The sequence below is a fragment of the Melanotaenia boesemani genome, chromosome 8, assembly GCF_017639745.1.
Source record: "Melanotaenia boesemani isolate fMelBoe1 chromosome 8, fMelBoe1.pri, whole genome shotgun sequence".
Lineage (NCBI taxonomy): Eukaryota > Metazoa > Chordata > Actinopteri > Atheriniformes > Melanotaeniidae > Melanotaenia > Melanotaenia boesemani.
This window is the reverse complement of record NC_055689.1, coordinates 10,189,616-10,327,124: the sequence shown is the minus strand read 5'-3', so window position 1 is coordinate 10,327,124 and position 137,509 is coordinate 10,189,616. Positions and strand designations below refer to the sequence as shown.

The window sequence follows — 137,509 nt, the reverse complement described above, 5'->3', positions numbered from 1 at the left end:
TGCATGCTTTTGATGAGGAAATAAAGCCTTGTCACTGACCACTTTGAAGTATGTTTTTATATTTGTTCTTGACTTGTTCCCAAAACAGTTAAGCTCCACTAGGGTTGCATCTGAAATAATGAAGTCAATGATAATGGTAGCCTATGGCAGAACTGCAGAACCAGGAATTTATGAAATGCACTCGTGCCATCATGAAAATAATATTCCAATACAAACACACTCACACGGGGTGCTGAAAACTCATTGGAAACTAGAAGCACTAAGAGAACAGACCTCCATCAAGCCATTTTATTTATTTTTGTTTTGTTTTTTTTATTTTTGTGTGTTTGTTTGTTTTGTTTTTGTTTTGTTTTGTTTTTTTGCCAATGATTGTGCCCATAATTTTCAAGTTAGAAGCTCTAATCTCCCCCTTATAGTAAAGAATCCTTTAAAAATTTATTGGATCTAGACGGTGATACAGATTGCTACTAAAATCTAATCACTCCTTCCTTATTCCATTTCTGATATTTACTGAAAATCTGATAAAAATCTGTCCATAACTTTTTGAGTTATGTTTCTAACAGACAGACAAAATATAAAGGAAAGTGAGGAAGCGCTCTGACCAAAATGTCTGGGCCATAATAAAGTGAAACTGAGTGATCAGAGTGTTTATATTGTGTGATGAATTAATTTAGCATAATCTGACGAATGTACGCAGAGTCAACAGTTTAATGTCAGCATTCCTTCCTGGATTTTGCTGCAGCAACAGTGTTTCTTTTTTCCTGGATGATGTGTTTAAATTCTTCATATTTTTGAAGAATAACTGTCTGCGATTGGTCAGACGCTGCAGACACCACCCCTTTTATCTGAGCGTGCACTGACCGAGATGGGAAAACCCTGCGTTTAATTACCGAGTTGATAACCAGCTTTATCGTACCACTTATCCAGATTGTGAATGTCTGGGTAAGCCAACCCAGGTAACACAGAGATATCCGGGGTATATTAATCCCCCTTCGTCGTACAGGCTTCTGTATTCACCCAGCACACTGTGGTCAAGCTAACGCTTTAGCCATATTAATTCTAGTTGCACACATGGACAAAATTGTTAACACCCTTCCTGATAATCTCCTTAAACCACTCTCTCCTTGGCTTTCTGTGGTTCATGTTCAGAGTGGTACACACCATGATACCAAACAGCACAGTAGTTTCACCTTTTTAAATATGCAGACTCATTGATTACAAGTTTGAAGATACTTGTGACGCCAATTAGAGGTCACAGCTTAGTTTAGCATATCCTTAAGGTTAAAATAATTAGTTTAAATCGTTTTTAAGAGTAGCATCATATTTGTCCAGGCCAAATTAATATTCACAGCAATGTCTAATTTTCATTAGTTATTTTTTAATCATTTTTCATGTATTATCACTTTTGTCAGAGTGGGAAGAGGCTTTAATGGAAAAAATATTTTTTCCATTTCCTTGTGTCTAACTGAAAATGAGTGTGGCCACACTACGAGCTACAATCCTTCAATATACAACCAAACTGTTTGCATAAATACAGTAAGAAGGCTGCCAACAAGCCTGTTTGTGACATGGTATAGATGTTTACAGCATGCACTGCAGGTAATACATGCAAGGGTTGGTTTTCTTTCTAAATTAGTTCAGCTAGCCTGGACATTTGTTTCAAACCAGAACCTCTTCATGCTTGTGTTGTTTGCCAATTAAGTCTTCTCCCTTCAGAATAAAGAACGAAGAGCAATGTACTGCAGCCTTGAGGGTTTAGTGATTGCTCTACCTGCTTCTGAATTTCTGAGTCACCGTGACCTTGCCTTTACAGATAGCTAATACCCTGCTGACAGACATTTGACTGACAAGTGAGTACGTGGAAGCTTTACACAAATACAGAGACTGACGTGTAAACACAGACACACAAATTCCTGTCCCACATGTAAACGGACAGGCGAAAACACATGTAAGCACACACACTGGAGGATGAATTCAGGCACAAACTGACGGCAAAAGCCTGAGGAGAGGAATCATTACTTCAGACACATGTAACAGTCAACTATAACAACAACAGAGAGGGAAAAGAAATGGCAAAATGGACATTTTCAGGCCAACTGGACAGTCACACAGATGCAGCACAGACAAGCAGACCATGCGATTTGCGATGCATGCTGCTGCTGCTGCTTTAGCCTGATATAAATACCTAAACACAAGCAAAGAAACAGCATGGAAATAGAAAATAAAACCAGAGGTTTGACAATTGGGAGGGGGGGATAAAACTCACATACACCCACATAACCTTCACCAGCACAAAGTTTGTGTTCTTGAAGTGTGACAACAGTGATATCTGGTTTGAAGATGGAAGAATTATGTCACAAACGTGATCACAGTCTTTTGATGGAGAGCAGAGGGAACAGAAAGTGCAGCGACGGTACACTCTCTCAGATGTTCTGTTTGTTAAAATATTCAATAAAGGATGAAAAACAACGTGAAGCACAAGCACAGACAACACATTTCGTATTGTGTGTATTTGTGTGGAGGGTGTACACGCTTATGCCTCATATTTGTGTGTGTCTCAGTATTAGGGACACACCTGGCAGAAGCAGCCAGTGCCTCAGGTGAGGCGAGGGAATGCAGAGGATAAAGTCATAGAGGCCGAAAGGGAGAAGGAGGATACAACAGTTACCACAAGTACCAGGCCATTTCTTTTCAGGTGGAAGAACACCAGAGTCTGTGTCCTATCTCCCGATATACAAGGTGAAACAAAATAAGAAAAAAGCAATGGCCGTGATGCTGCCCACTTATGTGCTTGCAGTGTGCACAGATGCTGCCCTGCACGGGCAGGCATTCAAACAACATTAACCAGATATAAACAAATTAAACTGCAGGTGGAAAGAAGTAAGCAAAATGCATCCTGCATGTTAACATGAACTGTAGTGATTTAACAGTATTCCCCACAATTACCACCAGCTCCTTTCAGGTAGGGACCGCGGTCTTGGGATCAGATGAGATAGGAAAGAGAGGAGAAAAGGAGCACTTTCGTGACAGTCATGTAAAAATAGTCAGGAAGGACGACATCAATAATAATCTTTGATAAGCAATTGTTTCTATCAGTCTGTTATGAGGCCATTTTCAAACTATTTGGAGTTCATCATTCTACAGTGAGAAAGATTATTCACAAGTGCAAAATATTCAAGATAGATGTTAATCTTCGCAGGAGTGGACATCCCAGCAAATTCAACACAAGGTCAAACTGCAAACCGTAGAAAAACCTGAAAGCTACTTCTCAGACTCTACAGGCTTCCATTAGCCTGTTAGATGTTCAATTTAATGACATAATGGGAATAATAGGACTAAAGAAACAATCTCTGCAGCATGAAGTATATTTGTAGGCACTTTCTTAATTTTCTTGTTGGCTTCCTGCAGACTTTCACTTGTTTCTTGATGTGCATGTAATCATTTCCCCCTTTTATCCACAAGCATTGCCAGAAGAAAGCCTCTTGTCTCAAAAAAGAAAATAGTAGTAAAGTTAAGGCTTAAAAACTGATTGTGAACAAATGACAACACATCTTTAGTAGTGTTTTTGGACAGAAGAGACCATGGCCATAATGCACACAAAAATGGCAACACATCAATCTGCTAGAGCCCATACCAGGGGCCATAAGGTAAGAGGTGGGGTTCAGCCCGGACAGCTTGACAGTCTACCACATAACCAATGCTGAGAAAAAAAAAGAATCTCACTCCTAGCGTCAATTTCAAAATGACCAAGATAGCTAACTATCCATGTTTTTGGAGTTTGGGAGAAAGATGGAATATCCGATGAGAACCAACACTCGAAAAGGTCAAAGATGCAAATACCTTAAAGAAAAGTACGAGCTGAGCTCCAAACCTGGAAACTTTCTGTGAGAAAACCATAACAACCAGCACACAGCTGTGTAGCACCATAAAGCACACCAACACAAACACCTCATACCAACTGTCAAGGATAGTGATGGAGGGGTGACAGTTTGGGCTTGTTTTGCTGCGACAGGACCTGGGGTCTTATTTATAAAATATTGAGTAGGATCTATACTAATAGTGTACATATGCCCAAAAGCATTAAAAATGGCGTACCCCCCAAAAATACAGACTTATCAAACCATGCGCACGTATTCCCCAAGCAATTTCCCCTTTTTATATCACAGAAATACTTGGAAATGTGCGCACCTGAATCAGCCCTAATATCCCGCCGTGAACATGCCCAAACCATCAGGACAAAGCAGGACATGAGCATTGTTGCATATTAAGAAGCTGCTGATCAAAGAGAAAATCATGGCAACAAACAAAAAAAAAAAAAGAAAAGAAAAGAAACTTTTCAGAAATTGAAGTGAATTGGCAAAATGATGGTGTCAGGTTTGAGATTTGAGTTGTTTTATATTTTTTTTTTATCTTGAAAGATGTTTATGGAATAGTTATGGCTCACTAGACGCAGTACAGATTGCTGGTTTAATGTTTATGATAACGTGGATCTATAATCAATGTTTGGTGTGAAATGAAATTAAATGTGTGAGAGGAGTATGATGCAGTCTGACTGCAGTTCACCACCTCTCCTCCTGCATCCTTGATTTTCCCTGCCTCCAAAATGTCCTTGCGCATGGGTCAGAGTTCACATACAGGTTCCCGTCACGTTTCTTTTCATAGATCACAACTTTTGCATGGGGAATGGCTTACGCCACTTTCAGGTCCCGTTTTGTGCGTATCCCACATTTATCAATGAGACCTGTGGACCGAGGGGCCCTTCGCTTGGGCTGCCCTGGGTGGCCAGTTCCTGGCGGGGCCGGAGGCTGCCGATCTTGGCCCACTGGGACCTGTGCCCCAAGACCGCAAGGGGGCTCTTGCTGGGGCTCTCCTCTGATGCCCTTCAAGAGGGGCTGCAGTCGTCTTCGTGGTGGGGTAGCTTGGGTTAGTCCTCCGGGGCTGCTGCTGAGGGCCCGGGTCTCTGGGCTGCCCTGGTCTGCCTCTGACCTCCGTAGAGGCATTTGCATGATCTCACTCACCACTCTTCATCACTGATCACTCCTTATTCCTCATGCTCTGCATGCTGACACAGTCACTGAGTTGTCCAGTGGGTTTATATACTAAGAGATAATTCTTTTTTTTTTTCCTGTGAGTTAGTATCTGGTCGCTGTTGTGCTACTTTCATGATATATCTTTTTGATTTGGTTATTATTTAAAAACTCTTAATGACTAGCAGCTCTGTTTTTTTGTAAAAGTTGTAGGAAATTTTCTGGTGTGTTCATGTACAGGACAACAGTTTGTTGTCTGGTGATGGTGTGGTTTGAAGGGTCGTTGCCTTCTGTCTGTGATGTTTTTGTCTCCTTTCTTCTTTCTTTTTTGCTTCTTTTTACTATTTTCCATCTTTTTCTGCCCCCTCCGGTCAGGTCCAGCAAGATTACATAGATTCTGTGATTCAAAGTAAATAAATAAATAAATGAATCAGATAATCAAGAGGAGCCTTACCCATAGGCCTCCCCTTGGCAGAGCAAATTTGTTCAGCACGATACAGCAACCAGATTATCATTTTGCTGCTATGATGCTGGACAGGACAGGACAGGTCAAAAAAGAAAAGAAAAGGGAAAAAATGAGACCCCTGGACATCTTGCAGTCATTGAGTCAACCATGAACTCCTCTGTATACCAAGGTTAATAGAGTAAAATGTGAGGACATTTAACAGATCCTAACCACACCTGTAATAAAAAACCTAATCTGTAATAAAAGAGTTGAAAGAAATAAATAAGGTGTTGCAATGCTCCAAAGACCAGACCTCAACTAGATTAATTTGACTTGGAAGCACCTTAAGAAACATGCATATATATAAACCTCAGTGAGATGAAGAGTTGGACAAGATTCCTCAACATTATTGTTCCTAAATATGATTCTACAAGCCACTGAATTGTGTAATTATTTTCTCACACACTGCTTCTGCATTTTTGCTTAATTTGTGTTAAATAAATAATGACATGATGTAATATGTCATCTGATCTTGTTCATCTGATGTTGTGTTTACCCCATTTAAGCCTCTGGTAAGGTCAAGTTACTTTTTTTTTATTATTACATCCCAACATGTAAAACCTTACAATTGAAAAAAGGTGCATTTTCTTTCTCACCTTCCTGTAGCTCCAAAAGCCAACCAGATCTCCTGCCCTCTCCTCTCATACACTGCTTTAACCCTTCATTAATTCCTAGCAGGGTGTTTTAACCCCTCACCGATTGCGCCTGGCGAGCACTACAGCACCTCGCTCCTGAAATTCCCTGCAGAGGCTATCAAAACCAATTAGACAAGATGAAAGTGAAATTATCAAGACTCAGGTAAGAATTGAAACTAGAAAACAAACTAATTTAATTTAAGGACACAAGTCACTGTGATAGTATTTTTTTACATTGAGACAACAGTGAGCTCTTTTAACCACCTTTTGTTTTTTACTCTTGGCTCAACAGAGAGCTCGGATATATTTACAGGAAATACAGCATAAGCTTTAGAAAAATGAAGAGATTATAAAAAGAAATGGCAATGAATAATGGCTCAGTCTAGGAAGTTATGAAATTCTGAAAAGAAAACAACATGCTCCAAAAAAAAACTATAGCCATTCTCAGAGGTAAAAGGAGAAAAAACAAAACAAAGAAAAAAAAGCTTTGTTTTATGGTCTGGGACAGCAGTAACTCATCTCACTGTAAAGAAAACCTTGTATAAATATATCTGAACAGTTTTACAAGGTATGGCAGAAACATAAACAAGATACAGTAGTTAATATCTACAACAAGCATCAGCACTGGAGGACCTTCCCAGAACAAAACGAAGCCCCAGAACAGAATGATAAGATGAAGGGTATTGTGAGTAGAAGCACTGAAAGGATTATAGGCAAAGGCAAAGCAAAGACTCGGCTTACTGTGATATAGTTTAACATGAGAAAAAAAAGGGAGGGAGCAGAGCAGTAAAACATAAGACAGGAGGGTGTGGAAACATTGCATGCACTCAGTGGGAATTTAAAAATCAGGTAAAGACTACACTACTCTCTGAGGGAGTGTTGCATGATTAGACAAGTCAGAATATAGTTGAATGGAAGTGTTGCCAGGGTGAGAGGATCTGGTGTCAAGAAAAAAACAGACAAATGCTCAAAAAAAACATACTTTGTTTCTGCATGGAAGTTTAGTCTTTTGTGACCACTGTTGGTGGAGTAATTGGTATCTCTGGGTCTCCTCTGGTGTTTGTTTCTACCCGTGTAACAGCTGCATGTGTGCCTAAAATGAAGACAAAAACCTTAAAGATTTATTTTGTAGCTTTGTTATTTGATAATTATCACCACTAGGGTGCAGAGTTTTGCTAGTTTGAAACAGAACTGCTGCACCAAGTCGTATCGACGTGCATTTTGATGCTCTCTGCATAGTCTCTGGGGTGAAACTTTTTCAGGTGATTAGTGGTTTTTTCTCTTTTAAAATTCACCAACCAAAGGTAAAGTTTGCATGTTGCATGTATCTGTGACAAACATGTGACTGGCACTCCCTCCTCTGGGAATATCAAGTATTATTTCCATAGCATCATTGTATCCATGCACAGCTGGCTCTGTAGATGGATAGACTGAAAAGTGTCATGTTTATCACCAAGGTCAACTTGAATTTAGTTGTGATCCAATTTTTGGATAATTTTATCTGTTTCTTTACACTAAGTTATAAAAAATTGGTGCATCCTTGGAGTGCTGAGACATAGTCATTAACCAGGACAGCCTTTCAGAGCACCACTAATGCAAAAATATTTTTGCACAATACATTTACAATTGATACTGATTTGTGGGAACAGATCAAATTTCCTATTTAATGATTATATGCAAGTATAGCATGGACATTAGAAAGAAGTCAAGGTATATTAACTGCGTATCTTAGCTGCATAGTACATAAATGTTTTAAGTCAGGTTAATTTTTCCATTTTTGTTGCTGTGACGTTTTATATTTTTTTACACAGATTACTTTTGCTATAATTATTATGAATTACACTAAAATCCAATTTTACATCCATTGTAGATCAGTATTGTTGTCTAGATTTTGTCACTTTTAACAGGAAGCATAAACAGAAGGACATTTGTAAACAGGACCTTTTTTTTCCACAGCAGACTTTCTAACTTGTCACAGCAGGCGAAACACAGGTGGAACTAATCACCCTAATGATGCCTCTGTTCCAGTGAGGTGTCCCACTAAGCCTCTGGCAGCAAGTCAAAATGCACACTATCAGGACCTTGGAACCGCTGCGCCTCAATGGTTATTAATGATATTAGTTACACCTGTGCTTTTCTCTGACATGTCAGATTATTGGCCTGCAGACCCTTCTCCCAGTTGGTATTTTGAGTTGTCACACAGGCATGCTGCTGTGGGGTGTTAGAGTGCTTTGCTTTTGTTCATGTTGGGTTTCTACTACTATACTGGTATACCTCAATGGACTGAGCTATCAGTTATGTTTCAGTTGCATCTGTGCTATCTCTCTAGTGCAGTGTTTCTCAATCCTGGTCCTCGGGGACCACTGCACTGCATGTTTTAGTTCTGTCCAACTCCAACTGCTTGTCAAGTTCTTTGAAAGCCTGCTAACGAGCCATTCATTTGAGTCAGGTGTGTTAAAGATGGACACCTCTAAAAGATGCAGGGCAGTGGTCCAGGACCAGGATTGGGAAACACTGCTCCAGTGTCTAGTCAAACCATCTACTTTAGGAATACAAGAACAAAGGTATTTTAAAAGAAAAAAAAAGTTTATTTTTATTTGTTGCTGCACCCAAAAAAAAAAAAAAATAGGGGGGACAACCCAAACAGCAAAGCATGATAAGCTACAAGCACTTAAGAGAGACAGATCTTCACCAAGCCATTGTCATTTTTTTTTTTTTTTTTTTTTTTTGCCTATGATTGAGGACATTAGTTTTTAGTTTAAAGCTCTAATGGCAAAATGACCTCATAGTCCCCATAGTAAAGAATCCTTTCAGAAAATTCTTGGATCTGTGATTATGCACTGACTGATTGTTTTACTGTTTGCTGTACAACAAATTACCCTCAGGGGATACTAAAGATTCCTTCTTTCCTTCCTTCCTTCCTTCCTTCCTAAGCTGTGATCCAGATCACCCCCAAAATGTAATCATTTGTTCCTTATTCCATTTCTGAGATTTCCTGAAAATTTCATCAAAATATGGCTATAATTGTTGAGTTATGTTGCTAACAAATAGACAGAAATACATGACCACCACCTCGGTAGAGGTAAAGTCTCTTATTGGAAAAAGCACATAGACACAATTTAAACTTAATTTTTTGACAGGATGCACAAGTATTCCTAAAACAGTTGTATGCCCTTCAATAAAATAGTGAGCAGCTCAGTCAAACACAAGAGCAATGTGTAAATATCTTTTTTTATATTTTATAGCTTTATTTTTTACTTATTTATGTGTGCCTATTATATTTCTATTTTCTTATATTCCCATGTTTGCTTAAACTGAGAGACTCCTCAAAATCTTTCTGTGCTTGCATAATGACAATAAAGAGCTTAAATTTTGAATGTCCTAGACATGTAAATTTTCACTTCATTCTACAGTAAAAACCACATTTTTGGCTAAGTTGTCCAACTAAAGGCTCATTTATGCCCTACACTAAATATGCATACACATAAGCATTCAAATGGAGCCTTTTATCCGTCTTCTGTGTCCTTTACATGCATATTTGGTTCATTTTCAGAACTTGCAAATGTGTAGCCCAGGGGTGTCTAGCTCCGCAGATTTTCAATGTTTCCCTGCTCCAGCACAGTCAAATCAATGAGGTATTGTGCAGAACTTCATAGGGTGTTGGATTCTTTTAATTTGAGTCAGGTGTGTTGAAGGGAGGAAACCTTTTAAAAACCTGCAGGACAGCAGCCCTCAAGGATCAACTTTGGACACCCCGGCTTTAAGATCACAGTGTAGCATCTTCTGATGGCTACTTCCAGCAGGATAATGCACCATGTCACAAAGCTCAGATCATCTCCATCTGCCTTCTGCAAAATGATAATGAGTTCACTGGACTCCAATGGCCTCCACAGTCACCAGATGTCACACCTTGTTCAATCTATGCTCTGAAGAGCTTGCCACAAGGTTTTGGAGTGTGTTTATAGGGATTTGTGACCATTCCTCCAGAAGAGCTTTTGTGGGGTCAGACACTGATGTTGGACAAGAAAGCCTAGCTCTCAGCCTCCGCTCTAATTCATCCCAAAGATGGTCTGTCAGGTTGAGCTCAGAACTCTGTACAGACCAATCAAGTTTATCTACACCAAACTCACTCATTCATTTATTTATGGACCTTGCTTTGTGCACTGGTAAACAGTCATGTTGGAACAGGAAAGGGACATTCCCAAACTGTTCCCACAATGTTGGGAGCATGGAATTGTCCAAATTCTCTTAGTATGCTGAAGCATTCAGAGTTCCTTTCACTGGATCCAAGGGGCAAAGGCCAGCTCCTAAAAAACAACCCCAAACCATAATCCTCCCTCACCAAACTTTAAAGTTGGCACAATGCATTCAGACATGTACCGTTCTCCTGGCAACCACCATACCCAGACTCTTCCATCAGATTGCCAGATGGCAAAGTGCAGTTCATCACTCCAGAAAACATGTCTCCTCTGATCCAGAGTCCAGTGGCGGCTTTCTCTACACCACTGTATCTGTCACCTTGCATTGCTTTTGGAGATGTATGGCTTGGATGCCGCTGCTCGGCCATGGAAACCCAATCCATGAAGCTCTTTTTGCATTGTTCTTGAGCTGATCTGAAGGCCATATGAAGTTTGGAAGTCTGTAGCAATTGACTCTGCAGAAAGTTGCCGACCTTTGCACACTATGTGCTTCAGCACTGGCCGGTCATTTTTAAGGAGGCTACTACTTCATGGCTGTGTTGCCATCCTTCCCAATCACTTCCACTTGGTTATAATACCACTGACAGTTGACTGTGGTTTAGTGGCTTAGATTTAGGGAATGAGGAAATTTCACGACTGGACTTGTAACACAGTCTGCATGCCTCGGTGCTTAATTTTTATACACCTGTGGCCATAGAAGTGATTGGAACACCTGATTTTAATTATTTGGATAGGCGAGTTAATACTTTTGGCAATAAAGTGTATATACAAAAATGAGCTATGAGAGTCTCTGCCACATAATCCAAAGCAAACAACTGCAAATGTTTAGTCATTTAACTGAACTTTCCTCAACAAATATCCCCTATTTGGAAAACTGCTAAACCAACAATGCAGACAGCTCTCTTATCGTGTGTTGCAGAATAACAGATATCTGTTACTAGCACAGTAGTCATTTTAGTTCTGGTACGTAAAATTACTATTTGCTGTAATTTATACAGATATGCTAGCTAACAAAAATTAACTTAGTTTGCTAGCAGATTCTTTTAGACACCTGAGAAATAATCTAAGCTTTGAAATCAAATAAGAATCTTTATGTTCATGTGAATAAGGACTTCACCTCTGTTTAGGCGAAACATGGACATTTTGTCAACCATGGATTTTTCTATGTATCTGTATCAGATGCATAGAAAACCAAATATTAAATATTTGTTAACCAAATATTTCCCGACATTGACCGGATTTTTAAAGCAGTGACGGAAAAATCTGAAGGCCATCTGTCATTTTGACAGACTGCAGTTCACACCCCCGAAAACTCTGTAGTGAGTGAGCATATTAATTAGCTATTGTCCCTCTTGATACATGACTTCGTTGGCTTCACTCAGAAAAATGACCACTACAGGTCACAAACCAGTGCAGCTGAACCACTGGCGTAGAAGGAGCGCATGCTGCGGGATTTCTTCCTGCTAAAGTGAGCACTTACGGGATCAGGAAACCCTTCATTCTGATCACTTCACTTGGAGAAAATTTTACTGATTTCAAAACTCTGCTTGAAGTGGAGTTTGTAATTCCAGACTCCAGTGTGGCAGCACAGCACAGATTCAGCCTTCAGAGCAACTTGAAAACAGCCATGAGAAGTCGTAAGTCCAAAACCTCATGACAAAAACCTCTGCAGCAATCCCACTTGAGACATTTGATCACGCACATGCCTGCAATTCAAGTCCTTGCAGATGAGGAGGAAGGTGTGAGACTGTGCATTCAGGCCACAGCAAGCAAACTATTCCTATTTTATGTGCAAAGAGGGTTTAATTTCATTGTTTTTAGCAACTGTGGCCACGGTCAGTGGTTTTTGTCACTGCAGAAAAAAGGTATTCATCTGCTTGATGTGTGATGGCACGGTGTGGATTTTCTGCTCAGCTTGTTGAATATTAATTAAAAATTAATGAAAATTACATGCTATTGAATATGACATTATTATCATATAAAAAATAAAGTGACGGGTAAAAATAGACTGTGACGGGATTTTTATGACCCTGTCAGTCAAAATGACAGACAACAAAAAAGTCTAGCACAACCTCTGATCTGCACCTATTGCCCTCATGCAAATGCAGTTTTTTGGCACTGAAACAAAACATTTTGAAAAAAATAAATAATCACTGGGATGAAGATTTTTTACTGACTCCAGCACCCCTGCACTTTAGGCTCCCCTTATAACAGATGTAGTAGTCCTGCTCAGGGCTGGACACATTTTCTCAGAAGTGAAGGAGCCACTTTGTGTATGATTTTACGTACTAGTTATATGGTGGAGTGGAAGCCTAGTGGTTACAGAGGTGGGCTTGGGTCTGGAGAACCCAGGCTTGAGTCCCTGGAGTGCAACATTTTCCTCTGACATCTACAAGGTGTTTTGGTCCACACAACTGCTGCTCACTGGATATTTTCCTATTTTCATGCCATTTTCTGTAAAACTAGAGATGGCTGAAAATACCAACAGATCAACAGTTTCTGAATTACTCAGACCAGCATGTCTGGCACCAACAACCATGTCACATTCAACTTAATTTCAATCCCCTTTTTCCTCATTCTGATGATCAGTTTAAACTTCAGCTATTGTATCGATCATATCAACATACCTAAATGCATTAAGCTGATTAGCTATTTGTGTTTAAATCTTTACTTTGGTCGGAGTTTTCCAATAATATTCGTGCAAATACAATAGCTGACAAAACAGCTGTGCATACGCGTATTTTGGCTTACCCTTGGGGTTGGATTTTTTTATTATTATTATTTCTGAAATGAGCTTTAATACTAAACCAAGTTTTCATGTTTTGAAAACATTTTACAAACACCAGCAACCACAATCTTTCTGAACTGTAACTTGACGTGTTTTTGTGGACTTGAGAAGATGCAGGTCGTGGTGACAGTTTTATCACCTCCTCTTAGAAAGTTTCCACACAAAACTTTATCACTGCTCTTGAAAAAAGTTCTGTTAATCAGTGGAATCCTTGAAGCAGTTTGGTGTCGTCTAAAGAATATTTAGCAAAACCAGTGATTCAGATCTATTCCAACTTCTTTCTGTGCCTAGTCATTTTCTTGTAGTCGCTGTTCTTTTTTCCAGTAATCACTGGCCAGTGAAGCATCACGTTGACTGTTTTCTGCTGGGTTTCCCATTTAACCTCAAAAGCAGTATACTGTAGTTAAAAGAAAAGCAACAGCATGCAATGAGTTTTTATTCCATTAAATTATGGCTGGCCACATATGCACATATCTACATGGTTCCCTGCATTATGAGCTTTGTCCCAATATTTGTCTCCTCATCTCAGACGCACTTCAGTTTGGAGTGGGCCCCATAAAAAGGGGTAAGTTTGCATTACTTGCCCACCTGCACAAACAGTTTATCCTCACAGTACAAACAAAATCTGTAGTGGACTAAGCAGAGTTTGCATATATTTATCAAATTTTCATTTTCAAAGAGCTGCTATACTGAGGGAAACCACAACAAACACGGCAGATAAATTAATTATTTGTTGCACCGTTTCTATTAGTGCAGCTTCAGTGTTTCCTTTCTGCCTCCTATTCAGCTTATTTTTTGTTATTGCTACATCATTAAGAGTTGTATCTTCTATAAAATCAGTAGGAATGTTGTCATTAAGAATCACATTTTCCAAACATAATTAGAAAAAAAAAAAGTTCTAAGCAAATACTGCAGGAACAAGAAGCTTTTTTAAGAGAGATTTATTATTTTATGACTCAAAACACGACACGAAATGGTACTCTTCTTAAGTTGTGTGCACCAGCATTGGTTAGACGATTGTAGATCAGATTCTGTCTTATCTGCAGCTTTCCTGCTGGGAAATTTTGTGATCCAGTGCGACGACTGAATATGCTACAATTATTTCTTATGGGACAGCCGGCTCACTCATCTTTTGTTCATCTGCTTAACTTTTCAAGCGGTGTATAATAGATGTGGAGAGTCCCTGTTCTCTTCAAGTTCCAGTCTCAAAATACAAATCTGGTTTTAATGAAAAAACTGAATTTTGATTTACCAAGACAAGGTGTTTTTGCACCAGGTCTGGAGAAGAAGAAATGTCGTCACATATGTTATACCCAAACAGACGAGCATGACAGTTCAGCTAATATAATATAAATAGTGATGCACCTAATATTACACATCTATCTTTACAAAATCTAGCCAAATGAGACAGAAAAAAAATGCTAAATAAGTAACTTATCATTCAGCTGTTTAGGAACCCAAGCTGAACCCACAGAGCTTGTTATCATATTATGGTCATTCATTACTTGGTGGTAAATCTATAAAAAAAAGTCTGATGAGCATCATTAAGATGCACCGCTCGCTACAGTAAAGTCTTGATTGTTTCTGGATATTGTGCTTTTATGCCCACTGATCCTGCCCACAGGGACAGTGTATCGTATAGCTCACGTGCTTAAATGCTGACGCTGTTGATGGTAAATCTTTTACCTTTATGAGGGTGAGAAAAAATAATTTGTTTTTTATGGTTTAATTGCGTTGTGCCATTAATATCTAGGAGGAAGCAGATGTGTTTGTATTTTTTCACTGGCCCTCTCCTTGTGTTCATTTCTATTTCTCTTAGTTTATTCATGATTTTTAAATTTAAGGATCAGGATTTAAAATTTGCCATTGTTCTTTTAAAAATGCACCTTATGGCAGCAGGGTTGACTGAGTACTAAGTAATACATGCGACAGAGAAATTCTGCTTTTCTCCTATGCTTTATTAATCCAAGTGGATGCATGACCCCACTTCCTAAATCTATCTTTCATATCCTCAGTGTTTTCCATAAAGTCCTCTATGGAATGACAACTCCTTTTCTGTTGTAGAAGTTGATGGATGTAGAGACCCTTTTTAAAGGGTGTAGGATGGAAACTCGCAGCCAAGACGAAGAAGTTTGCACTAGTTTAATTCCAGTAAATAGTTATGATGGATTATTTGTCTTTTATAACCCACATATAAAAAAAACACATTTTCATTACTAGAATTTGATGTAGGTTGTATGTTACTGTCAAAGCTGTTTAACAGTGACATTTACTGGTTCGTTGAAGCCTAAATTAAAATATATATAATTTAGACCTGAAATTTTATTAGTAAAATCAACATCACTGATTAAAATTTAAAGAGATTAATAAATCCACAAATTTAAACAATGGAGACCACACAGAATCTGTTTGCTGAATGGGAGGATCCAGAGGGTTGATGATAAAGTATTAAGAAAATGGGTCAGAAAAGATTTAAGTGTGTGCCAGAATATTCAATCAAATGAAGATAAAACCAAAGTCATGTATTTGGAATCAAAGATGGGCATCCAAAGATTAGTCAATACGATTTAATTTGATCAGCAATGTTAAAATATTAGATCGAGCCAGAAATCTTGGTGTCATTTTGGACTGTAAGCTAAATTTGAATAGACATACTAAAACAGTAACTAAATCAGCCTAACTAAATCAAGAATATTTCTAGAATAAGGGGACTGATGGCTTGTTTTCAGTAGGTTTGACGACTGTAATGGAGTTTTAACAGGTCTCTCTCTGAAAAACCACTAAGATAACTGCAACTAATGCTGTTGCTCATGTCCTCACAAAGAACAAAGAAAAGTAAACATATCAGTCTTGCTCTAAGATCTTTACACTGGCTTCCTGGGTCCCAAAGAATTTATTTAAAAATGTTCCTGCTGTTGTACCAGTCACTGAGACATCTGAGCCAGATACACACACACACACACATATATATATATATATATATATATATATATGTCTGTGTGTGTGTATGATCTGCTGATGTCATGTGACTCACGTGAATGCGTTAGATCATTCAATTCTGTTTTATGTGCCACTGCTTTTAATTAAAAGAGACTTTTTTGATGGATGATGGTGGTTATGGTAGTGGTGGTGATGATGATGTTGATGATGGTGATAGTGATGGTGATTATGATACTGATCAAGATAGTGATAATGACAGGGACAATGATGGTGATGATGGTGATGAAGGCAATGGTGATGGTGATGATGACGATTATTTATTCCATTGACAGCTGTTTGTATTATATGTAACTTACTGTATCATCATTACTGATTATGTACCGCATATTGGCTTGCCTTATATATTAAATGCGTTATTTAAATACAGTAAATCTGCCTTGCCATTCATAGAAATGTACAGCTGGGGAAGAATATATAGGCAGAGGAAGTAATGGGAAAAAATGAAACATAGCCTTAGTTTAAGCCTGGCCTCATTTGCATTTTAGCAAAATGGAGTGGAAGTAGTGGGTTGGAGGCAAAACAGAGTGAGCTGCTCTGCAGGTAATTCTCAAAGTGTGAAATATGCACCATCAGGGATGGATAACAGAGAGTGGCTGCAGTTCAGACAGCGTGCAGCACCTGCACTCTTTGGCCACTTTTAAGATCAGAGAGAAGAAAATACCTGAGTAGGCTAAACAAAAAATCAAACTCACATTAAATACTTCCATTAAGTCATTCACAAGTCTATTTAATGTGCTGACATCTCGCTTCATTTTATTACAGCATTTATACCTCAAGAGTTCAAGTTAAATAAAGAGCAAGTCAGCTAGCTAATCTATCTTTGACCTATATGATAATACCAAGAGGTCACGCAGCATAGTAGCAGGTGCCATGCTGCCATTATCCCCAGAGAGAAAGCACTTCTGTGTGAGAAGGCTGCGAAGAAAGGCCTTGGAGTGGTACTGGAGAGAGAGCACCATTCAAGTGAATCATCAGGGCTATCATTGTAATGATAGCAGATCAGTCCGCAGCAAAAGAAAAACGAAGGCAAGGAGGAGGAAATGAGAAAGTGAGAGAGAAGGGCAATGGGAAAAGTAACAGAGAAAGAAGGAGGGTGGATGGTGAAAAGCTGTGGGACAGAGAAAAAAAAAGAAGATGGAAGAGAGGCGGGATCCAGAGTATAGCAAGGGAGGAAGAGGGAAAGTTGCTGATTGAGGAATACAGTCAACTGCAACGGACTCAGCTATGGCAAAGAATAGAGATGCATGAGGAGAGGCGGTGGCTGAGCAAATAAACATTTTCTTTTTTTTTTTTTTTTTTCTTTGTTTTTCATTCGCAGTGCTTAGAAAAACATCACAGGCTGAATAACATACAAAAGGAGGACAACTGCTGGGCACTCAACACTTAAGCTCAGAGTAAAAACTACAGCACAAAAGAGCAGGGAGAAGAAAGGATTACAAGATAGTGGGAGAATATGAAGTGAGAGGCAGCTGGCAAAAGAAAAAACATTTGCTTTCATTTTTCATTCAACCATGTGGGAATAATATTGATCAGTGGGGACGTCTAAAGCTAAGATGTTGTTATTCGTCGGGTCCTGATATTTAATTAAACTGCCATTTCCCCGTTTTAGTCCATTAGCTTCTCATTCTCATTACGCTATCAGTTCTGTCATATCCACAGCAGTGACAACCTGGGCTATTGTTTGCAATCAGAAAAGCTGAACTTTCAAGAGGTCATTACTCATTTCTGGCATTCGTCTCAGCCCCGGAAGAGAAAGTCATAAATTATTTCTCTCACACATAATCCCTGTGCCAAAGCTGTGTGTCAATCACAGCCGAGTCATTTCTGGCCCCTTCGCGTCAGTTCCGTCACGTCCGGCCCTTCAAATCATTTATCAGTGGGCACTCGTCCGTTTGGACGGCTACCCTCTGTTATTACCCTCACGTCCAAGGCCCCAGGCTGAATTACAATTGCACTCAGTGAAGAGCCAAGAAGCTGAAAGGGTTGAGCCTGTGTAACGAGCTCTGAGGTACGTAATTAATTCCTCCATTTCCCTCGTTGGTTCTGCTGGAGGGAGGGAAGTGGCACTGATCAGAGTGGGGATCAGGCCGAAGGGAAGCAGGCAACCGGACGAGGGCACCGCAGGTGGGATTAAGTCAAAATGTAAAAGAGAAAAAAAGGAATGGACAGATGGAGAGGTGAAAGAGAATAGGAGACAAGAGAAGGGGCGATGAATGCGTCCCATCCAGCCTGACAGTGGCTCCTCTTGAGATGGGTCTTCCGCTGGGGCTGGCTATTCTGTCAGAGAGCTTGTAGCTCTGAGTGACACTTCAAACCAAAAAAAGAGACACACTGTAGTGCTCTGCTCTTCTGTGAGAATTGTAAAGCAGACATCCAAAGGGAGGACGTACATGTCGGTAATTTATGTCATTATTAAGCCCCCCAACAGGTGTATAAAAGCAATGTGAGCTAGCATGGCAGCAACTTTACAAGGTCAGTCAATAGAAAAGCACAATAACCCTTTAATGGCATGTCACCAAAACAAATGGAGGTGCTCACATTACCAGAATTGAATTGCAAGGGGAAAAAAGCCTAGTGATAGCTATTGTGAAACAACACAATCCGCAATTCACTTTTCACTGCCCTCAGGGCTTTAGTACTCACGCTTTAAAAGAACAAACTACAATCCGGAAAAAAAAGCCAGGATCACATGGGAGAAAGCAGAGTGACCGCGGCAGCCACCATCGCTCTTACTGCCATGTCTTCAGCTGTAGTCTCCCTGACCCTGTCTGTGTTTGCCTGGGAGGCAAGGCCTGGTGCTGTTGACGATAAAACAAGCAGACAGGACCCATTTATACAGTCAGGTGTCATGACAAGGGATAAACAGCCTCGCTGCTTCGGGCCTCTTGAGGGAAAGTCTGCATCAGTAATAGGAGCTATAATCCTCATCCTCACCATCACCTTCATGATGATGATCATTATCAAGAGTAGCAACAGAGGTGTTGGCAGAAGCTCTTAAGTGTCTGCTGGGAAACAGACAAGCATTGACTCAGATTGGACAAAACTCAAGGGCTAGATTGTTTACTTTGTTTACTTAAATTGCGTAAAAAAAGAAAAAGGAGAAGCAATTGCTAAAACAGTAGTGGAGAAGGAGGAAATAAATAAAGGCCAAAAAAAAAAAAAATTCTAGAGTTGAGCGAGACGGCTGTGGCATGCACGCGGCGGGAATGACAAGAGCGTGGCTGTCATCAGGAGGGATGAAAAACAGCACCTCTAAAACGAGGCGAGGCGGCGGCTGCCTCTTGCACCAGCGAGGAAGGGGATGCTCAGAGTCCGCAAACACAATTATCTTCATGCCAGCTTTGTTGTTTGTTAGAATTGGCACGCGTTTAAGGACTTGGTGGGGGAGGGGGGGGAGATTATGGAGGGGCACTGATTATATGACACCCAGAGAGCTTTCGGGGTGGACAAGAGGCAGCCAGCCGGGAGTCATTACCCAAGCCAAATAGACTTCTCATTTGTTTTGCCGTCAGGATAAAACATCAACAGGAATAAACAATGGCTGCAAGATACTCAATCTCCAGACTTGTGCAATGTTTTTTTTTTTGTTTTTTTTTTGTTTTTTTTGCATTTTGAAGATCCAATTACTTAGTCCTAGCATCAAATCATGCCAAATAACAAGTCATATAAGGTGGCTGAATTCAAAGATTGTCAGAGCTCGTTATGACTGTGTTCAAATATGATCTGGTGTCTGGGGACTGAAATCATATATGACCGCCTGACAGATGGTATAATGTGGGTATTCGGGTTATTTTCTGACTGTGTGAAAATCATTGTCTTGGCAACTTTCAATACCACCAGCTGGTCTTTTTCATCACATTTAGTCAAATTTAGGCTACAAAGAAAAATGGATGCTTTTTTTGTTCATTTTGTCATGCCTCCCCAGCATGTAGCCATCTTGTCTTGAAGAGCTTTGTGGGGTTATTCTGAAAGCTGATAGAGATAACAGCAACCAACCCGAAAATACCTGTCGACAACCTATAATCTACAAGATGCATACATGGACCATCACCTACTAAGGAACCACATATTTGTCTGCTGGTTGAATACCAAGGTCACACACACAAACACAGAAAGTTGGGTGAGTCCAAACAGAGAAAAATAGAAGAAGGATAAAAGGGTGAATGGTGTTTCCTTGATACATGCCTAAACAGGCCAAAAGGGCAGACAGGAACATGCACACCAGTACTAAGAGATCTATGAAACCAAAGCTGTGAATAAAATCAGTCACCTACAAAGAAAGATGCTCAAAAATTTAGCTGCTTTAAGTGGCTTGGGTCATAAGTCGTGGCTCTATATGACCGGTCTAAGAAACAAAGTCTTTAAATATGTTCCATGAAAACAAGCTAAACAGGAACATGAAAAGCTACTGATATTAAGAAGATGAGATTCAGGGAACCAGGAATGGGGCAAATATGACTGTTTATGACAGGTTGTTGTCATAAAGTTGTACCACCCTGTACAAAAAAAGCTCAACTAGCTAGCAGGCTAGCTAGTTTTTCATAAATGACAAAAAATAAAACTATTTCTATTCTATGACAAAAAATTCGGCATACTTGAGGGGTTTTTGCCTGTTTTGAATAGAACTGGATAGTTATTGGGGTGAAAAGGAAAAACTTTCACTGCCCTTGTGAGCTCATCTGACTGATCAGCATCTTCCCAGATATGATTTCTTGGATTCTCCCAGAGACTGAAACAATTCCTTAAGAGGAGCTCTTTCCATTTTCCTCTTGTGGATGTACACTTCAGTTGTTTACTCTGTCATCTTAGTATGTGTCTAGTTAGGCTGCTACACACATAATTATCGGGCTGTTTTTGTCACGATTTTGCCCCTTCCCGACCAAGGACGATAACACCCGATTATCTTAAGTCTTATTAGATTTTCCAAGAAAATTATCACTTGGTCTGAGGAGTGTTAAGAGCAAATTCGTCCCAACAATCATCTCCAAAACGGGTCGTTGCTGACAGTCGGAAGTATTAAACTTGTTCAATTTTTACAACCAAATATCTTCTTGTGTGTGTGGAAAGGCGACGACTCCCAAGTTGTGACTGTGTGGATTGTGACGTGGATCGGAATGTAGCCAATCAGAGAGCGAGCTGACTGGAGAACTATGAAGGATATAAAGTCCGTGTTCATGCTGTCTCTAGTCTGTTATTTTTTTCAGTTCTGGATTTTTCTGTTAATAATAGTCGCAAGACCACCATTGTTACCAGGGCTTGAATTACACTGGGGCTTTCAAGGGAGCCTTATTTTCGCACATGCACCGTGACTTCATATGTCACGTGCACGCACATTTATATTAGCACGGTCAAAAATATGGTTACTATTAAAATAAAATACTGAATGCAGCTTGTTTAATCAGAAACGACGGAGAGTTCTTTAACCACAAAAAGAAGCACATCAGGTGGTTGTGTGGACGCTCACAGCACACAACAGACAAACAATGCTGCTGTGCGCATGCTGAAGGAAACATAACGGATCATCTGCGTTGTTTAAAAGACTTTTAGGGCTCCCCTAAAGTATCAGCTGAATTGCTTTAGGGGAGCTCCTCTGCCTTTCAGGGGAGCCAAGCTCCCCTTAGCTCCCTTGTAATTTGAACCCTGATTGTTCCACCGTCTTGTATATCCTCTTCCATGCTGGGTGTTGTGTTTTCCGGTTGTTGCCATGGTTCTTCTTCTCGTTTTTCTGGTTGTTGCTATGTTCCTTCTTCTTGTTTCAAGTTTGATCACGCGAGATCTCCGGCTTGGAGAACTAGATTCTAGATCGGTTGCGGGACAGCATCGTTATGTGTGTGTTGTTCTGTGATGAGATAATCAAAAAACTGTTAAATGCCTGATTTTTTTATCTTCACATGTGAGGTCTCAATCAGATAAAAAAATCTTTATGCAGGTTCCAGTCTTTAAGTCGTTCTCAAACAAACCGACTCTAAGAGCCGATTTGTTGAAGTGGAAAAAAAGAGCTGAATCTTCAGAAGGGGCAGGACTTCAGTTTGATACGCACATAATCACATTCGAAGAAAGACTGGGGTTGTTATGTGTAAGGGGGCACACCTATAAGACCAGCAGTGTAGTAGTACAGGACAGGGACTTATTTATATATTTATTTGATTTGTTTGTTGTGGTTCTGTGGTTTCTGCATAAAATTTTGATGACATTAAGTAAAGAACATGTTTTTCAAGCTACAAATTATTCATAATTGCTTAATTAGGCTAAAAAAGAAGATAGAGTTATACTAAACAAGGAGTCATTTGAGAGAGAGCTGGCTCTTCTAATAGAGTCAAGCCAAAAGAACTAAAACTAGGTCTGACTTCCCATCACTATGGCTGCTTCTTCTTCTTTGGGTTAAACAGCTAAACAGAGCAATAGCATATTGCTGTCATACACAGGTTCAATATTATCCAAGTCTGTTTACTTTTATTTAAACAGCCTAGATATAAGTCATTTTCAGATCCCTATATTTTGTTATATAGATGAACACTTTATTAATATTGCATTAGTTTCTTTGTTGTAGTGCAAAAATCCAATTTCCAAAGTGTATGCACAAATTCGTTGCTCAAGCTGATCCAAGCTTTCTGAATAACTTTTGCCTGTCGTGTGTACTTTATATACTCAAAAAAGGATGTGTCCAATTGTTTCAATGCTCCCACAATCACATTTGCCATCTGGATGCTTCACTTGACGCTGTCAATGGAAAATCTATCTATTGTAATTCCTTTTTAACAGCTTTTCATTGACTCATTTTAGATTTGCTTTAGTAGTGATGAATGGAAAGCCTACCTGTCATGTTTAATATGCTGAAGTATGCTGTTCACTGAGCTCACTATATCAGTGAAAACTGTTAATGAAAATTATATTTCCCAATTAGAAAATGGGCTGCTTATTAACGTCCTCCAGAAGTTTAAAAAAAAAAAAAAAAGCTGTGATAGTTGCTGGGTTATGGTCCAGACCCCTGCAGCCATGAACAGAATGCAGTAGGCATGAAAAATTAATGGGTAAATTAACTAGAAGACAACAAAGTAAAGATAGTCGATCCTGACATCAATCTTTGGCCATTATTTCACTCTATACTGAACTACATGAAGATTCAGGGGATCAGTCTGGAGGTTTGGTCCTCTGGGAAACATAAATGTTGAAACATTTCAATTTGGACCAAAGTGGTACATTGACAAACACTCCTTTACAGACACAAGCCTTTACAGTTACAAACAGCTCGCTTTTCTATTCTGAGGCTTCCCAGCTTTATTTGAAGCAACTCCTGCATTCACAAAGCTTTAACTACAAAGAACACAAATACATTAGTGGTTCTTTCTAACGCCATCGATGTCTTGTGATTTCTCCAACTAAAAAAATTCATACCAGAGATAGGAATCACTGAAACGAGTAAAGCTATTGGTCTGTTCAAACTCATATGCTGCCATTTTTTAATTACACCCTTTAGTTATATTAAATTTGTGGTCTTTTAAAACTCAGAACCTTTTCTAATCATGCACCAAATTGCTTTGATAAGCTCTCACCAAGAGCAATATTGCAACTTGGTATGGTCTGAAAAAAATGCTTTTATACATATTCAGCCAGTGCTTTATCTAAAAGCAGCAAGGATAGGCTTTAGCCTCCCACGACCCTGAACAGGAAAAAAAACTTAAGAAACTGGATGAATGGCTTTATCTTAAAGTGTACTCTTAGTGTGAATGTATAATTTAAAAATAAAGTGAAGTTGCAAACTGAGAAAAAGTGATCTTTAAAATACATAATTTCCTAACTTTTTTTTTTAATTCAGGGTACTGATCAGTGAGTCAGTCCTGAGTATTTAATATGTTGAATAACTAGTGCATTAATTTCACAGGTTAAATCTCCACAATGTTCTCTTGCACTTTTGCCTGAACAGCCCCTCATCAAGCAGTTATGAGAAAATATTGCTGCCTCTAAAAGCTCACTTTTGCTTTTATAAAACAAGGAAAGCCTACTTGTACGAATGTAACAATGCTGCTTGTTAGATATTTAATGGCACTGGCAAACCTACTTATCCACCCTTTTTGGGAAGATGTAAAATCATATTTATTCCATCTCTTAACTCTTTAAGCCAGCTATAGAGGACATTTAAGGGACTATTTCACTGGAGAGCTTTAATACTTTTTATATACAACTGCATTAGTTTAGCCTATCTCCGTGGGCTCAGTCACTCTGTCAGCATCCGCTTCTATTGATGTTGCAGTTCCAATCACTTCATTTACCAAGAGCAGCATCCAAGACGAGACCAGCTCATTTCCATTTATCGAAATCCCATTTCTATTCCATCTGCCAACTAGTCACCTGTGAAACTAGTTTTTAACCATGGTTTGAAAGTGCACTGGCCTCAGCTGTCCCCTTTATTAGTGTTTATACCACACCATAAAAACTACTGGAGGGGCACACAATGCCAGCGCAGGTCGTTATGTTGTAAAACACCATGGCAGGGTGGCACACAACCGCTGCACATCGAGAAGCTAAGTGTGTCAGGGAGGAATTAAAGAATAAATTTCCCCTTCCAATTAAATGACGCATTTGTGCAACGTGAGCGGAGGAGGGAAACATTACCAGTGAGGGGAAGAAAAACACACTGTTACAACTCAGGAGGCACAATTACTGAAGCTGGTGGTATGCAATTAAATAGTGCTATTTAGACTCCGCTACTCCCTGCTAATACATGCAGAACATATAGAGGAGACAAAACAGGCTTCGGATGTACCTCCAGATCTTAACAGCTGGGGAAACAGATGAGGGAAATGTAAACACCAACAGCGGTTAAAAACTACAACAATAAAAAGATGATGAGGCGATGACACTATACATTAATGTAAAGAGCAGTTTCAAAGAGCTTGCATCTTGTGAGCAAAAACTAGAAGAGGCACTTATGTGAAATAAAAAAAAAACAACACTTGAAAAAAGATCACAGGTTTTATTAAGGAAGAGGATGTAGTTTCCAAGGTTATGATCCAAGTGAAATGTATGTAGAGCAAGCACCACACTACTCCCACACTGAATTAAAGCATGTTTGAGTCATCAACCCCATTTCTGCAGCCCCTCAGATCATACTCTGTGCAAGGTGAATGGTGCTCACTGACATTGTTAAAAATGTATAATATAAAGCTTCAAGCTGGCAACGAGTGACAAGTGATGCAACTGTAAGTTGATCAGAAGATGAGTCCTTTTCTTTTTTCTTTTTTTATTATGTGTCAACCTGAAAGACATCTGAACATCTTAAACATTGAATATTAGAAAAAGAAATACTCCTTCCCCTTTCCACATCAACTATGCCTGATCTCTGTACTGCTGGTGTAGCATGAGCACATCATCCTGGGAGATCCTGGTCCAGCCTTTGCTGTGAACGTGGTATAGGTTAACCTGCCCTCCACTGTAGGCGTCACGAAACGTGGCCTGATAGATGGCACGACGGCCCAGCTCACACGCTTCCTCCACGGACAGATCGTGTCGCAGACCGCTGTCCATCACACCGTAGGCGTACATGGAGCCAGAGCCTACCGCAAACAGGTCCCCGCACACCCGGTTCCCCTCTGAGTCAACATAGTACAGACCTGAAGACACAAAGAACAAAAGACAGGTCAAAAAGGGTTGTGAGGCAGGAGAAAACAGGGTAAAGGGAGTTGTTTTCCTCCTGATTCAGGTGTCAAGCTTTGGCAGGAAAACTAAGATGGTATACCACTTTCCCAGCAAACAACACACACACACAATTCTGTAAACGTGCACACACAAAGAGCAAGACCTCCAGAGAAAGAATAAGAGCAGCTGCAGCCTCTCCAAGTGAAGTAAGGCTGGCAGATATGAACAGCTGCATCCTCTTCAAGTAAAATGAAGCTGGCCGCGGAACTTGCTGACGAGGATCGGCCCACAACACTGTCTGCCCAGGAGCCCCTTTCTGGATCTTATTGATCCCTGCAAACAGGCCAAAAATTAACTATCGACCCACAACCCGAGCTGTCCAGGTAACTGCATCTTGCACCTCACCAGGGAGGATGAGGGGAAAATAAATAAATAAATACAAAAAAAATACACCACATACTCACATCCTGTGGATATTAGACAAGTACAGCACATTTATAGCCATCTACACACACACACAGCTTTCATTTCAACACATTTGCACACTTGAACATCACATGGAGCATCACTCCGTGTCACACCGATCTAACATGAAATCCCATGAGCAATGCCGACCCCTACAATACTCGACTGGACATGTGAGGGCCAGTTTGCTCCACATACACAAACACGACTCTTCATGGACAGCATTTTGTTCTGCACTGTGACATGCTCGTCAGGCCTGACTCCGGAGTGACGTGGAAGGGGGTGACTAGCACCAGCCTGCGCGCTCGCCCACAGCCAGCCTGCAGACGCTAAAAAGACAGCCTGTGAAAAGGCATGTTTTTCAGACCGCTTTCACAAAGCAAAACCTGTGAAAATGATTCTCGCACAGAAAAGCAGGAACACGTGCGTAGAGAAACTGCCAGATACCACCAGATCCACCGCTATCGCTATGTTCCCTTATTAAAAAACACTTTAAAATGCCCACAGATTGCACATCCTTGCTTGCAGATTGTCAGCTTAACTAGTGACAGTATTAGGAACAGAGAGCCACTTCTTCTTCCCACTTTGCTTGGGGGAAAAAAAAAAAGCAGCTTACCATTGGTTTCAGCTGGCAAATTGCAGCTTCCTAAACCTATCGTTGGCTTGCCATTATAATCATGCAGCGCCTGCCTATGTACAGGGGTAATTTGCCATTCCAAGACCTGCCTGTTCCTCTTGAAAACTGCGAGGAACTCGTTAAGAACATAATGGGCAAGGAGAGAGAGTTGTAAAGGCAGCCTCTTGTGTCGAGTAGCAGATTTGCAGATTTGAGGTCGTTGAGGACTCTTGAAAAGGTCCAACTTTAGAAGCAGAAGAAAATCTAACACCCCACATCCACTCTCTTACAAACACACCTGGGGCCTTTGTAGAGCTAAATCCGATATCACTGAATGCTCTCTGCCCCGTAAACAGTGACGCAGCAGTGATGTGTGATCAGGAAGCAAACAGAAAAGGGGTGAAAGTCATGAACCTCAGACTAGCATGGAAAAAAGGTGCATGTTTGGATGGTGGAGTACTGCAATGGTGCAGGCCAGCAAGGCCCCTTCCACTTCATCAATCAACTGACAGGTGCTTAAGGAGCCTTTTTTAAAACAGCAGCCTGTGCAGCTGGCTGGAATAACAGCGTTGAGATGTTAGGTAAGCACGGAGCAGTACATGGGTGGCTGGCACCAGATGGGTCAGTGTCTGTCATCTGTCTTTCCCACTTGAATTTTCAACTGGCTTAAGAGTAAAAAAAGAGAGCCGCAGTTGTACAAAGGGGGAAGGAGTTATTACATCATCCTCTCGGGAAGAGGCTGCCACATGGGTCTGTGACAAGGCTTCACATCGTACACTACTCTCCTTTTTGTAATGAGGCTGCATCCCGTTTAATCACAGACAACCCCATTACAACCCCCTCTTGTCTTTGTAAGGCGAACCAGTCTGTGCCACACATGGCATAGTGACTTCTCCCTGTCGAAATCAAAGCTGCTCCCCAGCTATCAAGCATCGACTATACTATACAGATTACAAGAGTCCTAACATGTAATGTTATTACACACAGCCACATTTTTCAAGCTCCTGTACATCACGTTTATTCTATTTATTCTACATACAGCTTAAGCCACTTCATCTAGGGAATAAGTGCTCTTGACGTGGTTGTAGCTAGCTAATGAGCTTTCTGCCTAATCGTGATTGATTTAAATTACATGACATTTATCTCTCTATTCAATCATCAGCACAGTGAGAGCTATGACAGAGCTCACACACCTATTGAACCTATATAGAGATCATTATTTCCCCATTGATTGCCTGGGATTTAACATGTGTCATGTGCGCGTGCTGGCCCACCGGCAAGCCCATCATTGTTCAAACAGACCTTTCTGCTTCCTAGACAAAGCTGGCATCGATCTCAGCGGACGTAAGGGCATTATGCATGCGACCCAATTGTCCACGGCTGAAACCCAGCGTCTATCATTTAGTCGCACTCTCACTGGCCCACAGTCCCAGCCCCATCGATTTCCCATTACTGTGTCACTGTGGCGGCCTCTTTAAGCACACCTTCCATGATGTACGGCCTCACACAGTGACATCCAAAAAGCAGCTGCTTTAACAGGAGCAAAGCAAAAGACAAGCTGTAGTACCACCTAGTGGTCAACTTAGTGAATTACTCCTTTTTCCTCATTCAATTCCTGTATGCACAAAGACATAGTAATTGGTGACAGAAAAAACTGAACATAATCACGACACAGGCTCAGTCCATTTGAACTTTAAACAGTTACCACTCCTGTTCAACCCAAGTGTGTTAAATAAACATTTCAAACATTTGATTAAAACTTTCAGATGTGTCAAGACTAAAACTCTGACAAACAAAGCAGATTCATTACAGAGGAATTAACATACCAGCATGATACTCTTCACATCTGACAGAATGAATAGCACAAGACAGCCAAGAGTGGGACGTTAATGCATGCTGGGTGCATAAAAAATAGTGAAACAATCTTGGAAACAAAATAGCCATAAAAAAAAAAAAAAAAGGATTGTAGACTGAAACCCTAAATAGTTAAAAGTTTGTGTCCCGATAAATTCTTGAAGCACCTACATTTGCAAATATTTTACATCAAAATTAACCTGCAGCTAAAATCTTTGGTCAAACAATTCATATTTGTCATCTGTCACCAACATCAGGACTGATAAGACGGAAAGCTCTCACGTAGTCTGTCCCGGTCACCTGGAACAGGCACCAAAATAATCTGAACTTACTATTATTGGTAAAGCTATCTGCATTTAAGTCTGTGAAAACTGGGGTTGCAACGATTAGTCAACGTTGTTGATAATAGTCAGCAATAAAAATAGTCAACAACGAATTTAATTGTCAACTATTGTCAGCAAAAAAAAAAAAAAAAAAAAAAAAAAATACAGAGTAAGACATCATCTTCTTTCCTATCTCTGCTGAGAGTTGCACATGAGCAATAAAGTCCACCAGGGGAAAAATATTGCGGCAGCCCAGGAAACAAAACGGTGGCAGAGGCAGTAAAAAGTCTGGGACTACTTCAAATTAAACTTACAAAATAAATTAAATACTTGTGAGATTTGTAAAGCGGACCTTGCGTACCACGGAAGTACGTCTGCGATGCTCGAACATTTAAAGAGGAGACACGTCGGACTCACCTAACCTCATGCAAGATTTCAAAGCTGAAAGGAAAATAAGTTTCCATTTAATAATTATTAGACACATAAGATTAGTCAACTAGTCGTTTTAATAGTCGATGACTTATTGACTACCAGAATAGTCATTAGTTGCAGCCCTAGTGACAACTGCTTCGTTAAATGAGCCCATTACTGTTTTTTCATGTTATCATGTATGTATGTATGTATGTGTGTGTGTGTGTGTGTGTGTGTGTGTGTGTGTGTGTGTGTGTGTGTGTGTGTGTGTATATATATATATATATATATATATATATAAAGAGAGAGAGAGAGAGTTTTATTGTTCAAAGTTCTTATCTGTTTTATAGTAATTTCTACGTTGTTTTGTAATTACTTGTGTTGCCATCTTGGCCAGCGCACCACTGTAAAAGAGGTTCTTACCTCAACTGGGTTGTATCCTTGGTAAAATACAGTTTAAATAAAATAAATAAATAAAATTTGGGAGTAATGCAGTTTACACAGACAAAAAGAATAAACAAAAGGCCCTGCAACAGCCATGTTCCAGCTTCAAGTTTGGCTTTAAGTTAATACCAAACCAAAATATCCAGATTCTAAAAAATGCTCCACAATTAAGTCACAGGTTGCTCTAGTGATGAACTGATCTCTAGGTCTTAAAAACAGCTGTTTAAATGTTATTCAATTCAAAAGCTTAAGATGATGCTGTTGATGTTACCCAATTAAAAAAAAAAAAAAAAAAAAAAAAAAAGATGTTACCTAATTACTTACATACATTTATGTATTTTTATGGCTCTTAACTGGCAAGACAAAAGGAAAACTAACAAAGAATCACAAATGTGGCAGTTTTATTTGAAATTGTACCTATAATTAAAATAGTTCAGTTTTTTTCTGTCATTTTGTCTTTTTTTACTGCTCTACTGTCTCATATTGTAAATTTAGGTAAGGTTCCCTATCTAAACAACTTCTATGATGAAGTAAAAATTCAAGAATCTGTCATTGAGATGGTTTCTCATGACTACTTTTAAACCTTTAAATCCAACCATGTTGCCAGTGACAGAAAGTACTGCTCACTTCCTGTCGATACAGGTGAACTATGCATGTCACGTTCTTTCACCAGCAATATAGTCAGATTTAAATGGTTAGATAAAGGAAATGTTCTTGAATCAGTGTTTAAACAAAAAAGCCAGATGTGAGATTCAGCTGTAGCATTTACCTGGACCTCTCTTGTCCCAGCCACACACCATGGTTCCCATGCTAAGTCCCATGCCCTTGTACTGGTACACCATGTTAGCAAGCAGCTTGGAGGCTGCTGCCACCGAGATTCGCTCTTTGTTGCGAAGCTCATAGATGCGACACTGACGGGCCAACAGTCGCTCCCAGAAGCTGCAGTCAGCAGCTCCCCCAGCCATGGTACCCAGTAGGTAGGGGTTGATCTCAATCACCTTCTTCACCGTCTGTGAGGCGATGTAGGAGCCCGCCGTGGCCCGTGAGTCCACAGCAACAATAACTCCATGTTGGAACTGAGAAAGGCAAATAGTTGGGAGATGAGGGCATTAGAAAAGCAAATAAAGTAAGAAGGGGAGCACAGTGGAACACAGCAGTCACTTTCCCAAAATCCAGTGCAAACATAACCAACCTGTACAAAATACGGTTTTATACTGCAACTAAAAGATTTCAGCTATGTTTAAGCATGTTCTCCACATAACCCTGTACTACAAGTCCAGGTCATCATTAATCAAAATGCAAAATGAAGCTAACTAGACATGCTTGAGCTGGTGTATAGCTCACATTAATTTATTTTAGGCTCAGTTAATAAACTATTTTTTTGTTATTTTTCACGTATGCTCATTAATGTGCATTAATTAGTATAAAAAGTATGTAGCCTGTTTGAGAAGTAATTGTATGAGGAGAGTGTTGTACATAAACACTTAATCATTATACAAAGTGGACATGCCGTTTGCTTTTTTTATACGTTTGTTTTTCTTCTCACTCTGAAGTTCATTTTCTTCGTTGTGGTTAAGTCTCCATTTTCATTAAGGGTGTTCCATATGTTTGCCCTAAACTCCAAATCTGGGGAGCAAAATTCAGCGTGCAACTATGTAAGCATGTAATGTTTGATATCAGTAAAGGAGACCATAGCTAGGTGTGTATGGCGTCTGGCACATATGATGCCTCCAAGGCAGAATATACATCTGTGCTTCCTGTTAAATCTATGATATATAATGACTTGCTAATATTTTTGAGTAAAAAAAAAAGTCAAATACAAAGAAATACAAACGTCTGAGCTAATATCTGCCATGAGATAGCAGTTTGTAGCCGCGCTAGCATGCTAACATTTGAGACCAGACGTTTTGTAAACTATGGAGCATTAACGAGAAAGAGTAACTGTCTTTTTATCTGTTTTAACAGCTAAACACCGAGGGACTGAGAGACTACGTAAGAATGCTACGAGAAGTGAAACGTTAACTTACTTTAAACGCTAAGGTAGTTGTTCCATGCAGAAACTCTATTTTCCTCTCAACGCCATCGTCGTCACCCTCCAGCAGGGGGTTTTTGACGGAAAAACTAAGATCTTCACGCGGCGTAGCCTCGAATTCCAACCCATTCTGACCGGGTCCACAATCAAAAGCCAGAGGCTGACGAAAATCAAATGAAAAATCCGCACAATCACTGCTCAATACACTAGCAAGAGCCATCTTTGAATGTGTCCGATGACCAAGCAGCTTCCGCTGTAAGAACAGGAATACTTATGCGTCATCGACGCACAATCAGACAGCGCCCCCTGTAATTTCGGAGGACTATTGTGTTTGTAAGAAAAAGCAAGAAAAAAATATAAATATTGACAAATGGTCATTTCAAGTAATAAAAGAGAGAGTTCAAGACTGAAAAATAATTGTATGCCCTATAACCTGATTATATAGATTAATTACAAATAGTAAAAACTTGATTAACTCAAAACATATGGTAATTGTGTGGTAGGACTTTACACTTTTTCTCTATTAAACCTAAACACTAACCCTGGTAGACACACACTAATACTGGTACCCTATTTAGAAGCTTTCTATTTTATCACTCTCTCCTCTTGTATCCAAGCCTTTCCTCTCTGTGTCTCTGTAATATTCCTCTTTCAGGTCCTCCCTCGGTCTTTGGCTCCATCCTTGAGCTGTGATGTGGAAAATGTCCACGTTGTTTCCTGAGTAGGCGTCTCTGTGAGTGGCCCTGAAAACAGCTTCTCTTGCCAAGGAGACAGCTTCTTCTTTACTCAAACTCCACCTCAGACCCCCATCCAAGACTCCGTAGGCATAAGGAGAACCTGAGCCCACAGAGAAGACATCTCCCTGCAGTTTGGCTCCATCACTGCACACATAAATAAGCTTTGGGCCGGTGTTAGAGGATGGTAAATATGTTGTTGAAGTGACATTTTGATTACTGAAAACACATGAAGAACTACCATCAGTCAAACCAGAAGTGTTGTCCAAATTCTTGACCCCATCGTCCTCATCCCAGCCACACAGAGTTAGAGCCACACACACATTAGTGCCTTTAAAGGGATGCAGCATGAAGGAAAGAAGCTTAGCAGTGCCCCGTATTGAGAGACGGCGCTTGTGCCGCAGTTGGTAGAGTCTGATCTCTCTAATCAGAATACGCTCCCACAGCACACAGTCTGCACCACTACCTGAGGAGGTGACCACTAAATGGGAGTGAATAGGGGTAATTTTATGAACTTCAGGACATGCAACAAGCCCCCCAGCACTGGCACGTGTGTCTGCTGCTGCAATTACCCCACCTTCGAAGATGAAACCCAGGGTTGTTGTTCCATGAGCCAGAGGGAAAGGCCTTTGCACTGTTTTTGATTTGTTTGGTCTGGGTCGGTTGATGAAAGAGGGGGCCTGAGGCAAAGGTGGTATGAGAAAGTGAAGTGGAACTCCATTCTTTTCAGATGTTTTAAGCTTTCTCCATTTAAAGTTGTCAGTCATATGAACAGATGCTGTTGTATCCTCCAAACCTGACAAAGGGAACCAATGATGTTTAGGCTTGTCCTTGAAACTACAAACATCTTCCAATGCCATAATGAGGTTGATGAAGATGCAGAGATTTCCCGATCTCAAAATCAGTGCACGTTTTCTGATAAAAGCCAGGTAAAGATTAATCCTCAAACACACGTCAAACAGGATCCATCCATTTTAAAAGTATTCAAACACAGTCAATAAAACATCATAGCTACTGATTAGTATGTTATGGAGAAAACTGCTTCTATATAATGCTTTGTACACTGAGCTTTCACTCTTATATAGCTCCTGCAAATATGACAGCTTGCATAAATATGCACATGTAGAAACAAATCCAAAAGCATTTAGGTTTGTGTAAGGGATATTGTAGCCTAAAAGCTGTGAATCTGATATGCAGTGAAGCCACTTTCTGCAAACCTTACATTCTCTGAATGATAAGTGTCATCTTTCTGGATGTGAAAACCGGCCGGTGCATTCAGATTGAAAAAAGTTGGCTTGGAACGAGAAAAGTCAGTTCTCAACAAGTACTGAAAAAATAGTGGAGCATCCTCATGAACTGTGATGCCAAAAGTGGGTAAAGGCTATTTAATATTTTTCACATAATTTACTTTTTTATTTTTAGTCTAAACGTGTTTTTATCTTGCTATAGATGTTTTAATGGAAAGTCCAAAAATGACAATGCAACCTAACAAACTCTTTAAACCCTTCATGCATACTTATTCTTATTATTGAGGATTTTTGGGCCATAGTGATGTTTATTCAACAGCAGGGAAAGAGAACAGAGATGGCGGAGAATGACATGCGGCAAAGGGTCTCTGGGCAGAGCTCGAACCTGGACCGGTTGCTCCGAGGAGCTGGTCTCTATATGTAGGACAGCTGCTCCACCAGTTGAGCTAAAAGCCGCTCCTCATCGCGATAATTCACGAGAAATGCTGCACAGGAATTGATTAATCCATTTTGGCTCTACGTACTTAGCTACGCAATCTGCGTACACATACATAAGGATCCAAGATGGCGTCAGTTGCATCGGCAGCTCGGCAAAGCATCGGCAGTCCAGCCACTCTGTTCAGTTGGCTGAAGTCATGGCGTCCGCCAGTACGGGGAGCAAGGTGTCCTGCGGGAGAGATTTGAATTGTGTACCGGAGATAACTGACACGTTAGCTGCGGTCGCCAAACTTGGGTGAGGATAGGGCTTTACCCCGCATGTGTTTTGTCTTTACGTTTAAATAAAGTAATACAGTAAGTGGCGCTTGTTAGCATGTGTGTGATGCTTGCTAAGCTAGCCGGCGAGTTATCAGCACGTGCCCCATCACTGTGATGCTGTTTTAGTGTTAGTTCGTTAGTTAGAATCGTTCAGCCTCATTTTTAAAATGAAGTCACATGTATTTTCTAAGACACTTTAGAAAATGTATTTGTGTATCCCTTCGTGTTAATATGATAAACAATGAAATGTTTTTGTGTTTTTCCTCCTGTGGTATGCAGGTTTGACTTCCTGTGCATGCCCTTGTTCCACCCGAGATTCAGGAGAGAATTTGAGTTGGAGCCCGCTAAATCTCGGCCAGGTGCCCATACCCGGTCAGACCTGTTGCTATGTGGGAGAGGTTAGTGTTTCTACTTGCTTACCTTCCAACATATCTGGAGTCACTAGTCCTTAATTAGATGTAATTTGCTCAATTAAGATTAAAAAAGAAAAGAACTCATGGAAACGGGACTTTTCAGAGTCAAATGAGTTGTCCAAACGCATGTTTAGTGTTTGATATAAGGAATTTTAGAGAATCTAAAGATTAGCTTCCTCAAAAATACCCGTCTATTGTAACAGTCCTTAAAATCTCACATTAGTTGACCAGTTACATACACTGTGTGTGTGCTTCTTGATGTAAGTGTGAAACAGCTTCAATTAAGAAAAAACATTCAAAGTAAGATCAGTTCTGGTGACACCACGCGTCACTGACAGGACTGACAACAAAGCAGATTTGTTAATGGTATTAAAATTTGATTATATATGAGAATGACACTGGAAAATGTAGTGAGTAATAGTGAAATAATTACTGCAACACACAGTAGTTATTCGCCATCAGAACGGCTGTGGCAACAAAGGAGTGCAAATATAAGAGGTGTAGATATCCAAGTGTGATGTTTTATCTTAATATCTTAAAAAAACGAGAGAACATATAATTACAGCCAACAAAAGGCTGGGAAGATTGAGAATTTTACAACATATTTGTGTGGATGAAATCTTAGTTCGAGCAAACTATAGGATATATATATATATTAAAAGAAAATGAGTTTACAGATGTAATTTAAAATGCTCATTAATGTTCCCCCTAGATTGGAATACTCTAATCGTTGGGAAGCTCTCTCCATGGATTGATGCAGATTCTGAAATCGAGACAGAACGCAGAAACTCAGAGGCTGTAAGTTCTTTCCTCTTGTCAGTTTGATTAACATACACTTTGTTTGATGAGATTTTTTTTATGTTTTGGGATTAATTAAATCATCTTGTCCAAGTTTAATGTGCTTATTCTTCTTAATCTGTATTTGTTCCTTTGTTCCCTTGGCATTTTTTCCGCTTGTGTTTCATTCTAGGCTCTAGCACAGGAGTTAGACTTTTCGGCCTACCTGGGTCTGCCTGTCTTCATGGTCCCTCTGAAGGGCCCCCATAATGCTAATCTAGCCCGACTGTTGCTGAACCACATCCACACTGGGCATCACACCTCAAATGTAAGATTCACAACACCAGTAGAAACAGCATGTTCTCGTACATTGTTGTTGCATGGCACAGGTAGCAGACGTCTCTAAGTGCTGTTCTGTGTTCATTAGTTCTGGGTACGCGTCCCGCTGATGGCGTCAGACGACATGCGGGAAGATCTGATTGAGAACGAACCAACCATCTGCATTGATGAAACGAGCCTAGACGAGAAGACCTGGAATTGGTTAGTTTTCTGCAAGTTAACTTCCTGAGCAACCAGGTTCTGTCTGTATGCATTAAACTCTTGTTAAACATTTACTTTGTTCACTACCTCTTTTTCTTTTTTTCTTTTTTTAGGTGGCACTCATTTCGAACCCTTTGTGACTACAACAAGAGGATCTGTCTTGGTGAGTAAACACTCTGTGAAGTCACAGCCAGAAGTAAAAATTATTGCACTGGTCCAATTTTCTAATGGAAATGTGTTCTTATGTCCCTGAAGCTATTGAGGTTGGGGCAGACATGCCATCAGATGCTGTGATTGATAAATGGCTCGGGGAACCAATTAAAGCAGCAATTCTTCCCACAAACATCTTCCTAACTAATAAGAAGGGCTTCCCTGTTTTGTCAAAAGCCCATCAGAGACTAATCCTGCGTCTCTTTAAGGTATGACATGACAGTTGACAATTTGATTCAACAAATTCAAACAGTTTTAACACAATTTATGTCTCTTTTCAGTTGGAGGCCCAGTTCATCTTCACAGGCACCAGCCGGCACACTGAGAAGGACTTTAGGTCCTACCTGCAGTACCTGGAATACCTCAACCAGAGCAGGTCTGCACCCAATTCCTACGAGCTCTTTGCCAAAGGTTATGAAGACTACCTACAGTCACCGCTACAGGTAAAAGAAAAGCATTTGTACCCCTGTTTTCTCTTTTCTTCAGATGATAAATAGCTAACAGATTTGTTTTTTTCTCTCACCATTCAGCCCCTCATGGATAATTTGGAGTCTCAGACATATGAAGTATTTGAGAAGGATCCTATTAAATATTCTCAGTACCAACAGGTAAGGCCACACTAGTGGCACTGCGCCCAGTGAATTATTTGTAGAGTTGGTGCACATTCAGTCACAGAAAGGACATTGCTGGACTTAAAATTATGCAATCAACATAGCATTGCAGCAGCATTCAGGTTTTACACCAAATGAATGATTCCAATGTTGGATCGACATAAGTTAGCCGATTTGAGCTTTATTTTCAACGTGTGGTCTGTAGTCAACTTACCGTCTTCATCTGTGGAAGACTTCGGCAGGGGAAGCGATACTCTGTCGGCTTCTTCGTTGGCGGCTGCTACGGTGGATTAAAATGTAACGCTACATCCAGCTCCGCTTTTACCCAAGTCTGTTGTCCTTCACATTCTTCAGCTTATGGATTATTTGGTCTGGCGTTTGTTTGTTTTTTTTTCTTTAATACTACAGCACTTGTGTGAAACACTAACACCCAGCATTGGTCTGGCATTCAACTAGTTTTCTTTTGTTTTTTTGTTTTATTGTTTTTACTTTATTTAAATAAATATACACAGGCTGACCCAGTGGTCTGGCGCTCGGGTGAATCAGTCTTTGCCCACTGATGACGGTTCATGAGGAAGAGCCACTGCTTTGTGGTGCTTTTTAGGATTGGACTGTTCTCTTTCCAAACCAACTTTTTTCAGTAGGAATGCACCGGCCGGTTCAAAATTATGTTCAACAACCCACCCCGTGCTGGTGCAAGGCCAGTGTCAAAGAGCTAACTGTGTCCTTTAGTGAGAGAGGAATTTCAGGATTGTTTGATCAGTTTGTTCCTATTTAGTTTTTTTTTTTTTTTTTTTACCTTTTGTGTGGAGTTGAGACAGGACTGAGACCAAACTGATGAGACTCAGGAAGCATTTGTATGATTTTCCAAATGATCTCTAATAATTTGGTGTGTTTGATCTTTGTGTACAGGCTGTATATAAATGTCTACTAGACAGAGTACCAGAGGAGCAGAAAGACACAAATGTTCAGTAAGTACCTGCATCTAAGTCTGTATATGAAGAATCACATTAAATGGTTTGACTTGGATCCGAGAAAATCACACAGGGCGAACCAGCACTTTCTTCCTTTTATCATCTCCATCACTATCACATTTCTGATAACAAAACAGGTTAATTTCAGGATGACACAAAGGATGAAGTAGCAGCTGATGTTATCTCTTCTGTTACAGGGTGTTGATGGTTTTAGGAGCAGGTAGGGGTCCTCTGGTCAATGCATCCCTGAATGCTGCCAGGAAGGCAGACCGGAAGCTGAAGGTGTACGCTGTCGAAAAAAATCCCAATGCTGTAGTAACGTGAGTAGTTTCCATTAATGTGTCTAAATGGGAAGACTTTATTCTTAATTTCAAACCTCGTGTTAAAGTGAAATGAAGTGAAGCATGATGTGTGCGATGGGTCGTCTGTGCTGTTCAGACTAGAAAACTGGCGCTTTGAGGAGTGGGGTGACCAGGTGACGGTGGTGTCATGTGACATGCGCGACTGGGCAGCACCAGAGAAAGCTGATATCATCGTTAGCGAGCTGCTCGGATCATTCGGTGACAATGAGCTCTCACCAGAGTGCTTAGACGGAGCGCAGCACTTGCTCAAAGGTACATAAAGCTTTTAAAAACTGATTCAACATATTGACACTTTAGCTGCAGATGCTTTGATGAAAAGCATCTGCAGCTGTTTTTAGCTACACCAAGCAATAACAATGTTATCCTTCATCACCTTCCATGCTTCCTTCCCCCTCTATCACTTTCCTTCTTCAGAGGATGGAGTCAGCATCCCATGTTCATACACATCTTTCCTGGCTCCTCTGTCCTCCTCCAAGCTGTACAACGAAGTACGAGGGTGCCGGGAACGTGACAAGGACCCCGAGTGCCATTTTGAGACCCCATACGTTGTGCGACTCCATAACTTCCACCAGCTGGCTGAACCCAAACCATGCTTCACCTTCACACACCCCACAACTGGTGAAGAAAAGCACTCGGACTTCACACTGTACGCCAGTGAACCCTGTGTGCTTTTCATGTATTAACGATATTTCTCTCTCTCTCTCTCTCTCTCTCTCTCTCTCTCTCTCTCTCTCTCTCTCTCTCTCTCTCTCAGACATGAATAATAACCGGTATCAGTGTCTCAGGTTCTCCGTGGGCTGTAACTCTGTTCTTCATGGCTTTGCTGGCTACTTTGAGACAACGTTGTACAAAGATGTGACGCTCAGTACGTGAACTAAAACAAGAGAAAGTAACTTTCAAATATTTAAACAGAGATATCTGTTTAATGCACTGTGTTTATCTCAGGTATAAAACCAGATACACACTCCCCTGGAATGTTCTCCTGGTTTCCCATTCTCTTCCCGCTTAAAGTAAGTGGCCATACAGTAAATGTCAAGGTTTCAAAAACATTTTCGCAGGTTAATTGTCATATTCTGTATTTAACAGCAACCCATCTCCATATCACGGGACGATGACATTGCAGTGCGATTCTGGCGCTGCAACAATGGGAAGAAGGTTTGGTATGAATGGGCTGTGACCGAACCGGCCTGCTCTGCCATCCACAACCCCGCAGGCCGCTCCTACACCATCGGCCTGTAAAGCTCAGGCATCTGCGCACACGTCAACATAGTTTCCCTCACATCTTTCTGTAAGACTCCGTGTTGGTTGGAATGAAGCTGATCGAGTTTTCTATATGCGGTTACAACTTGATGTGGGCCTTTTCAGTCTGCAGTAAAAGAATCTATTAAAAAAACAAATGATCTCATGTTTTTTCTAAGTCAGCTGGAGCAGACGTAGACTCCAGTACTCACAGTGAGATTGGCTCATTCTGACCACATCCAAGACCTAACCCACTGGTTCCTTGTCTTGGACTTTATCAAATGCACATTCCACATGATAAATACTTAAATGATATCAATACACTCAACACAAAAGGGTCAGATGACCATCGCCCTTTTAAGGTCACATGTTTGATTACTGTATTTTTACCATGTTTTCTGTATGTTTGAACCATTTCAATAAAACACTGTCATGCTGAACTATTAGATCATCTGTCTTGTGTAGTAATTACTACAATTAGTTTTAAAACTGGAATGAGTATACAGTAGTATGTGATACCCTTGTTATAGAATCCCACAGTCGTGAGGAGAAACAATTACGGCTCCACACAGTTGTGGAAATTCGCTTGTTTTCTATGTGCAGTCATCTTTATTAATAAATGGACTTAGTAATTAGAAATGAAAAACCAAGTCATTTGCAAACATTTAAAATAAACTCATCAGTCATATTTATGCAAATGTCTGGTTTAAACAAGCCATGCACATTTTATAACATTTTTTCAGGGTTATTATACCAAGGGGCTGGTCAGTTCCAGTTGACAGTAAGCAGCTTAAATTTGAAGGTTTGCCTCAGGCCTTGCACATAAATGTTCTTTTATGATTGAAGTATTAATTTTAAGATACTTAGATCCTGAAGGTCTCTCTGCCTCAAGGCACAAATGCTTAAAATTACATGACTTAAAAGAGAATTGATTTCCAGGGGTGATAGCTTGTCAAGGAAAGATCACAATGAGTTAAATGAATCGGGTTCTGTCAATGTCTGATTAAATATCCCAAAAATGTAAGTATAAAGAGTAGAACAGCTGGAAAGATATTGTCTGATTAAGTTCAGGTACATGGGGAATAATGAAACTCTCAGATCAACCTGAAACTTCATCTGTGCTGAAGCCATTTCAGCCGTTTGCTGGGGTTGGTGTCATCACGTTGATACCAAAGCAGCCCAGTCTCAAAATGTAGAAGATCTGAGTTTACATGTCTACATTATAATCGCATCATTATAAAGCCCCTGAAGCTGTTAGATTGGTCATTGTGTTTTACTGACTGTGGCCTGTAAGTGTATCTTTAGACTTTGAAAGGCAGGAATCGATATTTAAGGATTACGGAGCTTAAAATTGTAATATTTTTACTACAGTATTTATTATAAAACTGCTACCTCTGCCTTTGTGGAATAATGTAGTTATTTCACATTCTGGACTGAGACTGTGCTGGCCATGCTGCTTCATTTAAAGGATAAATTAAGATCTCTTTTGTTTGTGACCATTAGCCAAAGAATTGAAATTCTTTTTTCTTTTACCTGAATAAACGTTCATTTTGGACTCAAGCAGCTGCTTTTGTGACACCAGAAAAATGAAGAGATTTGAGCGTTTGCTATCAACACCAAGCCACAAATCGTCTTATTTTCTTTCTGAGCACCTTCAGCTTCCAACAAAATCAAGTTTTGCTCACAGCTCCCATATTTATGGACACCCTTCTTCATAACGCCTCACCTACAAGCAGCTGATTGGGTTGGAAGAATGTGATTGGCTTAGCCCGCCCTTTGTGAAACCACACAGCAGTCATCAGTCAGACCCACCGTCACTGCTAACCACAGCTGCACTGATATGTCCTTCACCTCACGAATAAAATAGTTGTCAACACTATCTCATTGAGTCTCTATCCTCATCCAGTGAGGTTGTTTGTGCAGGCTGAAAGAAGAAAAATAACTCTTTAAGTAAAAATGAATTCCACCAAAACCTGAAGATGTTGTGGTCTTTGGTTGTAGACTATCAAGGGCACTGTTTCTCACATAGAGGTGCTCGTACCTCATGGGACTTTCCGGGACGGCATGAGAAAATTAAAAAAAAAAAAAAAATGTACATTGCTAATATAAAATTTTCTAATAATCTTGTAATATCAATAAAATATTTACAAGTTTAAGCTAAAATGTATTTTTAGGATTCAGTCTAATTTTGCATTTCCATTAAGTATTTTAATTCTGATCAGGTTTTTAATCTGAATATTTGTCCATGTAAATATGGCTTGTGTTGAACAAGTTGGGGGAAAACTTGAAGAATTATTTTTATTTCAGCTGGATGAATGCACAGATGTGAGTAAAAACCCACAACTTCTTGATGGTAACGATATTCAGGAACATGTCCTGTTCTGGAAAAGTTTGGAGGGAAAAAAGAGAAAGGACATCTTTAATGTTGCTTGCACATTTTTCCAATATTTTATATTTCAAAGTATATATTAAGTTCAAATTTTTACTTTGTTATTTGGGTTTAATTGATGCTTCAGGTAACACTGACATTTCTGCTATGCATAAAAACACTGTCAGCACCCAGTCAGCATTTGTCCTCCTATTGTTGAAGGGAGATGAACCCTCGGACGTAAACAATTACAGACCAATTTTGAAAATCTGTATATTTGCAAATGTGTTTGATAAAAAATAATGAGCGACAATTTTTTAGACATAAATCACATGTTGTCTACATATCGGTCTGGTTTTAGGAAGCAACATAGCACTGTCACTGCTGCACTGAAAATTTTAAATGATTTAATTGAATCGCTGATTTAAAAATAGTGTTGCTGTTTTTATTGATTTATCAAATACATTTGATACCGTCAATCAAAAACTTTTAATAAACTTATTGCACAAAATTGGCATTTCAAATTAGGCTACTTCCTGGTTTGCCAATAATTTGTCCAACAGAACACGTTGTGTTCAGATGGGTGGATTTAGCTCGTTTTTGAGGTTGCTAATATGTGTGCCCCAGGGTTCAGTCTTAGGACCCATCATTTTTATGCAGATGACACTGTTTTTCATTATTGTTCACATTCACCTCCTTAAAGCCTTTGAATTCTTACGGTCTGCTTGTGATCTTGTAAAATCTCATCTAAAGAAACTTAAACAGGTTTTTAATCCAGAGAAGACCAAAGTGATGGTTGTCTATGGTGCTTGTGTGTTACCGGAGAATATCCCATCAATTGCAACAGCTTAGGGCAATTGAGCTGGTCCACAGTTATAAATATCTTGGCTTTTTGATTGACCATGATCTTTCCTTTAAAGTTCACATTGCGAATTTAGTCCACAAACATAGGGTAAAAGTTGGCATCTATTATAGAAATAAATCTTATTTTTAAAAGGGTCAGTGAGCCATATGCTCTACTCTTTAAACACAAAGGAACTCAAGCTTTTACAGTCACTGCCATGAATAAGTGAAGCATGATATTCTCCATATCTACGCTGTTTGGACACATGTTTAAGTCAAGAAAAAGAGATGCTTAAATCTCCCCTCTTTTCCATGACTTCTGATAAAACCCATGTAGATTATTTGCATTGTATTGCACATTTGTACTATTTTATTACCCATTTCTTCCTATGTATATGTTTTAATATTCTATTATTTTGTATTATATTATTTATACTTTAATCTATTGTTGTCTTGTTTCAGCTGTAAATTGTATTTGACCACACAGCACTTTTGTCAACTTCTTTGTTTTTAAATTGAATCTATAAATAAATTTGACCTTGGTCTTTCCAATTAAATTAGCTAAATATCCATATCCCACTTTGTCTGCAGTTGCCTGACTTCAATGCTAATTGTTCATCATCTCTCATACCTAAAACTTACCACCCCATCTACTGGTGGCAACAAATATTTGTCAGTCAGAGGCAGAAAGGGGAGTGTCTGACCTTTACCATTCTTGGAATAAATTGAACGTGCTGCTATGCCATGCACATGAAATAAGAACAACAGCAGAGATACAGTATAATTAGTAAGCGTTCACTGTATTTTAGTATTTGTCAAAATTCAACATGTTATGTTTATACTGAGATTATCTTTTCAGAAACCAGCTGAAGTTTAGTTATGAATTCATTGTAGTGGTCTGCAGCAATCCTTGTATTAAAACTGTTTCGGCTCTCTTTAAATCTACAAATATAAAGTAGGAAGTCACTGCTAAAACAGACTTCAAATGCTACGTTAATTTTTTTCTATATGTCATTTTCTGACTTCCATCATATAGAGAGTGCAAGCATAGCTACATAAGCACACCCTGTCTGGCCTTATCATTCAACATGCACTTGTCTGCACATACTGCAGAGTACAAGCAGCTTGTGATATATGAAACGTCAGAGGCCAAAAGATGTTATGTTACTAACATAAAAAAAAGTATATTAAACAGCTAATTGGGGACTTTCGTGTTAATTTTAATTTTATATTTATCATATTTTCAAACGAACAAAAGTGTGGCATCAATCCACTCAGAAAACAAAACAAACCCCACTGTTGCATTGAATCGGGGCGTAAGGGGCGTGGCCTCGCGCAAATTGTCTCCACTGATTGGTTGATAACATCAAACCCTTCCACCTATCTAACCTATCAGCTGAAAGACGCAAATATCTTATCAATGCCAGCCGGGAGTGGTTGAATCTAACATGAAGTTTTTCACATAACACGGAGCTTTTAAGTTACCACGGCGACTGAGAAGGGTAGGCCTGCGCTTCATTTTTTTTATATAAAGAGAAATTTATTTCTCAAGTAGTTTTGTTGGTAATTAGATGAAAGAGAGAGTAAGAGGAAAGACAAACAGACACGACAAACTGGTGAATTGTAACATATATTTCAGTTAATAATGGTATTGACCTGGACATTTATGGGGCATTACTTAATGTAAAGATGTAAAATTTTATAGTCTATAAAACAATGTAATTTTGCTTCGGTAGGGCTTAACAGAGAACCGCTGCCCTCGTCACCCGAACCACAAAAAAGATGGGGGAACACCTTGGCCAGGAGTTCATGATGACAGTGGGTTCAGGGAGGCGGAGCAGCTGTTCGTCTGAGCCCGAAGAATGCTCACCTGGAGCGGGGAGAAATGCACCAGGAAGCTCGGGGGTGACTCTGAAAAAACAGATCGGTCTTGTCAGCGCCTGTGGCATTATTGTGGGTACGTCTATTCAACTAGTGTGTTTTCTATAATGTGTTTCGTATAGAAAAGCACCTCGTTGTTTTCTGACTGCAGTCTCCATAACCATCAAAAGTGTGGTTGGAGTGATGTCATAGTTTGTAGGTTTCAGTATCATGTCAACCCAAAGTGGTTTTGAGCAATAGTGGTCTAGGCCCTCTAAAGATCTTTCAAAGTTTTTGTGGATTTTGGCTGCTTTTCCACTCATTTTTGATCCAATCCCAACCTGACCATTTTCAGAGGAATGTGTGTTTTTTGGTTTGTTTTGTTCATGCCTAAATCAATTCAAAGATACCTTAGCAAAAGACCAATTTTAAATTTACCCCTGATTCACTTTACTAGCAGCCAGTTGCAACGATAAATAATTAGTTTGCATTTCTTTTATTCCATCTATGAAAAATGCAGAAGATAACAGTTCATAAGTTAATTGTCATGCATGTCAAACGTTTAACTGGAGTAAAACAGCTCTACAGGAAACTGTTTTTGTGTGTATCCGTGATGTTTTGCTTCAACTATTGTCTGCAAAACATCAATCCTTCAATATCCCTTCTTTTCTTTGTTCCTTCATTAGGAAACATCATCGGATCTGGGATTTTTGTGAGTCCCAAGGGCGTCCTGGAGAATGCCAGTTCAGTAGGGGTAGCCATCATTGTGTGGGTTATTACTGGACTCATCACAGCCATCGGTGCTCTCTGCTATGCAGAGTTGGGAGTGACCATCCCCAAGTCAGGGGGAGACTACACATATGTCAAGGACATCTTTGGAGGACTGGCTGGGTGAGATTGTTGTTTGTCTTAATATTGCAGCAGGTTTAATGTTGCATGACAAATAAGTCTTTTTTTTTTTTTAATAAGACAAAGTTGTAGCATACAGTAACGTGAAATTGTAGAAATCTGCTTCCTGTCTTCTTTGTTGAAGTAATTGTCATTAGATAATTAAAATCTTTCTAATGTAGTTTTGTTTTCCTGGCATCCCAGAGTGTTGTTCCACTTCCCTTCTTTCCTCTTTTCTCCAACAATCCTTCACCGAATTATTACAATACTCTGCTAATTACTGCCTCATTTGCACTGTTGTCCAATACATTTTACCAGGTGAGGACTTGTACTCTGTCATACTGTATGTCTGCAGCTGTGTGCCTCATTAACCACAGACTGTTACTCCTCCCAGGTTCCTGCGTTTATGGATTGCAGTGTTGGTTATTTGCCCCACTAACCAGGCTGTGCTCGCTCTCACCTTCTCCACCTACGTCCTGCAACCCCTCTTTCCCTCCTGCCTGCCCTCAGACACCGGCCTCCGCCTACTGGCTGCCATCTGCCTGCGTAAGTTGTAAAATAAAGTTTAAGATTAAATAACTGCTGAGTGAGGTTAGTACATTGGTACACATGTGTAGAAGCATCTGTTTAAGAAACTCAACAGCCAATGTAGCGTCCATAAGCAAGTGACTGAATCTGTTTAGTAAAACTGTTTGCTAACATCTTCTGTGTTCATGGAGGAGCCTTGTCAGATCTGGAAGAAACTCAGCTTAATTTTCATGATGGGTTTAAGGATAAGTTTATGCAGAAATATTTACTCATAAATAGTTGGAAATATTTGATTTGCTGATTTGCTTTGAGGTTGTCGGTGTAGAAGGTTGACCCTGAAAAGTCAGGAAGCCATGAACTATGCAAAAACTAAAGCACCAATTACAGCAAATGCAATGTTCCAGTTTTAAAGGGAACCAAATGCAGATATCTTTTGTTTTCATTCATTCACTATCTGTACCGCTTTGTCCATTACGAGACACGTGTAAGCTGGAGCCTATCCCAGCATTTTAGCAGGTGAGAGGCAGGGTGTAAGGTGAGAGGCAGGGTACACCCTGGACAGGTCACCAGTCCATCGCAGGGCCAACACAGATAGAGACAAACAACCATTCTCACACACACACACACTCCTAGGGAGAATTTAGAGTGACCTCTCACCGTCCAGGTCTTTGCCAAGCCAAAGAAGCCAGGGTACCCATAGAGAACCCACACATACACGGGGAGAACATGCCAACTCCATACAGAAAGGCCATCAGCCACAGGCTCAGTTGTACCCACCATCTTATGCTTTGGGTCTCCGTCAAAATATTGGGGCTATAGGTGAGGACTGGAACCAGGATGGATTTGCTTTAGTCTCTCGGTTTGGCTTCCTTCTTCACAACAATGGAACAGTGTAATATCCTCATTACTGATAATACACTCATTACATTCTGGCTCTGTCCCACCATCAAGATCCCAGTATTCTTTGTGCACCAGGGTTGTTTCTGTTTTTGATTTTTGTTTTTCTTCTATTTATTAATTACTTTATTTGTTAGGGCAAGCAAATGCTTGATTCTCTGTGAAGCCTACAGATAAGTTTATCAAGAAAAATTATAACCCCAATGATTTGTAATTCTCATAAACTCATATTTTATTCTAAATAGATCATAAACAACATATCAGATTTTGAAACTTAGACATTTTGCCATTTAAAGGAAAATGTTAAATTGTTTTGAATTTGATGGCATGTTTAATTTGCTGGTGACTAGCATTGGAGCTCCTACATACTTTGTTAACAAAGGCAGTACTGAATGCTAGCTGTACCCTTTTTCAGATGTTTGTGGATGTTGGTGGGTGTTTTCAAGTGTTACGGGGAGCTTAAGACAGGTTCAGCAAGTTGGTTTATTGAAGTTCACAGTAAAGCTCTAATCTTTTGCTAATGCTGAATAAGAGTCAGGCTTGAAAGTGCTGTGACACGACACATTTCTTCAATATGCACAAAACCAATAAGGACAGCAAATTAACATTTAAGGAAAAACCAATTACTACACGGTGGATGTGATTTACATCATGTTTTTGCATTTAGTTGCAGAAGATTAAGTGAAAAAGAGATTTTATTTTTTAATTGTGATTTGTCTATTGCTTGAACATGACACTGATAAAGCTTTTCTGGTGTTTTCCCTTGTTGTCCTCAGTGTTTCTGACGTGGGTGAACTGCCACAGTGTGCGATGGGCCATGTATGTCCAAGATGTCTTCACAGCTGGCAAGCTTTTGGCCTTGGGCCTCATCATAATCATGGGTTTTGTCCAAATATTTAAAGGTAGTATTTACTCCATTGTGTCCCATTGCATCATCTGTTTTTCTTTTATAATCAAGGCAAGGCAAGTTTATTTGTATAGCACATTTCATGTATAAGACAACTTGATACATAAAACTTTAACAGCATTAAAATATGGTGTGAAAGACATATTTAAAAATAGGAGCGTTACAAAGAGAGAATTTAAATAAAAACAAACGATGATCTGTCCATTTCACCTAGTCTGGTCTTCCAGTTTTAACTACAAATCTCCCCAACTGGGCCTTCTATAGTTTTATCATCACATTTTATTTTATTTTCTCTATTTGAATAATCTGGACAGAAACCTGGAATTCCTTATCCAAACCTATTTAACCTTATGCATTAAAAAAATTAATCTATAAAAATTATGCTAAAATATATAAATAAATGAATAATTCAGCTATAAGCTGATGATAAAAAAATTTGAAGTTGAAAAATTTCACTTACCATCATAAAATCGTCACATCCTCTGACTCTCACAGGATTTGGGATCCTTCTGTGAAAAAGATTAGTCACATAAAATAGCTCTTCATCATGCTCATAATCCACATACAAACTCATTTATGTTCATGATCCTGAATATCCCACTTAGCGTTGGATGAAAATTTAAAATTGCCTTTTTGTTTCCACCCTTTTTGATTTTTATTTGTTTATTTTTTTTAATCAGTAATACATAAGGCTAAGCTAATGTATATTTCAAAGTATCATGTGTATATATATATATATATATATATATATATATATATATATATGTATGTATGTGTGTATATATGTATGTATGTATGAATACATAAATAAATAGTCTCCTCTGGTTTTAGGTCACTATTACTGGTTGGAGCCAGTACATGCCTTTGAGACCCTCCGTGACTTTGACGTCGGTCTGTTGGGTCTCTCATTCCTGCAAGGATCTTTTGCATACGGTGGCTGGAACTTCCTCAACTATGTCACAGAGGAGTTGGTTGACCCACACAGGCATGTGTAATCCTCAAATCCTACTCTGCTTCCTTTGCTTGTTGGTCACATTTAGCAAAGTTTAGATTAATTTATTTTGGATTAACAGGATTCAGCATTATTGTGCTGGTGAGATTTAAAAGAACACAAATGTGTGCACAATAACAACTAAAACTCAAGTTTTCCATTGACCTCTTTTGACTGTAAACATTATTAATGTAAACCAACTGATATTGATATGATACCGCTCATGTTTTTTTTATCCTGCAGGAATCTACCCCGGGCAATCTTCATCTCTATCCCCGTGGTTACCTTTGTTTATGTGTTTGCCAATGTGGCCTATGTCACAGCCATGAGCCCCCAGGAGCTGATGGCCTCCAACGCTGTGGCAGTGGTGAGGAAGCAAACCCATTATCTCTCTAATCTGAACAAGCTTACTGCTTACTTATTTGCATGTTGAAAACACAACTGGGGATCACCTCTAAATCTGGAGTGATTGATCTGACAGATGCTGGCAGCTGTAGCTTGAGGTCTGTAGGGCTTACCCTGTTTGCAATGTGCTTGGAGATGTCTTGATCAACTTCTAATTTTAAGTGTTTGAACAATAAATTCACTATCTTCTTCCAGACATTTGGAGAAAAATTGCTTGGAGTAATGTCGTGGATCATGCCCGTGTCTGTGATGCTCTCGACCTTTGGGGGGGTCAATGGCTCTCTCTTTACATCATCGCGGTCAGTTTGTCCTCCTGTTCACAATCTCTTTTTCTTTAATAGTGCCTCTAAGATTGTGATGCTTTAAAGTTTCCTCCATGCTTATATTTTAGCTCTTCCTTCCACATAGACAGCAGGAGGAAAATGGACAGGCTTGCAGGAAATAAACCCCTATTTTTTTAGGGCAACATCTAGATTTTATATAAAAGAAAAGAGGCCTAAATGTTGAAAACTGCTTTTCACCCTGCAGTTTTCCACTCTTTATCCCTGAATTTCTGCCTATCTATTCAAACTGTGTGTTGTTGTTTTTTATTCAGAGCTTTTCGCTCAGCTGGCAAGTGCACATGATAAGTAAGCACCATCTGGCTGTGCTCTCAGGACTAAACCATCTTTGGTTCTGCCTCTCAGGCTGTTTTTCGCTGGTGCCAGAGAAGGCCATCTACCACGTCTGCTGGCCATGATTCATGTCACACGCTGCACTCCCATCCCAGCTCTAGTGTTTACTGTGAGTCATGACAAAAATCGCAATATCTACTTTTTCATTTGTGCCCTCACCCCAACCCCCCCAGTGCAAAGAAATAACATATCTCTACTCTTGACACATTTAGCTGATTTCCACTTTGCTGATGTTGTGCTGTGACATTAACACCCTCATAAATTATGGGGGCTTTATCAACTCCCTCTTCTACTGCGTCACTGTCGCCGGGCAGATTGTGCTGCGGATAAAGGAGCCTGAAATATACCGACCCATCAAGGTAGAAGTATTGATTAATCAACTTTTTTCTGCTTTAGAAAACCATCATCTGCATTTTTAGCAGTTTTATTAATGTTCTGATGGTATCTTTCCTTTTTTTTTTTTTTTTTAATGAAAACCATAAAGCAAATACACAGAAAACTTTTTCTTTTTAATCCTAATAAAACTGATGTTGATGCATTAGTTGTTTTTAGAGCTTATTGTTTTGGCAGAACTTTGGGATGTTGGTGTGTCCCATCATATTCCAGGTGAGCCTGGCGTGGCCAGTGATCTTCCTGCTGTTCTGGGCCTTTATGCTGGTCTGCTGCCTCTGCTCTGAGCCTCTAGTCTGTGGTTGTGGCCTGGCCATCATGGTGATTGGGGTGCCTGTATATTTTCTGGGAGTCTATTGGGAAAACAAGCCACGGTATTTTCACATCACCATAGGTAAGGCAACATTGTGATAGTGGTCTTATTTTATAGCTTGGATTCAGATAAAGGAAGCATTCACACAGTATTTTATCTTAGAATTGTAAATCCAGGTTTTAAAGGGTTAAATCAGCTTTAATGTGTCTATGGTATTTTTTTTCTTTCCCAATGACACCCAGGTAAAATGACTCATCTGTGCCAAAAGCTATGTTTGGTGGTCTACCCTATGATGGATGAGAACCTGGAGACAGGAGGGCATTGAAAGAAAGATGAAAATGGAATAAGCCCTGAAATGCTTGACGCATTATGAACAATACCTCACATTTTAGACGCCCATTTTAGAGGACTATGGATGCCTGGGAAATAACTTCCAGAAAGATGAGCTTCACATAATGTAAACACTCTAGTTAAATTTAGCTAAATATATTAATTTGTTTTTGTTAATCTGTCACTCTCAGCACGATTGTTTCATTGTTTGAATTGTTTTGAGATATAATAGCACTGACACAAATGTGAGCTGTTTACACTGTTCTTTGTTTTCATTGTATTTTAAAAAGTTCCACCTTTGCCTTTCAATTTATGAATCAGAGATGATGGAAAATGATGTGCAATGTTTAGTTTTTTATTCATAATGTACATTGTTGATGTAATCATCGAACTGTAGTTACACCAAAATGGACTTTTCAGATAATTCAGCAGATTTTATGCTTTTTTGACTCATTTGTTTGTTTATTTTTGGTTGAATTACAGTTTTAAATTAACACATGAATGCCCCATACACACACAGAAAAGCCTGTTATTCTTTTTAAATAAACAAGAAAATAGTATTTAAATTATGATGCAAATAAATGTGCTTGATGAACTGATTATCATCAGTGTGAATATCTCTTTGATAGAAGATGTTGTGGCAGTTTGCTCATTTGGAGCATTCAGCTGTGTGTCAAGACAATGCCAAGGAGGAAAGACATCAGCAATGATGAGCTGTCCACCAGTCTGGGAAATGATAAAGATCATTTTCAAACCATTTTGAGTCCGTCATTCTACCGTAAGAAGAGTTATTTAAAAGTGCAAAACATTAAAAACGGTTGCTAAAATTTCCAGGAGTGGACGTCCCAGCGAGTTCATCTGTATGTCAGAACAAGTAATGCTCACAGATGGCACAAAAAAAAAAAAAAACTAAACTAAAAGTTACATCTCAAACTTTACAGGCCTTAGCATGTTAAATGTTAAAGTTTGTGACAGTATAATTAGAAAAAGGCTGAGGAAATATGGTTTGTTTGGAGGAGATACTCTCCTTTCTCTAAAAAGAACATGGAAGTTTGTCTTAGATTTGCAAAGTTATATCCGGACAAAGGATTTCTGGAACAATGTCTTTTGGACACAAGAGACCAAAGTGGAAATGTTTAGCCACAATGCACAACAACATGTTTGGTGAAAAGCAAACACAGCATGTCAGCACAAACCCCTCATACCAGCTGTCAAAGCATGATGGTGGAGGGGTGATATTATCAGCTTGTTTTGCAGCCATAAGACTCGGACACCTGCAGCCACTAAGTGGACCATGAACCCCTCTGTATGCATTCTTGGGTCAAATGAAAGGGCCATCTGTCTTAAAGTTAAAGCTTGGCCAATACTGAGCCATGCAACAGGACAGGGATTCCAAAACCACCTGTATCTGACTGAATGGATGAAAAAGTAAAGAATCAAGGTGGCCCATTCAAAGTCCAGACTTCATGTGGTGAGACTCAAAGGGGCATGTCTGTGCATAAGTGAATAACTGCAAACCAAAATGCCTTCATTTATAAAGGGCAAATTTTGTTGTTAAAGGTGATTCACTGAACATTTCATCATAAGATGTTTAGTTCCAGTCTTTCTTTTCTTTTTTAACCCACAGCTTCTGCATTTTTAGTTAGATTTTGTTATTCATTATAGTACAATCAAATACCATTGTGCTATAATGTTTCCTACTTGAGGATGTCTTTATCTCATTTTTACACCTGGTAATGACATTTTTATGTCCTGATACACAAATATTTATAGAAGCAGTCATTTGTTTTTCATGACGCTTACTTTTGATATCGAGAATTTTTAATTGCTACAAATAAACTTTGAATGAAAAAAAGGACAGAAAAAAGTGGGATGCCCTCTTGTGTTGATTATTTTTACAGTATTGTACTTCCCTTGAGTCAGGAAGCTTGTATTAGGACTCATCATCAATGTTTCAGGGTGGAGCTCGCCCACAATGAGCGATCAAATTGCGGAAGTCATGCAGGTATGAAAAAACAGGTGAGTCAAGACAGATTATTCCCAAGACAGGAAGTCTGGACATGAGATCTTCAGAGTAAATTTTGCATGGGGGCATCCAAATAACGGCAGATTATTTTACACCCTTACTGCAGAACAATCATATTTGAAAGTAATATGTAAGCGGATTGCATTTGCACACAAAAATAGAGACAAGAAGAAAACGCTCAGTCAAAAAGTGGAGCTGCATCTCCCTCACTGAACAATTGTCATCACTGGAGGCACTAATGCAGCAAGATATCAAGATGAGATTCTGTAGTCAGTGCCAATCCCATATCAGGAGAAAGTTTCAGTCTGGGACTGAACACTATCCTGCAATATGGCAGTGTTTGCCCACAAAAACAGGGTTTATCAGAGTTTATCTCCAGAATTTGAGAGTGGAGAGGATTCATTTGCCCACCATCAGTGAACTCAACCTTATTGAACACTTGTGGGGTCAACTTGGATGTGTTGTTTGTGTTAGCGTGACTGACACAACCAAATTGGCTGACTTGCAACAAATGCTAGTTGAAGATTGGGATACCATCCAACAGCAGTGTCTGACCACACTGATGATTAGTGTGTAGAGGAGGAACTGGCTTGTTGTGGCTGTGTAATTCTTCCACATACTGAGGCCCGTGTTTGTAAAATCATTAAATCGACAGTATCTCTAGTTTCTTCAGACTTCAACCATCCAGTCTAATAAAAAACACCAAACACGAGTCTAATCTGATATTGGAAAAGAAGATTAGGCAAGTTTTTTATGGGTACAATGCATATTCTCAGCTATGTTGCTAATGGGACTTCAATGTGGCACCATTTAAAAGTTAATAAACAAGCTTTCCTAGAAACATTGTTATAATAGTTAAATTATTCACCAAACACAAATTTCCTCGCCATTTGCACCAATAATGCCTTAGATGAACTGTCTGAATTCAGTTTTACCGAGTACATTTTTTTCAGAGCGTATTGTATTTTGAATGATCCGAACCGGAAGTTGCGTCGTTAGCTTTGCTGCATTGACAGCAGCTTCATGGATATACAGTATTTGGGTTTCCAGCCAACTGCCTACTGCCGTGTGTTGGAGGGGATCGGTTGAACGGGTTTATTTTTTTTTTTAAATAAGCGGCTACACAGTCGAGGTACGTATCAATTTGTAGCATAAACAACCCACCGAAACAGAAAGTCATCGTTAGCTAGCTCTTTAGCCCCGCAGTCTCATACAGGGCTTCACAGCATCCACAAGGTCAGCTCGGTTCTGTCAGCTTGCTAGCCTCTGGCTCCTTTCACTGACCTGCATCACCGGTGACAGGGGCTGTCACGATAACTTCCTAGTTAAATCGTTCATTTACTACTATTTATCGCGTCAACGGCACAAGAAATGTAGATAAACAACAGCAATTTCCTCAAAAAACAAAGCAACCCAGTCTGTCACCAGGCAAAATAGTCTGTTTATTGAAACAGAAACCGTGAAGTTATAAATGGTTTAAAGTGGGCCTCCCTGTATTTACTGTTTTTAGTTAAAGTATTTTTAATATGTGTTGTAGTCAAGTAGAAGCTATTATTAGCACATACGCACCTGTACAGGAAGTGAAACACTAATATGTTCAATAGTAGGGTGTTCTGTTCAATATTTATCTGTCAAACACCCCATAAAACCCCTCTGCCCTATCTCTCTCTCTCTCTCTCTCTCTCTCTCTCTCTCTCTCTCTCTCTCTCTCTCTCTCTTTCTTTCATTCTCTCACACACAGAGCCATGTCTCCATCAGTTCCCTTGCAGGAGATGATTCGGGCCATCAGGTCCGCCAGGACTCAGTGTGAGGAGCGGGGTGTCATTCAGAGGGAGTGTGCGGCCATCCGGGCACAGTTCAGACAAACCGACAACAACGGGGGGAGATCACACAACCTGGCCAAGCTGCTCTATGTGCACATGTTGGGCTATCCAGCTCACTTTGGTCAGGTGAGGGGATTTGGCTAATTCCTGTCATGAGTTTGCTCGGGTTTATTGGAGAATGTGAGTGGGTTTGTATAGTCCTCTGGTATCTGAAGAGAGTGGACTGTGTTTAACACCCTAAAGCAAACTCTATCAATTGTCAGCTGTAAGTAGGCCACTGAATCCCTCTCAGCTCAAAGACCGCTGCTCTGGAGCTGACTAACCTGTAGTTGAGGCAGTTAAAGCAGATAGACTTTTCCCCTTGGGCAAATGTCAGCATTCCCAGTAACAACACATTTTAACAGAGTTGCTCTTCTTGCTAGATGGAGTGTGTCCGTATGATAGCCAGCCCTCGATACAGCGAGAAGCGCGTGGGATACCTGGGAGCCATGATGCTCCTGGACGAGAAACAGGATGCCAGCCTGCTCATTACTAACTCCATCAAAAAGTAGGGACAACTTTCAGCAAACAACTTAATGGAACATATTCATTCACAAATAATGTATATAATTGTTCATGTACAGTTTATGTTTAAGTATGGAGAAAAAGTCTTATTCTCATAACTCAAAAAATATCAGTATATAGCAACAACGGTGCAGAACATCACCATTTAATATAATTATTAAACTGTCTGAAATGACAACAGGATTTGATGGTATTTTCATACCCTAACACACTTTACCTACTCTCAATGTGTGTGTTGTTTAGTGACCTCTCTCACAGTAACCAGTACGTTCAGTCTCTGGCTCTGTGCACGTTGGCCTGTATGGGTTCGGCTGAGATGTGCAGGGATCTGGCACCAGAGATTGACAGGCTGCTGCGAGCCTCCAACTCCTACATTAAGAAAAAGGTGAGAGCCTCCACAGGAATACATATAAATGTATATTTAATTATTCAGTAGCACCTTATAATATTCATCTTACTACAGGTGAAATTGGAATTTCTATGTACTTTATTTGACAGGGTGAGATTCTCATGTTCCTGTAGATAAGAAAACATTTAAAGGTGTCATTTTAAATGCTGTGAAAATATCAAAATTTGTCAATTCAGAAAGACATGAACGCATGTAGCCAAAGCACAGACAGGGAGGGCATGACCTCGGTCCTTAAGGGCCTGCAGGTTTTAGCCGTTTCCCTGCTTCAACACACTCGATTCAAATAAAGCGGATCTCCTGAACTTGTTATCGGGTTCTGGACCAGCCTGTTTATGAGCCATTCATTTGGACCCTGTGAGTGACGGCAGGGTAACAGCTAAAACCTGCAGAGTTGGAAAAGCCTGCTGTACAGGAAGTACTTTTTTCTAATTTCAGTGATGTAGGAACAGTACTTAGATCCAGGGTTTATCAGTTATGATTGAATGTGTGTGTTTGTATTTTGAGATACAATTTGAAAGGCACTTTCTGGGGCCATGTGAGACTTGCAAAACTAATAAATTCTCTCACGCTTTCGAACCTTTAGGCTGCTTTATGTGCTGTTCACATTGTAAGAAAAGTCCAGGATTTAGGAGAGCTCTTTGCTCCCGCTGCTCGTTCCCTCCTCAGTGAGAAGAATCACGGTTGGTAGATCTTATCACGTCTAAAAATCACATCTCACCGATATTGTTTCCAGTATATCCTCATCTTTGTTTGTTTTTTTATTTGACTACAGGTGTGTTACATGGTGCCGTGGTGCTGATCACTGAGCTGTGTGAGAGGAACCCAGAAACACTGGAGCGGTTCAGAAAGGTATGGCGGCTGCACGCGTTCCTTGTATTTATTATTGTGCAGGTACATATGTGTTGTAAGCTGCTTGTGTTGCGTTTTTTTCAGACGGTGCCGGATCTAGTTCAGATCATGAAAGGCCTCGTCATTTCTGGTTATTCACCTGATCACGACGTAGCTGGAGTCAGCGATCCCTTCCTGCAGGTCAGCTTTGATTTCACTCACTTCTGATTGGTTACAGGTACTCACTCCTCCTGGTTTGATTCACTCCATATTAAATTAGCAAAACAATGGAGTTTTGCTCATGTAGTCGGCCTGGTTTGTTCTACATATTTCCAAATGTTTGACAAACAGCATTTGTTTCTTTTCAATCAGAAATTTTTAAGTCTACATTTCTGACTTGAAATTTTTAAACCAAACCCACTGTATGTTGCTTATTTTTTCTTTTTAATTACCCGTTTATTCAGTTGGGTTTCAATTTTAAATAAGAGAAGATCTCATTCTGACTTTATTTCATGAGCTATTAATTATTAAGATTTTGGATTGTTTGGCTTCCACAACATATCTTCTTTCAAACAAGTGGATGGAAAAATGTGAAGTGCGACTTTTAGAGTTGATTTTCCTACAATTTGTCACTTTATGGAAGGTTTTTGTAACATTTTCTCAAAGGAAATTAATTTCCTTGTATCATTGTTAAATTGTACACTGATCAGCCATAACTTTATGACCACCCACTTAATGATCAGAAGGTTCCACTCGTGCAACTAAAACATCCCTGAGCAGCCAGAGTGTGGACAAACAACATTTGAGTGTGTCCTGGAGTGTGTGGGGGTCCACATGGATTGGGCTTGTTTCCCTTAAATGCCATTAGATCCCATCAGATTAGTGTCTGGGTAGTTTGGAGGCCGGGTGAACACCTCAAACTCTTGTGTTTCTTGGACCCTTACAAAGCAGTTTTTGTATAGTTGACTCTTATTTTACCAAAGGAGCCTGTTATTGTAGGAGAGTGCTGCGTTGTACTGGTTGGCAAAAATGTTTAAGTGGTGGAAAATTTTCAAAGTATCCTCCATGTGCATGTCAGGATGCAGGTTTTCAAAGCAAAACACTGTCAGTGTTTTTAATGATGTAGTTGATTAGTGGAGGATTCAAGGTGATGCATCTTTTTTAAAAAAATGAGGCCTCATTTACTTGCAGAGACTTCTTTCACTTAAAAGGGTCTCTTACGAAGAAGGAGAACAGATACTAGAAGGGAATATTTGACACCTGTTGAGCAGGGGACCTTTAAAGTTCATATTCATTTATTTGGTGTCTGCATCTGACAAAATCCCTGATGTAATTTCCCTCACTGACCAAAGTCTTGAACCCAAGCAAATGAAGTCTTTAAGCCTTTTCAATCCCTAAATTTGCTCATTTCTTAAGTAGAGAATTTAAAATTTGATCCACTCTCTGTAAAAGTGGCTGTAACTTGATTAATAATCCCCCCGTGGCTTTCGTATTTGGGACTTCTGAAGTGAGGGGAAGCCCTTTGTGTTCTTTTACGGCTCTGAGTAGTCTGGTTTCTATGTTTCCTCTCTCTATTTCTTTTGTACTGACAGACTCAGGTTTATCATCTCATGCTTCCTTCTGTTACTGCTGGTTCAGTGTACCAAAATAACCCATCCATCTGTTCCCTCCATCCTCAGGTGCGCATTTTGAGGTTGCTGAGGATCCTAGGTCACAACAACGAAGTGGCGAGTGACGCCATGAACGACTTGCTAGCTCAGGTGACAGATGCTCTTAAAAATGGTTGTTCATTGGAAAAAGAAATCCCAGGTCTTTTCTTGTCTGTTGCTGTGTGATTGATATACTGTACTAATGTGTTATTTGCTTTGCAGGTGGCGACCAATACAGATAGCACCAAGACTGTGGGCAACGCCGTGCTATATGAGACTGTTCTTACTGTACTAGACATCAAGTCAGAGAGCGGCCTCAGAGTGAGACAGTGATGCTTCTTACCACATTCATACTTTAGGAATAATGTAGATTAGTTTATTAACAAATGAACATATGTTTCATTTAACTTGTTCTGCAGGTTCTGGCTGTAAACATCCTGGGAAGATTTCTCCTGAATAATGACAGGAACATTCGGTCAGTGTTGCTTTTTTTCCCCTAATTCCATACCTCCTCAGTTTGTTTCTCTTTCCTTTTATCTTTCCTTCCCTGCTATCTCAAGGACAATGGCAAACCCACTGCTGCCAGACAGAGAAACCTCCTCCCAACGGGTTGTTATCATCTCAGTCCACTAATTACTTTCCCCTAAAGCATTTCCTGTAGAGCCACCAGAAGGTCACTGTCTGATCTCTTAATTTTAGGTCATGGTTTATTTCGGCAGTGAGTGTGGAGGCCTGTTACAGCTTCCTAGAGGTTTTGGTTGTTAGTTTTTAATGTTGTGTCTGCATAGGGGCTTTGTGTGCAAACAAGTCTGTCTGGTTTCCTTCTGCAAAGTCCCTGAATCTCACTGTGACTGGCTGACAGTAGCAGGTCAGGTTTAGTCCTGTCAGACCTCCATGAATAGATAAAATCTATCCTGTCCCCACATTAATACTTGATCAGTTATTTTAAGTAAAGAGATCAATTATTTATCTAAGCCAGTTGAGACAGTGAAGTTTTTATAGAAACATTAATGATCTTAGTTGTTGTTTGTACAGTTTTACAATTGATTAATTTTATGTGTTCAGATATATAGCCATGACTTCTCTTCAGAAGATTGTCGGGACAGACCATAATGCAGTGCAGCGCCACAGAGGAACTATAGTAGACTGCCTGAAGGACCAGGATGCATCTGTGAAACGGTAACTTTTTACCTGCACTCTTTTTCTCCAGCATGGCTCTGAAGCATCTTTTCCATTTTTTGCTACACATCTCAACTCTACTCGGTTGTTTTCTGCTACATTTGAGTATCACCCTAGTGTGGGTGGGGTCGTCATAGCAAACATAGCAAACAATGGAGGACATCAAGGCGAGGGCTTACTTGCTGCTCAGTCTATGGCTTTTTTTTCAGACTCAAGTGTAAAGAAGAGAGCCAGTGAAACTTGCTTGAAGACTCAAATAACTGGCTGAATGCACGGAGGGGTGATCTGAGCACATATTTATCACCAGAGGAGAGCTGATCCACTCTAGCTCAGCTAACACCCGACTCAGATTGTTCCCGTATAAATGCTCGATGTAAACATGTGTTACTCTGGTAAAACTATTAATTTAGTGATATGGTAGATCTACTGTATGTATGAAGTGTAATGTAGAGAAGGGGACATTTTATCATTGTATTGAAAAGTGCAGTAAAATGAAAACTTACTGGGAGGAGTGATGGAAAAGGTGATCTCTAAGAAAATCCCAATGAACCCAAAGCTTTTTATTTAGGAGCTTTATCATAAAGGGTGATGATGGATATTTGTCTTGCACACTAAAAACAAGTGATTGCTTGGATTACTTTACTTTGGAAAACAAAGTGTAAGACAATGGATCAGGAAAATGCTCAACTTATTTACTGAAAGGGAAGAAGAATGAGTTTGAAAAGGCTTGGGGACCATTTACAGCTGTTGTAAAATGTATGGACCTGTCAGAGGATGAAGAGCCCTGTTCTGTAAATCCTGACCTGTGTGAAATAAGAACTCAACTTTGTCAAATTCATTTGTCAAACCATAAACTTACTGAATGTGAAATGTGGGAGATAGTTTATGTCCGAGATGATGTTCTGTAATTTGTTATCTATGTTTAATAAGTTTAAGGAAAATGCAATTAGTGCATCGTATTACGAGAAAAAAAGAGTCAGGCTGTGAGATGAAACACTAGATGAGTACAGGAGAGTTTGTTGGGGCTCTTATGAAGGAGTTGCTCTCATGACTCATCTGGTGATGTAACTCTCTGGCCAATAAGTGGTCTGTAGACGTCAAATTTTAAATTCGGTTCAGATCACTTGGAACCACAACCAATGAAGCCTCATCTCCACCAACGGGTGCAGGTCGGGACAGGACTGTTAGGGTGTGGATATGGTTTGTAAACTGCCATCTCGCTGCATTCCCACAGACAACTGTAACCTTACCTGATAGGTGGAGTGTCAGCTGGATAGCGATAGATGCCTCAGCTATGTAATAGCACGACGCCATCGCAGCCCTTCCTTAAAGTAGAACCAAAACACAGCTCAGAAACAAAGGAGGAGAATGGCGGTCATCCATCAGTGTGTTCTTTCTTCTTAACGATGCTTGGTAACGCCATTTTAAACAGCGATTTAATCAACAAAAAGAAAATCTGTTGCTCTAAACAAGGAGCCGTTCCTGCTTAGTTTTTATACCAGGTTGCATAGAAGGTGACATATTTCTTTTAAGCTCCACCCTTTTGGGTCAGATCGGTTAGATTGGAACCCCAACAGAAGGTTCCCAAAAAAGTAGGACGGGTCGAGTCCGTTATTAGGGCACTCTTCCCAGTTTTCACGTGTGGAAACACAAAAAAATGCACCCCAACCTGCACCTGTTGGTGGAAACAAGGCTTAATGTCCTACCTAGTAGCAAAATACCTAGGACCAAGTTCTGCTACCTAATGGAAAATCCAAAATGTTGAGTCGCGCTGAGCCGGTTAGGTGCTAGTGAGAAAAGGCAATTAATGCAAAGATGGTATGGGCTCATGATTTTACAGTGCATTACGTTTAGATCACTTTGAATACTCCAACAAAGTTGTACTTTCCTGTACTTTCCCAAATTTCTTAGACCAACTTCTGAAAGTTGATTCATGCAGAGGAATCAAACATGTGAACACCTACAATATGAGAGCTCTGCAATATCAGCTCAGCAGCAACTGTCTGGGAAGCATTAACACCTTTATTCTTTTTTCATCCATCCAGGCGTGCCTTGGAGCTTTCCTTGGCTCTAGTGTCAGCCTCCAACATCCGCTCTATGATGAAAGAGCTGCTCATCTTCCTCTCCTCCTGCCCTCCTGAGCTCAGGGCTCATGCTGCTAGCGGCATATTCAACGCTGCCGAAAGGTACGTGGAAAGTTGACATATAACTGAATCCCAAAGTGTTTGCTTGAAGGAAATTTGTTGGCTTTCAGTCAACATAAAGTGCCCAAAGATTACTTCAAAATGTAAATTAGCATAATCTAAATAAGATTAAATTATATTTAAACAATGCACAAACCTGTGTTTTGCATATACATAGTGTATGCATGCCAGTACACATTCAGCACTGTCATGCATGTAAATTGACTGAAAGTGTTGTTTTCTAATGTGCTGTCTTGGTTAAAAAAAAAATTTAAAAAAGAAAGAAATCCATGCAGCTGCTGTGTGGAGGCTGTAACAATAAAACTTCTGTACACACACTATACTGTAGACTGTCTCCACTCACTGATAGTTTCTATCCAGCTGACACTGACACTGAATAGCCTTCTGTGTTTCTAATTCACATTATTCAGTGACTTGATGCACTTCTGTGTGTGTGTGTGTGTGTGTGTGCGTGTGTGTGTGTGCGTGCGGGCGTGTGTGTTATTTACCCGGCTGTGTGTGTCTCTGTCCCTGTCAGGTATGCACCCTCCCAGCGCTGGCACATTGACACCATCCTGCATGTCCTCACCACGGTAAATACAGATTGAGCCACTCATCCTGCTGCTTTTTAGATGAGTTTTCTCACACAGACTTATATAAGGAAGGATGTTGCCTTCAGGTCTGAAAAGTGAAGTGAAAAAGCCTTTAACCTGTGTTTGTTTTCATAACCACCTTTCAGGTTTCTAAAAGACAAGAGTAATTCACCTACAATGCCAAAAGACATCAAAGCCCTGGGTGGCATCACAATATCTGTTTTTCATGCAGTCAGTGGTCCTCCCTCACACGTCTCAGCTGTTTTCACACATGCACAGTTGAGAATTTCTGGAGATCGTTTAAGTCCACATTTTTCCTGCAGTTACAGTTTACGGATGTTCACAGCAGGAGATTGTTTGATGGAAAAGCTTTCTCACAGCAGGAAATACTGTGTAGACTTAACAGGAGTCGGGACATGAAGCAAAAAGTATGCAATAGAAATCACTGTTGTCTTAACAGCAGGCGTAGAATTAAGATGAGGCCCCCTCCCTATCCATATAAACCACTCATATCTGTACTACATGTATTTATATGTATTTGCAATGGCATCTCTGGAAGCAACATTGGCAGGAAAGGTCAAAGTGCGAATAAGCACTTTTAGAGTTGATTTTAAGTTGGAGAAATGTTTTCAGAGCTGAAAATGGGAGGAAGAAGGATGGAGGCAAAATGTGATGCAAGAATCTTGCTGTGGAAATCTGCATTTTCTATACAGCACATTAAAAACAGCAAGCATGGCTGCATGATGGCTGTGTGTCTGAGTGTACATACAGTAGTGGGTAGTGAGTGAAAGGCAGTATGCTGGTCAGTAGGAAGGAAAGCGAGGCAGCGCCTCTGACCAGTGTGCACGCTGGCTCAACTCACTCAGCAGGAGTAAATGCTCTGAAAATTTGATGCTGTGTTCACACATCTCTGATGTTCTGGAGATTTTAGAAAGTGGGCTGGCTGGAAAATCTCCACAAGAAGTTGACAGTGAATAAAGATTTTGAACATTGCAGGGCTCTGTTGCACGTGTGCAAACAGCCTCTGTAAATGCTCTGGAAGATAGATCCTTATTCACATGATCCCATTGAGTTATTTTTCCAGACTTTCTGCTACGATAGCTGGCTGAGTAATGCTTGGACCAAAAATCTTGGAGATTTTATATTTGCAGATGTAATCCCTCTAGAACTTATCTGTGTCGAAAGCTCGTCACCATGAATTTGTATAAATATCAGCAATGTTCATGCATTAAGATGTTATTCACCTGAATATATCTGCCAGTGAAATGTTTTTGGCTACCAAAACATTTGCATGATGCTCCTCACCAAGTTAACCTTGCTCAAAACTCTATCATGCTGTATATGAACAACCAGGACTTATAACACAGCCTAAAAGAGGTTTTTTTTTTTATCTCCCAGCAATAAGATTTTGCTGAAAGTGGTTTCTTATTTTGATTTAGTTATTTTTAAAAATAAGATAATATGGAATGGAGATGTAAGACTTGGTGGGTATTTAAACTTGAAGTAATGATTTCATGTTGCACCCTGTTACATCCTTCTATAGGCTGTCATGATTGTTATTAATCGCAACTGATATATCAGCAAGATGAAGGCTAAAACAGATGTATGGAGGTATCTTTGCCGTTATGATCTGTATGAATTATGGAAACAATGGCAAGGTGTACAGCTAATGGAGATGGTTTATGTCTGTGTGATTCCCACTCTGACAGGCAGGGGGCGATGTTAGAGATGAAACTGTCCCCAACCTGATTCAGCTCATCACCAACACCTCAGAGCTGCACTGTTACACCGTCCACAAGCTGTACCGAGCTCTCACCACTGACATCTCTCAGGTCTGTGTGTCTGAGGAGTTTCTCCATCAAGGAGCACATCAGAGTTGTTTTTGTTTTGTTTTTATGTGTTTGAAAAGTGTCCACATTGAGGCATAAGCTATCAAATCTGTACTCAGATAATAAGGTATTATTATATTAATGTTATGGTACACATGAAGGGAAAAAATTAATGACTCCAGTTCATCTTTAATCTTGATTTAGAGTAAATTATAGATGCAAAATTGAAAGCATTTGTTATATTTGTTGCCCTAAAAAATGCATCTGATATCATTTTCTCTTTTGATAAATGGTCTGCAACAGTCCTGAACCAGACAGAGCTTGTTTTACAGCTGTGGGAATAGCTGGGCTTTCAGTTTGAAATTGGCTGATGTGACCAGATTTATTTTTGGATCCATGTCAGAGGAGCAGCCATGTATTCATCTACAGAGTGGTGCACTTTCCCATCTTCCACCACATTAACTTTCTGTGAATTCTTGGAAAAATCTGTGCCTCAAACTGCTTTGCAAGGCAGTGTGACAAAACATTAGCATGTTACTCTTTGTCTGTATTTCACTGAGTGAGATACAGTACTGAAAGTAGTCTTTTTTTTTATGTGCAGCAACCTCTGGTCCAGGTGGCGTGCTGGTGTATAGGAGAATACGGAGACCTGCTGCTGAGAGGAGAGTGTCAGGAGACTGAACCTGTGCAGGTAAAAGGAGCAAAATGAATACCATTGCTTTTAATTAGCAGATTATGCAGCAGTTGTTCTTTTTTTAAAATATTGCACTGTCTGAGTAAAACAAATCCATCTTCTTTGTCTTACACTAAAGTGCCATAATTGTAATTTTAGTCTTATTTTAAAAATGCTCTACCAGCTTTCTGAACCTGTGTTAAAATGTCTCTTGATCAGGTCACAGAGGACGATGTCCTGGACGTCTTAGAAACCGTTTTACAGTCACACATGTCGTCCCCGGCAACAAGAGGCTTTGCTCTCACCGCCACCATGAAACTGAGCACACGCATCACTGACAACGTGGAGTAAGAAAAACCTTTTTGTAATTTTTCTTTGTTGTAGTTTAGTCTTCAATACATGTTTGTATGTTTGGGGGTTTCTTTGGGTTCAGGGCTGCAACATCCAGTCTAAGTAAGACAATTCCTAAACTTTACTGCTGTTTTGTTTTTGTTTGTTTTTTTGTCATCGCTTTACCCCTGGCAGTCGGATCAGAAGCATCGTCAGCATCTACGGCAGCTGCATCGATGTGGAGCTCCAGCAGAGGGCAGTTGAATACAATGCTCTTTTCAAAAAATACGATCACATGAGGTAAGCAAGAGGGAGCTGACCTATTTTCTCCTCCTTTTTATGTAGAAAATGTTCCCACTTTACATATTGTGATTTTCAGAGACAGAGTAAGAGGCTCCTTGTTTCCACAGGGCAGCGGTTCTGGAGAGGATGCCTGTGATTGAGAAGAACTCACCAGGTCATACCAACGGGGAAGCAACAGGGGAAAACATCAAGGAAGTCCAACCAGCCAAAATCATCCAGGGAGAGGTGATGCTGCCACAGCAGCCTGCTAACCAGGTCAGGGTGACACTTATTACTTTCTGATTAGATTGTCCAATCTAATGTTCTTTATAGCCTGCTTTTGATTGTGAACATTTTAAGCATTGTCACATCAGTTTAAAGCATTAAACCCTTCAAATGTAAAGGTGAGGTCTTCATGTGTCTTCATCTTGCCAGCTTTGTTTTTATTCCTTTGTTTGAAGCTTCCTCCTCTTCTCTATGCTTTTCTTCAGGTGTGTGATCTTTTGGACTTGCTGAGTGGCTCTCAGGAGCCTCTGCAGCCCAGCCCAGCAGAAGGTAGCAAAGCCTTGCCTGTCAATACAACCACGACTGCCGGAGACCTCCTGGATCTGTTGGGTGGGTTGGAGCTCACTCCTCCAACACCAGGTCTGCCGCTCATACATCCTCTGATTAAATGCTAAACCTAACAGAGACAGAGTAACACAAAACATGATTTTGGACTTGAAAACCAAGAAAGTTAAATTCAAGGTGCTGAAATTTGTGTAGTAAGATTTATCTGGTGTAGTGAATCTATGCAACTTTTTCTAATAAATGTCTGTTTTCCATAGCTCCCACACTCACGGTGTATGAGAAAGATGGCGTGGCTTTGGCACTAAATTGCGAACGACAATCGGACTCAGCCTTGACAGTCACACTCACAGCCTCCAACTCCACTGACTCAGACATCAGCAGCTTCACCCTGCAGGCTGCGGTGCCCAAGGTTCGTATCGTCACCACTAACAAAATGCTTAAAAGAGGCTCTAAGAAAGATTTTTCCATCATCTACCCGCATTTGTTTTCCTAACTCACTCACTAACCTGTTTTATCTCGAATTTTAGCGTTATATTCTATACAGCCAGATAATGGGATGAAATTCAACTGAAAGGAGCAGATTTTGGGTTATAGCATGCCTTGTTGCAATATACACTGGTTAGTTTAAGCCTCTTTCAGATGTGAGATGCATAACAATGCAGGTTTCATCAGAGTATTGAAGTGACCGTAACTGTAAGTGGACACAAGAGCATTATTTTGGACGCCACTTTCCTAAATGTTAGAGGTTATTAAACAGTAGGTGTGAGAAAGGAGTCTTACAGGATTTTAACTCATGAGGTGTTGACCCACTCAGACCAAAAAAAACCATAGTAATCAGCTTTAGACCTGTCTTTGGAGCCCACTTTGTGTGTGTGGGGAGAGTCTAAAGCTCTATCCAAACTATTATCATTAGCATAAAAGCTGGGATACTAGCTTTTATGCTAATGAGTTTTTAAAATCCTGGCTACACCCGTGTGGGCAGATCTTGTGAAATTTAGGCCCATTATGCTCTTAATGGTTAACAACAACACACCAGATGAAACTGAACATGTTTTTGTAGTTGCTTCTAACTTCAAAGCTTCATTTGATCCCCTCCAGAGTGTGCAGTTACACATGAAGGCTCCCAGCGGCGACTCTCTTCCTGCACGAGGCGCGGCTAAAGTGACCCAGATGGTGGTCCTCAACAACCCAAACAAGGTGGGTCTGCAGAGTGCAAACACACACAAAAAAACTGGTCTTTCTTTTGTATCACAACGGCTCTCTAGATTGTCTGGAAATAAAAGTAGAATTAATCTTCTTGCATCTCCGGAAGACTTTTTTTTTTTTTTATAAAATATGACATGTCTGGCTGTGTTTTACTGTAATCTCAGTTAAAGTCTAACATTTATCTAAATCCTGCCGTGCCTTTCAGGTTAATCTGAAAATGAGGATCCGCATCTCTTATACCAGCCAAGGATCAGCTGTTCAGGATACCGTCCAGATCGACTCCTTTCCTGGAATTAACGCACCTGGACACTGATGACAGCCTAGAGTCAGTCCTACAGGACTATGTGGATGAATTGGCAGACGTCTCTCTAATGGAGTCTTTATGCCGTTTCTTATAGATGGCTGGTTTTGTTCTTTATATCTGAGGAGCAGATCACAGGAAATCACAGCCTCTTTTAAGGAGTCACATTTTTTCTACTCATCTGGAAAACAAGCATTACTATGATAACACACACCTAGGAATCTGCAGGTATTATATGGAAGAAGTTTGTAGTTTTTGGTACAGGATTGTAATGACCACTGAAAACACTAACTTTATTTACTAAGTACTCTGTTTTTTATTTGTATCTGAACTAAAATTCTCCACAAATGACAGAATATAATCCGATCTTCATGCTTTCACTTTAACAATGCAGGTATGACAGACCTGTTAAAAAAGCTGGGCGTATATAGTAGCTATTTAATGACTGAGCTTATTTAAAGACTAACAAATCATCAGTACCTACAGCATGCTATCATAGTTTGGGCCTGTTTTGCAGCCTCTGGACTGGACGTCTTACCATCAGCAATCAAACAATGAATTAAAAAATAAACAAGGATTTTTTTCCACCTGGATAATTTCTTTTAGGTAGCAATGATCTTTGATGTCATATTTATGGAGAAATGTTGAATTGTTTTAAGTGTTCAGTCTTTAAAGCATCTTTGTACTGTTCAGGATTTTAATTTACAAGGTACTACTGAATATTTCAAGTTTTTGACACAAGTAATTAGTTTTTCTGGCTTTTTTCTAGTTCATGTAAGCCACTAAAACACATCACACCACTCCAGTGATGCCCCTTCAACAGAAGATACTTATGCTGTTAAACATAGGTACATATGAATTAGTCACTACTGCTGCTTTGTTTTATTGTATTGCGTACTCTCAATTTTTATCAAAAACAGAGACATCAATTTTAGATTTAAGGGTGGAGATTTTAAATACAACCGTGTGGGTTGCCTTTACTTATCTGTGTGAGAGCTTACAATAACCAGGTGTTTAACTCCTGATTCATTCCCCTGTGCCTTTTATCACTTTTTAAATATATTTTCTTTGAAGGCCAAGAATATTTAAATGTAAATTAAGACTTCTGGTTATATTTCCACACAAGCAACACTTTTCCAGACAAAAACTCCTATCCTGTGTTTACAGATGTTTAAAATTGATTTATTTATGAGTACAGTATGTACAGTGATGCAAGAATAATAGGCTTGTTATTGCCTATAAGGTTTATTTTTGAGATATTAAATGTTTAAGCACAACTAAGAATTCTAAGTTTGTTTGGGTTGTTGTTAGAAGTGCTACAAACAAATCTTAAGGTAAACCAGCATGTTATTATGCATTCAATAAGCCATTCATTACATGCTCACTGGTTGTTTTTAGAAACTGTCAAGATACAAGACATCAGCAATGGTGAAGTAACCAGATTTCAGTAGAATCTACTTGACTTCATATCATTACCACGGCTAATATGTGAAGACCAGAGAGGATATTACATAATCTGTTTGAATTTTCACTGAATATTCAGTCTTATGTCATTTTTCTAATAAAACAAATTCTCAGGAGTGACTTGATTTGGTGTCTGATCTACCTGGGTGTTTTTTTTTATTTGTTTGTTTTTTTGTTTTACAAGAGGACAGGACTTGGAGTAATTCAACTTCGGCATTTATTCACAAACAAAAAGACCACAGTGTTCTTAAACTGTCTCTAACAAAGCATGGGTGCCTGTATCAACTGCTTGAAACTTAAAAAGCCAATTTGGGTTTACAAAAAACATCTACAAAGGAAGTAGAACGTCCTTTTTGGGATGGTTGATTCTTATTTTCTTACTGCCTATTGCATTGGCCGGATGAGTAGAATTTTAAATTTCTCTGCTGCAATGTGGTTATGAACACCTATGTGTTGGCACTCTGCTAGTCTCATGACAACAGCAATTCATGACGAGGACAGATGTATGCTGCAACTGTGGGACATTGAGCCTCCTCTTAGCGCCAACACAAGATGGAGCACCGAGCCTCCCTGGATCTTGTAGTCTGCAGCTGTTTTCTCATCATTCCTGAAGGCAAAAGTACAAAAGGCTTTAGAGGAGAACATTTAAAAGACTATCTTCATACTGCTAACAGCGTGAGATGAAATACAATGGAGGCGCTCACATCTGCTTTCCACTGTAGATGAGCCTCTGTTGCTGTGGAGGGATCCCTTCCTTTTCTTCTACTCTTTCTTTGATTCGCTCCACCTTGAGTCACAAATACAGGGCAGTAAAAAGCAGGGAAAATAATCAACTGTTCTTAGGTATGCATTTATTGCATTGTTCTTTACACAAGGACTTATTTCAAGCTGTTACCTTGTCTGTGGGCTCAATATCAATCTCGATTTCCTTTCCAGTGAGAGTCTGAAAAGAACATAACAGACCTGTTAAACTGCTACTATCTGCACTTTACAAGCATCTTATGAATATGTACATGTATGTAGGGGTGTATGGGTATGTATTTATGTATATATGGACATATGCATGATTCCTCCTTCTAAAAACATAAGTAGCGAAGTAGGATCATTGTTTAAGGTAACCATTCATTCTTTGGGTGAGGGGTAGGAGTAAATAAGTTTTACTTCTTCCTACCCCTTTTTGGACATGTTGATTGGTATAAATATACTGCTATATGGCTATGTATGTTGTTGGTAAAGAAGTGACCGGTCTAAAATAAAATGACAAACTAAACTGAAATTTTTAAGCAGTGGATTATCATTAAAAAAGGTGACAATATAACTAACAGGCAGTGTGTATGCTATGTCAGTAGGTAGACGATCCAAAGCACCAGTAAATATTAAAATAATAACAGATTATAACGTATTGCGGATTTCTGTGACCTTCAAATGTGTTTTTCCAGCTGCTTTAGTGATTAATTAATTTAACTTACACAAATCAAAAAGTTAGCAAGCTGTCCAACACTACAGCTACAGGGGGGAAAGCGATAACTGCATCCAAAAGTATAAATCAGCGGGGTCAATAGATAGCTGCCGGGTTTCTTTGGAACGATGCTTGAAATATTTAAGGATTTAATTTGTACATTTCGGGTTTTTACAGTGACTCAGTTCCAGAAACAAACCGGCGGACCTGTCAGTATATTAGCGGTCTACCGAGCAGAACCAACGAGATCTAACACCTGCGGCAAACTTCAAACTCTAATAAAACATTTTCTTACCTTTACTTTGATCAACATATTGAATAAACAATATACTAGTATTACAAAAAGTAGTACGTATTAACTGAAGAAAACAATTAGCAAATTAGCGTGTAACAACCAGCTTGACAGCGAAACTGCCTTGACTTCCGGCGTAGCAGACTAACACTCCGATGGGACCGACTCATACCACACCAGCAGAATGGTTCCGGTTAGCAAAAATAGAGATAAAATAAAAATAAAATAAAATAAAATAAATAAAAAATGAATTAATGAATTAAAGAAACTGCAACAAATAGCGCCATGCCTTTAGTGTTATATTGACATACAGTAGTCATTTTCAATTATTAATTACTCAAATAAGTAAAAGCATAATGTCTATTTCGTTGTTCTTTATTTGATTAGCTGTTTTGTTACATTTTTTAGAAAATTACATGTGTTTTACCAAGCATTCATTGTTGAAAGAAATAAAGCAATAAAACATAAACAGCTAAAAGAAGTCTTGTTGCAGTAATGCTACCCTTTAGTGAAAAATTCGTGCATCAAATGTTCTGGATCCATAATCATTTAAATTAAAATTTTAACCTCAAAATTCCGAGGGATATTGAATACAGCATAGCTCCTTCGCTTCACACAGATGTGAATCATTCAGCTGATTAGGCATGACCTGTATAAAGTGCATCATTTTCAAACTACTTCGTATCATTTAGTCATGGTGTCTCATCTTTATTTAGGTGTGGTATTCTTGGCTGCTTGTGCAACAGCTGTTGCTGATCCAGGTATTCTTCACACGTGTGTAAAAAGAATGGCTGAAGTAAATTTTTTTTATTTTTATTTTACTGAGCAGTTATTTTACTAATTTGTCTGCAGATCTTAAATTAATCTGTGGGAAAGACTCTGTGACAATCACGTGGAGGGTTGGTTCCCAATTCACACCATATGCAGCTCGACTTCTTCTTGGAACCTGTATGCCTTCTAAGTGGAAAATTCTACCTACAGGAGAGGGGGAAGCATTGTTCAACTACAAGTTTTCTGAGTGCAAGTTTAAAAAAATGGTAATGTCTTCAGTGTATTATCTTTTCAACCAGTTTGTGTACTTAATCTCCTGTATTTTCCAGATAAAAGGGAAACGTGTAGTGTATCAAAATGAGCTGCGCTTCCAGCCACATGAAAAGTCAAAACCTGCCCTCTTCAGATATCCCATTGAATGTGTATATGAAAGGTATGTGGGTGTTTTTTTTTTTTTTTTTTTTTTTTTTTTTTGTTTTTTTGTTTTTTTTGGGCTCACTTATGAAATTTTTAATGCAAAGGATTTTTCTTTCAGACCTGAAGGGTGGGTTCCCCCATTCCTGAACCCTGGAATGGGTGTTTCTCAGGGTCAAAGTAAGCTGGTCTTCCATATGGCGCTCCTTAATGGTAAGTTGTCATTCTGATCAACTTCAACCAGATGTGAAGAGATACTAACATGCATTTTTCTGGTAGACCAATTAACAGGTGTGGCAAAAACTAATGTGATCCCACTGGGGTCATTCATGCCAATATGGGCAGCAGTGGAACAGAAGTCCCACCAGCCGCTACTCCTGCTCATGGAGGAATGTGTTGCAGCCACCACACCAGAGCTGCACCCTGGCAGCCAGATTTACCCCATCATTGGCAATAAAGGGTAGGTCTTGTATCTAACCTAATTCCATTATGCTGGATGGAGCTATTGCTAACTTGAGGCTGTAATTTCTTCAGGTGTCTTTTGGAAAGCAAAAGGGGAACGTCTTTTTTCCTTCCTCGGTACCACTCGTCGGCCCTCATCCTCTACCTCCAGTCCTTCAAGTTTGGTCTTGGAGGCGAGGTTAGTGGAAAAGGGTAAATGGTACCTGCCTACAGTGAATTTTATGAATCTATAACTAAAATTTGTGCTTAGGTTTACATCCACTGTAATCTGGTTGTATGGGATCATGGTTCCCTTGATGAAAGCAAGAAAGCCTGCCATGTCAGGGAACACGGGAGGTAATTATGCTTTAATAGATGCGTTTATTTTCTTGAGCTGGATTACCATCTTGGTCATAAGATGGGAAGTACTGTTACCTTGTAGACCCTCAATTTCAATTAAGGGGCCAAAAACAGAAGTACCCTTTTTATATTTAAAAAAAAAAAAAAAAAAAAAAAAATGAACTTGTAGTGTTTTCTGTCCATGAAACTTAGGTTTTAAATTGATTAAGCTAATGGTTGGAAAAACTCATGTCAGTTGCACTCATACTTGACGGTGTAATAAGGGGCGCAATTGTGTAGTGTCATGCAGTTTTGCACTTAATTTACATTGTGCGGTCCCTGTTCTCAGATGGGAGCTATTGGATGACCACTCTCAGAGCTTCCTTTGTCAATGCTGTGACTCAAGCTGTGGGTCTCGGTCTAAAAGATCAGTTGAACTAGGTAGGTTTTTCTTTTACTCTGAAACAGGGGTGCCCGAGCCCGGTCCTCCATCTACCATACTGCAACTTTTAGATGCAACCCTTCTCAAACACACCTGAATCAGATGTCGTCTGCATGTCATTCTGCTCTGCAGAGGCCTGGTAACGAACCAGTCATTTGATTCGGGTGTGTTGAAGGGTTGCATCTGCAAGTTGCAGGATGGTAGATCTCGGGACTGGACTTGGGCAGCCCTGCTCTAAAATGTGTTTGTAAATAAACGGATGCTCCTTTTCTGCAGAATCCAATGGCCCAAAGTACAATTCTGTATTGGGTCCCATTATAATCCAAGACCAACTGGACTCTGGCAACAACACATTTTCGTGGCCTTACTCCAGCTGATCCGGTATGGTCTATACAATTTGTCTCAAATTTGCAGCTTCTGAAATACACATGGTTAATTTATTCCTTTTTCATCTTGACAGGAAAGGATTACTGTGGAAGAATCATGGATGGCAACAGGACACTGCTAAATTCCATGACTTAAAGACATTGACTGTAAAAGACTGCGTTTGTTCAATGGAACTTGCAGCATCCTCGCATTCAGGAGGACATTGTGTAAACTATTGGAAGTGATCAAGGAGTTCTGATTGGAAGCAAAAATGTGGTATGCTTCCCCACATACAAAGTAATAAAATGCCGCTCGGATACCTACAGCTTAATGTTTAGTGTGGTGTCTGTGTGGGTGTGGTGTGGGTTTTTTTTTTTTTTTTTTTTTTTTTTTTTTTCTCTCTCCTCCCCCCCTCTCTGCCCCCATTTGATGCTCTTCAATCTAGAAGGACCTGGTGAACAATATAAATGGTTAACGCAAACTATTTAGCATTGCTGGATGCTGATCTGCAGGTTTTGATTTGACTCACAATTTAAATTTACACATTGGGACAATCTTGGTTCTATAATTGGGTTTATTTTGTAATAACTTGACCCAAAGAGCATGTTGGTGTGATACTACCTCACACATCATCTGGGCTGTTTACTTTCCTCTAGAATAAAGATGTGTCCTCCATAAATTCAGCCCTTAAGTGACCTTGGTGGCAAAGTAGATGCACACAAAAACCTCTAAAATACATCAATGTTTTTATTTTTTTTTTTTTTCATAAATCAAACCTCAGACCTGTTTAAAACTTTGGATAATTTTTTGGGATTTAACCATTTAAATGCTTCAATATTAAATCTAATTTTCCATGTAATAAAATTGCAGGTAGGTAGGATGGGGCTTAGGTGGTGGTTGCATTAGTGTTATGTAGTGTGAAAGAAATTTTGCTGCATATGGTAATCACTCATATATATATATATATATATATACTCATAACATGTATTTTCAGTTTTCTTTAATTTAATATTGTCCAGTCACTTTTACATTTTCATATTGTGTTCTCATTCTACAGAATTCTGAAGTTACAGTTTTCATTGTGTATGCGTGTGTGTGAGGTCAGACTGACCACTTTCTTCCCAGAGCTCTGATATGGCAGAGTTGAGACTGGTTTTCGCACCTGTTAGATAGTAATAGTTGTTTGGGATATCAGCTTGTTGTGGTATGCGGGTTTTGTCTGAAAACTGGAAGAAATTGGCACCACTCAGTCTTCTATTCCTCATATTATTTCGCTGTTTGACCTTCAGCTGGAGACCAGCTGAATAAAACTGTTTCTCTCTGAATCAGTCTCTCCCGACTCCATGAGAGTCGGGACGACCATTCTCTTTACTTGCAAGTAATTCTTTATTCAATACTTCTCCTGTAAATAAACCTTATATACTTTTACTCATTCCAGACTCTTGGTAATTTTTCTACAACAGTAGACTCAAACTTCCTCTGGATGTCTTTGTGGCCAAAAATGCCTCTTAAAACCACTTTTTAATGCCACTGTCATTAGTTTAAAAACATCTTTTCTGTAATATCGACATTTTATTTGGAAGAAAAGTAGTGATAGTTGACTTTTTTACTGTATTCCACCAGATTTAACCCTTTCCCATTTGATTAGGAGGCCCCAAAAGTTCTTTGTGTCTGTGGAATCCTGACTAAGATGTTGATTAAATGTTCATTTAGAAATGTCTATGTCCCTCACACACACCTACACATACAAAAGGAAATGTGAAGATTTTGTGAATGTTAGGTAGTATTTTTTTAGCAGGGCTGAGGTCATTTAAGTAATTTATTAAAAAATGTTAAAATATGATGCTTTTTCTGCAGAGTGCAAATTGCAGAAGAGAGAAAAATATAAATTTATCAGACTTATCAGATTGACTACAAAGAGTTCTTGCAAAAATTCATACCACTAGTAGTCAAAAAGAAAAAGTTATCAACAAAAACAATAAAAGTGAGAAAGATCTACAAAAATGCCTGAGGAGGGGATGAAGGTTGAAGGTTTTCTGGTGACCTTGATTTTCTGTTGTGATTGTGTAATGCCTCACGGACTGTAAACATACTTTCATTTCTCATTTCTTGGCTGTAATGGAAAACTGTTTATGATATTATGTTGGCATATTTGCATTACTTTAACTGGGAATGTCAATGTCAAACAACAACAAAACTTTGTTTAATTAACTAACTGGAAATACGACTAAGTTATTATGTTAATTGATAATTATCTTCTGGTGCTTTTTTTTCTTCTTCTTTGGTGGTTTGCAAACAATGCATTAATAATCTTATGTATGGCAGTGAATTACAACCCTGTTTCATTTACATTGATTGGGGCCAGACCTGTGATCGTTGCTGATACACACCAGGTGAAAACAGTTTTCTTGATAGTGTCAGTCAGACAGAATAAAACCACTGACAGCAGCACTGAGGTATATTCAGTCATGATGGCTCTTTTCTGGTGTTGTGTGCTGCTTTCTTTCCTGGTGGCTGCCAGTTTAGCAAATGCAGGCAAGGTTTCAGTTTAATACATTCTGTAATCTATTTCCCTAGTTATTTAAATTTCTGTTCATTTTGAGTGGAACTGTAACTTCCTTACAGAATTAAAACTGGATTGTAAACCTGGTCACGTGACCCTGGTTTGGATGGACAGCAGATCTCAGGCTGATACTTCACTGTTTCGTCTTGGTAGCTGCTTTCCCACCAGCTTCACATCAAGGGATGTGTTCTTCAGTGTGGAATTCAATAACTGTGACTTCAGGAGACTTGTAAGTATAGGACCCAGTTTTGTATGTGATTCCACTTTACAGGGTTGCAACTTATTTATTTATTCCCAACCCATAGGTTACTGGGAATGAGCTTAATTACACCAATGAGTTGATCTACCCTTCCTACCCTGGTTCTCATGTCCTTCCCTTCACTCTCCCAGTAGTTTGTTCATATGAAAGGTGAGTACTTGGTATGCAATTTAACTGGGTTATATTGATTTGCTGTAAATTCTGAACTTTCTCTTCAGGCCCAAAGACTGGTACCCCTTGCTTTATGAGCCAGTTTTTTCTACATTTGGTGTTGAACAACTGGTGTTCCATATTGGAATTATGAATGGTGAGTGAGCATGACCTCACTGCAGTGCTCCCAGCTACTCCATGATTGTAAAACAGACTTGTTTCTGTGCACTAGATGACTTTTCAGGTCCTGCTGAATCTACAAGTTTCCATTTGGGTTCCTTGATCCCCATCATGGCCAGTGTGGAGCAGCAGACTCATCAGCCCTTGCTGGTGCTGCTTGACGAATGCGTTGCTGCCACCACACCAGATCTGCAGTCTGGAAGTGATTTGTATCCAATTATCACCAATAAGGGGTATTTCAGCTATAAAACTGTAATTTGCCTTTTCTACCAGACAGGAGACTAACTAGTTTCCTTCATCCCATACAGATGTCTTGTGGATAGTAAGACTTCACGATCAAAATTTGAACCAAGACAGAAGTCTTCAGAGATTCGGCTATCCCTTCAAGCCTTTAGGTTTGCTCTGGAGCAGGAGGTAAAGTTTCAGTATTGAGGATGAAGGCTTAATTGGAGAAATGTAAAGGCAAAGGTCAAATGCCAAAATGCTACTTCTCCAATTAGGTATATATCCACTGCAGCATTGTGGCTTGGGACCCCCATGGACTTGACAACACCAAGAAGGCCTGCCACTATGTGAAAGATCATGGGTAATTTCCTCTATTGCACTAATCTGTGCTGCCTTCTGTTAGAACTTTGCTAATATTGCTGTTTTCAGGTGGGAGTTGCTGGATGACCATGTATCTAGTGGCATCTGCGCATGCTGTGACTCCACCTGCAAGACAAGAAAGACAAGAAGTCTCTCAGGTATGAATGTGCACAGTGGTTATGGCAAGTGGGTGTTCAAATAATACAAATTTATCTTTGCCCTACAGGGAATGCTGGCTTGGTACAACAGGCAGTCATTGGACCACTCACCATCACTGACCTGATGTCCTGAGATGGGGCAAAACTGGATAATGGACTGGCACTTGATCTGACTTATTTTAAAATCTTGATTCTGCAAGCTCTTGCATTTAAGATCTGGTATTAAAGATGTCTCAAACCACTCTACTCATTTCTATTTACCCAGTGTGACTGAGAGATGGGTCTTTAGCATAAGGTCAATGAGGAAGCCCTGTAGAACCCGGGAAGCCACACCTTGTGGTAGAACTTAATGTCACGCTGACTAAAGATGTGTGAACTGCCTTCAAGGCAAGGAGGTTGGCTTGCTGTCAAACTGCTAAAATTTAAATTTTTTTATCGGGGGGGTGCTGTGAACGAGTGCTCAAGCAACTTATAGCTTGAACTAGCAGACGTGTAATGTTAAATGCCACTAATGCGTTTCAATAGGGGTTCGAGTTAAAGTGCGACGGCCTCCGCCAATCGGAGCAGAGAATTGTATCCGTGAGGTGGAACGTAAAGGACAAGCGTTGCCTCGGAAACGGTCCGGAAAAGCTGTTCCCTCTCAGATTTTAAACTAGCGCTTTACTTCTGGCCGACTCGGCAGGTAATGTGAAGGGTTTAATTTTTCTCAGCCAAATTTATTTTTTTTTTTTTTTTTTAAGGCTAAACACATTTGGCGACAAGTCGATGCTTTGCGGCGCTAAAAGATTCTAAATGACTTTCAAACACAAATGGACCATTTGCTACCGTGGTCGGTGTGGCTTTTTGCCTTTTATATAATGGCATCACAACTTGAAATTGGCCTTATAACGCGCTTTGGAGAGTCGGGTACAAATCGGCAAAAAGCACAAGATGCAACTGGAAAATTCTCTTGCCTTTGGGGGTGCATTGACTGGCACAAACAAAAGGCAGAAAGTGTTAACTCAGCTGTATTATAAAGCAGGGTTAGTTTAAGTATGGTTACTCTGGGTTTTCAGGGTCACGAGGCTGAAGGAAGGTGTAACATACTGGAAAACTGAACTGAGTAGATCTTGAAGAAATGAAAACTTGTAAAAACACCGAACTAGTCAGTTCTCATGGAGAAATATAAAAAGACAGTGGTACATACAGTGAGAAAATCGGCTCTAAATACTTGTCCAACCCAGCTCCACCGTCAGAAAACATGGGTTCACTTACCAAATTCATAACCAACATTACACTGCTTAGTGCAGACTAAATTGTAAGGGTTAGTTAAACCAAATAAGATACCCAGAATATATTGAATGTATTTCTATTACAGGACTCAGGTGCCCTAAGTAGGGTTATACAGCTTGTCATGTTTTGCTGCACCTGTTCCAGCTTTTTGATCATATTGTACTTAGACTAAATTTAAATTGGCATAGATAAAAAAAATAAAAGAAACCTGACTTTCATAATTTGATGTCTTTTATTTGGTTTTATTTTTCTAAAATAGTTGCATTCATTCAGCATTGCAACGTCTTAGTATACATGGTTGTATATTCTTAGCAGTTGATAGGGCCATCAGGAGCCGTGTGAAAGCAAACATCTGTTAGATTGTGCAGTGAACAAGCATGACGAAGCCCCCTGCATAATGTATGAATCCCTCCTAGATTTGTACAACTAATAAGTGAAGATGGCGTAGAAGTCCATGTTATACATTAAATCTGCTCCAGTGAGGCCTATTAGGTCAGTTTTTTTTCCCCAAAAGGGAGGAAATGATTTTTCAGGTTTCCTTACTTTGTGCACAAGGACAAAGAAAGGACCAAACTGTTGCCACAAAACTGTACACACATAGTTGTGAGAGGAGTTGTCCCCATCTACTGATGCGTATCTATTTATTGTCTGTCCGGTACAGCATTTCAGTGGAGTAATTATTTGGTATTTTCATTTGCAGACAAGGAAACTGAAAAGGTAAAAAATGGACTGGTTCCATTGTAACCAGTGCTTCACAAAAAGAGGGTCCAAGTTTGCTGTTTCCAGCTGTGGCCACATCTGCTGTGAAGCATGCATTAAATCAAGTGAGAGGGTTATTTTTCATCCATTCAGCTTGGTGAATTATTTGCCAGAATTTTTAAGCAGCACATGTTATTCTTTTCCCTCAGAGCTGTGCAGCATATGCGGGGCCACCTGCAGTTACCTGGCCATCACTGATGAGGTTGGTGAGTTTGAGAAATTCCCTGCAGTGGTAATGTTTTCTTCAGCGAGGACTTTTATCTGGACATGTTTCTATTTCAGATGAAGCCACAGGAAAAGGTGTTTTTCAAGGACCCTGTTAAACTCATTCAGTCCAGGCTGGCACACATATCCCAGGTCTGCCCCCCTTCTGCAGTGTGCATCTAGAGCTTCCTTTCCTCTGTGTTTTATAATTGTTAAAAGAGAATATTAATGTCAGAAAAGTGGGTCTCAATATGTAATTTTACAGGAAACTGACAGATAAAATACATCATTTTAGTGCTGTGCTGTTGGGATCTTTTAAACATATCATCCATTTATTAAAGTTCTTTTAGGTAGTAATAATATCAAAGGTAATAATATCTAATTGTGCTTTCTATGTGTTGACGATTTCACGCTGCCCAGATTGCAAAATTTCAGCATACGCAGATGGAGAGAGTCACTGCGCACTTCAAGAACAAGTCTTCAGAGCTTGAGAGACGGCTGAAGGAAGTCACTGAGCAGAGTTACAGGTAACTTTAACATTTGTAATCCTTCCTGTATAAACACAACTACCAAGTGCAATGCTTTTCCTACCACGTCTGTTATCACAAGGCAACTCTCTGAGCTGAAAAGAGAGAACACAGACTTAAAAAAGCAGCTTCTGGAACTGAAAAGAGAAACCACAGAACTGAAAAAGCCACTCTCTCAGAGGAGGGTAAGTGTTAGATAAATCCAGTCTTATAAGTAAATCTGGTTATTTTTAATACCAAATTCTACCATAACTCTTTCTGTACCACAGGTTTCTCCAGGGCAGTTTCAAACTAATGGGTAAAAAAACCATTTCCAAGTTTGATCACAAACTTTCAGGCAATTCTAACGAAACAGTTCAGTAATAGTTTGCTGACTTACAGGGCTCAGAGGGTTTCACTTCCTGTGGCTGTTACCTCCCCAGGTAATCTCACTGAATTAAGAGTTATAAAATTCGAGTGCTGCTGCTCACTTTATTAAGTGAAGGTGGATTATGAGTGGATAATACTTTCTTTTACCAGTTACCCCTCATTCAAGAGCTGTGAGGTATGCATTTAAATGTCATATTCTAGACTATTTTTATTCATAACTTTACATTTATATTTAAAAATGCTGTTTGGGCCTCAGTCTTGTAGGCTCAGCTGAATCCCAGAGGTGGAGCAGAGACAGAGGTCCTAGTCTCGCCTTTGCCGTAAGTGTCCTACACTGATTATTTGTGTTATTTTGTCAGGTAAAATGAAATATTTTTTGTTTCCATTTTGTCAGACTCCTGGATCAGCCGCCTCCATGTCCAGCTTTAGCTCTATTCATGAACGTGGTAAGAGAGTGAGATATTCACTTTTCATCAGGTTAGAAACCAAATTTCTATGAAAACCTTTTTTTTTTTTTTTTCCTTTTTTAAAGCAACACCCATATCCTTCAGCACTCCTACGAGGTGAGGAACTTTCTTAGGAACTTCTTGAGAATGAAGTCACATTTTGTTGATGAGTACATGGTTTTCCCCATATAACTGAGTCAGTTCATCTCCATCCTCCTCAGAGCTCAGACTCCCGTTTTCCAGTTCCCATTAATGAATAGACTGTTGGTCCCATCACCCAGACATTAAGTGGCCATTTACGCCAGGGACATGTTGGTTCAGTATGCCATTACTTTCAGATTTGTTCATCAGCTCCACGGCTTTGTTGCTGGAGAAACCTTTTTTCTAAACAATGACAAAAAGGTATTTTGTTCATGGTTAAAGTCCCATGCTTAATATTTTTCCTGTTGATCTGCTGTGTAATTAAACTGCCATGATCTTAATTTTATTTGTGGTAATCTCATTTTTTGGAAAAAACATATTAGCATAAATTTATCTTAATTTCATAGCCACTAACATTTTCTTTTAAAGGAAGAACTTAAATGGCTCAAAATTAAATTATTTATCACAACCATTTGTGTTCACTGCAAAGACAAAAAAAAAAAAACACATTACACACCGTTATTAATGCAAATCTTTTACTGGTTTCCAGTGACATGGTTGTGCAAATGAGATTTGTTTTTTCAAAACACATGCCAGACGCTACATGTATGGACTTGTCCCCACATGATAGTTTATTTATTTTTGAATGACTTAACGGGAAAAACCAAGAGTTTGTTGAGTTTGATTAACATTTGTGTGGACAGTTTTAAGGAACTAAACTCTGACATCATTTACAGCCCATGACATCCTAGATAAATAAAGTAGGAAGAAAAAGGTGAGGGTGTGCAGTTTCACATGAATTGATAACTTCACGGTTTGTGCCATCATCATTCACAATGAAATATTTGAACTATTCTTTGAATCCATTTCTACTTATATAACATGTGGACCCCCAGCTTCTGCCCATCTATGTTACAAACCAGGAAATCACACCCTATGCCTATTAAGACAAAAGAGACAAATACTGAATCAGTAACTAAGCTGGCAATTCTGACATCTGTAGGATAACATGGTTGCTCCATCTACGTTAAACCTTTACTTCTGAAAAGATGCAGTTTTATGGAAATGATATGCAGAGTATTCAAACAAGAGTGACTTAAAAGGAATCAGGGAATGTCTTTCAGAAACACACTGTGGACAATAAAAGTAACTTCCTGTATCCTGCTATTTATTTAAGCATGATAATAGCTTCCAGGGAAATGTCTTAAACATGACACTGTGTGGTTTTAAATGCAAATACGTTGAAATAATTGGCTATTTAGTAAAAATAACTGGATTTAATACACATAACGGCAGCAGGCTTTAAAACCAAAGTGCAACATGTCGATTTTAAAGTACGTGTCCAGTGTGCTTTTCATGAGAACTGAATTAAAAAGGAATGATTACACATACCAATCAGTCAAATTCATCAATGTTGACATTTTTCTGAAGCAGGAAATCATCTGTACCAAAAGACCAAACAATTTAAATTATACTGCTACAAATAGAAAACTAAAAATATTTTTGTAGTGATATCTAACAAACATAAGCTCACAAAATATAGCAAACCAGTGTACAGGTTACTGTCCTATTTTAAGCAGCATAGGCAGCAGAAATATAATTCAAGTCTAAATATATTAGGATAAGCAGGGAATGCAGCATATATGAAGAAAACAATAATCACAAACCTCACTTTGGGGTTGCTCTGGGAAGACTGGATTTTACAAACCTGTCTTTATTAAAGCAATACAAACCACAGGAAAAAATTATGCCTGCTGGGTGAAAGATGTGTGGAGGTCTCCAACATTTTTCAAAGTGTTCTCAATCCACCACAGGTTCTTGGTCAGGCTCTCCAACATCCTGAGATGCAAACCAGTCTCGCACCTGCTGGTAGCTCATTCTTGATTTCTTGCATAGTGAGTCAAGGTCTTTTTCCTGTAGTGCGCCTGTTGAAAGGTAATATGTTACCAACGGCTGGATATCTGGGGTGTCTGTATTTGTTCCATTTGTTTGAGATTTCCGTTTGCGGCCACCCCGAGTAGACGTCCCACTTCCATTAGTGAAACCACTGCTACTTTGCTGGATAGCGAGTTCTGCCAAGAACTGATCACGGACACCCTTCACCCAACGCAGCTGGCCATTTTTGACCGCATACCGCGTGTCACCAAACCACTGAATAACATCCGCACGAGGTAAACCTGTAAGCTTAACAAGTTCAGTGTATTCTTCACTCTTGGGCCACTGGCACCGCAGGAAGTGCTGCTTTAACACATCCAACTGCTCCTTGGTCTTTCTCGGTCGCCCTGCTGGAGTAAGGGCTGGAGACGTTGATGTGGAAGCCCCTGAGAAGCTCATAGGTGTCTGTGAAGGGCTGGTTCTGGTTGAATGCACAGACTTCTTTGATGTGCGGAATCTGTGTGAAAGAGGTTTATTAGGGGAGGCAGTCGGTGGTGGGCTGCCAGAGGGGGAGGAATATGGAGAAGATTTTAATTCTTGGGAAACATCTGGCTCAGTCCTGCAGGTCTTGGTCAACTGTAAAGGTTGCTCTTCACTTTGTTCCTCATCTTGAAAACTGCCCTCATCTCCAGAAAGCTCTTCTATAACATCTTGCCCTTGTGTCTCAAGGACTCTTTCCCCAAATGCTTCAAGGCTGTTTGACAAAAAAGTCTGAAAGAAATGTGAATTTCTAATACCATTATTTCGTGTTCCCTCATGACCTTTCGTTCCGTTGATCTGGCGTGATTTTTGATTAACAAGTGGAAGTGGTTGAGACTGTGGATCTTGTTTACCTTCGACAGCAGTTTGCGGGGAGCTGTTCTGGGCTGCTGCCAGGCTTCCCCGGCCGACTCTCAGCTGGTAACGACTGTCACTGAACCATTTCCGAATATCGTTACGGCTCAGCCCAGTTTCTTCCTGCAAACGTCTAAGCTCTGCCTCGGCGGGCCAGTTCTCTCTCAGAAAGCTTTTGCGCAGAGCAGCAAGCTGGGCTTTGGATTTTTTGTAGCGTCCATGGCGGTGATGTCCTGAAGAGGAGTCTGAAAGATCAAGGGAGACATCAGCTGTGGCATTTGCTGTTGTGTCTGCTGGTGGGTGGTAGAAGTATGAATCCTGAGGAGGTGGGAGGGTGGAACTGAAACAGGGAACAGTGGATTTGGTTGCTTTATATGAATCTGGTGACTCACACTTTGACTTCTTAATCTGAGGGGTGAAGCTACTGAAAGCACACTCCTCTTCATCACTGTCTTTGTCCTCAATGACTAATTCCTCCAAATGTTTGCTTTTGCTCTTTGATTTGACTTCTTCATTTGTTTCCATGGAGCCATCATAAAGCTCTGGAACTGCCAGCTTCCGCCGCGTCTCCTCAATCTCCTCAGAGGACCAGCTAATACCATATTTAATTCTCTGCACCATAAACCATACTTTAACTTTGTCCAGTGGCAAGGCACACATCCGAGCCAGAGTGTTCACCTCTCGGGATGATGGGTATGGAAATAAGTTAAAGGCGTGGACCAGTTCTGGGATTGTGTCAAGTTCTCGGGTCTGATCAGACTGTGTCCACACCAGTTTCAGTCCCTCTGAGACCAAAGGCAGGCACACAACAGAATTATGATTAGTGGTGAAACTAGCAACACTACTTGCGTTGCTTTCGGCTGAGCTGGCAGAATGGTGCAATCCCTTGGGAGATTGTGTTGATTCATCCCGTTCTTCACAGTCTTTCTTTGTTGCTTTGCCTTCATAGAGCTCATTTTCATCCACAATCAGTCCATTTCTGTCATCGTGTTCGGTATGCGATGCCATCTGGGCTATCAAAACAGATTCTGCCACCTATAAAAGAAACAAAAACCAGGATATAGTTGTGTTTTGTGCTTGTCTTTACTGCCAAACTGTTATAACTTTAGAGATAACATCACTGTGCAGAGAGGGATGATACGTTCAGGAGTACAGACTGATGTTTTAAGAACTTTCTGTTCTCATTCATTCTTAAAGTCGGTTATCTGAAAATTGTCTTCCCTCCCCCTACTTTTCTCTAGTTATTCTGAACTCTCAATAAAACTAGTCGTATACTCTGTCCCGACTTAGTCTCCCCTCCCCCAAAGTGTGGTGGCTGACTTTTGTTTTGCATGAGTGGTGGGATTGGTTGCAAAGGGGTGGGGGCACAGGGAATGAAATTCTACAAGGAATCCATCACTGTCTACTTTCTCACCCATACCCAGTCAGGCTTTGTTCCACTTCCAAGTTCTCAGTCCTGAAAGATGAGTGCAGCCTCTTCACAAAGGCGGATACCACAACAGAGAACTGCAGAAAGAGAAGATAAGAAGCATAAATCAAACTCAAACTTACCTCTACGCACATTTAACTTTTTAAAAACATTTAACATCTCACACTTCAAACGAAAAGCCGTTTTCCCACCCTTAATCAACAGGTGCTAATCCAGCACGTACTCATCTCCCAATACTTGTTAAAAGGGTCAAACTCGAGGAACTGTGAACAATATGAACTTCTGGATTAAAATTTCAACTAGTTGTAGTGGACACAAGTACACAAATCAGGTTTGGTTTGACAGATATGTGGAGTTAATTTTAGATGGTCCGGCATTTATTCGGAACAAAGGAAGTGTTGCGCGTTTAGGTGGGAGGTCGCGCCATATCCCCGGCTGACCATTTAGTAAGCAGCTGGAACCACTGTAGAAATTAGTGAAACAAAAACATGAGCTACTAAATCATTGCAGGATGTTAGTCACTGGTGACACACAAACTCCCCGGGATGAGATCATCTGCCACCCTCTGGTTTCCCCGCCTTTCTGTGACACGCTCAAAGAGTTTATCTACAGTTTATTGAATTTCGTCAAATAAAAACTCTAAAACTTGCTCTCTGTGGCAGTAACAATAGCAGTCTAGTGTCTCCCTCCTTTATGGCGTACCAACTAAAAGGCTTCACACTGCACAGGCGCACTTCGCCGTTAGACACGCTTCGGTGAAACATAAAAATAAACTTACCGAAAATGCCAAAATAACCCTTTATCCCCAGTGTAGCTTTGAGCGAGCCAAAACACTAGAAAACTAAAAGAGTTGCCCCTATTCCCGCTCGGCTAGATATGCCCAAGTTTTAATAGCAGTCCGAGGAAACAATGCCGTCCGCCTGTTTGTTTGACCCTTGTCTTATTTATCAAGTACCTCGACGGATTACGGTCAGGATTCAAAGATGCGACGCGACCAAGTTTGTAGCGGGAGTTCGGTCGTCGGCTAATTCCTACCGAGGACACGAAGGTGCAGTCCTGGGGAAAACAGGCTGAATCTGAGTCGCCGTTTATTCCTTCCCCCCCTCTCTCGGTCCGTCCGTTGTTGCTTTTGTTCTTAACTGAGAAGTGTTTCCCCCTGTCCGGCCAGATCGACGCGAGGCGGAGCTGAGAACCAGGAAGCTCAGAAGGCCCACATGACTCTCCCACTGTGACGGAGGGGTGGGTGTGCCAGAGTGGGTGTGGAGGCCGTGGATTGGAGGGAGGGAGGGTCTGTTTTGTAAATCCGTTACATTAGGCCAATGTCAACCATCCATGTATCAGGACATGATTCAGAAAACTTCCACCGACGAACTGTCTTCAGGAAACTCCCGTGAAGCTGGAGGTCTTTGGATCAAACTTTGAGGAGTACTGGTGTAAGAAACCATAGAGTAAAGACATATTTTACTACTTTACCAAACCACTAAGAAATAATAAAGATCCAAAACCGTCCCAAACTGGACACAGTGCCATTTTTGTAGAGTTTTATAGAGTTTGGAGAATTTATTGCTTCAGTGTGCAAAGTCTGAACTTATTGTATAAATGTTTACATTTAAAATCAAACACAAACGAGAGTTAAAGAATAATCATGGCTGTAATATCTGGATTCAGTATTTCTTGAAATCCTTTTTGCCAAGAGACACTAAAATTCAAACCGTAAAAAAGATTTGAATGAGCTTATTTTAAAAAGTCAGAACAGATAGATTTATCCATTGTAAACAACATTCAAGTTCACAGTCAACATTGCGTCAGTTCCTGCGCATTATCTTGAATAAACAAAGGAGATGCAGTAACTATTTCAGTTTCAGTTAATGATACTAGTTGGTGGTTGGATCAGGCACCTTTTTTCCAGTGGATCTTTTAGGAAAAAGGACTACAAGCAATAGAATAATAATCCTTTATTTAAAGATTTGAAACTTAGCGGCCAAATACAGCTTTTTACAACACACACATTTTTTTTCAGAGAAGGATGGTTCTCATTGGATGTTTCCCAAATGCAGTTTCATCTGCAGGTCCCGTCAACTGATGGGAAAGTTGTATTTAATGTAGGTAAATCGTGCAAGATGAACTGCTAGTCTGAATGTCTCAAACAAGTGAAAAAAAAGGCAAACAATAGAGAAAAAAATGTGTTAGTTTCTGCAAAGTCTATTCATAGAAATGTAGCTGCATCCAGTATTAAAACATCTAAATGTGCTGCTAAGATTTCTTCCTACCACAGCTTCTGAAACATTCAAATCTAGTCAATGCTAAAGAGTGCAAAATAGACATTTACATGTTATAAAAAGGCTATGTTTAGCTGCATATAACTTCAAAAATAATGTTATGTCACATTTTGTGCTTTGCTGATATGACTGTTTATGTTGCTGCAGTGTCCTTCATGCTGAACCCATTTAGCTTAATTTTTTGCAGATTTGTGATCAGAAAAATACTCAAGTGGGAATGGATGTGTGCAAATCCACAATGGGGTTAATATTCATTAAAAAAACAAAAGACATACTGAGTATAAATTTTCTTAAAGAAAAGAGCAATAGCTGTGATCTAAAACCACAAGATTCCAACTTTAGGTTACAGTATGATGGTGTGAGCAGTGATGAGGGAAATCTCTAGAAGCGGCTGTTTGCCAGGTTCAGCATAAAGCGAGGCAAGCGCAGGAATGAGGGGACAAGAACGGAGAGCCAGGAGAAGTATCGGGCTTGGCTCAGGAGGAATTTTATGGACATGTAATCAACAACCTCACGTCCTGGAAATAAACATAGTGTATGTACATGAGTATAATCTTATGTTTAAAATCTGAAACATCCAAATTTTAACAAGGAAATAACTTCATTACCATCAACATCTTTAATTCCATAGCGCCTTGCCAGGTCACTGGTCAGTAGCACCTTCCCAGTCAGTGACATGCAATTTTTATCTTTCAAACAAAAAGCAAAGGAACCAAAATCAAAACAGGAAGTCTTTTAAAAGTGCTTACGTTAGCTAGGAACAACATCTCAGCATCTTAAGATTTTTAGATCATGCTACAATGAACAGCAAGTACAAATGAGCCATATGCTCACAGCTATGAAGCCTTTCTGACATTTACAGAAGATGCTGAGTCCATGCCACTGTTGCGTTAACAACATCCAACAGTACAACTCACCTTTTGCCAGGTTGACGATGCACTTCCCGCTCGCTTCTGTGGTTTCTCCATTAATGAATACTTCTTTAAACTTAGGAAGAGAAAACCCAGTAACTTAGGATACAATTGAAGTAACAATTACGAAGAAATTATTTCCAATTTAAGAAGATCCTACCTTGGAATCCACACCCTGTGGTGTCTCTTTGTCCAGTATGAACTGGGATACCAACTCTGTTTGTACTGCTCCTGGCCACAGGCTGACAGAAGCCACTCCCCTACTTTTCAGCTCAACGGCCATGTCTGCTGCCAGTCTGTCACACTAGAAACAAACCACAAACAGGTTTTTTTGTTTCACTGTAAACAAATGACATGAGATCCTGTATAATCAAATACATACATGGTGAGACGACAACTTACTCCTGCTTTACCGACTCCGTAGGGTACATTGAAGAGATACTGCAGCCCACCCATAGATGAAACGATCACTATCAAACCTCGACCTTGAGCCACCATCAGCCGGGACCCATAAACTGAGAAAATGTAGTGACCCCTGCCAGATGACGAAAATATACAAGTCAACTAATCACTGTCTACTAAATTTTAAAGTAATAAATTAGTGTATTTCAGATCATACTTAGTCTCTGATTTGCTGTATACTCTGATTCGCAATGGCTGATGGTGATGGGAAAATGATTAATACACTTGACATGATGCAGTCTGCTAGCAAAGACTAATTTGAATTCAGTGAATTTAACCACAACATGATTGAGCACACAGCAGCATGCAGTACCTGAGGCCTGTGTTGTTGATGTCATCCCAAATCGACGGATCAATTTCCCAAAACTTCTTACCCAAGTTGTCAAAGATGGCCTGGAATGACACACAAGTTCAGGTCGATAACACAAAAAACGATCTTTATCCAGTCCCTTAGCTTTTTTGTTTTACTCACACAGCTTAACCCCGAGCATTTCGTGTTAGAGGGTGTGGATACAAACCTGTACTCCAGCATAGGCATTGTTGACCAGAACATCCAGTCTGCCGTTCTGTTCATGCTTAATCCGTTCAAAGAGTTCCTTAATGTCGTCATCTTTTGTAGAATCGCAGACAACTGGCACACATTTCCCACCTCTCTCATTCACCTGTTCCGAAAAACGTGGCATCAGACCAAAACATCACTGCAACCGCCCAACAGAGCTGAAAGCTGCAGCATTCTTGGAGACAAATGCAGGATAAAGACTGAATAGATTTGTCAACATTACTTTGGAACTTAGCCAGCCCAATAGATTACATCTCTACATGGCTTTAATAATCACCAGTTTCCAATTTTAACATCTGAAAATGCAAGCTTCAAATGTGACCTCTGCAGCAGTTTGTTTCAGAGTCTTCTCCTGGCGTCCTGTGATGTAAACAGTAGCTCCTGCCTCGGAAAGCTGCAGAGCTATTCCTCTGCCAATGCCCCTGGAGGCTCCCGTAACTAAACACACCCATCCAGACAGGGCCATCTTCTCTGGAGGAGGATTCAGCACCACATAAACAAAACACAATAAACATACTATGAGCCAAACATGCATGATATGAGTAAAAGGCCAGCAAGAGTCAAATATGATAAACAAACTAGAGCTATTTGTAGCAGCTGCATCATGGTTACATAAATGATAGGGCTCTGTTTCCACTCAAGAGTTCACCATTAATCTAAAGTGGTGATCTTTCTTCTTATCCAACTACTATAAATCCAGTCACCCGTTAGTCAGTATTTTTCCATGGGACTTTGACAACTACAGATAAGATATGGGGAAACAGTTTAAAACAGATAAAGAAAACCTGCTCAAATCACTATAGTATAGAGGTATAAACATAAAAAGTCATTGTAAGGCTATTGTTAAATGTTAAACGCTAATGTTAACATAATAACAGACCTAATAATAGTCAATACATTTTTTTCGGAGTTATAATGTAGTTAAATGCGTTATGTTTTATTTAACTGTGTTCTCGACCATCAAACACATATTTAAGAAACATTTTAGACAACTTGCTCTTTTCACAGTTAAAAATTATATAATTTCTTCGAGTATTTGTCATGTATCCAATTTATTTTATTTTTAACAAGAACCACACGTTTCATTAATATTTGTATTGTCAAACTCTGATTTTTAAAAAACGTTTAAAATGAACAATATTGTTTATTAATTTATTGTTATCTTGCGTAAAAACAGTAGCTCACCTTATATGGCAGAAAGCGCTCCTTCTGGTTTGTCAAGTACAGAAGAATATCCTAAGGTTGCTTCTCACGATTACCGCCGCTGGTATGATACCACAGAAGTCACACTCGAGCTTTTGCTCTACATTTGCAACAGACTCCACGTAACAAAATTACAAAACGCCCATCTACCGTAATCTCGCGAGAAGACGTGAACCGAAGACTGTCAAGTGACACAGGAGTCGCATCTACGTTCTTCCTGCTTCGTTACTATACCAACCGAATAAATTCTACTCAACACCGATACCACCTAGCGTCATATATTGGCTTCTTTCTTTTAAGGTGCCTGTTTAATAGTCAACGTGCTCGCCGCACGCGCCATTGTACTTGCTATCTATAATTTAAATGAATGTGAATAGCTTTGTTTTAAGTACAAACGATTAATCAGAGTAAGTAATCTATCTTGAACGCTAGATAAACTCTTGGATTTAACAAGACTCAAAACTACCTTGGACAGCTTTAACTTAACAGCACCAGATGATGACGCTGTAGTCCACATAGAATTAACATTTAAACTATTGAAATACTGGACCAGCTTTAAGTCAGTGTTATCTTAACTAATTTAGTTAAAAGGAAAGGAATCACATTTTCTGGGAGACTTTAGTTCATGGTTGAAGCAGGAGTTGGTGTTTAATTCAAATTAATTTTATTTCAAACATTTTATGTGTCCCCAATGGCCAATTATAAGCCACAGAAATTTATTTGCCATATGCAGTATAAAAAACACATTGGAAAACATTTGCAAAGAGTTCAAAGTGCACTGTCAATATTTAAACAGACAAGACATACAAGCCTAAATAATACACAACATGGACACATCTTAAAACGCATAAATACTAAGAAACAATAAAAACATTGTATAAATAGATAGCAGTAAAAGACACACACACAACATTAAACATTAAAACAAACATAAAACATCAATACAAATAATCAAGTAAAACATAATAGCTCAAAATAAATAAACAGCATAAAGTGCTGTGTGCAGCTCAGTCATAAACTGTGGGGAAAGGAGCAAGGAGAGGTTCTGATACTGGGCCAGGGAAGGGTCAGAGTTAATTGGCTGAAGTTGGAGTTTTTGCTTAAGCTCTTGGCTTTTCATAGTTGATATGGGTTAATTAAATAACATAAACATATGAACATAACATGAACATATTAAAGAAAATAAAAATGCATTTTCAAGACTTTGAACTCGTGGCTGTGATATTACCGTAAGTGCAACCAGTAAGTGCAATGCCCACCCACTGTTATCTCATACAAATAAAAAGGACCTTGATAAGAAAAGTCTTGTTAATCATTTAAAAGAATTTGTGTCTATGCTGGTTAAAAAAAAATTAAAAAAAAACAGAAAAAAAAAGAAATGGAATCAACTGATCTTTTAATTTTCTAATTATTAATGACACCTTTCCATGCCATTTTCTCAGGGTAAAGACATAAATCTCAAAGGTGATATTTTAAAACCAAGAGACATAATTTTGCTTTGTTCCCCTAAACATGTTGTTTTTTGAGTTGGACATTTTTGTAGCTTTGTTAGATAAGTCTCTGCCTGTGTAACAAATCAGCAGAACCTTTAACACTCTTAAATTTGGCCATGAACCCAGTAACAAGAGGTACTGCAAACATTACAGGTGTTCATCATAAAGTTAGAATATCATGAAAAAGTTAATAAATGTCAGTAACTCCAATCAAAAAGTGAAACTTGTATAATGTAGACATTCATTCCTCACAAACTGACATACTTCAAATGTTTATTTCTTTTAATTTTGATGATTATAACTGAAAAATAATGAAAACCCTAAATTGAGTATCTCAGAAAATTAGAATTTTATTGAAAGGTTCAGTATTGAAGACATCTGGTGCCACACTCTAATCAGCAAATTGACTCAAAAGAGGATTGTGAAATGAAACCCATTTACAAATGTGGGGGAGATTCACAAAGAGTGGACTGCAGCTGGAGTCAGTGCTTCAGGAACCACCATGCACAAACGTATGCAAAACATGGGTTTCAGCTGTCGCATTGCTTGTGTCAAGCCACTCTTGAACAAGAGACAGCGTCAGAAGCGTCTCGCCTGGTCTAAAGACAAAAAGGAGTGGACGGCTGCTGTTCTCTGATGGAAGTAAATTTTGCATGTCTTTTGGAAATCAAGGTCCCAGAGTCTGGAGGAAGAGAGGAGAGGCACAGAATCCACGTTGCTTGAGGTCGAGTGTAAAGTTTCCACAGTCAGTGATGGTTTGGGGTGCCATGTTATCTGCTGGTGTTGGTCCACCGTGTTTTAGAGCACTTCATGCTTCCTGCCGCTGACCAACTTTATGGAGATGCAGATTTTATTTTCAAACAGGACTTGGCACCTGCACACAGTGCCAAAGCTACCAGTACCTGGTTTAAGGATCATGGTATCCATGTTCTTAATTGGCCAGCAAACTGGCCTGACCATAACCTCGTAGAAAATCTATGGGGTATTGTGAAGAGGAAGATGCGACACGTCAGACCCAACAATGCAGAAGAGCTGGAGGCCACTATCAGAGCAACCTGGGCTCTCATAACACCTGAGCAGTGCCACAGACTGATGGACCCCATGCCACGTCGCACTGCTGCAGTAATTCAGGCAAAAGGAGCCCCAACTAAGTATTGAGTGCTGTACGTGCGCATATTTTTCATGTTCATACTTTTCAGTTGGCCAACATTTCTAGAAATCCTTTTTTTGTATCGATCTTAAGTAATATTCTAATTTTCTGAGATACTCAATTTGAGGTTTTCATTATTTGTCAGTTATAATCATCAAAAATAAAAGAAATATATTATGAAATATGTCAGTCTGTGAGGAATGAGTGTCTACAATATACAAGTTTCGCTTTTTGAATGGAATTATTGAAATAAAATTTTTCATGATATTCTAATTTTATGATGAACACCTGTCCGAGACTGAAAGGCTGAAAAACTAATTTTATTTGGCAGGCAGGCAGTGGTTTCCTCATACTTTGGCTAGACTAACTATTCCTGACAGGGAACAATCTTACTTACAGTATTTGGAAGCTTTCAGACCAAATGCCCAAACAAACCTAGATTATTTTTTATTGTTAAAAGCACCCAAGCAGTACATTGACACTGTTACTGCCAATTATCATTTTTTAAAGGAAAGAAATTGAGAATGTTAATAAATGTGTACATCCCAGACAAAAATCAGAGTTGTTATAAACTTACTATGTTAGGTGCTGCAGTGTAAAGGCATTATTGTTCCTCCCTTTACTATTTTTGGTCATTTTTTTGCTTTTGTATTTATAAATGCTACTATTCTGTAAGTCAACATACGTAAATGATGCTTGTCAATTTGAGGTTCTCATTTACTGAGTTGCTTATTTTTATTCATTCATCCTTTTTCTATACCACTTATTCCAATTCATCTAATTAAAGAAGTGGACTTTAAATGTGTCCGTATGAGTTCTCTTAGGCCCAATCCCATTTCACCCCTTGGCCCTACCCCTTACCCCTTACCCCTTAAAACAGAGCTAGAAGGGGTAGGGCTGAAAAGTCATCCCCTACGAATTGGGACACCCCTTCAACAGTCACATACGTCATCAGTAGTCACTAAAGAACATTTTACACAGGAACTGGAAGAAACTAAATTAAAAAAAAACAATAAATATATTAAAAAATATTAAACATGGGGCACAAACAGGAAAAACCATCAAAACTGCCGGCTGTATTTAAAAAATACTAGGAAAAACTATATTGTGCATCGTTGCTGTTTGTGAAGCTGAAATATCTCCCTCATCACTGCGTATCAGTCTGATCTATGAGCGGTGAGCGAACCGCTGCTGCAACGCGACGCTGCGTCTTTTTGACATATACGCCGGGACACCGGCACAAAAGTAATGCGGCCCACTGGGAATCCTCTAGAACCTCTCCGTTAGCTGGCATTGCTCTTGATGTGTATTCCAGTGTGAGAAATCAGAAGTTTAGCGTGAGAGCGTAATAAGCCACTTTAAACGCGTGAGTCTAAAGGCCGATGCGTGAGAGTAGCCCTGTAAACAAATGCAGCGTACCGGCTCGCACAGGTTAGTGGTTCACTACGGTCTCGTGCCGCAACATGCTGCCGTCAAATATGACATGAGAGAGATCACTCCACAAGAGCGTTCAGTCGAGATACTCCACAGTGAAACCTGATGTCATACACAGTCTATGGTGAAGTAAGATGAGGGGAATAATAAAAACTATCGCGGCGGCAAACTTGTTGCGCTCATTTTTTCGTTACAGTGCAATTAATTGACTTATTGCTTATCGACAGGCATATGTGGGACGTAATGTACGAATTTTGCATGCAATTAAAATTAATTGTGTGTGCTATTATACTCTCTTTTTCTCTGTGGCTTTTTTTTTGTGTGTGTGTTGCCCTGCACCTCAAGAAAGCGTGATGTGCGTAGAAACACTTGCTTTCTCATATAGAACAGGAGATTTTTCATACCCCTCCGTTTCAAGTGGGCCTCTGAAAAATCTTCGTTTGAAGGGGTATATAGCCCTACCCCTTACCCCTACCCCTCTGTCCTAAAAGGAATTGGGACACCCCTACCCCTACACGTGAACGGCCAAAACGGAGGAGAAGGGCTAAGGGGTGAAATGGGATTCACCCTTAGTCTCATTAGAATGTATTCATTTAGCAAACTCTTTTATCCAGAGACTAACTATAAAAGTGAGGAACATATTGAGGGGGAAGGGCACGGTTTAGAATTTACACCAGGGGTGTCCAAAGTTGGTCCTCAAGGGTCGCTGTCCTGCAGGTTGTCAATGTTTGCCTGCTCCAACACACCTGACTCATATGAAATGGATCCAACAGCCTATGAAGTTTTGCATAATGATTCAATATTTTTAGACAGGTGTGTTGGAGCATGGAAGCATCGAAAACCTGCAGGATTGTGGCCCCTGAGGACCTGAGTTGCCCAACCCTGCTCTACACAAATGTTAGTTTAACTGGTAGACTCTGGAGCTTGGAGATTAAATCAGACACCTCATGATAAAAAAAAAACCCTCATTCTTTTTCTCCTGATCTTCAACAGCCTCAGTTTCAGGTCTTTATTTAGTTTTGTTGCTGTGAGAAGTAAAAAAAAAGAAGTTTAACACCTTCATTACCTTAAATGTGGACGAGATATCTTTCTGCTAGTCTGCATAGTTTTTACCTGATATTTAGATGTCGGCTTACTCGTACTTTGACTATGATTATTTTTGTTGGATGTTAGTGCATTAATAAATAGCAGCATTCATGTAAAGAATGTAGCTTCATCTTTCTGTCCAGTACCTACTAATATATTGTTGTTGGATGTTCTGGTTTTACATTTTTACATGTATCTTTTTAAATTAGTGTTTGTATTGCTTCATATGTTTAAAGGAAGCGACCTCTTATCTTTTAGCCTTTTGGGAAATTTAGACCTTTGTTTGCTCCTCCTTTTCTTGGAAGCCTGCACAACCCACGTACATTGATCAATCTGTTTCAATATAAAGAGTGCTGCTGCTGCTAAAACAAGAGAGCAGCTTCATGACAGTGAACAAGCAAATGGCTGGAGGGTCTCACTTCATTTGGGTCCCCCTACTTCTCAGCTGTGTCCTTCATACATCTGACAACAGGAATGGTAAGGAGCATCATCTATAGTACTGTCTGTTAGTACACTGCAACATGAAACATTCATTGAGACTAGGAATTGTTTTTAATGTTAAGCTTTTGACTTTCCATTTTCTTTTAAGTCCCAGATCATGAGGGGGAAACAGTTCTGGGAGATTTCATCAGTAAAACGGGAAACCCAGAATTAGACCAAATCCTTTCAAAGATCCCAGTAAGTCTGCATAACTCTGACTTAATAAATATTTAGCAATATAAAAAATAGAGAATGCAAATAATGACATATACTGTATTATTATTATTATTATTAGTAGTAGTAGTAGTATTAGTAGTAGTAGCAGTAGTAGTATTTCTTTTTTTTAAATATATTTTTTTGTCATTCACCTCAGATAACTTTACCTGGTGGAACTGATTTCACAAATGTCAGCATAACGGTATGTAATGATCTTATTTCAATATCTGTTTTTTTTTTGTTTTTTTTTTTTAATTCACGTTTTTAATCCAGAACATGTTTTTGTGTGTTTTTGTTCACAGTCAGTTAATGTCCGACTTTGCACTGGTAAGACCTATCCCTAACAATATGTACAGCAAAGTAGCCCCTGTGTGTTATTGATTTGTGATCAGTACTTTTGACAAAGCTAGTAAAGAAAAAGATCCACATTACAAATGCGCACAGTGGTTCAAATGCTGTGTAGACCATTATTCATCCAGCTCACTGTCATTGCCAACTCGCCTTTTCTTTGTCAGGTTTGAAAGAAGAACTGGCATCCTTGAAAACAAAGTTTCAGCAAGCAACTCGCCGCAGCAACCATCTAGGTGAGTAAATATTCTTTAAAGCCACAAAGTGACTGGTGGGCATCTTCTTGCTCTGATGAGATATAACCTGCCCACTCTGTCACAGATGAAGTGGCCTTTGGGTTGCGGCGGGAGGTCAGGGAGCTGCAAATGAGACTCGCTACATGCAGCTCAACGGCGTCGGCTGTAGCTGGCTGTAAGACTTTGCTGATAAATTCTACACTATGCATGACAAACAAGCAATGAAGATGTTTTCCATGAGTAAATGCATAATGTCATTTCTTGACAGCTTACGAAGCCCAACTACTGACGAAAATGAATCAGCAGCTGGAGTTATTGACGGAGACTGAAATATCTGAAAGTAAGGTCACTTATGTATCAGAATCGCTTGCTGTTGTTCATCATTGCTTTGCATTCTAAAGTTGAATGTCTTTTCTAGTGCTGAAGATCTTAATGCTCACCAGGGAAGTGAGTGGTCTGCAGAAGAAAGTTGGACTTGCTACTAATTCTACTGAAAGTACTGATATCACAGGTGAGTGGTGCTGTTGATATGCTGTTTATATTTTGGCAGAATCTCTACCTTTTGATGTGATATATCGTGCTCACTTGTTGCATTACAATATCTTGTTTCCAAACTCATGTCACACAGATCTGCAGAAGAAACTGAAACAAAAGACTGATGAACTGCTGGTCAAGAAACAGGAAATTGAAAAAAAACATGCAAGCGCCACCCTCAGTATGTTTCTTTTCTTAAAAAAGTAAATTTGTGGAGCAGCTGAGTGGAAGATGATTGTCTATTTTTTTATTGCAGACTCAACCCTAAATATTTATATGGTTATGTTCAGTTTTACAGATAATGTCGCTGCAAAGTCAGATCTGGGATTTACAACAAGAAGCGTCAAATAAAGAATCTGTTCTTCAGCCCGATAAGAGAATTCTGGGTAAACTGCACTCACTTCGTGCCACATGAATATCAAAGACTGAACTGTAACATGTTAGATCAAGATTATAAACTTTCTTTTGTAAAAAATTGGATAAATTTGGTAAATACACAATAAAATCCAGTCCACTCTAGTTCTTTGTTATACTTTATGATACTTTATATTTATCTGCATCAGGTCTCCAAGAACAACTTGACAGGAAAATCGGTGAGCTGCAAGGCAAAGGCGAAGCTGTCTCCGCTGGTCAGTATCATAATCTTACTATATCTGACAGTACGTCCTTAATGAGGTTCATTATCAAGCGTCACCTGTTGCACATTTTCTATCGGCCCTCTAGTGCTGGAGCTGATTTCTGTACGTAGTAAGATCACAGTGTTGGAGAAAATGATCAGCATCTACATTGAGAAATCCAGGACATCCACTGCTGGTATGTCCTGTACTTAGCATAAAGAGGCCTTGTACCAGGGCTTTGTTTCTCATTTGTACCTCATTTCACATCTCAAACTGTGCAGCTCGAGTTTTTGCGTCTCTTTTCAGATGGCCAGAGACAATGGAGGCAAAAGGTTGAGCTACTTAAAAAGAAGATTTTGCAGCTGAATCGAGATGAAAATAACAAAGAACTTAGTGAGTGTGCAGTTTAAAAACATGCATTATTCTTTCAGTAGGTGTTGCCTTTATGTTTGCATTAACCATCCAACCTCTTTTATTTGTCTTCAGCCAGAGAAATTCTGAAGCTGCAGGGTGAGGTGGATGGTTTAGCAAATTTGATAATGACCACCAGACAGACACTGGAGGCCTCACTCACAGGTAAATGAGCACATCTGCTGCTTAAATCAGTGAACTTGACACAATAATGCACCAATCTTGTAGCTAAATGAACAGCAAAGACAGAAAGGTGTGAAGAGTTGTTCTTTTCATCCTAGAGATACGAGTTAATTTGGAAACAGAGAGGAAGCGGGTGGAAGCTTTACAGAGACAGCTGGAGGCAGCGAACTATGCACTGGCACAACCAAGTGAGTACAAGAAGGGGGGACTCAGACTCAGACTGATCTCTGCCCTTATCGATGTTATACCAAGTCAAAATATGAAGTTCAACATAGCAGGATGATGAGTCTTTTCTTTTACTTTGACCAGTCATGAAAATCATCAGCATCATGGAAGAGCTGAGACAGCAGCAGCACACAACATCAACAGGTCAAAGCCAGGGTGAGCGTCTCTCTTCTTATGTTTTATTAATGATAATGAAACAATCCCATCATTTTGTTTAATTACTTTATTACTTACACATAAGGCATAAAGGATTATTGATCACAATGCTTCTTTGTTTTATACCAGATATCTTGGTTCTGCTCCAGACATATAAAACTAACTTTGCTAAAGCTCAGACTGAAATAACAGGTGAGTTCCAGTTACAAAGAACTGTCTGTACTATCAGTTATTTCAGATGAGAGTTTTAATTTCTTCTTTTCCAAAATCAGATCTGCAGGAGAGGCTGAGGCAGACACGCGAGGAGTGTTCATCACTGGAGGACAGACATACATGTAAGCTGTTAAGCTGACTTCAGCTCAATCCTCTGCTCATTTACAGTAAGTTACATATTTGGTTTGATTTATATGCTTGTTTTTATCAGACACAAAGACAGAGTTGGAAAAGAAGATTGCAGAACTGAGCAGAACTGATAACGTCAAGGGAGCACTGAGTGAGTCATGGTGCAACACAGCTTGTACTTGTCTTTGTTTTTTCACTGAACAAAAATCTCACATCTAGTTCATTGTTTGATTTACTGTGCATTGACATCTGTTTATGTTTGTTAATGACAGTTCTGAGCATATTAAACCTGGCTGGTGAAATAAAGGCTTTGAAGGAGCAGATCTCAACCTCAGACGATAAAGACTTGATTTTAAGTGAGTAACGGTGGTCATAATAAACAGTGGAAGCTTCAAATGTGCAGTGGATCTGTGGAATTGGGAAAACTTAAACTTGTGAACTTAAATGACATCTTTGATTTGCACAGATTACTGCACTGGCATTCAGATGAAATGTAGCTTTATTTCTTAGCTACAATTAAAAAAAAAACAACTTAACCCTTTAATGCTGTATATATCATATTTGATAGATACAGCTTCTGAGACTTGCATCACTGTATGGTAAAAACTTGACTAAAAACCTGTTGTACACAATCTGATACTTGTCTTCTGCCCCCTGCTGGATACAATAATAATATACAAGAATGCAATACAATAATTTTGACTTACCAGCTTTAAATTGGCGTATGGTTAGCTCAATTGGTAGAGCATCAGTTTCCCATGTGGGAGACCATGGTTTGAATCCCCCAGGGGAGAAATAATAACACCCTCCAGTTGGGTCCCTAGGCAAGACCCTTAATGCTACTGGTTATTGCTTCGGATAAAAGTGTCAGCTGAATGACTGTAATGTAATGTAAAAGACACTTAATTAATAGATTTTGTTAAAATCGGGCTTTAAAAGGATATAAAAAACTAAATATGCATTCACACAATCTCATGTTTTTCCATGTTATTTAACATTGGAGATGTAAATTTACAGCCTCTCTCCTTTTTTTTTGCATTTGCATTTCTTTCATCAGTGAAAACTTTTGAAATACTTGAATGGCATTTTTAAATCACATTTGTAGCTCCAGTTTCTCACTGTTTCTTTCACAGACCTGCAGAAGCAACTGCAAAAAAAGCAAGAAGAACTGAACTCCAAGACTGCAGAGACACAAAAACTTACTGCCAACCCACAAATAAGTGAGCCATCTGTGATACATGTGATCATTTGGGTTACAAATGATCTATATAAATCTAATTTATTACACTTTTAGCTTTGTTGCCACCCACACAGTCATATGTTAAATGTATAGTCTGAGGCTTTTATATAAATCATTCTCAAGTTTAGAATAGTTTCACTTTTTCCCACCATCGCTCACTAACTTTAAGTCTTTTTTTCTTCTAATTAATTTAATAATTTTCTTTTTTTCTTTGTATTTTGTTTTATTTATCTCAGAGTCTCTTGAGATGTTGTAATGAATTCCTCAAATACTAAGAGACTTTTTGTTTCCTCATGATCAAGCAAAATAACTAATTAAAATCATTTCAACTGAGATAATATGTTGGATATAACAGTGGCCTAACTTTTACTATGTGCTTGTGTTTTTTTCAGTTTTGACAATCACTGAGCTGCAGAATAATATATGGGACCTCCAGAATAAGTTTAACAATGGGACCACCGATGAAATAAATGGTATTTTATAATGATAAAAACTGAACTCAGACTTTACTTTTTTGGGGAAAAAAAATCAAACCATGAATCTTTAAATATACTTTACATTAAATGCAATCTACTTTTTCACAGCCTTGCAAAAGAAACTGGACAGTCAGATCGATAAACTCGACAGCACAGTTCAAGACAACATCAAACAGAGTGAGTATGAAAAATCAGTTAAATGTTCCTGCCCAGTTTGGATTATATCACAGTATCTGTTGCAGTTGAAAAAGATTTCTTTTTCCTGTCTTGTTGTGTTTCAGTGTTGAAAATTATAACGCTTCAGAGTCAGGTGAAGTATCTGCAGGATCTTCTATCAAACCAGGAGCTACTACAAACCACCAGGGTAACCGGTAAGTATCTCTGGTTGACTTTTAGTGTATTATCCAAATAGAGGTGAGTTTATTGTTTCATTTAAGGATACAGATATGGGAAAGACTGGACATGATACCAGAAAGAACTGACAGATAGACTCAGGAAACAAATTCAGGAATAGTGGGATTTATGGCTAAGTTTTACAGTATGAAACTATTGTTAAGTATCTTGACTGCCTGCATATGACTAAAAAATGCCTTTGAATTTCCTTGCATCAGAGCTCACAGATGAGCTTAAAGCCAAGGAGAGCGACCTGAAGCAGTTTGTCGATAAGCTGAATGAGAAGAACCAGACAAATGCTAAACTGAGTAAGTAAGGAGATAAATGCTGTCTGTAGTTTATAATGCTGAAATGATCTAACGTGCCCTTCATCACATGTTGTGTTGTCAGTTTTGACCATCACTGATCTGCAAACCCAACTCAGAAAAATCGAAAGGGAAAAGGAAACTGAAGGCAAAACTAGCTCAGCTACTGTTTCCAGTGAGTGTGCACTTTTCCCTTTTTATTGTTGAAAATATGTTGTAAATAATTTTCACTAATAATTCTGTAATATCACTCAGTAACATCTGCTAATCAATGAATTGAGTTTATGTTTTATGACTTTATTCCAAAATCTCTTCTCATTATATACTTACAATAACGAGATCACGCATTTATTACAAGGGCCTGATGTTGTGTCTAATCATGCTCTGACATTTAAATCATGCTCTTCCCTGCTTAACATTTTTATAGAGCTGCAGGAACAGCTGAAGATTAAAGAGAAGGAGAACATTCGCAATCAGGCTTTGATCAAATGTAAGTTCAGTTCTGGCACATTCTGTTTTTTGCGATAAAAAAATAAAGAAGGAAGTAGGAATAAATTATTTATGAGTTGTTTTTTTTTTTTTTTTTTTCTTCAAGCTCTGCAGAACAGTCTGAACCAAACTGAGACGCAGTGTTCTGCATATGAGCAGAAAATTAAAGGTGAGTCTTTGTTGTCTTTGACACATACCAACCATGCTTAATGTAGGGGATTTTGTAGTTAGATCAAAAGTTGTATTTCATTTATTTTTGTAGACCTGGAGGATAATATCGACGCCAAAATTGAAGAACTGACTACCAAATCTGACACTGTTATTTCACTTGGTAAGTGTTTTTTGTTTTGCACCACCTGGAGTTTTATGTATGTTACCATTCAACGACCTCAATCGTGAAAAAAACCCCTGAATATTAAACTTCAGTCTGTTCATTCTGTCAGGTCTTCAGATTTCTACACTAACTGGGCAGCTGGAGGAGCTGAAAAAGCAACTGCAAAACTCTGTATCCAAATCCAAGGCTGATGGTGAGGTCTTTTTTCGGACATTTGTCAGCTACCATAAACAGAGTCTATCAAAGATCTGCTGCGCAGGTCAACAATGAATAAACCAGCTGAAGGAAAGTTCTGTGTGTATTTTGCAGCTCTTCAAAAAATTATAGATGAAAAGACTAAAGAAGTGAAGAAAAAGACAGACGAGTTGAAAGAGCGAAGTTCTCAAGCACAAAGAAGTGAGTGCAACCTGATTAACAAGCAAATAAAAGAATCAATTCTATAGAAGTTTATGTGTGATAAGGATGTAAAGTGAATTAAAGGTGTTCAACTCTCTCAGTTCTTCAGATTCTTGCCATTCAAGTGGAGATTGAGAAGCTGGTTAATGTGCCAGCAAATGAGACAGACTACACAAAGATTGAAGGTTAGTTAAAGAAACATTCTGTGTCTGGACTACATGTACATTAACATAACACTAAAACAGAAAAAACTAGAACATTTGCTTAAAGGAAATAAAATTATGCTTTTCCTCATCTCTTGTCTGCAGCCCTCCAATATCAACTCAATAACTTGATCGACGGGATTCAAGACAAAGACAACGAAAACACAAAACTGAGTAAGTACTGTGAAAATAAATGTACCATTGTGTGTTTTTAATCCAAATGATTTCTCTAATCCAACTTTTTTTTTCTGTTAGCATTACAAATCTTGACTCAACAAGATGAAATAGCCAGACTGAAGAAGCAAGAAGAGAACCAACTGAAGGAAGAAGCCCAGAAAATTAGAGGTAGGGTGTAGTAGGCAATTTAAAAAAACAATACATTAATTATATCATCAAATAATTTCAGGACCTAAAACATACCTGGTTGTTGTTTTTTATCTTTTTAAAGACCTGGAGGCTGAACTGGAAAACATCAGAAATCAGATCAAATTAAAAACCAACTTGCTGGGTACAAGTGACAGGAGGATTTCTAATTTGTGTAAGTTACATTTATTTAGATTTATCTTTTTTTTAAAGGGAACAAAAGTAAATGATTTTGAGTAATGAGGATTTTCTGATGATAAAGCATCAGAAATAGATAATTTGAATTGTGTTTTTCAGCGGCTCAGATTGTAGAACTTCACAATAAAATCCCAGAACTGGAGGATGAAATAACAATGCTGAAACAGTCTTATGCTGAGAATCTTGCAGGTAAAGAAGAAAAATACACAAAGGAAATCACAGCCATTTTTTAAATTTCATAATTGTGTATTTCACTCATTTTTAAATCGCTTTCAGAGCTTAAAGGAAAACTCACTGTGACAAAGGGCCAACTTGAAGACAGTCAGCTGCGACTCAAGACTCAAGATGCAGAAAATTTTAAACTGAGTATGGACATATTTTACTCTTTAATTGATCATATTTTCCGCTGTATGTTAGCACAAATAACATTCCAATTGTGTTTTTGTTTCCGCCAGTTACGGACATCCTTGATCTGAAAGCTCAGCTGAAAAAGACTCAGCAAGATGCCGCTAAGAGACGAGCGAAAGAGAATAATATCTCCGGTTTGTCATTTTGCCACATAGAGTCTGATCTGTATTGAGATAAAGACTTGTCATTTTCAGACTTGTCCCACATCATGATGACACCGCTTATCTCCAAAAGCCTACATCCTGCAGCCCTCATACTTTAATAAAAAAATCCTGCTGGCAAAAAAATAAAAAATCTATTCAGGTTTTTTATGCAGTTATGTTTTTCTCTCTTTTTCAGATTTGGAAGAAATGCTACAAACACAACAGAAAAAGAATAAAAAACTTGAAAACACAAATACAGGTATGCATTGTACAGAGCAACATCTTGTAAACATGTTTTTATATTTAGACACACGTGTTTTTTTTTTTGTTTGTTTTTTTTTGTTGTTTTGTTTTGTTTTTTGTTTTTTTGCTAAAGTCATTAGTAAAAAGTTGTTAAATTTTTTTTTAAAAAGGAAATGATTTAAGATAAGGTTCAAATTCAGCCCATATTTCTCTGGGATCTGCTATCCAACCAGCACAGCTTGTAATCTGTTGAGGTGAAGTACATGAAGAGCACACTCTACCAGCTCCCAATGCTAATATTGAGCAGGCAACAGAAACATCCCAAAAGAAACCATAGTTATAACCCCCTAATTATCTGAGCATTCATGTTACAGCAGTAAGCACATTAACATTTCAATTGAAAGTTTAAAGCTAAAGTGAGTGAACTCTGTAGATTTAACCTTTTACAACATTTCAGTAATTTCACAGTACAGTTCTGATTCAATACAGAGCAGATTTGATATTTCTCAATCAGAATACAGTTGTCTTGTATCTGACTTTCATGTGAACATGACATTAATGAAAGTGCATATATGTGCACCTTTAAGTTAGCTTTATGTCATTTTATCAACAACAGTATCAGCTCTGGAGGATGAGCTCATTCCAGAGGTTAAACTGACACCCATCAACAATTCTGAAATTTAACCTATCGCAGCAAATCTGTCAATCACATTTAGCTCAAAAGGATTGCAGTCATTTGTCCAGCTAAATTGGAAATAAATAAGAACATCAAGAAAAGCTAGTTGGCTAGGTTCTAGCAGCTAATGCTAGCAGTGCTGTAGTAGTTTTATGTCAGCAATGCTCAGTGCTTGCTAATAAGCAAAAACCCAAATCATTAACTTATTAATTTTCTATACTGCTTAGTTCAGTTCAAGGCTGCAGGGAAGCTGGAACCTATCCCAGCTATAAGCAGGCAAGAAGCAACGTACACCCTGAACAGGTCGCCAGCTCATCACAGGGCAAAACCCAAATCAAATCCAACATAAGCATCCTCAAGCACTGGATAGCCATGCAACAGTTTTCTATTTTGCGACCACATACTGAAATGGCACAAATCAGATTTGAAAATTGCAGTTAATAATTGGATTTCTGTGTTTACATAGCCCTGCGAGAAATCAGATATGTGCCATAAATGAATATGTATATATATATATATATATATATATACATATTTGCAACACTTAAGCTCAGAGCAGTAGAGGAGATAAACTGTAGCCATTTGTTCATTTGAGAGGCTGCTGCTGGTGGAGGCTGGGCTGCTCGACAGTAGTATAGTGAGAGTCCCCTGGTCCAATTTATATTTAATAAATAGAATGATTTTGTACCTGATTCCACTTTCATTGCTTTACTGTTTCCAGCTGTTCACACAGGACATCTTGTCACACTGCTCAACCAATAAGCCGATAAATATATTTCTTAGAAAGGTCAAAACTGTCTCTTTGCAATTTGACTCTTCATCTGTTGGTTCTTTTTATATTAGCTGGTGTTTCTCTAAATCTCAACCTTTCTCCTCCTGTCAGACTTAAAGCAACAGGTCCAAGACCTGGAAACGTGCTGCTCTGTCAACACCCAATGTGAAGGTGAGATCCTCAAACTACACACACATACCTCTCTTTGAGATCCACTGAATTGTTTGAGGAAAGATTTTAAGTAAATATTTCAACGAACAGACCTACAAAGACAACTGCATCAAAGCCAGGAGGATGCGGACCGTCTCCACCATCAGCTGCGGGAGAAGGATGCTGCCCTCAAACGAGTGCAGCAGCAGCTTGAGGAACAGAGCCAGGAGAAAAACAAACTGCAGGAAAACTACAACAGTATGTTTAACTTAATGAAAATGTTTGCTCACTAAATTAGTAGTTTGTTTAAATATGATGGAAGAAAAGTTGTAACTGCTGATGTGATTCTTGATTAAATATGTAATTCATACTGTTTTATCTCAACGTGAAAGCAGCTAAATCAGAGCAACTTTAGGAAGATTTATAAGTAACATCCAAAAGGTAGTGTGCAAAAAAATATACTGTTCTTATCATTTCTTTAGATCTTCTGAGGAAACAAGGTGATGTGGAAGATAAAACCATCTTTGCCAGTGAGTCACCCACAAAAATGACTGAATTTCTTTATTTTTTCTGCATTCAGACTCTTTTTTTTTAGTTTAACCAACTCAAACCTATACAGTAAATCTTCAAAGTGGAAAAGAGTCACAAGAAAAATATACAAAACAATGAAACTGTGTCAAAGTTTCTTTTATTTTTTTCTATTAACTAACACTTTTGATATGTTAAATTTTACATGACATACCTTGGAACAAAGATTAAATAAAGATACTCATAATCTGCATTTCTCTGTTCACAGCAAAGATGACCATGGATCCAAACACAGCTCACCCAAGAATTGTTTTGTCTGAAGATAAAACTGAAGTATCTACCAATGAGTTCATGTTACAAGTCCCCGAGCTTCCAGGCAGGTTTGATGTGGTTCTTGGCGTCATGGGTGAAAGAGGTTTCTCCCATGGCAGACATTACTGGGAGGTGTCTGTAGCTGGGAAGACTTGTTACCACATTGGGATGATCAGTGAATCTGCTCCACGAAAGGGATCCCTGTCATTCAAGCCGGCAAATGGTTACTGGAGCATAATTCTGAACAAACTGGGTCAGCTGAAGGCTCTTAACATAAGACCTGTTGGTATTGATGTTGCTTTGCACCCTCTTACACTGGGTATCTTGTTGGACTATAAAGTGGGAGAGATTTCTTTTTATGATGCTGGATCTAGATCTCATTTGTATACTTTTTCAGGTCAAACATTTAAAGACAAAATCTATCCATTTATTAATTATTGCGTTGAGGATACTGAATTTCCAAGTCCAATTGTTTTAGTTTCTCCTGGATCAACTAACTGGATATCATAAGGAGCACAAGTTCTATGTGGTCATTGTTTTGGTCATTGTGAATGTTGGAAAATAAAATAATCCACTAAGTCAAGAAGACTTCATTTATTGAGTTATTGTTCCACATTTTAGACAAACCATTGTATAGAAATATACCATTTACTCCATATTATTCCAGATGTATTAAAAAAAAAAAAAAAAAAAAAAAAAAAGGATGATTTTTTCCAAGTGTTCATTTCAAAATTATAACAATGTTTCCAGACACACAGTGTCAGCCAGGATAAACTTTACTAAAATGTAGTATACTGTATGATGGAGCCCTTGAGAAACTGTAAAAATCTTTGTACGAAAAACAAACAAAAAAGCTTATACTGAGTGAAAATTTGTTTTTATCACAATTTAAACACAGTTCTCCAATAATAGAATATGCATTCTCTACCACATGCCACCTTGATCGCTTGATTGAAATGTAAACATTGTTCAGTCTATTCCTGCGGTGCCAGCCACACTCCTGTAGAAGTGGGCAACAAATTCCGGGTCCCGTTCCTCCAGCATGTGCAGAAAATGATTCCGGTCATCTTCTCCCCATGACTCAAACCACTGGGTCCACAGGCGTAGCTGGCATTCGAAGATGTTGGGTAACCTGTCTTTGACCTGTCAGATAACAACAATATAGAATGCATCGGTTAATCTTTACAGGATAAAAAACTATCCTCTATACGTGTCTACGTGGCAGTACAGAAAGTACCTGAAGTGTACTGAGTGAGTCTAGAAGGGTGCACACTTTGCCTGGCACAGCTTTGCCCAAAAGGTCCTGCAAGAATCGCTCCCTCTGAATTGCTGTCCAGCCCTGAAACCAGCTCAGGATACACCGCTGCTCCTGGAGGGTTACGTAGGAAATGGGCTCCGGCTCTCTAACTTGACCTGCACTCGGAGATGCACAGGACAGGTTTTCAAGACTGAGAGGGCTGGCTGTACCACGAGGAGCAGATGGAAAGTCGGATGGACTCGGTGTGAAGAGACCAGCCCCACCGTGGGTTCCTGCCTGGGTGGCTGATCCCCCTGTCGGATTACCAAGGATGTTTGTGGCTAAAAATCTTTGGCTGTCAGTGGGCTGCGGTTGATCTGAGCCTTGACTGACTTGACTGAACCACGACATCTATAGAAAGTTTGTTTCGCCCTAAAAAAAATAAAACAAACAAAACAAACAAAAAAGTTTGTTGTTCCTCTGCTGCTCGTTAACAATACAAGTGTCCAAGAGAATCCTCTTGTCTCTGTATGGTTTACGTGTAGTTGAAACAAGAAAGCCAATCTATCTTTAATGCCAACATTTCTTAATGACTAGCTTAACAACTTGATTTTACAAGGGCCAGTAAAAATAAAATAAAAACTAAGCGATGCTTGAGCGGGATGTTGCTTAGCATTAGTAATGCTAGTCTAGCTAACATACATATACAGGAAGCAGTCGCAGTCAATTAGCTTTATTGTGCAGGAAGTCAAGTTTGCGCTAACTTTGCGCAAAGTTTCTATTAACCGATAGAGTTTATCCGATAAACAGTTGTTTTGTAAGCAATGTACATATAATATATTAAAATTAACTGAATATTAATTTTACGCATAGTAAATGTAAGGATTTTGATGTTGGGTGTAGCGGAAGTCGTCGTTGATGACGCTGGATGGTGGAAGGCGTCGCTCTAGCTGGGAACCGACTAGAGGAACGGAAAATGGCGGACCTCGAAGACGTTACGCTGGACGGGAGACCGCTCCAGTCCCTTCGAGTGGCGGATTTAAAAGCAGCTCTTGAGGAGAGGGGACTATCGAAAAGCGGACAGAAGAATGCTCTCATTAAAAGACTCAAAGGGGTAAGATTTGCGGTAGAAAAGGGACAACACAGTTGCCGCGAGATAGCGTTAACGATGAGACTGGTTGATGCTCGCTCTCGAGGGCCGACAACTGACGGTTTCTGGCGATCGTAGTACAAGAGTTTTCGAGATTGACATTCTGCTGAAAAATGCCTGTTTGTTTTGTGTCGCGATTGAGCGCTGTTTTGGCCGTGCAGAGCTGTCTAACTCACAGAAAGAACAGAAGTTCACCCAACTTCATAGCTTATCGTAAACTGTGTTTGTTTGATGTTGTCTTGTTAGCCTGTTAGCTTACCTGGCTAACGCAGTGAGTTGAGCGGTGGCCTTAGCGATAGGCTTGCAGTATATGTATATGTACAGTATGTTGCCCTTAACGATATGAACACAGTTGGTGTGCATGAGTTTTGCTACGTGATTATTGATATGCACGTTTTACTTTTTGTATTGTTGTTGTAAAAGCTAATTCTTTGTGTTAATGCTCTTTTACGCATTTTTTTTCTGAACTGACACATTTAGACAGATTTACAAATGGTCGCCTTGGTACGGGAGCTATCATGGGTCAAGTGTGAGCAAGTTTGTTTACATTTTAACAAATATTTAACCTTCTCCCCCATGGACGTTTGGCTATCCTTTTAACATTTTAACACAGATTAGCCCCCCTGAATTGCACTATGTCAGATGCTAATTGAATTAGCATCAGTATTTTATTGATAAGCAACGTTGTCAATGACTGTCCTAGACACTTATAAATTGATTGCACAGATAGGTAACATTTGTCCTATCAATTTTAAATTGTACATCTAAATTGTTTTATTTTCCAGTACCAATGTCCCAGTAGATTTACTGCATGACATTTCGTGTTAAATGTTCGTGTTACATTTCGATTTAAAAAAAAAAAGAAGAAAAGTATTTAATTTCTATAATATGCTAAATTTAAGAAAGCTCAATCACCAACCTGTGTTGTTTTTCCACCACAATTTAAGAGTTTTCTTTACTATTATGGTTGGATTGACCATCATTCCCCCGATCTTGCTGGTTTATCTCTGACCAAGAATATTTGTTGCATATCTTCTTTTGGCTTTCAGGCTGCTTTCCATTGTAAGCATTTACATGTCAAAACTCAATAAATCTCACATTATTAAAAGAGAAGAGGCAGTGTTGCTCAGTAATAGTTGTCATTGAGCAACATGGCCTTATGTTGATGGCATGCAGTCACAAACTCAGAACACTGTAAAGGATATGAGTAATTGTTGACATATATAAAAAGTTCTGAGTGAATAAAATGTTGTAACCACATTGTCTATGGAAGAAGATCCCCCTGCTGTTTATACTGCATTAATAAAGCCTCTGGTCTCAATAACAGGCTCTCATGCTGGAGAATTTGCAGAGAACTTCCACTGCTCATGTTGGACTGCAGCCAAACTCTCAGGTAAGAGTCTTTGAATTTTTTTCCATTCATTCAAAGGCTGAAGCCTCTTAAGTAACAATCTCTTTATTATGGTGAATGAATCATATGAATGATCACTGTTCTTGTAAATATCTGCAAATAGTTTGCTTTAGTAGCTTGCACATTCTTTTCACTCTGTCTTTAGATTGGTGAAGAAATGAGCCAGAACAGTTTTATCAAGCAATATCTGGCCAAGCAACAAGAGCTCCTGAGGCAGCGTTTGGAGAGAGAGGCTCGTGAAGCATATGAAACAAATGGTAAGTGCTGTAAGGGTCTCTCACTGCTCAGGATACAAATACATCAGTGCGTTCATGATGTTCCTAAAGGTTTCAGCCAAACTTTTTGCACTGCTATAGAGCAACTTTCATAGATTTATGCTGCTAGTTTTTAATCTATTTTATCTTTTATTTACTTAATTTTCCGCTTTAATAAAGTACTGTAATAATGCACTGCCTGTCCAAAAAAAGACACACTTTAATATTTTATTTTATGGTCAGTTCCAAACTCTGTGGTGGTAAGTCCATGTGTGATAAGGATTTCCTATGCTCCCTGAACCACTCTTTCACAGTATGAGCCCAATGAATCCTGGCATTATCATATTGGAATATACCTGTGCAAGCAGGGAAGAAAAAAAAATCCACTGATGGAATAACCTGGTAATTCAGTATATTGAGGTGGTTAGCTGACCTCATTCTTTAGACACATAATGTTGCTGGACCTAGAGCTGACCGAGAGCAGGCAATCCCAGGTCATAGACTGCCCCCACTGGCTTGTGCTTGGCATGATGAGTGCATCACTTCATCCTCCTCTCTTCTTACCCTGATGTACCTATCACTCTGGGACAGGGTAAATCTGGATTCATCAGATCACATAATCTTCTTCCATTGCTCCAGTGTCCAATCTTTATGTGCCCTAGCATTTCAAACCCTTTTTCCCCAGATGAAACTCAGTGATTAGCGGTTTTCTTATGGCTACACAGCTGTTTAGTTCCGATCCCTCGAGTTCTCTTCACATTGTGCCGGTGAAATGTTCTTACTTTCACTATTAAACATGGCCCTTAGTTCCACTGTTGTTTTGTATCTTCCTTGAAGATGATGGTTTCCCACTAACATTACGCTTTTTAATGCGTCAGGCAGTTCTTAACCCAATTTTAATAATTTCTGCAATCTCTTTAGGTGTTTTCTTTTTCTCATGCATGCCAATAATTTGACCCTTTTGAAACATTAACATCTTTTCCACAAACAAAGAATATGTCTTCTAAACAAGGTTATTATAGTTAAAGAAAACTAACACAAAAATGAAAACTAAAATTAAAAAAAACATTCTTGTTAACTGAAATAAAAATAAAAACGAGAGTTAAAAAAAAAAAAAAAAAACTAAGTGAAACTGTATTGTGCTTTTACAAAACGAACTAAAACTAACTAAAATAAAAGCAAAAGTGTCTTTTGTTTTATTTTTTTTGTAAATTTATTTCACACATAAGCCCTCGGGGTTGATATGACATCTATTTACTTCGCTTTGCCGGATTTACGCCAGGTGTCTGCGTCGTACGTCACCTGAAGGTCCGTGACGTCACGTGTCAACAGCGTGTCCGCCCGTGCCGGCTAGCGTGATGCTATGGAGAAAGTTAGGAGAAAGCGAGGAGAGTCCTATTTGGGATTTCTTTCATTATGACCATGCCAAAGACTAAAGTGCCTTGTAGAAGAAGCAGGTGGTACAATATGTGGAAAGGAAAACCACAAATCTGAAAGTCCATTTGAAAAGCTGCACAAGAAGGTTAACCAGGAGTACCTGGACCAGGTAGCCTCTCTGCCCCCCTCCCCGGAAAGATAAGCTTCAGCCAGGCCAAGCAGCATGGGGAAGGAACATGAGTCACAGACACACTGTCAGTTGCACACACACACACACACACAGTCACGCACAAAATCTTGAAAAGCTGAATTTGAGAGGCTTAAATTTGTTTTTGTTTACAGTGTTGGACAGCAGGTTATTTACATTAGCATAGAAAAGAAAAGCACATCAGCATCCAGCTGATATATCAGCATCTGAACCAGCTGCTGGCTCTGTGCTCTACCAGACACGTGTACTCTCGGTGTCTAAAATATACTGCATTCACTTTATCATGCCCAGTTTAACGTGAGGTCCTGTACTGTTAATCAGCTGCAGTGATTTGTTTTTGAGGTTGTTCATGATTAGTTAGATTGAGCTTCTTTAAACTCCTGGCTGCCAAGGACTGTGAACTGTCTCTTAAATGGATTCATGTTATGTTGATGTGTGTCTTTAGTATGTTGGTTATGTTGATTTTTACCTAGCACACATTCTCAGAAGCAGCTTTGCACACATTTTTTTATTTGGGCCTTTTGGCCCGTTGTATTTGATTTGTCAATGGCTGTTCATGTTTCTTACTAATACAGTTTTTAAAAATGGTATCTTTTTGAGTTTTTATTATACAATGCTTATTCTGATTATTTTGAATTTTGCACCTGACAAATACCCTAATTTAGAAAAAATAAACAACAAACTAAAACTAACATTAAAACTAATAAAAACTAAAACTTAGCATAAAAAAAAATGAAAACCAATAAAAACTAGAAAATTTGCTCTAAAAACTCATTAAAACTAACTCAATTTGAAAACAAAAAGTCAAAACGAAATAAAAACTAAAACTAATAAAAATCTGAAACTATTATAACCTTGCTTTTGATACAGTTGGTTAAGAAATGAGATGGTAGTCCAACTGCAAAAGTTGGGGTTAAATAAGTTGCTGATGGCTGAAATATCATTGCCCATAATTATCCAATGGGTAGGCTCTTACCTTTTAAAGGTAACATAGTTAAATCTGAGTGACGACTTCTTTTTTTGAATGGGCAGTGTATAATTTCCATTCTTGGGTTAAGAAAGTGTATTGCATTTCAGTTCAGTGTGTGAATATGCAAATATTTTTATTTCTGTTTTGTTTCGTTTTTCAACAGAACAAGAGGACCATGCAGAAGTTAACAACAGGACATCGTGCCCTCCTCCTACCCAGGTTAGCAGCACTGTTTTCTTCCACAAATTATATTATACAACCTTTTTATTTGTATTTTTATTTTAATTTTTTTCTTTAGCTGTTAAGATATGTGACAACAAATTTACACGTAAGAAAAATGTCACAATGCTCTCACAAAAGTTTAACTTTTTTTTTTTCCCTGATCAGGATGTCACACCTGTGTTAGCTGGCCAGCACAAGCCACCTGGCCCTTCTGATGGAGAGGGATTGTTTGGTTCAGTTAATGCAGGGCAAGGTCAAGAGGTAGACGTAGCCTCCGGCTCTGTGGCCATGCGGGTTCCTGGTGGTGAGCAAAGGCAAGAGCGACGTTCTGCATCCAGCGAAGTAGCAGGCGACAGCGATGATGATGATAGCGAGGGTGGAGAGGAGGATGGTGATGATGATGACTGGGACAGCAGCGCTCGAAGGAGAAACTTCAGAGAGCCAGCCAGAGTGCCCACAGCAAGGGAGAGATCTGGTGCTTCTCGTCAACCCCAGCAGCAACACATCCCTTCCCTCTTGTCTCCTCAACTCCGCCAGCCAACACCTCCTCCCTCCCCACCTCCAGAGTTATCATTCCCCTTACCTGACACCCCTAAACAGAGCCCACCTAGTCCTGATGTGGCCCCAGCTAGACATTCACCCAGTACCTCCAGCTCTGGTTCCTCCAGCAGCGGCAGCCGCAGTAGCAGCCCAGAGCCACAGAGGAGTGAGCCTAACGAGCGCAAGCCTGGCCCGCTGACCCTTCTGGCACTTACAATGGAGTCAGAGGGTGCTTTTTCTGGAGCAGGTTGGCATGGCATCGAAAGAGAAGGCAATAGGCAGGACAGCGGTTCACCTTCAGCTACATCGTTCCCTGGCAGAGGACCTCCAGAGGGTCTGGTATCTGCCATCACTCACACAGCCAACACTGCAGGGCATGTACCATTTTCCAAGATTACAGGCGCCCACCAGGGTGTCGCAGGAGCACATTCGGTCCATATCCAAGTACCTGTGAGTGTGCTCAAGGCCACTGTAGTAGAGGAGAGGGACAGAGAGAGAGAGTCTGCGATGGAAAGAGAAAAGTCACTTGAGCTTGAAAGACAAGAAAAGTTGAGAAAATTAGAGCAAGAACGAGCAGCTGAGGAAGAACGGGAAAGAGCCATTGCACTGGAGCGAGAGGAAAGGGAGAAAGCGCTGGAGAGAGAGAGATTTGAGCAACAGCAGGCCTTAGAAAGAGAGGAAAGAGAAAAGGCATTACAGCAGGAAAGAGAACTTGCTCTAGAAAAAGAGAGACAGGAGAGGGAACAAGCTTTGGCTCGAGAGAGGGAGGAGCGTGAGAGGGCCATGGAGCTTGAAAGGCAGAAGGAGCTGGAAAGAAAGAGAGCCTTGGAACAGGAACGCTTGCAGATAGAAAGAGAGGAGAGGGAAAAGCAGGAAAAGGAGGCATTGGAAAGGGCGAAGGAGCTAGAAAGAGCCAAAGCTTTGGAGAGACAGAGGGCTCTAGAGCAAGAGAGGCTGGAGAGGGAGAGAGCTCTGGAGGCTGAGAGAAAGGAAAAGGAAAGAATTGAGAGAGAAAAAACTCTAGAAAAAGAGAGGCTGGAAAAGGAAAGAATTGAGAGAGAAAAGGCTGTAGAAAAAGAGAGGCTAGAAAAGGAAAGAATTGAGAAAGAAAAGGCTCTAGAAAAAGAGAGGCTGGAAAAGGAAAGAATTGAGAGAGAAAAGGCTCTGGAAAAAGAGAGGCTGGAAAAGGAAAGGATTGAGAAAGAAAAGGCTCTAGAAAAAGAGAGGCTGGAAAAGGAAAGGATTGAGAAAGAAAAGGCTCTAGAAAAAGAGAGGCTGGAAAAGGAAAGAATTGAGAGAGAAAAAGCTCTGGAAAAGGAGAGGCTGGAAAAGGAAAGGATTGAGAAGGAGAAAGCCCTGGAGCTTGAGAGAATAGAAAGGGAGAAAGCTTTGGAGGAAGAGAGACTAAAGCGTGAGAAAGCTGCAGAGCTAGAGAGAATTGCAAAAGAAAAGGCTCTAAAACAAGAGAGGTTGGAGCTAGAGAGGAGAGAAAAAGAGAGAATTGAAAGAGAGCAAGCTCTGGAGCAAGAGCGAATAGAGAAGGATAGGCAAGAAAGGGAGGAAAAAGAGAAGGCGGAGAGGGAGTCAGCTCTGGAACGGGAGAGGGTGGAGAAAGAACGAGCTGAGAAGGAGAGGAAAGAACTAGAGAAGGAAAAAGCTCTGGAGCAGGAGAAACTGAAAAAGGAAAGAGCACTGGAGAAGGAAAGAAAGGAGAAGGAGAAAGCGGTTGAACAGGAAAGATTGGAGAAAGAAAAAGCCATGCAAAATGAGAAGGAGGAGCAGGAGAGGGCATTGGTAGAGGAGAAAGAGAGGTTTAGGATGGCTGAAAAGGAGAGGGAGAGTTACCTCTCTCCATCCAAACATGGCCGTGAGGTTGGTCTCACTCCCCTGCCCACTCCTCCCCCCCTCTCTACAGGACCAGCTAGAAACTCATCGACAGAGGCAGGAGAGCAGGAAGATGTCCATGCTCCAGTGTCCCAGAGTGCAGCCCATGGCGCAGAGTCTGATGCAACACCTCTGTCACCACACTCATCATCATTTAAGAAGTTCCGGTTCTTAAGGGCCTCCCCAGTTCAGCCCACATCCTCATCCACTCCCTTGGTTATTAAGCGGCCCCGTACATTCTCTGATAGCCCCCACCCTCGGGCCTCACCTGTCACATCACCCACCAGTGTTGGGGAACAGCTAGAAGGAAACCGATCCTCCACTGAGCGAGAAGATCCACAGAATCTGTCAAAACAGGAGGCTGCTGTGTCAGTAGGGACTGCAGGGACCCTGTCTGAGAAGAAGAACGCTAATAAAATTGCACTGGACCAGGATCCCAAAGGAGTCAAAAGGTTTGAGAAAGAACCAACAGTCCCAGCAAAGACTGAAGGCTTTGTCAAGGAGACCATCAAAAGAGCAAAAGAGGTGGATGACAGCAAGAGTTCTTCACGGCCTGTGGATGCTGCAGAGCGGAGGGGAAGAGATGTAAAGAAGGAAGAAAAAGGAGCAAGACGAAGATCATCATCCCATGACTCCTCTTCATCAGAATCAGACTCTGGGTCCTCATCTTCTCAATCATCTGGGTCATCCACATCATCTCAAGATAAAAGCTATTCCTCCTCTAGAGGTAGAAAGGTAAGTCCAACATCTACATTAGATTTTTCTTCCTTTACTGACCTACACACAGATGGAAACATGTTTTTAAAGCTGTACTAATCAACTTAAATAAACTATAAATTTAAGAGTCATTCTCCTGGCACTTAAGTGATCATAATGAATGAGTAATGTTTTGACCTAATGTTGTTATTAATGAATTATTAATCACATAGTTAATTGAATGAGCGTCACTTGACTGTGAAATTTGCTCCACAGGACATTATCATTTAATCAATTGATCAAAATTTGATTTATATAGCACTTCTCATACAAAAGAGCAGCACAAAGTGCTTTATACAACATCAATAACAACTAAATATCAACAACAAAACAAAATTAAAGATAATTCTCCACATATCAAAGCATATAACTCACCCAAATCAAATAAATAGGAGCAGCTTGTATTAAAGTATATTTAAGAGTTTATACAACAAAATAATAAAATCTGAATAAAACAGCTGAAATAATGTGTTTAAAACAAGTAAAACAAAGATAATAGTAAAATAACATAAAAAATAAAATAATATCAAACAATGAGAGTAAATGGCTTTTATTAAATGATCCATACTATTATTCATACTGGTATATTCATTAGCTTAAAAAAATCAGAATTTACATGCAGTCTATAGATCTAATGTGTGCCTTGTTTCTATACGTCTAAATAATACTTCATTATCCAACTATCGCTCACAGAGGGTGTGTCACTGCAGGTGCTACATTCTTTTAAAGAGATAAATAATGGTTTTCGGTATGCAGGTGTAAATCAAGACATACAGTTTCTAAGCGATTGATATTCTGACACTTATATCCATAAGAAGTGTTCCTTCCCTCAGATTATTTTCTGAAAAGGACTGATATCTGCTTTATAAATTTAATCTGAATTGCTTAGAATTAACACAGGCATTGCATATTCTTGATTCAGTGCTTGAAATGTTGCATTTCTTTGTGTCCTCTTATCATTAAGGAGGAAAAACGTAACAGGGATTTGTCACCGGTGCACATGGAGACAACAGAGGCTCAGGCTGAGGGTTTAAAGGAGAGCCCTAAAGCTTCCCAGTGCAAACAGTCTCTTGAGAGGAGAAATGCTGATGGAGACACTCACTCTAAGGTCAGTAGCTTTTCTTACTAAAACATATCAATTGCATAGATTTCACTGTTGGCAAAATATTTTACAGATAAATTTGAGTTGTTTACAAGGCTGACTAAGGTTTAATCAAGCAGCCTTTAAAATGTTAGATTTTAATGTCTTTTAGATAGTTTTATATGTGAAAACTTGCCTTTTTAAACATTTCTTTTTAATTTAGATTGGTTACTCAAATAAACTGAATAAAAAATCATTTGTAGACTCATGGAAAAAAATTTAATGATGCCAATTCTTACGCCCAAATGATATTATTTGAGACGTGCTCTGAATAAAAAAATCACATGGATGCACCAATCAGCCATAACTTTATGACCACGTACCATCACATTCCACAAAAGAATATCCTAACAATTTGGGCATGGGCCACAAACATCTGATTGTGTCCTAGTGGAGTTAGGATCAGGATGTTAGATGTAGATCCTGTGATTTACTTTGTGTTTTGGAATTACTTCACCATGATGGGGTCCTCCTCTGATGCCAGACCCCATCAGTTATATGTAGAATTAGGAGATCAGGCGAACACCTCAGACTCATTGCTCAGGCTTTTTGGGTAAAACTGCTGTCCCGCTGGGAGTCGGTGCTGCTTCATGGTTTTATTGTTACAAAAATGTTTAGGTACTGGGCAAAAATCAGAGAAACATCCATGTTAATACGAGGATACAAGTTTTGCCTTTGAAATCGCTACTTTAAATTCAGTAAGTACAATATTAAGCTACACCACCACGCAGAATGCAGTATGTTGAAATTTCCTGTTGTGTGCGTGTGTCTGAATAGTGTGTATTATTTATTTATTTTTACTTTTTTTTTATTTTTATATATTTTCGTTGAGTTTGATTTTAAATTTAGCCTCAAATATAATTTTATTTAATAAAATAACAATTAAGGTATTTATCAGAATGTTGCATAGCAGCAAAGTGACCAGTGTTACTCAGTTTGCTTATCAGTGGTTTATTTGTGGCTGATTGGTGTAACTTGGTACATTTAGCTTTAATTTTAATAGTAAAAACGTTATTTATATTTCTACTGGTAATATTGTCAAATTTTATTCTAGGAGCAGTATGAAACGGGTATGAAATTATAGTCTTAAATTAAAGTTGGTAAAATTGTAAAAACCTCCAAATTCTGTTTTTGAACCCGCGCAATGTGTTTTTGCACTGTCAGAATATCTTCACTGTGACGATACTAGAGAAGATATAATTCTTTTATCAGAGCTGTTCTCACCTGCTGTCCTTTAAATGGGGTCAAATGATGTGATTTTCTTGATTTGTGTGTATAAATGATGCTTCGTAGAACAGTTCAGGGTCTTTCCTTCATATAGACGACTTGGCTCTTGCATGATGGAAACATCTTTCATACAAAAAAAAAATACATATAAGATACGGCTAACATTTGATGCTCCACACTATTTGGACAATTTTAAGTTGGTTTTGAACTGTACTTATCTGCTCTTTTAAATGTTCAGAAACTTTTTACTAAAGCCGCAACCAGTGATGATCCACATAGGAAGAGGAAGGACAACCAGGGAGAGGAAGAAAAAGACAAACAAAGGTCTGACTTTCTGTTTTTGCTCTAATAAAATTGTAATTTTATAAGCAACACAGCATCATCTGACAAAATCACCCTTTAAGTAACTTAAAAAAGCTCTATGCAATGACTGCAGCTATATTTATTTAGGGAAGAAAATGGGAGGAGGAAATGTGAAAATTTTAGCAACAGTACAGTCTGTATGTATTGTTTTAACCAAGAACAATCTCTGTACTCTGAACTTAATTTTAGTGAGAAGGAGTTGATGTGTTCGTTCATGAGGATGACGTAACAATGTAAAGTGGGCACTCATTTTTTAGGTTGAGCAGGCCTACTCAATTCGGTCCCACAAGGAATACTGATAACAGTGAGGAGCATATTGTGGGTGAAGTGCAGGGTTCAGTATTTACACTAGGGGTGTCCATAGTCCGGCCTCAGGGTCGCTATCCTGCAGGTTTTAAATGTGACCCTGCTCCAACACACCTGACTCAAATTAATGTGTCATTGAGAACAACTTCTGTTGGATCTATTTAATTTGATTGAGGTGTGTCGGAGCAGGAAAACTTTGAAAACCTGCAGGACTGCAGCCCTTGTGGGACCGAATTGAATAGAGCTGCTGTAGAGGCTCTGCATTCAATTAATGCCTTTGATTGCAGTCAGCTGTGTGTGACACATTCACAGAGCACTTGCTTTAGTATCACACAGGGGCTACCTGCATTAGGGGTAACCTGTTGAATTTTGAAACACATTGGTAGTGTCTTCTTGCAGCTCTGGGGTTGAGAAATGCTCAACTTAAATAAAAATTAAGCACAGTTTTCATATGTGTTTTACACTGATGCATACGTCAGAGCTCAGCTAAGGCAGTGTTGCCAACTTGGCGACTTTGGTGTTATATTTAGCAAGTTTTCAGACCCCTCTAGCAACTCTGTTTCAAAATAGAGACTAGCAACTTTTTTTGGTGTTATCGGAGAATTTTGGAAACTGACATGAAAGAACACATCATTCACTCTTTTCAATGAGCAGTAGGTGCTGTCGCTGCCCCCCCTCCCCCCCTCCCAGCATCAGTCCCAGCTCCTAGCGGCAGTAACAGCAGGGATCTGAGCTGACCTCTGCTCCAAGACCAGACTGAAAATGGAATATGCAAAGTTGCCACTGGCTGATCCCACCCTTGCTTACAGTCAGATATTATTGTCTAATAATGAAGAGTGTGGACGACGACAATGAAAAAGAAGTACTGTAACACGTTGTAGACTCTTAAGTAGAAAACAGCCAGAGCTGTTGGTTAAAGTATCTAAATGACACTTTAACTTTAGGTCTGTTTTAATTTAATTTTCTATTTCTTTTTCTACTGTTTTGAAATGAAATTTAAAAAAACAAACTCCATACACATGCAAGGTGGGGAAAAGTATAGTGAGTAATACAAGTCTATAGATGGACACATCTCGCCTACATATACTAATGTTATGATCACTGTACAGGCAAGTGAAGGACACTGCCATGGCAGATTCTGAGAAGCTGTCAGAGACCAGTGAGGAGGTAAGTCACCTGAGGAATCACAAATCATCTTGATTTCTGAAAACTGTTGATAACTGGGACATTAATAGATGGACCAGATTAAGCTTTGAATAGTTTTTGTGGATAGTCCTATTTTTAATCATCCTGTGGGTGCTACAGGATGCATTTATAAATATTAGGTTGTATTTTTGTCCTTTTATCTGATTTTTTTTATTAGAGACAGTTCAATAAGCACTTTTTCCAAATGGTAGAATGTCTGTAGGAAATTATGTTTTTCATCTGGCTGTTAATAAAGCATTTGCTGATACTGCCATAGGCAACAGCAAAGGCATTTTTTCACTGTCGCTGATATTTAAACCTGAATGATTGCTTTGTAATAAAGGTACTCTTGCCTCTTCCATTGCCCCTATCGGTACCTGCATACTACCTCTGCCACTTCTACTGCTACACCTGCATCTGTTCCACTTCCCCCAAGAATCCACAGTTGACCACAGATAAACCCCCAAGCTGCAGAGGAACACCCCTGGCAACAAAGGCTGGCACGTGTTCATGGATATATCCAGAAAGGGCTATTAATTGGACCACAACATTTAAAGAAGAGGTTGGCCTGTCATTATTGGCCACATCTTGTCTGATTTAAACTGTTATGGCTTTTTGCCTTTATAAACTTCGAGGCACAAACAAGGAGGTGTGTTCCCATCAAGTCAAGTTAAAGACTTGTGTTTTCAGTGTTTTTGGTCATATGGACACTGGACTATGAACTAGAGCATGACTGAAAGGACATTTCCTCTGTGGATAAGCTTTTTTATTTAATCTAAAGAAGGACTTTGTACATCAGCCATTGCCGGATTTCTCCTTCTTTGTGACTGTCTTTCTTGCAACCAAACACGAACATCAAGATTCTGGATTGGTGTACACACCGACGGCATGCATCATCTGGTTTCCATTTAATTGGACTCCCATCGTTTCTCTCTTATGAGCCTGAGACCTTTTCCTCCAGAAAAAAGATTCATGCCAAGACGCGAGGATGAAATGCCTTTGGCAAAAACATTTAAAGGCCCCTACCCAGGAGAACAATTGAAGCTTCCTGTCTGTCAAACTTTCCAATTTCCATCCAAACACCTCAGCCACCACTGATTGGACCCTTGTTGCCTAGATACAGTACATGCAGTCGTGATTGGGCCATATCCAAACCAGTAAGGATCAGGTGTCAGGGGTATCAGGGAATAAGTAGATTTTTCTCAATGTTCTGTTTTGTAGTGATCTTATTTTTATTGAAGTCTTTGTGGGAGAAGCAACAGTTTAAAGGTTTTCTGATTGTTGATTCTTGCAGTTTTATCCAAATATAAAGTGTTTTTAGTACCTATAAACTTAGTTGGCTAGTAGTTCTATGGAGATATCCTGTGATCCACGCAAAATATTAGAAAGAATATGCTAGGGTTTAAGTTTAAACTGTATTCATTTCACTAAGTCCTTGATTTAAGATGCTGCAGTAGCAGTTTGATCTTGAAAATCAAGTTATTTTCAAGAATCTGAACATGAAAAGTATTAAGTGTTGAATCAAGACATTAAATTCAGTAGACATGAATTTAAAACGAGACCTTGCACAGTAGTTTCTGTAATTCTTTTTTAGTCCTTGCTTTTTCCCTTTCTAGTTGTTGTTCTACTGTTCCACCAACCTGACCTTTATTATTTATTAATAATTTTTTATTATCCCTACTTCTGGTGCCGGCCTTCTCATCTTTCCCATGTATGTTGGGTTGTTTTTATTTCCTTGTGTTTCAGACAGCAAAGGCCTTCCCAGCACGTAGGATCTCTCTTAGCAGTGAGTTTACCCCTCGAATTCTACCTCTTTGCCAGCAATTGTTACTAATACGAGTTACAACTTAAACATTTTCAATGGCTGCATCATAAGTGGATTAAATGATCTGACCATAATCTATATAGAAATAAAGTATTTTTCATTTCATATTGTGTTAGTTATGTCGCCTATATTTATATTGTACCTTTTAATGATTTTCCAGGCAGTAAATTGTCACCGGGACCTGGTGGTGCAGAGGTTGAACAGGAATCTGGTGCTGTGGCCAGTCGCAAAAGGAGATGGGGCTCCAGCACAGCTGTCACTGCCAAGAAACCTTCAATCAGCATCACCACTGATTCACTGAAGGTAACGGCAGCAAACTACGATGTACGACATGTAAGCCCCTTTTCAACTGCAGAAACTACTTTCCCGAGGATTTAAAAAAATCTTGGTGGATTTCCACCATTACCCTGGTAAAAAACAAAACCCATACCTTCCCTCAAGCAAGCAACTACTAGAGGGTTTGGACTTTTCAGATTCCCCAGAATTCCTGAGGGTTGGGGCTGTGTACTGAAGAACTCTGGTTGGTGGGACAAACTTGCAGCATTAGGCACTTCCATGTATAAGCTGGCATGCAGCTGCAAACATGTTTATTATACTTGAGCAAATTTAACTCCAGATTTTGATTGTTCGAAAATGGACAACGAGGTTCAGGCTCTACTGAGCATATTTGCTGAAGTCAACATTCAAGGAGACTTCAACTTAAACTACAGTGAAGGCTAGAAATGGCCAGTGTTCTAGAAAGGAATAAATGTAGGGCACAGACAAATAACTTAGGGAAAAGTTAGAGAAACGGAAACGAGATTGGAGAAGCCGAGGGACAGTAACAGCTAAAGCAGGTCCGACCGTCGCTCTAACACATGGCTATAGAATACATTTTCTGAACCTTTGCAGTGGAGATGTAAACATGTGGATTACCAGGCATTACCCTCTGTTGAAGTTACTAGTACAGCAGTGAATGCTGGAGTTTGACTACTAATTAAGCAAAACAATCCTGTGTGTTCTTTCTTTTGTTTTTTTGCCTACAGTCTCTGATTCCTGACATCAAGCCGTGTTTAGGCCAAGAGGCAGTAGTAGACCTACATCCTGAGGAAACTGCCCTCTCTGATGCAGAGAACGAAGATCAGGAGCACATTGACCAGGACCTTCAGATCCGACGCACAGTCACACAGGTTAGTTTGCAGCTCATACTCCTTTGAAGTTATCGATGAGGAGCTAGTCTTTACACTTTGAAGTGGCAGACCTAAGGCTTTTCTCAGTTAATGTTGTGTTTTGATATGTCCCAAGGTGGTGCATACAGAAAGCCAAGAAAATGGACAGAAAGAGGCAAAGAGGAGCAGGTGTGAGGAGTTGGAGGAAGAGGATATTAGAGATGACCAAACAAGACTAGAGTCCCATGAAGAGAAGATGGATACATTCGTCCCTGGAGAGCTGGAAACCCAGTCCCCAACACATACCAGCCATGATGTAGAAATCAACACTGGTAATTTATCTTCTAAAACATGGCTTGTATGCACCTAACAAACAAACAAAAAAATCCTGACGTGTTACATAAACACTGACTTGACATAAACGCACCTTTTACAAGTTTTTATGATGAAGTGACATGATACCAAAACCGTCCAAAGGTCTCAGTACTGATCCTGTAACAACAGAATAAAGCCTAAAACTTGAGGAAAGATAATAATATGAAAAATGGTGGAATGATACAATCAAGTTATTTTTTTTTTACTAATTCAACAGAATAAATATGTAGAAAATATGAGAGTCATGAGTATAAAGTATTGAGTTACTATTCTTTGTTCTAGTGACACCAAGCGACACCCTCATCCGTCGCTCCATCAGCCAGCAGAAAATGGGAGTTTCCATCACAATTGATGACCCTGTTCGTGCAGCCCGGCAGCCATCACCACCTCGAGGGAAAGTTTCGAATATTGTTCATGTCTGCAACCTGGTGAGAGAACAATCCTTACTGGCATTAAACGTCATTGTTATAATACAGAAATTTGCACAGACTGTAACTTCTTTTATTAAAAACAAAACAGTTTAATGTTATCTGATTTACATAGCAGCAGGTCATAGCTGCTCTCTGTGTAGCACTTTTGGCGTTTCGCTCTGATGCAACCACACACAGACACGTGTGCATACACACAAGTTAACACTTCGGCCCAGCGCCGCGAACAGACTGTCGTCAACCAGCTGAAAATCACACACAAATATCTTAGTTTTTTAAACTCTACCAGGGAGGTGAAGAGGGACACACTCGATGCAGTGTGGAGCAGCCGAAGCACTTCTGCTTCGGTGTTAAGGCGAGAACGTAAATGAAACCGTTTCATCAGGATGTTTTCAAAGTTTTACTTTTTTCTGTCCTCAGTGTTTTTCTATTTTATCACAGCATTTTAGTCATTTATGTAAAACTATGTGATGCGAGGAAGTTTTGGAATTGCAACGTGACTTAACAGCGTGGAGCTGTCATATGATGTTGAAATTAAGCAGTCGTTATCACATGTCATACTAACACTGTAATGCGGTAATGGGAAGGTTACCTGTTGCAGACTTCATGAATACCTACATAATTCAGCAGTACCAATTTAAAGGTTGTTGCTATTTACATTCAGTTTACTAAGCCTGAATGGTAGTTAAATGGATAAAACTATTATTAAAACCCAGTTCCCATCATGACATTTACCCCCTCCCCTCCCTTACACTAAAACTATAAACATTTTTCAGGTGAGGCCATTCACACTCGGGCAGCTGAAGGAACTCCTCAGCAGAAGCGGCACTTTGGTGGAGGAAGGCTTCTGGATCGATAAAATCAAATCCCATTGCTACGTCACTGTAAGTTATTACAGATATTTATTATTTCCGGGACTAAAAGTCAACTGGATTGCTTAGCAGGTTCCCTCATGGGGCACTTTCTTTCATTTTGTGTGTAGTACTCGAGTATAGAGGAAGCAGTTGCTACACGAGCAGCTCTTCATGGAGTTAAATGGCCTCAGAGCAACCCAAAAGTCCTTAGCGTTGACTTCTGCCAACAAGATGAGGTAAGACTTTCCCAGTCTGTTTCTTTTGTTACACCTACAATGCCTAACCATCTATCCACAATAATATATCCGTTCTTCGTAGTTGGACTTTCACAAAGGCTTGGGTGCAGCCAACAGACCTGGAGGAGATGAACAGCTGCCTGTCTCTGGGCGTGGGCGAACATCAGCCCTGCCCTCTCTTCTCCCTGAGCGAGACCAGCGGGCCGAACGCGAGCGCGAGATGGAGCGTAGAGAGCGGGCCCGAGCAGAGAGGGAGTGGGATCGTGACAAGGTCAAAGAATTTGGGAAATCCGGAGAAGAAAAGGAGGGAGGTCCTCGAAGGTCGCGCTCCAGAGAGAGACGGCGAAAGGAGAGGGCAAAGAGCAAGGAGAAAAAGAGTAAGACATGGAGATTCAGTGTTTACTGTATGTTAGAAAGCAGATCTTTTTGTTAAATATTCTGTTTTCTCTGGTAAAACAGCTGAGGACCCCCCTGCAAAGCTGCTTGATGACTTGTTTCGCAAAACTAAAGCAGCTCCTTGCATTTACTGGCTTCCACTTACAGATGAACAGGTGAGACACAAATCTGTTTGCACTGTGTGTGGCAAAAACTTGACACCTTGATTTGGATATCTTAATTCAAGTACCTGTCCTTGTTTAGTCTCTTCAGCGGGATGCTGCCAGAGCAGAACGGATGAAGGAGCGTGAGAAACGAAGGAAAGAGCTAGAAGAGGAGGAGGAGAAACAAAGGGAGGAGGAGCGTAAGGAGAGGATGAAAGCTACAGGTCCCACAACAGGAGACCAGAGTGAGGGCGACAAGGACCGAGACAAAGAGAGGGACAGAGACCGAGGTAGAGAAAGAGACAGAAACAGGGACAGAGTGCGAGACAGGGACAGGGAGAGGGAAAGGGAGAGGGAGAACGACAAACGCAGGGATGGCTACCGTAGACCAGGGGGCAGCGGGATGGGCTCAGGCCGACGTTCACGCAGCCGCAGCGACCCAAGAGAAAAGAAGCGCTGATGGACTGTCCTGGAGACCACCCTCGTCCATTTGCCTTTCACTACATGTACTTTGTTACAACTGAGACCCAACAGAGGACCAACTGATGTCGTTTCCATCTCTCAAATATTCACTTTTTTTTTTAAACATCTACACCGACGCAGTCATGCTTGAGGGGACCATGATTTTTGCAGTGTTGTTGCTCAGAGTGCTGTACGTCTCGCTCCTGTCGAAGTTTGATATATTTTTCTTTTTACATTTGGCTCTTTTTATCTCCCCCTCGCCTTTGGTTTTCATCCGGACTGTCATGCAGTTAGGCACCGTGGACTATTTTGATTCTTTACCCCAACATTTCCCATCTGCTCCAAAGTGTAGATGCCAATTATGATTTGCAATCATTTGACGCCTCTGTTGTAAACACTGCAGTTTGGTGAGGAATCCTTTTGTTGCTGCATGTAGTACAAGGCTACTCCTGCCAGTTGTGCCAGAAAAGAAACTTGGTCCTCTGTGCAGAGGCTTGGAGAAATCAGAAAATATTGGAATCGATGTGTTTGGCATTTTGTACAGACCTATAAGATTATTCAAAATCGTGTCTTTAAATGAGGCAGCTCTGGGGTATTTTCACTAAGCGTGTAATAACTACTAAGGCAATGCAGTGTTTTTCTTTCTCTGTTTTAGAGACAGTTTGATTCTCCATGGGACAGAATCACACATCAGACACAAATTATGTTTATGTCCTCATTGAATTTTTCCCCCCTTCTTTCCTTCCTGCCTCCACTACTCTTACCCTGTAGTGTCAGTACAGGCCCAAGAGGGGAGATTGCATTATGAGTTTCCTCACCAATGGTTTTAATATTGTTTTTTTAATCGTTATTTTATCATTTTAGTATAAATATTTGTTTTTGTTTTGTTTTTTATTTCTTTGAGTACGCCTATCAGTGGTGAATGTACAAATAATAAAAAAAAGAAATTGAACTTTGAAATGATTGTGACGTTTCTTTTCCATTCTCCAGGCAGAGGATTTGTTCTAATGAAAGGCCTTTCCCTGAGAAGCTCATGTTCAACTAATTACTGTAAAAGTTATGCTGATGCTCCACAAGGGGTCAGTCATGCCACATTTGCCCACTCATTGAATTTGATGTAAAACTCTTAAATGTGTTCATATGACAGATTGAATATAAACATTCCCAAAGACACCTACAATATGTGAACAGATTAAAAATTCCCCATTCCCTCAATCCAGTGACCAGGAAGGGAATCCTGTCTTTATCTCAGAGGGAGTTTTTGGCCTTTTCACTGTCTATGTATTTTTTAAGATTTGTTTCATTCATTTTCTTATAAATAATGCATTTGCTCTCTTCCCTCCTCGGTTGTCCTGGTCCATCTCTCTGGTCTTGACGTGTATCCTGCAAAGCTCAGCACTGCTTCTCTGTAATTACAGCCCTATGGTCGCTGAGCAGAACATTTTTCTGCCCTGATGCAACTTGGTGTCCGTGCTCTGCAAGGACCTTTAATGCTAACATCTCCCAATATCCCCAGTTTTAAAGTAGGACAGCTTGGCTGGAATGAGAGCAAAAGGAAAAGATTTTCCCTCTGCTGACGATAGTCTTTGATAAGAACATTGTTTATCAGACTTGTTGATAGATTGGGGTTTTCAAAGATCTTAGCTCTACTGGACTTAAAAAGTACGGAAAATTCTGTATGTCATATGTTAAGGAAGCATATAAACATCTCGGATTTGCCTCTGTTGTGGCTTTCACATAAATGCATAATGGCAATGTTATAAAGGAGTTTTTAAAGGTTACAAAAGCTCACAGTAGTTTATTAATTCACAACATGATCCCATACACCCAACAATATCTCAGCTGGGTATTTTATGTGGAAACAGAGGAAAGTGAAATTATGAATATGTCCTCTAAAGAAGCTATTTTGTTCTAATTAAATCATGAGTAGAATATTAGGGCCTGTGGGTGGCGCTGTAAGAAAAACACATCGTTGTCCTGCTGTTTTGTTTTCCTATTGCTTCAGTGTTGATCCCAGAATGTTAATAGGAAGATATTTGTACATATAAATGACAAATCTAATAGAAATGAAATACTTAATCCATCAAGGTACAAAACTGGCCTAAACGAAGCAGGCTGATCCCTTTTACCTTAAACTATAGCAGATTTGTGAGGCATAATTCCCTAGAAAGTCTTGTTTCTGCTATTTTTGGGACATCAGCAGCTAAACCACCTACCTCAGCTTTAACCTAAGATCAGAGGGGTATTCTTGGACCTTCCTCTTAGTGATAGCAGCTGCCACAGATGTAAAGATTACTGAAATCTATGTTTCTACAGGTGTAGTTATGTTTTCACAACCACTCATTGCAGCTGGAGGACCATAGCAAACCATCTGTCTGGTTCAGGGCTCAGGTCAACCATTAGCAGCCAGTCAGCTGAGCAAAGCCACTGTAGTGCTGGTGAGTGGGCAGTAAAAACAATATGTTTTCACTCTGTAAGCAGTACCCCTCCTCTCAAATTCATTTCCTCCTCCCCTCCTCAGTGTAACCACATAGGTTTTTGTGTTAGGAACCTCAGCGTAGAGGCACACAGGGCTCCGCTTTCAAAGGCTACTTCTGATGTGGCCTTTCTGATCTCGGCATGTCTCACTGACTTTGCACTTATTCTCATCTGACTGGGAGTTTTCCTAGTTGTGTCTGCATCCTATATACTCTTGGCAGCCCTCATGTTTTTCTCTCTCTCACACATGTCCTTGTGTTCTTCACTGATTGATTGGAAGTAGGCTCGTGATAACACTGTAAAAAGGGATGAAAGGCAGCAATATCTTGACAGTCACTCTTATGTGTCCTTGAAGTTCAAAATTCCCTTGACATGTACACTCCATCTCCTTTTTTTTCCTCTTTAAGTTCCCCCTCCCCTTCTTTGTGATGACATGTATGTGCTTATGGAAACCAGATGTGGGCTGTTGCAATGGAAAAGCCAATGAGAGAGAAAAGCTGAGCGTGATGTTGTGTGGTAGTTAATTAACAAGCTGCAACAGATGTGGAGAGGGTAAGAAGGAAAAATAAGGAATATCTGAGACTTGTTGCTTCTTTGTTGTGATTTCAAGAGTTAATATAGTGATTCAATGCACATTTAGATGTCAGAGCGAAACATTAAGGGGGGTTTCCTTGGAAATGTAGCAGGGTTGAAACGGGTGGCCTCAGCATGTTGAGTCTGAATCAGCATCTCCTGTTATGAAGGTATTTTCCTGCCAGGCTCTGGGAAACCACGCTATACAGGGCATGGCTTTGAAAAAAAATGTTAACAATAAAGAGATTAAAATACTGATTTGCTCTTTGCACCTGTAATTATTTTCCACCAGCCTAATACCTTCCTCTGACATTTAAAAAAGCCTGCTCCTACTGTATCCCACCCAATTCAAAGTGCAGACATTGTGATGGGTAACAAAAGCAGGCATGTAGCTTTAAACCAAATCTCTACCACCAGCGAGGCGGTAAAGACGGGCAGAAGCAAAGATTACAAACCAAACGCCTGGTTAAAGAGAAAACAGATCAGGACATCTGGGGATCACAAATATGTTGAAATCATGGGGAAAATGTTATTTCCTATGCATAGCGCCATGTGTTGCTAAATGGAAAAACAATATGCAGTCAAAACGGAAAAAGTATTAACTATTAATCCCCCCTCTTCTTGCTGTTAGAGTATGCCACAAATAAACTGTGCTTGTGACTGCAGCAGTCAGTAATGCTGCTAAGCAGATTGTGACATTTCATAGCAGATAACACACGAGTTTTATTAATTATGTAAATGAGGGCTGCATTTCATTTACAGATAGCAGCTTTTTCATAGCCTTGTCTTTGTTCATGTTGGCTTACTTTTCACCCACATGCAGTTCTTGTTGCAAACGGTATGTTAAGCTAGCTAGCACAAAAATAACACACCTAAAAATAAATAGCCAGTCAAAACTCCTCTTATTTATCCTTTTGCTCAAATCAACTAACTGTAAGTCTCTTTTTTATATTGTTAAGCTTTTAGAGGATACTTTTATGGATAGTTATATGTTTGCTCAAATTTAACCAATTTTGCAAGTATATTTTGTGAAGTCAGGCTTCTGAACAGCGTTGCATTCAATGACGATATTGAAATGAGATTTTACAGTTTTAGACTTGGAAAATCTTTAAAAACGCAAATAAGATTTTGGATTTTGAAGTCGAAATATAAAACATTAGACAACGATTTGATAGACCATTATTTTTTTCTTTCTGTCTTACATGAAGGATAAAACTCCTTATGAGGATTTGCTGTTATTAATAAAGCAAAGACCAAAAGGAAACACGTTTGGTTTTCCCACTTACGAGTGACAGTGAATGGATCATGATTTAAAGTTGAAGTTTGGTGGAGGTAAAGATGCGATGGTGAATATTTCTACTTGATGTTGGAGTTTGTAGTAATTTCAGATAGAAAATATTTTTACTTTTAAAAAGTAAACATTTTCATGGCATCTAATAGTTTAAAATGTGTATTGGCATCAAATCCACATCTCTGAAGCTGTAGTATAGTTGTGGAATTATGCTTCTTGATTTACATTGCAGTTAGCATCCCTCATTTTTTTAATATTTGTTTGGACAAAGGGAACTTCTCACTGACTTCCAGATGAAAGCTATTCTTGTCCCACAGATGATGCTATTCTATTCGTTAAAAACATTTTTGTGACAAACCAGCCAAAGACAACCACTTCATAGCTCTTCTGTCTGTACATGTGATGTTTGTATGTGAGATTGAGAGAGAAAAGATTGTTCACCCTCTTGTTTGTCATATTAGTGTTGTCCAGGATGTGGCAAGGATTTAACTGATGCAAATGAAAACCATATGTAACCTACCCTATACCACAGATCCCACCTTTCCATTATCCCACATCCTTGTTAGTAAGAAGAGCGGTGAATAATAACCTTTTTATGTGCAGCAATCTGTGTCACTCACTGGGGAATTTGCAGTTACAGTGTGATTGCTATTACGAGACACAATAGGAAAGAACAGGACTTCCCCCATTGGGCAGTCACTATTCATCAGCCTGCAGGGCATATCAGCTGGGGTGGGCACAGGAAGTATGCTGCTCAGAGAAACAGATGCACAGAAGGAGCTAGTTGAGCATTTTTGAGAACAATTAGACCCAATCCCAACTCCTTTCTTACCACTAAGCTTTACCACTCTACTTTGCAGGTTACAAGTTATCCATTTTCTTTTGGGAAAAAAGAAATCTGAGTCGTCAAGCCCCTTTTAAATGGGAAAAGTAGGTATACAGCAACTGGTTGGACCTGCAAAGTGAGGACACGGGATGGGACATAACAGAGGGGGTCTATTGTTTGTAAAAAGCATTAATTGTTCTGAATTTCCTGTGACTTGTAATAGAAATCTTTGTGGGGTTCAGATACACCTAAAATAACAACAAAAATAGTCTAAGCTAATCTGGATATTATTTAAGCTAAAGGGAAGGGAGAAACTATCCTATGGTCTGATGAAATCTGGGAGTAGTTTTGCTTTTTCTTCAGCAAAGTATTACCAAACTACCAGCTACAAATACAGCAGCTTGGTTCTCTAGTAAAGCAAAGTTGACCACCTGCAGCTCATATCTATGATCCACTGAAAACATAACAATTTTGTCTATTCAGTTTCCAACCCCTTATCATTAAAAGAACAGATAAGGCAGTGAAGTATTAATTATGCCACTGTCCTCATTTTCTTTTTAAAAGCTATTGCTATGATCTAATTAAAAATGAGCATTTTATAAATTATTTTAGTATAGCAATTAATCTAAGTCAACATTTGATGTGGTGTCTTTGTTTAATTTCCCATTCAAAATAGAGTTTAAATACTTTTCAAACAACTACAATCTGTTGTTATTTACATTTTACACAGCTGCCTAGTCTTGGTAAAATGTGAGCATGTTAGGAGTGGACATAGTTGGAAGAGGTCTGGACATTGTGGTGTGGTCTTTTATTGGGTTTTGAGAAAAGAAGTGAGTCATTTTGCATATACAAAAGAAAAGCTCTTCAGACGAGGACAGTGGGGAGGAATTGTGCTGAAGTACTTCTTTTCTCCACTTTGCAGAGTCAGCTGGGACAGACAGGAAAACACCAAATAATGACCCACAGGAAAGTGTCGAACTTGTTTGCAGGCCTCAGAGGTAAGTAGAGACAGAAAAAGATCATGCACAACAAAGATACATTTCCTCTTACAAAAAAGAGAAGAAAACCCTATAAATCTTTTCCTTTCCTTTTTTGTTTTGACAGATTCACATTATGTCAATTAAATAGACCCACAACGACTCCCCTCCCCCATCATTGCTGCATCCTGTTGTGTGTCTAGCTCACATGATCCAGTTGGAATTCCAGATGTTGCTCATGGAATTCTGCTCCGTCTCTGGCCTCCAAATGTGACTTAACCCTCTTCGCTCCTCCTTCCTCTCCCCCTCAAAATGCCTCGTGACTTCTCTCCTCTGCCCCAGTTCTTCAAAACACAACAGCAAACTGAAGACAAATGGATGCCCTAAATCCTTTTAGTGCAATGGGAAGATACCTAATAATTTTAATTGCATGAAGCTCCCGTTGCTGCAGTCATGGTATATCATAGAGGTGCTGACCCCCCCTAATTCCACCCACCCACCATCAGCTTTACAGAGAGCCTAAAGTTTGTATGGCATTTGTTCATAAGTTGGATCATTAAGGACTGGGGAGACGCCTAAGTTTGCTGTTTGAGCTTTTATTGGCCCATGGTGCTTGGGAGTGCACGCTTACATGGTGCATAATGCACAAATTAAGGCATTTATAGCTGTACAAAACATGCACCATGTGTGTTTATATTGCTATACTTGTGGGGACTTCCAAGTACCACATTCATCCCCTTCAACTAATGATGAAAATTAAGCTTTTTCACTTCTTGTCAAACTTCAGATCCCAAAGATAAGCACCAAGAAAGAATATCCTCCATGTTGCTTGATTGTCCAGGTCATCCTATGCTTGTTGAGGCTATATGATCCTTATAATTACAGAAAAGCAAGACAACACACACCCTCTCTCTCTCTAAACTGTATAGTTGGGATATGTTTTCCTGCTGTGCGGCAAGGAGTTTATACAATCATCCTCATCCCTGTTTCTACTTAAGCTTTGGATCCAGTTTGCATTTTCCAACCCAGTTTAGGCCCTGCCAGTTTCTGAGCTCCAGTAACACAGAGTGGTGCGGTTGGGGAACAAGAAACCTGGAGGTCCAGGGAGACTGGGGGAAGACCAAATGAAAAAGACACAAGTGGAAAAAGTCCAGATAAGAACTGGATCATATGAAGGTCAAGATGGTAAAAAGAGAAAGATAGTTAACTGAGTGAAAATGAAAGCACAGAAAGCCTTTTAAAATAACTTTATTCTTGTACGAAAAGCGTTTAAAAAAAAGAATTACACACAGTCTCAATGAGAAAACTATTTGGTTATCATTATTATTATCATTATTATCAATATTATTGTCGTTGAACTGCTTGTAGCCCCTGACCTGTAAGGAAGCGCCACAATTTGAAAACTGTTCAAGTACAAAAGTAAGTACATGACAAAAAGGAGTCATTTTCAGATTTTCAATTTATTTTCAATTGAGATGGATTCAAGGTATGAAAAAAAAATAAAACAATCAAGTTTCAAGAATACATAACCCCTTTTCCCCATTCACTGTCCCCACATATATAAAATTAAGGCCACTTTCAAAAGTGTATGTCTCTGTCCAGCAGGACTTTTTAATGACAATGTACAAAAAAAGAAACATTCTTGACACGGAGCACAACAACAATAATAGTAACAGTCATAATACTAATGACAACATCATTTATAATAATAATCATCATCATTAAAAACATAGGTGTAAAAAGGAGAAGACACGGCTGTATGTAGTGCTGTACTCTGATTTGAGTTTATCTGATGCTTTGTAAGAATGTCGACTAAGACTTACGTTCCCTTTTATGGTCCAAACTGGCTCTGACCTGTTGCTTTACTGGAAGATTAAGAAACACAGAGACATAGTTCTGTGGTTTTCAAGTGTGTGCGTGTATGTTGACGTGAGTGTGTGCCAGTTAACAAGGGTTAAGAGGGGGGTTGGGGATGGGGAGCTGGATGATGAAACACACTGCTTCATGCCTTCTGCTGCGTTGCAGAGATGCAGCTTTGAATTGGAAATTCACAAGAACACAACCACTGACCGTTGACAAAAACTAAACATAAGACATTGAAAAAGGCTAAAACAAACAGCAATGAGCTGGCGTCAGTTAACACAAAAGGAGAGGCAGAGATATAGGGAGAGGAAAAAAAATGGAAGGATTGAGTGGTTGAGATAATTAAACAAATCTGGCAGTGGCAAGAGTACTTTAAAATGCAAGTCTTGCACTTTTCCTTCTACTCTATCTTCCCTTTTATCTCTCTCTCCCTTTTGCTTTTGCTATCTGGGATCAACATCTCTTAAATTTGTTTCTCCCCTCCTTCCCTTCTGTCCTCCTCCATCTACACCTTGTCCAGTAAGGACCTTTTGCAGTACAGAAGTCGGCGTGGAGTACCGTATTGACGGAAAAACAGCAAGGTCGCCAACACTGCGATCACACACACTAAGAGGAACAGCGGCAGGACCACAGCCGCCGCTCCACTGCCACGATCTGTCTCAATAATGGTCACATCTACCCCTTCATCTGTCTCTGTCTCTGTCTCCCTTTCTCTATCTCTTTCTCTGTCTCTAGTTCTGTCATTATCCTCCCTCTCCCTCTCTCTCTCCCTTTCCCTTTCCCTTTCCCTCTCCTTTTCCTTCTCCTTGTCTTTGTCGTGTCCACCTCTTCCTCCGTCCGTCTTGGGGTCTTCGTTGGGGCAGCCCATCCAGTCATGAAGGACTGATTTGGGGTATCCGGGCTCCACTCGCATCACCTGGTTATTGAACTTCCAGTACTTATTGGCTTTGTAGAAGTAGGTATACACTGATGGGTGAAAGAGAGAAATTCAATATAATTTGTACATGGTAAAAGTATTAACAAGCATAAGTGACTTTAATAAGATGAAACAAATAGTTGATATGATAGAGACTACCCTTACTTTGATCTTTGCTCATGAAGGCTGCCTTTATGTTGTCAGGAACACCCTGCCACGTATTAATAGGCTTTGGATAGTCAGGATAAACTGTTCGGGATTCCTCATTGAAATGATAATACCTGAAAGAAAGGATGGAAAGGAGGTTAGTAAATGACCAGTTATGGCCAATAAATTACAGCAATGAAATAACTGGCTTTGGATTGATGCAAATATTACAATAACGCTGGGAGATGTAGTCATTAGCTGGACTACACTCTGCAACATGTAAATAGGAATTACAGTGGAAAAGTAGAATAAAAAGTGAACCCTGTAATTATCCAGCCACTCTCTTGTGGAAAAAGGCATCAATTTGGGTTTCAAGAGGTAGACACCCTCTCTACCTCCAAGACCTTATGGTTAAGGCCTTAATCATTGTTTTAATTCTGCTGGTAGTGGCCTAAACTGATGGGAGACATCCCATGATGCACTTTTTTTCATCCTGCTCCGTTTACTTTTTTACTCTCTGTAATTTTACAGAGTACATTGTTGTCATTAACTTTTTGTTTCTCTCTTACTGCCTTTACCATCCCGTTACTATCCCTGACCTATTGTTTCAGAGTCTGTTTGTGTCTCTCTCTCAGCCCCCAGCCAGCCGAAGGACATGGCTGTGCATCCTGAATCTGCTTCTAAAGGAGGTCTCTTCCTGATTAAAGGGAGCTGGATGTGAGGAAGGTGGATTTGTTGGCTTCCTTTGCTTGGCTATTTGTCATATATAAACTCAGGTATAATTATATGAGCTTATTTTGATTGAACTGGACTGTGACAGACTATTCTCTGTTTTTCAATTTGAATTCTTGTTTTTAGATTAAGGTCAATAGTTGGACTATTGCTGTCCATGTATACACACCATTATCTTGAATAGCTTTAAAGCATAGTAGGTAAACTTTCCCTCATGG

General features: G+C 39.5%; 15 protein-coding genes across 23 annotated transcripts in view; 8 read left to right on the top strand and 7 right to left on the bottom strand.

Moving 5' to 3' along the window:
- Positions 1-25,114: 25,114 nt before the first annotated feature.
- Positions 25,115-32,313, bottom strand: psmb5 (proteasome 20S subunit beta 5). Its single transcript, XM_041992287.1, has 4 exons — positions 32,304-32,313; positions 31,931-32,205; positions 30,673-30,979; positions 25,115-25,765 (listed from the first exon to the last, which is right to left on the bottom strand). Exons 1-4 carry the CDS (start codon positions 32,311-32,313, stop codon positions 25,482-25,484), a joined length of 876 nt encoding a protein of 291 aa, XP_041848221.1. The 3' UTR covers positions 25,115-25,481.
- Positions 32,314-32,509: 196 nt separating this feature from the next.
- psmb11a (proteasome 20S subunit beta 11a) lies at positions 32,510-33,436 on the bottom strand. The gene has a single exon (XM_041992286.1). The coding sequence runs from the start codon at positions 33,434-33,436 to the stop codon at positions 32,510-32,512; it is 927 nt and encodes a 308-aa protein (XP_041848220.1).
- Positions 33,437-34,495: 1,059 nt separating this feature from the next.
- prmt5 (protein arginine methyltransferase 5) lies at positions 34,496-40,244 on the top strand. The gene is made up of 16 exons (XM_041993344.1): positions 34,496-34,649; positions 34,952-35,070; positions 35,798-35,883; positions 36,056-36,190; positions 36,290-36,402; positions 36,516-36,565; positions 36,658-36,821; positions 36,894-37,055; positions 37,143-37,220; positions 38,136-38,194; positions 38,395-38,517; positions 38,636-38,811; positions 38,974-39,177; positions 39,314-39,424; positions 39,505-39,569; positions 39,646-40,244. The coding sequence occupies exons 1-16, from the start codon at positions 34,552-34,554 to the stop codon at positions 39,796-39,798; spliced, it is 1,896 nt and encodes a 631-aa protein (XP_041849278.1). The 5' UTR covers positions 34,496-34,551; the 3' UTR covers positions 39,799-40,244.
- A 4,178-nt stretch (positions 40,245-44,422) lies between these two features.
- Positions 44,423-51,769, top strand: slc7a8b (solute carrier family 7 member 8b). 4 transcript variants are annotated; one of them, XM_041992581.1, is made up of 12 exons: positions 44,423-44,511; positions 44,746-44,966; positions 45,556-45,760; positions 46,152-46,303; positions 47,959-48,084; positions 48,921-49,074; positions 49,324-49,447; positions 49,681-49,784; positions 50,172-50,268; positions 50,372-50,518; positions 50,766-50,943; positions 51,105-51,769. In XM_041992581.1, the coding sequence occupies exons 2-12, from the start codon at positions 44,792-44,794 to the stop codon at positions 51,185-51,187; spliced, it is 1,545 nt and encodes a 514-aa protein (XP_041848515.1). In that variant the 5' UTR covers positions 44,423-44,511; positions 44,746-44,791; the 3' UTR covers positions 51,188-51,769. The 4 variants fall into 4 exon arrangements, with proteins under 4 accessions (XP_041848515.1, XP_041848516.1, XP_041848514.1 ...); XM_041992582.1 differs by lacking the exon at positions 44,423-44,511 and adding an exon at positions 44,522-44,625 and having other exon boundaries at positions 50,474-50,518; XM_041992580.1 differs by lacking the exon at positions 44,423-44,511 and adding an exon at positions 44,522-44,625.
- Positions 51,770-54,256: 2,487 nt separating this feature from the next.
- ap1g2 (adaptor related protein complex 1 subunit gamma 2) lies at positions 54,257-69,226 on the top strand. The gene is made up of 22 exons (XM_041992937.1): positions 54,257-54,350; positions 54,960-55,167; positions 55,464-55,588; positions 55,849-55,990; positions 56,598-56,694; positions 56,787-56,863; positions 56,948-57,043; positions 58,522-58,602; positions 58,714-58,812; positions 58,911-58,966; positions 59,557-59,670; positions 61,716-61,856; positions 62,392-62,446; positions 64,156-64,278; positions 64,877-64,966; positions 65,168-65,295; positions 65,474-65,578; positions 65,689-65,836; positions 66,052-66,205; positions 66,388-66,539; positions 67,229-67,327; positions 67,542-69,226. Exons 2-22 carry the CDS (start codon positions 54,964-54,966, stop codon positions 67,647-67,649), a joined length of 2,394 nt encoding a protein of 797 aa, XP_041848871.1. The 5' UTR covers positions 54,257-54,350; positions 54,960-54,963; the 3' UTR covers positions 67,650-69,226.
- Positions 69,227-69,301: 75 nt separating this feature from the next.
- On the bottom strand, positions 69,302-71,008 carry nedd8l (NEDD8 ubiquitin like modifier, like). Its single transcript, XM_041992938.1, has 4 exons — positions 70,856-71,008; positions 69,997-70,044; positions 69,806-69,888; positions 69,302-69,708 (listed from the first exon to the last, which is right to left on the bottom strand). Exons 1-4 carry the CDS (start codon positions 70,871-70,873, stop codon positions 69,588-69,590), a joined length of 270 nt encoding a protein of 89 aa, XP_041848872.1. The 5' UTR covers positions 70,874-71,008; the 3' UTR covers positions 69,302-69,587.
- A 495-nt stretch (positions 71,009-71,503) lies between these two features.
- On the top strand, positions 71,504-73,950 carry zp3f.2 (zona pellucida glycoprotein 3f, tandem duplicate 2). Its single transcript, XM_041992082.1, has 10 exons — positions 71,504-71,613; positions 71,705-71,889; positions 71,953-72,056; positions 72,159-72,250; positions 72,317-72,497; positions 72,572-72,677; positions 72,750-72,835; positions 73,167-73,258; positions 73,536-73,640; positions 73,720-73,950. Exons 1-9 carry the CDS (start codon positions 71,547-71,549, stop codon positions 73,634-73,636), a joined length of 1,014 nt encoding a protein of 337 aa, XP_041848016.1. The 5' UTR covers positions 71,504-71,546; the 3' UTR covers positions 73,637-73,640; positions 73,720-73,950.
- Positions 73,951-76,057: 2,107 nt separating this feature from the next.
- Positions 76,058-77,766, top strand: LOC121644243 (zona pellucida sperm-binding protein 3-like). The gene is made up of 9 exons (XM_041992081.1): positions 76,058-76,160; positions 76,251-76,417; positions 76,494-76,597; positions 76,666-76,754; positions 76,830-77,010; positions 77,086-77,191; positions 77,278-77,363; positions 77,432-77,520; positions 77,589-77,766. Exons 1-9 carry the CDS (start codon positions 76,094-76,096, stop codon positions 77,651-77,653), a joined length of 954 nt encoding a protein of 317 aa, XP_041848015.1. The 5' UTR covers positions 76,058-76,093; the 3' UTR covers positions 77,654-77,766.
- Positions 77,767-77,970: 204 nt separating this feature from the next.
- On the top strand, positions 77,971-81,404 carry LOC121644246 (RING finger protein 212B-like). 2 transcript variants are annotated; one of them, XM_041992084.1, is made up of 13 exons: positions 77,971-78,202; positions 79,493-79,616; positions 79,701-79,753; positions 79,834-79,908; positions 80,176-80,282; positions 80,365-80,467; positions 80,552-80,580; positions 80,664-80,704; positions 80,802-80,826; positions 80,908-80,971; positions 81,046-81,097; positions 81,184-81,214; positions 81,319-81,404. In XM_041992084.1, the coding sequence occupies exons 2-13, from the start codon at positions 79,517-79,519 to the stop codon at positions 81,383-81,385; spliced, it is 747 nt and encodes a 248-aa protein (XP_041848018.1). In that variant the 5' UTR covers positions 77,971-78,202; positions 79,493-79,516; the 3' UTR covers positions 81,386-81,404. The 2 variants fall into 2 exon arrangements, with proteins under 2 accessions (XP_041848018.1, XP_041848019.1); XM_041992085.1 differs by lacking the exon at positions 79,834-79,908.
- Positions 81,405-81,760: 356 nt separating this feature from the next.
- Positions 81,761-86,667, bottom strand: homeza (homeobox and leucine zipper encoding a). 5 transcript variants are annotated; one of them, XM_041992076.1, is made up of 3 exons: positions 86,392-86,667; positions 85,428-85,513; positions 81,761-85,042 (listed from the first exon to the last, which is right to left on the bottom strand). In XM_041992076.1, the coding sequence occupies exon 3, from the start codon at positions 85,013-85,015 to the stop codon at positions 83,039-83,041; it is 1,977 nt and encodes a 658-aa protein (XP_041848010.1). In that variant the 5' UTR covers positions 85,016-85,042; positions 85,428-85,513; positions 86,392-86,667; the 3' UTR covers positions 81,761-83,038. The 5 variants fall into 5 exon arrangements, with proteins under 5 accessions (XP_041848010.1, XP_041848009.1, XP_041848011.1 ...); XM_041992075.1 differs by having other exon boundaries at positions 86,472-86,667; XM_041992077.1 differs by lacking the exon at positions 86,392-86,667 and adding an exon at positions 86,215-86,365.
- Positions 86,668-87,376: 709 nt separating this feature from the next.
- dhrs1 (dehydrogenase/reductase (SDR family) member 1) lies at positions 87,377-90,986 on the bottom strand. The gene is made up of 9 exons (XM_041992083.1): positions 90,833-90,986; positions 89,970-90,118; positions 89,607-89,750; positions 89,402-89,481; positions 89,029-89,161; positions 88,787-88,930; positions 88,633-88,702; positions 88,324-88,404; positions 87,377-88,233 (listed from the first exon to the last, which is right to left on the bottom strand). Exons 2-9 carry the CDS (start codon positions 90,111-90,113, stop codon positions 88,097-88,099), a joined length of 933 nt encoding a protein of 310 aa, XP_041848017.1. The 5' UTR covers positions 90,114-90,118; positions 90,833-90,986; the 3' UTR covers positions 87,377-88,096.
- Positions 90,987-96,381: 5,395 nt separating this feature from the next.
- On the top strand, positions 96,382-107,973 carry si:ch211-14a17.10 (myosin heavy chain, striated muscle). Its single transcript, XM_041992074.1, has 43 exons — positions 96,382-96,490; positions 96,603-96,691; positions 96,867-96,911; positions 97,012-97,036; positions 97,225-97,293; positions 97,379-97,468; positions 97,562-97,633; positions 97,712-97,804; positions 97,922-98,008; positions 98,118-98,213; positions 98,391-98,456; positions 98,551-98,640; positions 98,751-98,837; positions 98,931-99,020; positions 99,137-99,226; positions 99,348-99,419; positions 99,549-99,611; positions 99,692-99,754; positions 99,844-99,912; positions 100,034-100,117; positions 100,895-100,981; positions 101,394-101,474; positions 101,586-101,654; positions 101,759-101,848; positions 102,089-102,178; positions 102,261-102,350; positions 102,603-102,665; positions 102,771-102,833; positions 102,927-102,995; positions 103,108-103,191; positions 103,308-103,394; positions 103,496-103,579; positions 103,703-103,771; positions 103,853-103,942; positions 104,046-104,135; positions 104,258-104,347; positions 104,435-104,524; positions 104,614-104,700; positions 104,906-104,968; positions 106,512-106,571; positions 106,662-106,808; positions 107,033-107,080; positions 107,347-107,973. The coding sequence occupies exons 1-43, from the start codon at positions 96,397-96,399 to the stop codon at positions 107,898-107,900; spliced, it is 3,879 nt and encodes a 1,292-aa protein (XP_041848008.1). The 5' UTR covers positions 96,382-96,396; the 3' UTR covers positions 107,901-107,973.
- A 272-nt stretch (positions 107,974-108,245) lies between these two features.
- c8h14orf119 (chromosome 8 C14orf119 homolog) lies at positions 108,246-109,505 on the bottom strand. Its single transcript, XM_041992086.1, has 2 exons — positions 108,628-109,505; positions 108,246-108,533 (listed from the first exon to the last, which is right to left on the bottom strand). Exons 1-2 carry the CDS (start codon positions 109,036-109,038, stop codon positions 108,360-108,362), a joined length of 585 nt encoding a protein of 194 aa, XP_041848020.1. The 5' UTR covers positions 109,039-109,505; the 3' UTR covers positions 108,246-108,359.
- A 66-nt stretch (positions 109,506-109,571) lies between these two features.
- acin1a (apoptotic chromatin condensation inducer 1a) lies at positions 109,572-128,444 on the top strand. Its single transcript, XM_041992073.1, has 18 exons — positions 109,572-109,741; positions 111,105-111,170; positions 111,334-111,445; positions 114,161-114,216; positions 114,385-117,378; positions 118,364-118,507; positions 120,006-120,091; positions 121,546-121,603; positions 123,368-123,407; positions 123,607-123,749; positions 124,472-124,615; positions 124,731-124,926; positions 125,252-125,397; positions 126,174-126,281; positions 126,380-126,487; positions 126,570-126,864; positions 126,947-127,038; positions 127,127-128,444. The coding sequence occupies exons 1-18, from the start codon at positions 109,604-109,606 to the stop codon at positions 127,484-127,486; spliced, it is 5,286 nt and encodes a 1,761-aa protein (XP_041848007.1). The 5' UTR covers positions 109,572-109,603; the 3' UTR covers positions 127,487-128,444.
- A 6,630-nt stretch (positions 128,445-135,074) lies between these two features.
- mmp14b (matrix metallopeptidase 14b (membrane-inserted)) overlaps positions 135,075-137,509 on the bottom strand; it is a 12,121-nt gene continuing 9,686 nt past the window's right edge. Inside the window, exons 9-10 of the mRNA XM_041993237.1 lie at positions 136,578-136,693; positions 135,075-136,462 (exon numbers count right to left, since the gene is read on the bottom strand). Coding sequence (XP_041849171.1) covers positions 136,002-136,462; positions 136,578-136,693 — 577 coding nt within the window. The 3' untranslated portion in view covers positions 135,075-136,001. The remainder of the gene's footprint in view (positions 136,463-136,577; positions 136,694-137,509) is intronic.

What these genes read in the sequence shown, in the direction of transcription:
- c8h14orf119 (XM_041992086.1), bottom strand. Translation starts at nt 109,038, where the DNA reads ATGTCGTGGTTCAGTCAAGTCAGTCAAGGCTCAGATCAACCGCAGCCC. An exon ending in ACTCACTCAGTACACTTCAG is followed by an intron (nt 108,534 to 108,627) that starts GTACTTTCTGTA and finishes GTTATCTGACAG; the next exon opens with GTCAAAGACAGGTTACCCAA.
- dhrs1 (XM_041992083.1), bottom strand. Translation starts at nt 90,113, where the DNA reads ATGGCCCTGTCTGGATGGGTGTGTTTAGTTACGGGAGCCTCCAGGGGC. An exon ending in CATCGTCAACCTGGCAAAAG is followed by an intron (nt 88,405 to 88,632) that starts GTGAGTTGTACT and finishes TTTGTTTGAAAG; the next exon opens with ATAAAAATTGCATGTCACTG. An exon ending in TGGAATTAAAGATGTTGATG is followed by an intron (nt 88,234 to 88,323) that starts GTAATGAAGTTA and finishes GTTTATTTCCAG; the next exon opens with GACGTGAGGTTGTTGATTAC.
- si:ch211-14a17.10 (XM_041992074.1), top strand. Translation starts at nt 96,397, where the DNA reads ATGACAGTGAACAAGCAAATGGCTGGAGGGTCTCACTTCATTTGGGTC. An exon ending in AGCTCAGACTGAAATAACAG is followed by an intron (nt 99,612 to 99,691) that starts GTGAGTTCCAGT and finishes TTCCAAAATCAG; the next exon opens with ATCTGCAGGAGAGGCTGAGG. An exon ending in TAGCTCAGCTACTGTTTCCA is followed by an intron (nt 102,351 to 102,602) that starts GTGAGTGTGCAC and finishes ACATTTTTATAG; the next exon opens with AGCTGCAGGAACAGCTGAAG.
- psmb5 (XM_041992287.1), bottom strand. An exon ending in CAACTACCTTAGCGTTTAAA is followed by an intron (nt 30,980 to 31,930) that starts GTAAGTTAACGT and finishes TGCCTTTCTCAG; the next exon opens with TTCCAACATGGAGTTATTGT. An exon ending in CTGGGACAAGAGAGGTCCAG is followed by an intron (nt 25,766 to 30,672) that starts GTAAATGCTACA and finishes TTGTGTCTTCAG; the next exon opens with GTCTGTACTATGTTGACTCA.
- prmt5 (XM_041993344.1), top strand. Translation starts at nt 34,552, where the DNA reads ATGGCGTCCGCCAGTACGGGGAGCAAGGTGTCCTGCGGGAGAGATTTG. An exon ending in ACCTACAGTCACCGCTACAG is followed by an intron (nt 37,056 to 37,142) that starts GTAAAAGAAAAG and finishes CTCACCATTCAG; the next exon opens with CCCCTCATGGATAATTTGGA. An exon ending in CTTCACACACCCCACAACTG is followed by an intron (nt 39,178 to 39,313) that starts GTGAAGAAAAGC and finishes TCTCTCTCTCAG; the next exon opens with ACATGAATAATAACCGGTAT.
- homeza (XM_041992076.1), bottom strand. Translation starts at nt 85,015, where the DNA reads ATGGCATCGCATACCGAACACGATGACAGAAATGGACTGATTGTGGAT.
- acin1a (XM_041992073.1), top strand. Translation starts at nt 109,604, where the DNA reads ATGGCGGACCTCGAAGACGTTACGCTGGACGGGAGACCGCTCCAGTCC. An exon ending in TCATTAAAAGACTCAAAGGG is followed by an intron (nt 109,742 to 111,104) that starts GTAAGATTTGCG and finishes TCTCAATAACAG; the next exon opens with GCTCTCATGCTGGAGAATTT. An exon ending in CGTGCCCTCCTCCTACCCAG is followed by an intron (nt 114,217 to 114,384) that starts GTTAGCAGCACT and finishes TTCCCTGATCAG; the next exon opens with GATGTCACACCTGTGTTAGC.
- psmb11a (XM_041992286.1), bottom strand. Translation starts at nt 33,436, where the DNA reads ATGACTGACAACTTTAAATGGAGAAAGCTTAAAACATCTGAAAAGAAT.
- LOC121644243 (XM_041992081.1), top strand. Translation starts at nt 76,094, where the DNA reads ATGATGGCTCTTTTCTGGTGTTGTGTGCTGCTTTCTTTCCTGGTGGCT. An exon ending in ACTGTGACTTCAGGAGACTT is followed by an intron (nt 76,418 to 76,493) that starts GTAAGTATAGGA and finishes CCCAACCCATAG; the next exon opens with GTTACTGGGAATGAGCTTAA. An exon ending in AAAGACAAGAAGTCTCTCAG is followed by an intron (nt 77,521 to 77,588) that starts GTATGAATGTGC and finishes TTTGCCCTACAG; the next exon opens with GGAATGCTGGCTTGGTACAA.
- ap1g2 (XM_041992937.1), top strand. Translation starts at nt 54,964, where the DNA reads ATGTCTCCATCAGTTCCCTTGCAGGAGATGATTCGGGCCATCAGGTCC. An exon ending in CAGGATGCATCTGTGAAACG is followed by an intron (nt 59,671 to 61,715) that starts GTAACTTTTTAC and finishes TCATCCATCCAG; the next exon opens with GCGTGCCTTGGAGCTTTCCT. An exon ending in TGCAGGCTGCGGTGCCCAAG is followed by an intron (nt 66,540 to 67,228) that starts GTTCGTATCGTC and finishes GATCCCCTCCAG; the next exon opens with AGTGTGCAGTTACACATGAA.
- LOC121644246 (XM_041992084.1), top strand. Translation starts at nt 79,517, where the DNA reads ATGGACTGGTTCCATTGTAACCAGTGCTTCACAAAAAGAGGGTCCAAG. An exon ending in GTCACTGAGCAGAGTTACAG is followed by an intron (nt 80,283 to 80,364) that starts GTAACTTTAACA and finishes TGTTATCACAAG; the next exon opens with GCAACTCTCTGAGCTGAAAA. An exon ending in AGCCACTCTCTCAGAGGAGG is followed by an intron (nt 80,468 to 80,551) that starts GTAAGTGTTAGA and finishes TCTGTACCACAG; the next exon opens with GTTTCTCCAGGGCAGTTTCA.
- slc7a8b (XM_041992581.1), top strand. Translation starts at nt 44,792, where the DNA reads ATGGGGGAACACCTTGGCCAGGAGTTCATGATGACAGTGGGTTCAGGG. An exon ending in CGCCTGTGGCATTATTGTGG is followed by an intron (nt 44,967 to 45,555) that starts GTACGTCTATTC and finishes TTCCTTCATTAG; the next exon opens with GAAACATCATCGGATCTGGG. An exon ending in TCCCAGCTCTAGTGTTTACT is followed by an intron (nt 50,269 to 50,371) that starts GTGAGTCATGAC and finishes TGACACATTTAG; the next exon opens with CTGATTTCCACTTTGCTGAT.
- zp3f.2 (XM_041992082.1), top strand. Translation starts at nt 71,547, where the DNA reads ATGGTGTCTCATCTTTATTTAGGTGTGGTATTCTTGGCTGCTTGTGCA. An exon ending in CCATATGGCGCTCCTTAATG is followed by an intron (nt 72,251 to 72,316) that starts GTAAGTTGTCAT and finishes TTTTTCTGGTAG; the next exon opens with ACCAATTAACAGGTGTGGCA. An exon ending in CATGTCAGGGAACACGGGAG is followed by an intron (nt 72,836 to 73,166) that starts GTAATTATGCTT and finishes CCCTGTTCTCAG; the next exon opens with ATGGGAGCTATTGGATGACC.
- nedd8l (XM_041992938.1), bottom strand. An exon ending in ATATTGAGCCCACAGACAAG is followed by an intron (nt 69,889 to 69,996) that starts GTAACAGCTTGA and finishes TTGTGACTCAAG; the next exon opens with GTGGAGCGAATCAAAGAAAG. An exon ending in ATCTACAGTGGAAAGCAGAT is followed by an intron (nt 69,709 to 69,805) that starts GTGAGCGCCTCC and finishes TTTTGCCTTCAG; the next exon opens with GAATGATGAGAAAACAGCTG.